This window comes from Nycticebus coucang, chromosome 16 (genome assembly GCF_027406575.1).
Source record: "Nycticebus coucang isolate mNycCou1 chromosome 16, mNycCou1.pri, whole genome shotgun sequence".
NCBI classification, from domain to species: domain Eukaryota; kingdom Metazoa; phylum Chordata; class Mammalia; order Primates; family Lorisidae; genus Nycticebus; species Nycticebus coucang.
The window spans coordinates 90,349,516-90,485,228 of NC_069795.1; the positions used below are offsets into that span (position 1 = coordinate 90,349,516).

Sequence of the window (135,713 nt, forward strand, 5' to 3'; positions counted from 1 at the left end):
AAGCGAGTCTCCTGCCTCTGCCTCCCAAACAGCTGGGACTACAGGTGCCTGCCACAACGCCTGGCTATTTTTTTGGTTGCAGCCATCACTGTTGTTTGGTGGGCCCGGGCTGGATTCAAACCCGCCAGCTTAGGTGTATGTGGCTGGTGCCTTAGCGGCTTGAGCCACAGGCACCGAGCCCGAGATCTGGGTTCTTAAGAAATTCTCTTTCAGGCGGCACCTGTGGCTCAGTGAGTAGGGCGCCAGCCCAATATACCCAGGGTGGCGGGTTCAAAGCCAGCTCCAGCCAAACTGCAACAGCAACAACAACAGCAAAAGAGCCGGGCGTTGTGGTGGGCACCTGTAGTCCCAGCTACTCAGGAGGCTGAGGCAAGAGAATCAGCTAAGCTCCAAGAGCTGGAGGTTACTGTGAGCTGTGATACTATGGCACTCTACTGAGGATGACAAAGTAAAACTGTCCCTTAAAAAAAAAAAAAAATACCCCCCACTCACTCTAGGTCTGAATAAGGCTTAGCATCACGCTGAGAGAGTGACCCAAGAAGCAACAGAGACCAGTCTCAAGCAGATGGTCCCACCCCACATGTACTCTGCACACATATGATTTGTACAGAGAGAAGCGCACTGGGATATTAATGGTGTTATCTCTGAAGAAGGGGATTACGGATAGTTTTTATTTTTTACATTTAATTATACTTTATAAAATTTCTATAAAATAAGCATTTTTGTATTAATTCTGTAAAGGAAAAGTTTTTAAAAATAAAAAAGCCGTTCAACCTGTTAGCTTATTTTAGACAAGAAAGCCACAACCTTCCTTATCCAATAACCAGTCTCCACTGCAGCAGCTGCCTCAACCAGCAAGGGGAAGGCCCTGTGGTCCTCTCATAAGCCAAGGGGCTCCCAGTCATTCAGACCAAGATCCCATTCCTCCATAGATAGAACTCTAGGACTTTAGGCCAAACTCTAAAATGCAGCTTTGGAGAAAAGTTAGGCCCCGCTGGATGGCTCCCCTACCACTCATGCCAGGCAGATGTAGGAACTCCCCCCTCTGGATAGGACCAAGAAGGCCCAAAGCTGGGTCTGCTGGCCCCATCAATCAATAACACAGAGTCCTAGTTTAAGTACCTGTGACATTGATGTGTCTGCTCTGCAGTTCTGTCAAAACCCCGGGCTGTGATGATTGATTCAACTTTCCCATCTTTGACTCTAGGAGAAGTCTGGTCCCATCTGAAGCTACACACTTCAACTGTATCACAATGTTTCCTTGCAGAAATTCTTTCTTTTAAAGAACCAAAGCTTCCTAAACCTTTAGCTCTTACATTTCTGCAAATTTTGTTATTTTTTTAGTCATGAGAGCAGATGGTCACAGCATAAGGACTGTGTCACAGGAGCAACTTCTTTCAGACCTCAGCATGGTCCAATTTTATCCTGCCAGATAAACAGCGTGTTTGTTAAACAATAGAAGCCAAGTCCCTCTCTGCCTTGGCTTTGAGGAAACAGCTCATTTATGGAGTTTTCCTTTGCTCCAAGCTGTCAGAAATGATTTTGTCCAGGATCAACACGTTATCTTCCTTTTTTAAAAAGATGTTTATATAACTATAATCCTTTATCTTGTACGTCTGCACCTTTTTCATTTTCTGGAAAGAAGTAGAGGAATTAATTTAAACATAAAAACCTCCACCTTCACCTCATGCCAGTACTTTGCTACAAGAACTCTCACAGCTTCAGATTCAGAAAAACCCACCACAAATACTAAAAGATTTATTGTAGACATTTTTGTTACATTACGATACAAACACATTTGAAACAGTAACACATACGGAGACTGTTAAATCATTTAATATTTCTTTTACAAAAAGATAATTTCTTTAGACTTTTCTACCTGTAATGAACAAATTCTGTTCTTATATGGACCAAATCTTCCACCCTGTAGATCTACATCCTCTGGTTGGACGCCATCTGTACACTTGCCTAACAATCTGGTGTGTAGTGGTTCATGTATAGAATGTTACAGCCTCATGGTTTGGCGCCTGTAGCTCAAGCGGCTAAGATGCCAGCCTCATACATCGGAGCTGGTGGGTTCGAATCCAGTCCAGGCCTGCCAAACAACAATGACAACTACAACCAAAAAATAGCCAGGCACTGTGGCAGGTGCCTGTAGTCCCAGCTACGGAAGAGGCTGAGGCAAGAGAATCACCTAAGCCTAAGAGCTGGAGGCTGCTGTGAGCTGTGATGCATAGCACTCTACCGAGGGTGACAAACTGAGACTCTGTCTCTAAAATATATGTATATATTAGAGCCTCACATTCTCAACTATTGCATTAAGCCAGGGCAGGCCCTGTGCCCTCCTGAGAATAGATTCCTCTAGATTTTCAGCCCTCAGATGCTAAATTGAAAAGGTAGATTTTATCTAGTTACCTCCCTGGCCTTATTTTCCTGACTCAAACATCAATGGGACACATAAAACAAGAATTACGTTGTTTGGACAAGTTTCTCTGACTCTCACTTACAGTTTTCAAATTTTCTTTGAGCAAAGTAAGAGAAGATTTCAAACTGAGAAAAAGTTCGTCATTTCACCTTCCACATAGACCAAGCTGGAAGCCTAGGACAGAGTAGCTCCAACGGACCTGGACACCATGTAATGGCACTGCTAATCTCAGCTGCCCCTCCATCGAGGGGCTTTCTCACTGCTTCTGGGCACTGGCAGCCCTGTTTCTGGGCTTGAGCAGTTACTTCTCCAACTTTAAGGCACTCACAGGTGTTTCCTTTGTATACTTTTCTTCTTGGGAAGAATTCCTGGGCAGAGAAGAACAGGATACTAAATCCTCTGGTAGAGCAAATGATCCCAGCAGAGCCTGCTTGGGGGCTATTTCCATGGCCACTCAACAGGGACTCAGCAGCAGAAGCTCCTGCAGAACCAGCTATTGCCTGGCACACACAGGTGAGGCTGGGACAATTTTACCAAGTGTTGGGGACTTATGGTTGCTGTGTATGATGAACATATCAAGGGTTTCTTCTGTTACAGTCAAGCCTTTTCCTGACCTACACTGGAATCTCTCCCCTGACGTTTTGACACTGGTTGTAGTGATGCTCCTGTGCTCCATGAAATGCGAATTCTGCTCAGTCTGCAGCTTCCCAGGCCTCTGAGGTCCCTTGTGTGGCATTACCTCTCCCCACAGCTGACTCGCTTTGGCTAAGAGTGCAGACCCTCTGCACCAAGGCCAAGCAGGAGCAGAGAGCCACTTGCTGAGTGCTGGAGCCCAATCCTTCTTCAGGGTAATGGCTGGAGCTTCCATTACCCACTTCCACTGAAAGAGTGAAATCTCTAACAGGCCAAACTCATTTTCTACCTCCTGGGGAGTCAGGCCTGGTGTGCCCCATTGAGTACACTAAGGAGAAAAGGGCCTGATATGCATGGTCTGGCCCAGCTTTGAGATCCCCCTGCTTATGGAGACTTTACAGAGACAAAGACATGTAACTGACAGAGGACGTATCCAGTCACAGCTTCACTGCAGAATCAGGAAACAAACTTCTGACTTAAAAGACTTTCATCTGGAACTGAGCACTCTGGTGTTACAGAATTTGGCAGAGGCAACAGTTTGGTAGCCACGATATTCTGAGGCACAAAGAAAACAACCGCCTTCCCCAAGAGAAGAGTCGTCATCACAGGTCACATGCTTTGGATACACCTCAGGTCCTGAATTCCTGGGGGCAGCTTCATTCTGTTCACTGATCCTCATTCAATATCCCCATGTGTTTGTTTGTGAGGAAGTCCAGGAAAGGAATGTTGCAAATGGCCTGGTGAATGTTACTCACTGTAATTTCTTTGGGAATCCTAGTCCAAAAAAGCAAAGTATGTTATCAGGTATAATTCTCTGAAGTATATCTAGTAATTTATTGACTTAATTTGCCACAGAGACTATCCCCTCCAGAGGCCTTATGAAAGGGGACAGTGACAAGTGAAAAGGCATGGAGCAGGCCCACTCTGGGAAGACCAGATACACACCTTCTCTCCTTTCCTATTACTTCCTTTCAACTTTGGTGAAAGATGTGACCTGCCCTCAATCACAGTCCTGGTCAAGGGCCAGATTTGACTTCCCCATCATAGGCATGGGAAAGATTTCAAGAAGCTGGCTGAATGATTAGGAATAAAGATTCTGAAGACTTAGAGGAAGTAAAGTGGATAGCAGAACAGAATGATGTGTTTATAATTCAGTCTCAGCAGACTGAAAGATGAGTCAAAGCACCACAGGACTTTGGAACCATATTTCCCATCTCTTGGAATCATGCCAGGCCAAACGTGATGCTAAATGTTCTCATCAAAAGCATGCAAGTCACTACAGACCTCCAGAATCAGGGTCCCTCCCCAGGAAGAACTCAGTTCATTCCTAGGTCTCAGGCAAAATCATGGGCAGCAGGACTGGAATGCTATCCTCCACTTCTGTTTTCTGAAGCCTTCTATTACAGGGTATTCCAAGGCACCCCTAAAATCACCATAGATGGGGAAATTGTAGCTAAATGTACCTTTATTTACAAAATATTCGTTACAAAATTTTATAAAATATCTATAAAATATCTCTATGTGTTGGCCACATCTTTATAAAATTTTGTAAGGAATATTTTATAAATAAAGGTACATTTAGCTAGTTTCCCATTTTTCCTGTGTATGGTGACTTTAGGGGCAACTTTTGGAACACCCTATATATTCCTGTGAAGTCTGGTTTGGTATTATTCTGACTTAAGCCTCTTCATGTCCTCAGGCATATTGTTACATTTTATAAATTTATGACAGTCATTAGCATAATGGAGTAAAATATTTGTTTCCTCTGAAAGAAAAACAGGATGTAGCTCATCTACAATTCTTTCAGAGCCTAGAAAAGGAGTAAAATTCGGTGTTCTAATCAGAGATAATTGAGAGTCAGCAAAGAGCAGTGGTGAGCCTGTGAGCTTCAAAGCCAGTAAGACCTCACTCTGAATCTAGGCTCGACCACCTACTTACCAGGAGAACACCAGGGAAGATACCTTTCAAACTCCAGTCTCCTAATTACTAAAAGCAGAATAGTTCTGCAATGAAAAATAAACTATGTAATATATGTAATGCTTGGCCCTAATGTCTGACACACAATGGACACTGTTGTCATACCCTATAACAGAAAAGAGTCCCAGGTGGCTGACAGGGAGGAAAGAGACCTCTGGGCCAAGCTGAACTTTCACAGCCATGAGGTTTTCTTTTTCTTTTCTTTGCAGTTTTTGAACCTGCCACCTCCGGCATATGGGGCTGGCGCCCTACCCCTTTGAGCCACAGGCGCCGCCCCACCATGAGGTTTTCTTAAAATACCAGAGCAGACTTTTGAAGTTTGCCTGGTTCTAAGAATGTCCCAAGCATTCAATTTCCTACTGGATTGATGTAAGTACAAAACATCTTCATGGGCAATTCAAATATTAGGAAATAGGTGTAAGCCTCACAGAATGGGCTGCAGAGATAGCAGTACCTGTTATGGGATGCTGCCTGGTAACCGACTGCCAAAGCCTGTCTCAGGATATCATTCACCAGTTGTTCCGTAGCCTACAATGGAAGATGCCGTTATTTTCAAAAATGGCCAACTGCTTGCTGACAAGCAAGGCTACAACTGACCCCTTCTCTTACCCTAAATTTGTTAAACAATTGCAAACAAGGATTAAAAATTCCTTAAGAAAAATCTAAAGGTCTGAATAATAGACTATGAGTGATAAAGCCATGAATCTGAGAAATTACAAATCGGGGTAATTTTCATTAATCAGGTACTGTATTTAAGGAAAAGAGGTGAGAGTTGCTACCAAAGTCTCCCTATTACTGGGGGTGGGAGGGTCCACTAGGAAAGGAACTGCTGAACCAGGTCGGCGGAGGAAACGGTTTCCCCCTTCCCCAGGGATAGGATAGTTTGTGGCTGTTTCTCTGTTGTGACTTGTAGAGAAAACCCGAGGCCCTGTCTCTGCTACCCTCTAAAGCAGTGGCTCTCAACCTTCCTAAGGCCGAGACCCTTTAATACATGTTGTGGTGATCTCCAACTGTAAAATTATTTTTGTTGCTACTTCATAACTATAATTTTGCTACTGTTATGAATCATAATGTAAAATCTGATATGTAGGATGTATTTAGGCGACTCTGTGAAAAGGTCATTTGACCCCCCCAAAGGGGTCGTGACCCACAGGTTGAGACCCACTGCTCTAAAGAAATGAGAATACTGACTCTCATCTCAGAATTTCTACCTCTTAAATTAAAAGCACTTGAAAAAGCAAAACACCTTTGGGGTGACTCCTGAAGATGCTTCAACATTTGAAGGCAACATGATTTAGTTCATTTAGAAACCACAAAAAGGGTGGGGCTTAAAGCCAGAATAAGATGAGAAATTTTACAGCCTGTCATCTTTGTTCTTTTCTGCCCTTGTCCCTTACTCATAACCACCTGGGATCTGACCGTCCTGCCTGGCTGGCCCCTCAGTGCCACAGCCACAGCAGCAGCTCACAGCCCCCTGCCACCAGCAAGCACCCACCTTCAGGATCATGTCCTCCACCACCGACGCGTACACGTTCTTGTGGAGTGCCACTGGCTGCAAGGTGACCCCAATCTGGAAATCACAGAAGAAGCTGTTTGTTCCTATTCCAACATTTAAAAAGCCTCTCTATACCATAGGCATCCTTTTCTGACACCCAAAGTGAAGGCTGGTTGGAAGAAAAGCTCTATGAATATCCTGGACAAAACTCACAGGGAAGTAACACAGAATATAACACCTAGGAAAATATGTTATCTTATTTTTCCATATTTCTGTCTAAAATGTCATCATGATCCTGTTTTCACTCCCAAATCTCCTTCCTGACAGAATGTCAGGATTTGCCATTAATTCTGACAGCAGGATCGATACTTTGGAAGCTCTAGAATCAGACTCAAAGGTCATGTTTGCAAGAGGTGAAGACAATATATTTGGGTTTTCATTTCATCCTAAGAGAAAATAAAGGCTGTCTTTCAACTTTGGGTCTTGTGTAGCTGGCAGGCAGCAGACACTAACAAGCCGCTAAGTTAACCAGGGGTGGATGAATGATTCTCTCCTGTACAATAAGGTTGTGTGCACCACATCACACCACAGACATGGCACATAGGAGCTACAAAAATGTCAGGGAAAGACTATTCACTGAAGTATAACTAAGAAATATTATGACATGCCTCATGAAAGAAAGGCATTTCTCCCAAGGCAGGTGAGAAAAAAGGAGATGAAAAGTTACTGTCTAAATCTAGCTGGCTTTGCTTCAAGGTCATGTTCACCAAGCATCCTTTTCACATGTGATTAGTCTTCTTGCCCAAGTGCTCTGATCTATCAGGAAGAAGTAAATATCCATTTATGTCACCAGAAGAGTCTGGGTCTGAGCTTACAGGGCTGAATATCAGAACATCTCGCACCTGGTTTGTGATCTATCAGCAGGCCTACCTTCTGTGTGACATCACCAATAAATTCAGATCCTGGTGTTGGTGGCAGGTAGAATTTCGTTTCTTCTTGTTTCTCTTCTTGCTCTTTTTTGATGTTTATCTTTAACGGCTCTGACAGGTTGAGGATGTCCACCTCCTCCTCATTTTCTGGTTCTCTTTTCTGGAATTGCTGCAAGTCCTCCAGTTTTCGGCAGAGATTGTCAGCAGAGGAGAATGATGATGGGCACTCTAAACAAGAGGTGACCGGGCTTATGACAGGTGTGGTGACAACAGCGAAGGGCTTTCAACCTCTATGAAGACCACCGTCTGATGAAGAAGTGTCAAGGGAGCTCACCTCCTTTTCAGTTCTAAAACTCTACCTCTGTGCATCACTGGTACTCTATGTAAAGCACAGAACCTGACATAATATCGTTGATTATAGATGGTCCCTGATTTGTGATTAGTTTGACTACTTTTTTTGCCTTTACAGTGGAACCAAAGCAAAAGACATTCAGTATGCTTCTCAACTTGTTTGTAAGAACTTGTTTCTTAGAAAAGGCCACTAGGGGGGTGGCGCCTGTGGCTCAGTGAGTAGGGCACTGGCCCCATGTACTGAGGATGAAGGGTTCAAACCCGGCTCTGGCCAAGCTGTTACAAAAAAATAGCCGGGTATTGTGATGGGCGCATGTAATCCGAGCTACTCGGGAGGCTGAGGCAAGAGAATCACCTAAGCCCAGGAGTTGGAGATTGCTGTGAGCTGTGACATCATGGCATTCTACTGAGGGTGACAAAGTAAGACTCTGTCTCTAAAAGAATAAATAAAAAATAAAAAAATAAAACTCTATGGATCTATAATGATGAGAACTAGTGATTCACCAGGCAGCAAAGCACCAAGACAGGCATCTCGTGTGGTACTTGATTTGTATGATGTAACTGCCATCAAAGACAAAACCGTACAGAACTCTAACTTCTGCCACCCAATCCCAGGCCATCCCCTTAATTAATATTAATTAATGACAGACCTTATTTTTCACCTTTTGAATCTGGAAAATTTAGAAATGAAAGGACAAGTGGCCACCTATCACTAAAGTATGACTGGTGTGATCGATGAACTTGAAGTGTAATTTTATTTAATTTTAAGTAGTTTAAATTCAAATTTAAATAGCCACATATGGTATGCAGATATGGTAGTGGACAGTAAAGTCTTATGTTACTTGGTATGAATCTTGGTATTGCTACTTAGTATCAGTGGAATTGGGATATACTGCTTCAATATTCACTGCCTCAGTATCCTCATGGGTAAAATAAGGTGCAGTTAGTAGAGTAATTGGTGGGACCACACCTACGGTGCATCTTACAAGGGTACCCGTGAAATTTACTAGGTGTAGAATATAAATGTCTTAACACAATAACTAAGAAAATGCCGTGAAGGCTATGTTAACCAGTTTGATGAAAACATTTCAAATTGTATATAAAATCAGCACATTGTACCCCATGATTGTATTAATGTACACAGTTATGATTTAATACAAAAAACAAAACAAAACAAAAAAAAACTCACCCCCATTCTCACTGCCCAGAGAGCAGTATGTTAACATTTTAATGTATACTGTAGGGGAGTAATGTATACTGGTGCGATCAGTCTTTCATGGGGTGATTTATGCAAAGCCTAACAAAGAAGGCTGGCCTTTAGCCAGTTTAGTGCACCCCTTTCACTCTGTGGACGAACATATAAGGTCCACAATAGGCACAAGGGCACCCAGCAAGGCAGAGCATCCAGCTCCTGGTGGCCTTTTCTTTCTTCCTTTTTTAAGAGACAGAGTTTGAATATCTTTTGCTTTGGCACCACTATAAATTATGGCAAAAAAAGTAGTCAAACTATCACAAGTCAGGGACCATCTATAATCAACGATATTACGTCCGCTTCTGTGCTTTACATAGAGTACCAGTGATGCACAGAGGTAATCTGTGTGGTCTAGAAATCTCCATCAGACAGACTCTTATGGCACAGATATTAAGTGCTGCTGGAGGTCACAGAAAGGAGAGGTCATCCTGCACTGGGCTCCCAGGAAGCCTCATGGAGAAGACGGGACTTACCCATTTAATCCTAAAGGGTCCCAACTCTATGCTCTCAGTTACCTCAGATGGAGAGGTAGGGCTTCTGTTTTTCTATATAAATGGGGTGGGGAAGAATACCCTTCTTATTTTTTAAGGTGAAAAATTTCTATATAAATGGGGTGGAGGGGAACACCCTTCCTATTCTTTAAGGTGAAATTGAAAATGCTTTCTCTCCTCAAACTCCTTTTATGCCCTGTCCTCTAGGCCCCTGAGGCCATATAGTAGTTGTCTGTTTCTTTATCATAAAACACTCAATTCATCTTGCTGCAGCATCATTAGGTGTTCACATATGCCTGCAAAACTAAGCACTGTTTGGAGACAGAGGAGACACAGGCCCCATCTTCACAGAAACAGGATAGGCTTGTCTATGGGGGGAGGTCACCAAGGTCACAAAGGAAAGGGAGGTTGTCTCCATCTGGAGGAAAGAAGGCAGATTAGGAAGGGACTCCCAAATGAACAGCGTGTGTCTGATGGACAGCATGAGGTCAGCAAGGGCTCTTGTACTCCCTGGCAACTCTCCCAAGTCCTGAGACCCCTCTATGTCAACTGCAGGCCCACTCACTGCTGCAGGGCTGCCAAGATGCAGTGTGCTCAGCAGCAGGTGTCCCCCCCCCACCCCAACCCCCGACTGCCAGGGGTGCTCAGGCAGCTCAGCCGCAGCTTACCCAGCTCACTGTCGATCTGGGTCAGTACATCCTCGATGGAGTCCCCGTCATTCCTCAGGCTCTCAGGATCTGGTGGGGTATAGCCATGGCAGCGACACCAATGAGCAATGTGCTTGGTTTTAAGAGGGGTCAGGTGGTGAAATCTTGGATTTTTCTCCAGTATTTCTTGTAAGACTTTGCGCATTGTCATTGCTCTTTGCCACTTAAAAAAAATTTTTTTGAACCATAGTCAAATCCTTCCATTTAGCTGCTAATTGCAAAGTCACATGCTAATTTAACTCGTTAGAATCATTTTCTTCTAAGGTAAGGAAAGAAAACCTTACTGCATTACTTCTCAGTTAAAAAAAAAAAAAGAAGAAGAAAGAAGTAAAAGAACTCCCTAGGCTCCCTAATGCTTATGAGTAAAATAAAATAGAAACTTGTAGGTTTGGCCTTTAAGGTTCTTCACGTGGTCTCACCCTATGCCCTCCCACCGCTCCTTCTTCCTCAATTTCCCCCAAACCAACCACGCAGACTCATCACTGCTTCCTAAACATGCTTTCTCTTCTTACCACACCACCATACCTGGCACAACAGCTGCCACACAGTTAAGTACTCAATAAACACTTGAATTCATTTTAATATTTTGAAATTCATAAAAAATGTTCAGAAAATGCAAAGAATGTTTCTACTAATGCAAGAAATGAAAGGCCTTTCAAATGCTAGATATAGGTCTTCGAAAAATGAGACTTTAAACTGAGGAAAACATTCTACCAGATATTTTAACACAACTCGCTGAAAATGTTATCACTATTCTATATGACGAGGTGGCAGCAGAGTGCACAGGTGGGGCAGGTCTCTGCCCCCCCCACAGGCTTTCAGTGATGGCCCGTGTTTCCAACAGGCACACATGGGATTACCTCAGCAGCTCTCCGTTTCCCAATGTTCCAGCCATAATACTGCTCCACAGACTTTGCAGAAAAGCAACTGGCATCTTCACCTAGAGGGCACATACCCAGCCACCCTGAATAAAGTTGTGATGATTCGAATCAAATCTTACCTGCTGGAGACACATCTAATAGTTTCTCCAGACATCTTTTGTATTTTTTTGGCAGGGGGAGAGTGTGTATGTAGGGGCAATAGAGTTTTGAGTGCAGTTTTGAGTGGTGGTATCTCAGCTCACTACAACCTCAAATTTCAGGGCTCAACTGATCCCCCTGCCTCAGTATAGCTAGGACTACAGGAGCCTGCCACCAGGCCCAGCTAATTTTTCTATTTTTAGTAGAGAAGGGGTCTCACTCTTGCTCAGGCTGGTCTCAAACACGTGAACTCAAGTGATCCACCGCCTCAGTTTCCTAGAGTGCTTAGGATCACAGGCGTGGGCACCCCCTAGCCCAAACCACTTTCCTGCGCACAGTCCTCACTGAGCATGTCCAGGGGCAACACAGCTCAGACGGCCTCTCCTATGAGAGACAGTGTCCCATCTGCTATGCTCACACCACCACCTTCCTCAAAACCTGACTTCTTTGGTAGAGAAAGGTAGTCTATGGCCATAAAGTGATTATAGTAAGTGGAAATGGCACTCCACTAGGAGCCCCTTTCCATTATTCTTTTTTTTTTTAATTTTTATTTATTTATTTTTTTTATTGTTGGGGATTCATTGAGGGTACAATAAGCCAGGACCTTTCCATTATTCCTGCCTGTGGTTGCCCCTTTCCATTATTCTTGGGCAACCACAGCACCTCTCTGGGCTTCAGTTTTCTTAGCTATAGAATGGGAAAGTTGAGAAAGATGGTCTCTGCACTGCCGTTCAGCTCTTATAGTCCTTATTTGTGTCTAAAATTTTTTTTTTAATTTTTATTACTTTTCTTTTTGAGACAGAGTTGCCTCAGTTTGACTCAGTTGCCCTGGGGTTGAGTGCCAGTGGTGTGACAGCTCACAGCAACTTCCAACTCTTGGGCTTAAGCAATTCTCTTGCCTCAGCCTCCCAAGTGGCTGGGACTACAGGCACCCGCCACAATGCCCAGCTATTTTTTTTTTTTTTTTTGCAGTTTTTGGCCAGGGGTGGGTTTGAACCCACCCCGGCATATGAGGCCAGCATCCTACTCTTTTTAGCCACAGTGCTGCCCCCCCCCCCCCCCAGCTATTTTTTTAAGATAGGGTCTCGCTCTTGCTCAGGCTGGTCTCGAATCTGTAAGCTCAGGTAATCCTCCTGTCTCAGCCTACCGAAGTGCTGGGATTACAGGCGTGAGCCACTGAGCCCAGTTCTCAATCTATATTTTTAAAAAGAGATTTTTTTTTAATCCTCTTCTATTGAGCTGGGAAGTTGTCACTGAAAATTTACTTTGACCTCAAAATGATCCCCTAAACTTCAAAAAAAGAGGTCATTTCTTTGCTATTATTGCTAGAAAAAATAAGCAAAGGGAGTCCATACCTGGTCTATCATTTTCATATTCCTGTGAATGCAAGTGATAGAATAATCTGCCTCATGCCCTCCCTCAGGCGTCCTCAAACTTTTTAAACAGGGGGCCAGTTCACTGTCCCTCAGACCATTGGAAGGCTGGACTACAGTTAAAAAAAAAAAAAACACTATGAACAAATTCCTATGCACACTGCACATACCTTATTTTGATGTAAAAAACAAAATGGGAACAAATACAATCACACCGCTTCATGTGGCCCGCAGGCTGCAGTCTGAAGACCCCTGCTCTAAATGTTCACAGTTGATCCTGCCCAAGAGCAACCACCTAAATTTCCTGGGGTTCTCAGGCCCTCAGTAAGGGTTACTGATTCTGTTTGAACTGGGGCTAAGAAGCAAATTATTCAATCTTGCTAACAGTGGGCAGTTAACACAGCAGATTTGACTTTATGGTGTCTGGAAAATCGTGCCTTTCTACAAAGTGAGTGATACTGAGTTTCAGAGGAAAGATCATCAATGGTCTTAAGAGTCAAAACGAGCTGGGTCTACATCCTGCCTCACTACCACAGCTGTGTGATCTTGAGTGAGTTACTTAACCTTGCTTATCCTCAATTTACTCATCTGTAAAATGGAAATCACAACACCTACCACACAAGAGGCTGTGACTAAATAAGACAGTAAATATACGGCTTGCACACTGCAGGCAAGCACTAATTTCTTTCCTTACTACTAACCATTAAGAACTAACGCAGATGGGCAGCGCCTATGGCTCAGTGGGTAGGGTGCCAGCCCCATATACCAAGGGTGACGGGTTCAAACCCTGCCCCAGCCAGCTAAAACAGCAGTGGCAACTGCAACAGAAATAGCCGGGTGTTGTGGCAGGTGTCTGTAGTCCCAGCAACTCAGGCTGAGGCAAGAGAATTGCCCTAGCCCAAGAGCTGGAGGTTGCTGTGAGCTGTGACACCATCGCACTTTCTGAGGGCAACAAAGTGAGACTCCATCTCTAAAAAAAAAAAAAAAAACAACAACCAACAACAAAAAAATAACTAATGCAGAGTTGTTTTCTTTCCTCTTTGTTTCTTTTTAAGAGACAGGGTTTCACTCTGTCACCCAGACTGAAGCAGCCTTAAACTCCTGGACTCTAAGCCATCCTCCTGAGTAGCTGAGACTATAGGCACATACCACTGTACCTGGCTACCAGAGTTTTAATTACATACACAATTTATGATTTATGGATCAAAATAAATGTAATAAATTCCTTTTACAGACTGAACCTGGTGAAAACAATAAAATACTAACTGGATATGAATTCTAACCCCCGTGAAAATGAGATACATCTCTAGCTAAAACCTTGTAAGATAATAATTGTCACATCTGTATTAATTTCAAATCCCAAGTGCTTTGACTCCAGACCCCAAATAGTTCATAGCTTTAAAAAAATGTATGCATATATTCAGTATAATTGTCTTACTTTTTTCTGTGATTAAAGGAATCTTCTTTACTACTGCTGTTAAGAGTTGCTGGATCGTCTCTAAGTGATCTATCCTGAGAAGGGTAAGAAAAAATTAAGGCAATATATTAAACACATGTAGCAGTTTCTAGCCACATACCTATACATACACTTCCCCTTTCTCAGGCAATTATAATTTAAAACTATCATACAGCCTTCTTTATAAAGGAACAGTGAGCCATGGTTAAAAAGAAAACATCAAGACTAAATAAAGATAAAACCCCAGGAATGGCAAATTATGCAAATACCACAGACACTTTATCTATTGTTTTTAATTTTATTTTTTTGAGACAGAGTCGGTAGAGTGCCATGTCGTCACAGCTCAGAGCAACCTCCAACTCTTGGGCATAAACGATCCTCTTGCCTCAGCCTCCTAAGTAGCTGGGACTACAGGCGCTTGCCACAACACCAGGCTATTTTTTTGTTGCAGTTGTCATTGTTGTTTAACAGGCCCAGGCCAGGTTCGAACCCTCCAGCCTCACTGTATGTGGCAGGAGCCCTAACCCCTGAGCTATGAGCGCTGACCCTATCTATTATTTTTACAATGAATAGCAATATAATCTTTTTGGCAATGTGACTGCTACTGAGAAGAGAAAGATTCTATCACATAAATGCCCACCTTGGGGCTATTCCCTTTAAGGTCTCTACTGTGTCTGAATGGCTACATTTTTATTGTTCTCAGCAGTGAGAGATAATTCAAAGGCAATCTCCCAATCTGTAAATTAGAAAACCTCAGGAAGCCTTTTTAGAGGAGGCCATGAGTGTAGCTGGCTCATGGAGAGACAGCCGTGTAATATCAAGCAGGTGTGTGAACATCACCCAAAATATACACACTTGAGCAGTAAGATCATAAGACCTTTCACCCCAAGGATTCTACAGGGAAAGGATATGTTGGCAAACCCAGCTGGAGGGAGGCCTGTAATCCCATCTGGGGCTTCTAAGACCTCAAATCAAGAGCCATGCCTAAGTCACACCACGTCATAGTATAAAATGACAACCCCTCCACTGTGCATCAAGTGGTAATAATTGTCTCCACTATACATGCACAGACGGTTTCCCCCATCGAGGACTTCACACCCACAACTCTACACACATTCAGCTGTGACGGGTGATTGAAAAAAAGCATCACACACACATCCAAAGCAGAACTCCTTTAGAAAAGATTGGAATAATTACTTAATGACATAGTTTCCCAGCTCAGAACTTTCTTCTGTTTTCACTGCTGTCTGACCCTCCTGAGAGAGGCAGGTTGGCCCAGGTGTTTCTGGTTCAGTCTTCACTACAAGGGAAGGGCAACAAAGGGAAAGCTGTCAGGACTGTGTGGGAAGGACACGTGCAGGCAGAAACAAAGCTCTTCCATTGAAGCTCAATGAGGACACTGCCCTCCAGCTGCTGTAGGGTCAAGGCAGGAGATGGCTCCTGTCATCATAGGGTCAGCAGACAAGGGAAGAACTGTTAGCCTGGGCCTGATGGGGAGCAACTCCAGGCTCATGACAAGAGGGGGCTATAAATGGCTTTTTAGACATTTCTTAAAGGGCCAGTCACACTGCTTTGTGAGATCCCTCACCCGCACCAACACATGATTGAACAAAGTCACATTAGAATACAATGCTGGCTTGTTCTAATATTGTGATTGTTTTAATATCATCCCTCTGGCTAGTTTATCAACTCTCAGCCTCATCTTAGTGTTCTGAGACACAAGGCCCAAAGCAAAAATCAGATCCACTGTGCTTGGAAAACCTCCAAGCTAATCTCACTAGGCTTTAAACATCACTAAAACCACTGCTGGGAGATACAATGTCTCAGGTGCTCATGCTGTCCTTTCCTTCAATAGTCTTCTTCACTCAAAAACCTGTGACCTGTGACTTGATGCTTCAGTAGGAGCTTCCCCACCTCTGCTCTCCTCCCTGACAATGCAACTTGTACATCAGCACCCAATAATCTTTCTGAAATACCTATCTGGTATCATTTCCCTGCTCAGTATTCTTCAGTGGCTCCCCAAACAACACAAATGAGGCATACTAGTACTAGATACATCTTTTTCTCCCTCTCCTCATTACTGACGTATAGTCTGCATTTCATTAAGTACACAACTTTATCTATGCACCCATGTACTCACCACAGTGTGGCCTGCCTGCCTCAGCAGACTCCCTTATGCTTTTGGCAGTTCCTCCTTGACAAAGGTCTGCACCTTCACCCATTCTGAATTTCACATGACTGGAGTCATAGTGCACATACTCTTTCACATCAGCATTTTAGCTATTATGAGTAACAATGTGATGAACATTCTCATGTGTCTTTGGGTAGATTACGCACTCATGTCCTAGAAGTGGATTTGCTGGACCTTTGGGCAGATGTTTTTTAACTTTATTAGAAACTGCCAAACTGGTTTCCAAAGTGATTATCCCAATTTACAGTCCCACCAGCAGTGTATGCAATTTTTAGGTGCTTCACATTGTTCTCATCACTTGGTATTGTCAGTTTTTTAAATCTGTTGATTCTGCTGGATCACTATGGTTTTAATTCGCATTTCTGGTGATGAATGAGCTTGCATAATTTTTCACGGCCTTATAAGCTTTTGGGATTTCTTCTTTTGTGAAGTGCTCATTCACATTTTTTGCCAATTAACAAAAAATTAGTCTTTTAAATATTGATTTTTGGAAGGTCTGTATACATTTTTTTTTTTTTTTGAGACAGAGTCTCATTCTGTTGCCCTCATTAGAGTGCCATAGTGTCACAATTCACAGCAACCTCCAACTCTTGGGCTTGAGCGATTCTCTTCCCTCAGCCTCCTGAGTAGCTGGGACTACAGGCACCCGCCACAATGCCTGGCTATTTTTTGTTGCAATTGCCACTGCTGTTTTAGCTGGCCAGGGCTGGGTTCGAACCCACCACCCTTGGTATATGGGGCCAGTGCCCTACCCGCTGAGCCACAGGCACCGCTCTTGTATATATTTTGGATGTAACTCCTTTGTTTTATGTATGGAGAGAGCACAAGTATTTTTGAGTCTGTGGCTTGACTTTTTGTTTTTGATCTTTGATGTAATGACGTTCCCAATGTTAATTTTTAAGTCTAATTCATCAGTTTCTTTCTCTTAGGGTTTTCCTGCATGTCCTGTTAAAATATCTTTGCTCTAGGTCATGCAGATATTCTCATATTTTCTTTTGCAAGCTTTATTTTTTTTACCTTTCATATTTAGGTCTATGATCCAAATCAAACCAGGTTTTGTTTATAGTGTGAGGTACAGATATATCCAATCAAGCCATAACTATTTATTAAAAAGACCATCCTTTCCTTAGTGAATTTGTTAATAATCAGGTCACCATATATGTGTGGGTCTATTTCTGGGCTCTCTTTTCTGTTCCATCAGTCTGTCTATTCTTGAGCCCCTACCACACACACACTCAATTACCTCAGCTTTATAATATGTGTCTGCCTAAGTCCTCCAGCTTCTTTGGTCTTCAGTACTATCTCAGATATTTTGGTCTTTGGATTTACATAAACCTTTTAGACTTAGTGCATCAATTTCTATAAACATACAACAAACACAACATTCTAGAGATTATGATTGAGATTGTATTGAATCTATATGTATTTTTGGTGGAAACTGATGTGTTCATCACGTCTTTCAAAAATTTAATATGGTAGGTCCTTCCATTTAGTCACATCTTTAATTTCTCTCAAAAATGTTTAATAGATTGTTAGGTATATAAGACTATATTTTCTTAGGTTTGTTAACTAAGTATTGGTATTCTTTGGTGTTTTTGTTTTTTTGAAATAGATTCTCACTCTGTCCTCACTACTGGGCCCCACCCAATTTTGGTGCTATTATAAATGTTCATTTAAATTTCATTTTTCTGGCCAGGCACACATGGCCATGGCTCACACCTGTAATCCCAGCAATCCAGGAGGCCAAGGCAGGTGGATTGCTTGAGCTCAGAAATTAGAGACCAGCTTGAGCAAGAATGAGAACCTGTCTGTACTAAAAATAGAAAAAACTAGCTGGGCATTGTGGTGGGTGCCTGTAGTTCTAGCCACTAGGGAGACTGAGGCAGGAGAATCACTTGAGCCCAGGAGTTTGAGATTGCCATGAGCTATGATGATGCCATGGCACTTTACCCAAGACAACAGATTAAGACTATCTCAAAAAAAAAAAAAAAGAAAAAAGAAAAAGAAAGAAAAAAATCCATTTTCTAATTATGGCTAGTATATAGAAATTCAAATGATTTTCTTTTTTTTTTTTGCAGTTTTTTGGCCAGGGCTGGGTTTGAACCCGCCACCTCTGGCATATGGCGCCGGCACCCTACTCCTTTGAGCCACAGGCGCCGCCCTGAAATTCAAATGATTTTTTAATATATACTGACCCTTCAAGGCAATTTTGGAACTCTTTTTCTGGAATAGGTATCAGAGCTGTCATCAATGAGATCTCACAATTAAGTTCAAGAACTCATCCTAGAAAAAGTCATTTGAAAGGTAGACTAGGTGCTGGCATTGGTGCATCGCTTACCAAGGGGAGTACTTTGAAGATGGCTGTAGTGATATTCAGCAATAAGGTATATAGCACTTTTTCTAGAATGAGTCTGTGAACTTATTTGTTCAATCTCATATGTGCTTCCATTTACATCAAGTCCAAAAACAGAAATAACTAATTTATAGCAATAGAAATCAGAATAGCAGAAGAGCAGAGAGAGGGCAGGAGGGGGGCGGGGCCTTGGTGTGTGCCACACCTTTTGGGGGCAAGACACAATTTTAAGAGGGATTTTACCTAACAAATGCAATCAGTATAACCTGGTTTCTTGTACCCTCAATGAATCCCCAACAATAAAATAAAAAAAAAAAAGAAATTAGAATAGCAATTGACGATGGGGGTTGAAAACTGATTGGAGGGGCCCAAGGGTGAAAATTTCTACTGATATACCTTAAAAGGGGATGTTGGTTATACAGGTTTAAACATCTGCCAGCTCATCAAATGGTAGGTGTAACTGCATTTCACCGAACATTTTACTTCGATTAAAATTAAAACAGATATCCTCTGGCCCAGTCCAAAATTAACTGTATTTGTGGGAGGCAGGCCTATGCCACATACCTCCTGTTGAGAAGGACACCAATTCCTTCATGAGCTGTCTTTTGATCAGGGTTTGGTGAACTTTTTCTTTTCTTTTTTGCAACAGAGTCTCACTTTGTTGTCCTCTATAGAGTATTGTGGCTTCACAGCTCACAGCAACCTCTAACTCTTGAGCTCAAGTGATTCTCCTGACTCAGCCTCCCAAGTAGCTGAGACCACAACACCCAGCTATTATTAGGGACAGGGTCTCCCTCCTGCTCAGGCTGGCCCCCAACCCCTGAGCTCAGGTAATCCACCTGCCTCGGCTTCCCAGAGTGCTAGGATTATAAGTGTGAGCCACCACACCTGGCCCTTGGTAAACTTAAACAGTAAGAACATCTCTGCAGGCAGTAAGCATAGGAGATAATACGTAAATGAACGGGCATGGCTAAGGGACAATAAAGCTTTACTCACAAAAACAGGCACTGGACCATAAGCTGCCAGACCCTGCTTTAGACCGTCATTTAGTAAGTTACAAATCTACCTCTCTATAAGATTATCAAGGAGATCCTGGCACACTTGAAAAGCAGACTGCCATGGTACTTGACAAATGTATTTCAAATTTCAACTTCACTTCTTTCTAGACTTGGAAAGTATATACTTAACTTCTCTAAACTTGTTTTCTCATCTGCAAAGTGGGCATAGCAGCTATGCTGAAGTAGTGGAATAATATATTAAAGGCAGCTACCAGGGTACCTAGTATAGTATAGGTTCTCTTTCTTACATAGTAGCTATCTATCATCATTGTTGCAGATGCTGCAGATTCTAAATGTGCACTTCCTTCATCTATTCTTTTTTGAGACAGAGTCTTACTCTATTGCCTGGTTAGAGTGCTGTGGTATCATAGCTCATAGCCATCTCAAACTCTTGGGCTCAAGCAATCCTCCTGCCTTGGCCTCCTGAATAGCTTATGAATACAGTGCCTACCACAACACACAGCTACATTTTCTATTTTTAGTAGAGACAGTCTCACTCTCTTGCTCAGGCTGGTTTTGAACTCCTTACCTCAAATAATCCTCCTTGCCGATTGATCTATTCTTGTCAGGAATGTCCCCCACTGCCCAAAGTCTGGCCCGTCCCTAAAACTATAATCCTTAAATGAGCCCCGCTAATTGTCCTACTTCCCCAAACCAGCCCTTCAGGTCCTTGTTTCTACTGTTCCTTTCACCTGACAAAGCCCATGAACTCACAGCTAAAATTGTGTCACTCTTTGAAAAGCCAGGTTATAATCCATGACCCTTACAGAATCCTGTTCCCCTTCACACTCCCTGCCAACCCTGATCAGATATCCAATACTTCAGCAATCATTTTATCAGTCATTGCTTGCTGTTTATGGCAATTCTCTTCACCCTGATTATAAATTCTTGAAGGGCAGAAATGATGCTTTGTAAGTCTCTATTATTTCCCTCAGTGTCTATTAGTAAGTACTCAGTACACTATTTGCCAAGTGACTGACTCACAGATTCTGAAAATTGAAAGGACTTAGATTACAGTATGTCCTACATAAAACTTCCAGACAAAAATACAATGAGATCCTACATACCTTTTGCAACAGCTGCTGGAGCAGAGCTGGGGACAACTGGAGTTGGAGCAGCTACAGGCACAATGGTAGGTGGTTTGTTGGTAGAAAACGACTGAACCACTAAAGGGTAAAGAGGCATTCATCAAATATAGAAATTATTTTTAATGAGGATGATCCCAGGTGTTAGCCCCTTATCAAATAGAACAAAGAAAACTTCAGCATAATGGGGATTGTAAGGTCCTTTATTTAATACAGTGATATGACAACCTAGGTTGTTTTTAGTTATCAGGGTAACAGAAATATATCCTCAACTGCGGAAATGGGGGCTTGTCACTAAATTAAGGAAATAAAAATCCAATTAACTTAAATTGTCATAAATGTTTAAAATGTTGCTCCTCAACTCAATAGTCCACATAGGGCACCTACTTTGAAGCCAGTGGGTCACTTAGGTTTTACTCTCAGTCCTAGCCTTGGTGCCGGAGACTCCAAGATGCCAGTGAGTACCATGACTTCAGAAGGGCAGGCTGTATGCTGTATGTGCAACATCACCTGACAGAACATTCATAGACTCAAACAATAGCCACAGTGTGACAGGCCCGTGGGCGAAGTGACTTACCTTTATTCACAGGCATCAGTATAGTCTGCACACCTCCAGATGTGTTCACACTGAGTGGTTTCAGCTGGCTGGGAATTGTCAGGACAGCTTGCTGGGGATTGGACTGACTAGAGTGAATCTTTAGCAATCCTAAAATAAATCAAACGATAAGGCCAAGCTAAAGGTCAGATGTTTCTTTTTTTTTTTCCTTGTAGAGACAGAGTCCCACTACTTCATGGCCCTCAGTAGAGTGCCCTGGCATCAAACAGCCCACAGCAACCTCCAACTCCTGGGCCCAAGCGATCCTCCCGCCTCAGCCTCCTGAGTAGCTGGGACCACAGGCGCCCGCCACAACACCCGGCTATTTTTTGGTTGCAGTTTGGCCGGGGCCGGGTCCGAACCCGCCACCCTCGGTATATGGGGCCGGTGCCCCACCGACTGAGCCACAGGCGCCGCCCTGGTCAGATGTTTCTTTGAACTTCCTTCACCTCTTTGCTACTCATATTTTCACAGAGAAGAAAGTTTCTAGGACACTTATTCTTTTAGTAAATAAAGAGCTGGGGCTCGGCGCCTGTGGGCTCAAGTGGCTAAGGCACCAGCCATATACACCTGAGCTGGCGGGCTCGAATCCAGCCCAGGCCCACCAAACAACAATGAAGGCTGCAACCAAAAAAATAGCCGGGCGTTCTGGCAGGCGCCTGTAGTCCCAGCTACTCCGGAGGCTGAGGCAAGAGAATCGCTTAAACCCAGGAGTTGGAGGTTGCTATGAGCTGTGATGCTACGGCACTCTACACAGGGCAACAGCTTGAGGCTCTGTCTCAAAAAAAAAAAAAAAAAAAAAAAAGAGCTGGAAGCATGAGGTAATGGATGCTACAGATTTCACAAATAAATGACAACGATTTATTTTTAAAGTGGCCTTGCCCCACATCCAAAAAGCAATACAGAATTTTTTGCAAAAGCCGGACTAATAGGAAGGAGGAAAAGTTACCCAAAGTCCTACTCCAGATAGTCAATATTAACATTTTGAGGTAGTTCTTTTCTGTTTGTTTTCCATGCTAATTTATTTTTTCTGTACATACCTATAATGTGCACAAATGATCATAGTAATAAAATTTTATATTTTAATGTGTAAAGTTGGCATTTTCCAATCTAAAAACCTACCATGGCTCCCAACTGCCTAATAATATTTCCAAAATTACCTTCTAAGCATTCAAGGTCCATTTTAATACAGTCCCAATTTATCCAAACCTCCTTCACACCATCTCTACAATAAATACTTCTGTATGTCCTACACAACATAACTTGTAACTTTCTATTTCTGTGCAGCCCTTATTTTTCGAACATCAGATATTTCAATCATTTTAGAAAGAATCACTTTCCCTCATTTTATCTTATTTTTCATACTCCCATTTCCATTACAAAACTATTGTAAGCATTCCTCAAAGGGCCAGTAAAAAATCAGAAATGGCCTTAAATATGAAAGAGCACAAAGACACAAACATATGTCATAATATAACAACTATTTAAAAACAGTAGCAGTGGCTCATGCCTATATTCCTAGCACTCTGGAAGGCCAAGACTGCCTGAGTTCACAGGTTCAAGATCAGCCTGAGACAGAGCAAGACTCCGTCTCTAAAAAACAAGCAGGCGTTGGGTGGCGGGCACCTGTATTCCCAGCTACTCAGGAGGCTGAGGCAAGAGAATAACTTGAGCCCAAGAGTTTGAGGTTGCTGTGAGGTATGATGCCATAGCACTCTACCCAGAGTGACAAAGTGAGACTCTGTCTTAAAAAAAATTAAAAAAACTAACATCAGGCTAAAGATACTTTGAGACCCTGGAAAGCAGGTGGTTTAAGCTAAGGAAAGCAATCATCTAAAATACTTTTAGAGTGGGAGGTGCTTGTGGGTCAGTGAGTAGAGCGCCAGCCCCATATACCGAGGGTGGCGGGTTCAAACCCGGCACCGGCCAAACTGCAACAAAATAATATTCAGGCGTTGTGGTGGGCACCTTTATTCCCGGCTACTCGGGAGGCTGAAGCAAAAGAATTACCTAAGCCCAAGAGCTGGAGGTTGCTGTGAGTTGTGACTCCATGGCACTCTACTTGAGGGTGACAAAGTGAGACTCTGTCTCTTAAAAAAAAAAAAAAAGATACTTTTAGAACAGGTCTTACATGAATAAGAAAGTTGTAATTACTGGGACATGCCCTTGAGAAGTACAACAAAGACCTGGTATCTTCCATGTTTTTACGAAATTAAATGATCAGCTGAAAAGTTAAAAAAAATATTAAAAAGCTTATAACTAAAAATAGCCACTCCTTGTTCTATCTCTCTATTGTCATCTAGTTCCCAGTAACAACCACTTCTAACCCTTCTGTTTCTTTTAACATTTACCTCAGTATTTATTTTATTTTTTTTTGTTTTTTGAGACAGAATCTCACTATGTCACCCTCAGTAGCATGCTGTGGTGTCACAGCTCATAGCAACTTCAAACTGTTGGGTTCAAGTGATTCTCTTGCCTCAGTCTCCCACCACAATGCCCAGCTATTTTTTTGTTGCTGTTGTCATTGTTTAGCAGGCTCAGGCTGGATTTGAACCCACCAGTCTGGGTATATATGGCAGCACCCTAATCACTGAGCAATGGGTGCCAAGCCTACCTCAGTATTTTTTTTTTTTTTGAGACAGAGTCTCAGTATGTTGCCCTCAGTAGAATGCTGTGGCATCACAGCTCACAGCAACCTCCAACTCTTGGGCTCAAGCAATTTTCTTGCCTCAGCCTCCCAAGTAGCTGGGACTATAGACGCCCACCACAACGCCGGCTATTTTTTGTTGCAGCTGTCATTGTTGGCTAGCTGGCCAGGGCCGGGTTCGAAATTGCCACCTGCGATGTATGTAGCTGGCACTGTAACCACTGTGCTAAAGGCACCGAGCCCCTACCTCAGTATTTTTAAAAGAATCTGTATATTGCAGGCCTTGATTCACCAGTTTTTCAGATTACCTACTGACTTAACTATTAGGGTAGATAAGCCTTTTAAGGCACTTATATTTTCTCTTCCCTATAAAGATGGTCTCTTACAACAGTTTGACTTAAAATTCTCTGACTCTGGCCAGGCACAGTGGGTCACACCTGTAATCCTAGTACTCTCGAAGTACCAAGACGGGAGGACCTCTTGAACTCAGAGGAGTTCAAGACCAGCCTGAGCAAGAGTGAAACCCTGTCTCTACTAAAAACAGAAAACTTAGCCAAGTGTAGAGTTGTATATCTATAGTCCCAGCTACTCGGGAGGCTAAGGCAGGAGAACTGTTTGATCCCAGGAGCTTGGGGCTGCTGTGAGGCAGGTTGACACCACAGCTCTTTAGTCTGGACAATAGAGAGGCTCTGGCTCAAAAAAAAAGTCTTTGACTTTACAATGACACAAAAGTGACTTGCATTCAGTAGAAACCCTGCTTCTTTCATGTGCTTGGCAATGGCAAGCTCCCAGGCAGCCAAAAGTGTTTTTGAAATTTTTCTGAAGTTAACTATTCCCTCTTCTTTTACTTGCTCAGTTTTCTTTCAAGATCTGAAATTTACCTTAAGTCTTTGCATCTCCTTCAAACACTGTCAGGCAGTCATTAGTCCAACTTTCCACACAGTCAAATCTCCTACACAATTTACACTCCAATTCCTTACAACCGATACCTCTCCTGCAGGTCTCTGATCTACTCCAATTTGGACTGCTGCTTTCTAGACCTGCCACAAAACACATTTTTGGGAATGTCCCATTACTGTCCCTGGGGATTCCTTTTGCCTTTCTTCTATATTTGGATCTTCTACTTTCATTCTCTTTCTTATTTTACATCTCTTCATGCTGACAGTCTGACACTGCTGTGACATTTTTATTGTATTTTATAGAAGTATCGCTCTGTACAGACGGTAAAAACCAGAAACAAAATTGATCTTTCAAGCTTGACAAGCAAAGCTGTATATCATTATCAGTTCCCTGGCATCTGAGACAGCAAGATGTAATCAAACACATTAATATTATGTGACAGAACATGAATATTCACATTCAGTAGTACAAGCTGGCTGTCAATGTAGGTCAAATTTTGCCCTAAAATTAGCTATAAAAGGGCGGCGCCTGTGGCTCAGTGAGTAGGGCACCGGCCCCATATACCGAGGGTTGCGGTATCAAACCAGGCCCTGGTCAACCTCAACAAAACAATAGCCGGGCATTGTGGCGGTCACCTGTAGTCCCAGCTACTTGGGAGACTGAGGCAAGAGAATCGCCTAAGCCCAAGAGCTGGAGGTTGCTGTGAGCTGTGATGCCACAGCACTCTACCGAGGGCAACAAAGTGAGACTCTCTCTCTTAAAAAAAAAATAACTATAAAAATAAAACTTTTGGGCCAGGCGCAATGGTTCACACCTGTAACCCAAGTACTCTGGGAGGCCGAGGTGGGTGGACTATCTGAGCCAACGGGTTCATGACCAACCTGAGCAAGATCAAGACCTCCATCTCTAAAAATAGCCGGGTTTTGTGGTGGGCACCTATATTCCCAGCTACTTGGGAGGCTGAGGCAAGAGAATCAATTGAGCCCAAGAGTTTAAGGTTGCTGTGAGCTGTAATGCCTCAGGACCCTACTGAGGGCAACAAAATGACACTCTGTCTCAAAAAAAGTAAAAATAAAAATAAAACTTTTGGTCTTCATAGCTTTATTTTAGAATTGCAGGTAAGGGATATGAACTAATAACAAAGAGGACACTGATGATAATGACAATAACAGCAATTATTGATATAATGGCCACTATGCAGTACTTAAGACAGTATGCTATGTATTCATATATCAATTCATTTAATCTTAACTTTATTAGATAAATATTATTAATCTCATTTTTACAGCTGAGAAACTGAAGCAAATTACTTTCTTTCTTTTTTTTTTTTTTGAAACAGCCTCGCTTTGTCGCCCTCAGTAGAGTCCTGTGGTGTCATAGCTCACAACAACCTCAAATTCTTGGGCTTACTCGATTCTTTTGCCTCAGCCTCTCAAGTAGCTGGGACTACAGGTGCCCACCACAATGCCCTTCTATTTTTAGAGATAAGGTCTCGCTCCAATTCAAGATGGTCTTGAACCTGTGAGCTCAGGTAATCTACCTGCCTTGGCCTCCCAGAGTGCTGGGATTACAGGCATGAGTCACCTCGCCTGGCCTGAAGCAAATTACTTCCTAAAGCAACCTGGCCTCAGGATTTGTGGTCTCTGTTACTCAAAGCAGTAAAAAGTATACTTTTCTGAGCCATGTAGTATGGACACAAAGATACATGTATCATAGCTCCTGCGGGACTGAAAGCACATCAGTCTTAATAACTAACGTTAAAAATCATTATTTGTAGTCATCAAGGCTAATATATATTTTATATACCTTATTTATGAAGGCAAAGAAAAGTCTATGTTTTATAATGAGTTACATTTAAAACTGATCATTAAAAAAGGAAATAAGTACTTTAAGGAGTACAAACCATCAGCTATTCACAAAATTATACTATAAAAACAGCTAAAATAGGGGGTGCCTGTGGCTTAGTGAGTAGGGCGCTGGCCCCATACACCGAGGGTGGCGGGATGAACCCAGCCCCGGCCAAACTGCAACAAAAAATTAGCTGGGCATTGTGGCGGGCGCCTGTAGTCCCAGCTACTTGGGAGGCTGAGGCAAGAGAATTGTAATTTATAAATCTGTAATTTATAAATAATAATTTTAAAATATCAAATTAAATAATAATTTTATCTTTAAAGTCTCGTAAATATTGCTTAAGACCCTTGAAACATAGTTTAGCCCAAAGAGAGAAAAGATCATGATACAACTCACCCGATACCGTGGCCTTCCCAGAGACAGGATTAGGTGTTGACACCAGGGATGTGGCACTGACGACAGCAGAGGTGGCAGGTTTGCAGGTTCCCATGGTGGCCTGGCTCACACACACTTGCTGCTGCCCAGAACTTTTAATTACAGAACTGCCAGCAGATGATGAAGTTGAAGCTGTTCCTTCAGACTGCTTTTCCACAGGGCCACAAATAAAGTAGTTAAGGGTACTACATACAAACAACAACAAAACCCTTATCACCTATCTCGCTTTATAAAGGCTATTTCAACAACAAATAAGTAGGGGAACATATTCTTGAATGTAAAAATGAACTAAGATGAGCCTTATTAAGAACTCACTACAGTGTTTTAAAGTCTGTTCATTATTATATGGCAGGCATAGCATAGTGGTCAATGCTAGGGCTCACAGGTAAAAGCCATTAAGGAAATGGTCACCAAAGTGAGATGAATGCTATAGCAGGCATAGGTAAACATCACCAGGACAAATGAGAATAAAGTTAACTGCTTCTGTCTAGGGACAGAAAGGGGAGGATACTGGAAAAAGCTTGAGGTAAAAACAGCACTGAAAGGTCACACTGGCCCCATCTTGCACTCCCTTTCCCCTTCCCTCCTCCTAATTACCTGCCCCTGAGCACTAAGCCTGAAGAAATGGGTTGTTAAACAAGGACTGTGAACAAACATACCCTGCAGACAGATTACACGTCCCTGGTTCCCCTTTTAACTACCCAACCCCCTGCCCCATGGATCTAACCTTGCAGAGTCTTGGATTTGTAAACTACTTTGCTTTAGGAATTCCACCCCACCCAACTGAAAGATTTAAAACCCCCCTTCCTTTGTCATACTTCACTGAGAAATTCTAGAGTGTGAACCCTTCTTCGTCAGCTAGTCAGTAAAGAACCCTACACCTAATTTGAACTCAGCGTGCTGCAATTTTCTCTATAATTCCACTCTCATTGGTTACAACAGTACTTGAGGAGAATCTTCAAGATTTGAAACAAGAGAAAAGAAGAGATAAAAGAGTGTTTCCTGGGCTTGGTGCCTGTGGCTCAAACGACTAAGGCACTAGCCACATACACCTGAGCAGGTGGGTTCGAATCCAGCCTGGGCCCACCAAACAACAATGACGGGTACAACCAAAAAAAGAAAGAAAAATAGCCAGGCACTGTGGTAGGCGCCTGTAATCCCAGCTATTTGGGAGGCAGAGGCAGGAGAATCACTTGAGCCCAGGAGTTGGAGGTTGCTGTGAGCTGTGATGCTACAGCTCTCTACCCAGGGTGACAGCTTGAGGCTCTGTCTCAAAAAAAAAAAAAAAAAAAGTGTCTTTTGGCACAAGTGAGTATGTAGAGAAGAATTGTGAGAAGTAGTAGTTGTAAGAAAGGAAAGCTATTCAAGCCAGATTGTTAATGTCCTTGGGGTTCCAGGGTAATTGTCTTTTCAACTGGATATTTACATACAAAAGAATAACATTCCTGTAATCCCAGCTGCTTGGGAGACTGAGGCAAGAGAATCGCTTAAGCCCAGCAGTTGGAGGTTGCTGTGAGCCGTGTGAGGCCACGGCACTCTACCAAGGGCCATAAAGTGAGACTCTGTCTCTACAAAAAAAAAAAAAAAAAAAGAATAACATTTGGCCCCTATCTCACATCCTATACAAAAATTAACTCAAAGTGGATCTAAGATTTAAATGTAAGGGCCAAAACTATAAAGCTCTTAGAAGAAAACATAGACATAAATTTTGTGACCCTGGATTAGGCTTGGTTTCTTAGATGTGACACCAAAATAAGAAGCAATAAAAGAAAAATAGGTTAGCTGGAACTTCATCAAAATGAAAAACTTTTATAGTTCAAAGGATACCATCAAGAAAGCAAAAAGAAAGCCTGGCAAGGTGGCTCATGGTAACCCTAGCACTCTGGGAGGCCAAGGCAGGTGGATTGCCTGAGCTCACAGGATCAAGACCAGCCTAAGCCAGAGCAAGACCTTGTCTCTAAAAACAGCCAGGCATGGTGGCAGGCATCTATAGTGCCAGCTAATTGGGAGGCTGAGGCAAAAGAATGGATTTGAACCCAAGAGTCTGAGGTTGCTGTGAGCTGTGACGCCACCGCACTCTACTGAGGGCGACAAACTGAAATTCTGTCTCCAACAAAAAAAAAAAAAAAGAAAGCAAAAAGACAGCCCAGAGGGGGAGAAAATGTTTGCAAATCAGGTTGGAAACTTTATAAGGATATATAAAGTGCTCTAAACCAGTACTACAAAAACAAATACCCTGGGCGGTGCCTGTGGCTCAGTGAGAAGGGCACAGGCCCCATATGCCGAGGGTGACTGGTTCAAACCCAGCCCCGGCCAAACTGCAACAAAAAATAGCCAGGTGTTGTGGCGGGTGCCTGTGGTCCCAGCTACTTGGGAGGCTGAGGCAAGAGAATCACCTAGTTCCAAGAGCTGGAGGTTGCTGCGAGCTGTGATGCCACAGCACTCTACTGAACGCAACAAAGTGACTCTGTCTCTTAAAAAAAAAAAAAAAGACAAATACCCTAACTAAAAAATGGGTACCCACTAAGACGTCTGTGTTTTAAAAAATGGACAAGAACAAGTATTGGCCAGGATGTGCAAAAATTAGAACCCTAACACACTGCTGGTGGGAATCTAAAAAGGTACAGAGGCTCGACACCTGTGGCACAGAGGTTATGGGTGCCAGTCACCCGAGGGGCAGGTTTGAACCAAGGCTGGGCCCGCTAAACAACAATCACAACTGCAACAAAAAATAGCAGGGCACTGTGGCGGTCACCTGTAGTCCTGGCTACTTGGGGGGCTGAGGCAAGAGAATTTGGGCCCAGGAGTTTAAGGTTGCTGCGAGCTATGATGCCACGGTACTCTACCAAGGGTGACATAGCGGGACTCTGTCTCAAAAAAAATAAATAAAAATAAAAAGGTGCATGGGATAGCGCCTGTGGCTCAAGGAGTAGGGTGCCGGTCCCATATGCCAGAGGTGGTGGGTTCAAACCTAGCCCTGGCCAAAAACCACAAAAAAAAAAATAAACAAATAAATAAATAAATAAAAAGGTGCAACCTCTTGGCAGCTCCTCAAAATGTTAAACACAGAGTTCCCATATGATCCAGTAATGCCACTCCTAAGTATACAGCCAAGATAAACGAAGACATGTAACTTATACATCAGTGTTTACAGTAGCATTGTTCATGATGATCAAGAAGGAGAAACAACACAATGTCCATCAGCTAATGAATGGATAAACCAAATACAGTGTATATCCATAATACTCTTTTTACTTTTTGGGGTTGGGGGACAGGGTATTGCTTTGTTGCCTGGGCCAAAGAGCAATATTGTCATCACAGCTCACAGCAACCCCAAACTCCTAAGCTCAAGCGCTCCTCCAGCCTCAGTCTCCTGAGTAGCTGAGACTGCTGATGCATGCCAGAATGCCTGGCTAATTTTTCTACTTTGTAAAGACAGCGTCTCCCTCTTGATCTGACTGGTCTCAAACCCCTGGCCTCAAGCGATCCTCCAGCTTTGCCTCCCAAAGCCTTAGGATTATAGGTGGGAGCCACCGCACACGTGCACCATAAACTGAATAAAAGGAACAGAGTACTGATGCATGCTATGGAATAGATGAACCTCGAAAAGTTATGCTAGGCAAGAAGAGCAAGACACAAAAAGCCATTATGTTTTTATGACATTAATATGAATGTCAAGAATTGGCAAATCCACAGAGAAAGCACAGAGCTGTGGGGAAGGAGAAATGGGGAGTGACTGCTAATGGACATGGGTTTCTTTCTAGGTTAATAAAAATATTCTTGGATTAGATCGATGATAATGATGGTTGCACAACCTGCAAATATAATAAAGAACAGTGAATTGTACACTATTAAATGGTTAAAATTCAAGGTGTGAGATTCCACTTTTTAAAAAAAGAACAAAATTCTAATTTTTTAAAAAGACCCATTGGTGTGCCTGCTGGATATCTTCCTCCTGTCTATACCTCTTTTGTGTTTCATTATGATTTTCCACTCCTATGCTAATTCTCACCTGTTGTACAGAGCCATTTGCTGACAGGGCCACAGCCGGGGAAGTAGCAGTTGTGATAACCCCTCCTGCTACTCTCAGCATTGTGGTTCCAGGTTTTGAAAGTTGTGAGGTGGCTGGCACAGACTTCAAGGTGCTATCAGATATTTTCATTAGTGATGCCTGTCCCCCATGGGCTGCCTGCAGAAACAAAGTGGGAGAAGTAATGATGTTGCCTTTGTTAACAGGTGCAATTTATTCCTAACCTACATTTGAGCTATGTCCTAAGAACTGGAAAATACTCAAAAAGGTCTTGCCAATTAAAACTATATGAGGTGTTTATGCACACCCCTTTCTAGTTACATTCTACATTCTATATATAACCTTTTCCCTACCAATGTTCCTTTACCTCTAAATGAAACAAGTAAATAAATGCATTTGGCTTTTTCTCAATGTTTGGCTTTTTCTCTGGTTTGCCACTAGAACACAGGTGTTGTGAAAACCACCCACAAAATCCACAACGGGAAAGGAAAAGAGTCATATCAACATCATTGTTGTCACTGGACATGTAGATTCAGGCAAGTCCATCACCACTGGCCATCTGATCTACAGATATGGTGGGACTGACAAGAGAACCATCAAAAAATAGATGAGAAAGAGGCTGCTGAAATTGGGAAGGGCTCTTTCAAGTATGTCTGGGTCTTGGATAAACTGAAAGCTGAGTGTTGAGTGTTGTATCACCACTGATGTCTCCCCGTGGAGATTTGAGACCAGTAAATAGATGTGACTATCACTGATGCTCCAGGACACAGAGACTTTATCAAGAACATGATTACAGGCACATCTCAGGCTGACTATGCTGTCCTGATTGCTGCTGCTTGTGTTGGTGAATTTGAAGCTGGTATCTCAAGGAGTGGGCAGAACTGTGAGCATGCTCTTTTGGCTTACATACTTGTATGTGAAACAACTAATTGTTGGTGTTGACAAAATAGAATCCATTAAGCACCCCTACAGCCAGAAGAATATGAGGAAATCATTAAAGAAGTCAGCAATTATGTTAAGAAAATTGGCTAGAATCCCAACCCAGTAGCACTTGCACTAATTTCTGGTTGGAATAGTGACAACATGTTAGAGCCAAATGCTAACATGCCTTGGTTCAAGGGATGGAAAGTCACCAGAAAGATGGTTGATGCCAGTGGATTGCATCCTGAGACTACTTTGTTCAACTGGCAAGCCATGTGTCTGCTTCTCCAGATGTCTAAAAGTGCTATTGGTGCTATTGGACTACCCTATAGGCCAAGTAGAAACTGATGTTCTCAAACACAGCACTGTGGTGGTCACCTTTCCTCCAGTCAATGTTTCAAGAGCTTTGAGCAAAGCTCTTCCAGAGACAATATAGCTTCAACATTAAAATGTGTCTGTCGCTAGGCATGGTGGCTCACTCCTATGGGAGGCTGAGGTGGGTGAACTGCTTGAGCTCAGGGGCTTGAGACCAGTCTGAGCAAGACTGAGACCCTATCTCTACTAGAAAAAACCAGCTGGACATTGTGGTGTTCCAGCTACTTGGGAGGCTGAGGCAAGAGGATTGCTTCAGCCCAAGAGACTGAGGTTGCTGTGAGCTATGATGATGCTAACCACACTCTACCCAGGGCAAGTGAGACTCTGTCCCCTCCCCCAAAAAAATTAAAAAAAAAAAATTGTGTCTGTCAAATTGTTCATTGTGGCAACGCTGCTGGCAACAGCAAAAATGACCCCCTAATAGAAGCAGCTGGCTTCACTGCTTAGGTGATTATCCTGAATTACCCAGGTCAAATTAGTGCTGATTACATTCCTGTACTGCACTGTCACACAGCTCACAATGCCTGCAAGTTTCCTGAGTGAAAGAAAAGATTTAATTAATATCACTCTGCTGGAAGATGGCCCTAAACTCTTTTTTTTTTTTGGAGACAGAGTATCTCTATGTCACCCTCAGTAGAGGGCTGTGGCCTCACAGCTCATAGCAACCTCAAACTCTTGGGCTTAAGCGATTCTCTTGCCTCAGCCTCCCAAGTAGCTGGGACTATAGGAGCCCACCACAACACACCACTATTTTTTTGGTTGTAGTTGTCATTGTTGTTTGGCAGGCCCAGGGCAGATTCGAACCTGCCAGCTCCAGTGTATGTGGCTGGCGCCCTAGCCACTGAGCTACAGGCGCTGAGCCTGACCCTAAATTATTGAAATCTGGTGATACTGCATCGTTGATATGGTACCTGGCAAGCCTGTGTATGTTAAGAGCTTCTCAGACAAGCCTGCCCTGGGTCATTTTGCTGTTTGTAATATGAGACAGACAGTTGCTGAGGGTATCATCAAAGCCGTGGACAAGAAGTCTGCTGGAGCTGGCATGGTCACCAAGTCTGCCCAGAAAGCTCAGAAGACTAGGCTTGGTGCCTATAGCTCAGCAGCTAGGGTGCCAGCCACGTACACTGCAGCTGGCGGGTTAGAACCCAGCCCAGGCCTGCCAAACGACGACAACCAAAAGCAAAAAAAAAAGTGGAAACAATCCTAAATGTGCTCTAATCTGGAGACGACAAAAGCTAAATACAAGTGATAGCCCCACAGCAACCAGAAGGGTGATGAGTTGGGTACCATGGCAACAGCAGCTGGTTCTATATTGTTTCTAGTACTCCACACACCCTGGCTCCCCATCCTCCTTCTTCCTGTTGTGCTATGTTGGTTTGAATTGTATAAAGAAAATCCAATATACAATATATATATAGTTGGAAAAGAGAAGACAAATATTATTGTTGTTATTCTTTGATGCTACACCAAAGCTAAACAAGAGGAAGTTCTTCACGTTTAGTTGTATTATTGTAATCTAAAGCCACAGCAATTAAGTTTTCTCTGCTATGTTAAAACTCATTGGTCAGGAACTTCTGCTTCCACAAGGGATACAAAAGCTGTAAAGCATGTAGGAGCAACCTCCTATCCTAACAAGAAAAGGCTAGATAAACTACAAATCTTATTTTGAGGGAGCATACAAAAATACTGAAATTTCAAGGTGAGCAAGTAATCTGATCCAATGATAGACAGCCAGTTCCTATAATATGCTAAGATTAAAAAAAAAGTGCCTAATTAAAGTATGAGGTGCCATAGATGTCTGAAATAGCGATGGACATCTGACCACAGGGAAACTAAATTAGTAGGGAAATCACCTTGTGATTTAAAGAATCAGAACAATTCATTTGAATTTAACAAATTACTGGGACACCAAATGCCAAAATATGAAAAGATCAATAAAACTGATAAACCTCTAGTTAGAATGATCAAGAGAAAAAGAGAAGCCATATAATTACCATAACCAAGAATGAAGAGAGATCACCAAAGATTCAATAGACATTGAAGGGTAGTAAGCGAACATTTTGAATAACTTTATGCCAATAATTTGCTTAGTTAAATCCTTTAAAGATATTATGCTAAACATGCCTCTGTCAAGAAGAAACTGAAAAGAAACTATACCTATTAAATAAACTGAAATTGTAGATAAAAACCTTCTCAATTAGGAAAACTCTAGGCCAATATGGCTTTACTGGTATATCCAATCAAATAGTTAAAAAGAAATAGTACCAATTCTACACCAACTCTTCCAAAACAGAAAGGGAAAGTTTCCAATTTATTTTATGGGACCAGTAGAAATTACAAAAAAAAAACCCCCCAAAAACTATTGAGCAATACCCCTTGCAAAAATTTCAAGCAAAATTTTATCAAATTCAATCCAATATATTAACCAATGATAATACATGACAACTAAGTGAGGTTTATCCAAGGAATGCAGATCGGTTTACCATGTGAAAAACCATTCAATAGGGCAGCACCTGTCGCTTAGTGAGAAGGGCGCCAGCCCCATATACTGAGGGTGGCGGGTTCAAACCCAGCCACAGCCAAACTGCAACAACAAAAAAAAATAGCTGGGTATTGTGGCTGGCGCCTATAGTCCCAGTTACTTGGGAGGCTGAGGCAGAGAATCGCCTAAGCCCAAGAGCTAGAGGTTGCTGTGAGATGTGATGCCACAGCACCCTACTGAGAGTGACAAAATGAGACTCTGTCTCTAAAAAAAAAAAGAAAAATGAAAAGAAAAGCCAGTCAATGTAATTCACCATATTAACAAACTAAAAAAAGAATCACGTGATCATCTTAATAGGCAGAAAAGGCATTTGAAAAAAATCGAATTCCATGCTTTGAGAAATACTGATCTACATAGTCATAGAAAAGGTATTACTTTTTGATGAATGGTATCTTACTGTATGTATCTTTCTGCACCTTTGTTTTATCTGGTAAATTTGAGAGAGCTAGCTAAACAATCATCCTGTAAATTATGATATCCCTCACTTGTCATTATAATATTCCCTGTTAGTCTTTCACTTATACTAAAAAATGCTACAGAAACATGTAACAAGTCCTACGATACCAAGTTACTTACTGTATGGGTAGTGTGGCTGAAATTGCCTATTACACTATTCAGGGTCTGCTACATGAAGTCTCTCCAAAGAAATATTACAATGAAATATCAAGAAAATCTTTGTTGCTGAAACAGATTTTATTAAAAAAAAAATCAGATTTTATAACTGATAATGCTTTTCATTTTGCTTTTGCAATCACATTTATACCTCATTTTATTAACTGTGCAGGATACCTTGTTTGCATATCTAAATAATCCCTGGCGGCCTTATTTTCACATTGTACTTAGATATTCCCAAACTTCAAAATGTATTCTTATTTTCCACACTATTTTATTGCCCATATTCTTGCATAATCTGAATTTTTTTGTTAAAAAGAGAAAGTATAAATACGTAAATAAATCCCACAATCGGCACGTATTTGGAGAGTGTACATGTCTATATTTACCTGTGTAAACAATGTGGTCTTCTGTCCAGAGATGACTTTTAGTGTTTGTTGTCCTTGTGCAGAAGATGTGCTGACTCCCAGGGTTCCTTGGACCACTGACCCAGTAGTTAGTTGCTTTCCAGAAGTCTGGGGTGATGGCTGGCCAACTAAAAATGTGCCCTAAGTTAGAAAAAAATATAAAAAACTGGCCAGTAATTTGTTAAATTCAAATGAATTGTTCTGATTCTCTAAATCACAAGGTCCCATGTTACAATCTACAATGTTCTCCCCTTTAATTCTGTAACTCAGCAAAATAATTGAAAGGAACAGTTCTACTGTGTCACTTCCAACAGTTAACCCTACTTCTCAAACTCTGCTCTGCAGTTATACAGCAGGCTGTTGGAAACTCAACTCCTGCAATCTAGTCTTCAAAGCTAGATTTAATCATTCAGACTGCTAACTATCCATCTTTCTCAGTAAGAACATCTGGAACCAAAGTATTACTTTCCTTACAGAAGAGCCAAGACTTGAGTGATAAGGGGAAAGAAAGTGGAAACTCATGCCTAATCTAACCTAATTCAACTCTGAATACCACAACTTGACACTATCTCTTTGTAGCCCTTCTGAGAGCAAGTTTTCAACTGTAGAATGTTTACTGTTCATTACCTCATGGATGTGCAAGGCAAATAGTGGAAATCTTTCTTTGAGGCAGAAATATATGAGTTTAAACCCAAACACTACCATTAGCTTAGCAGGAAGATACTGGATAAGTTACTTAAGTCTTCCTGAACATCCATTTCCTCCTCTCTTAACACAGAGGAAGTCCAAACAATACAGATTTATAACATAATTAGAATATTAGAATTGACCCCTGATCCCATAACTGTAAAGGTAAGTTGACTATAATTAAAAACAGTTACCAAGTAGCTAAATAATTTAAAAGATCAGTCACAGATATCCAGACCTGGGGCGTTTGCTTGAGGATGTAAGATGTGTAAGTCAGGTGCTGGGATATCCCTCCAGGGCCAGTGGCACTGTGAGCACCTCCTGTTCCTCCGCCACCTCCTCCCCCACTGCCACTTCCACCACTGCCACTGCTACTGCCGCCACCTCCTCCTCCTGTACCACCACCGCTGCCACCACTACCACCGCTGGCAGGTGAGCTGGACTGGAGATCTAAAAATACAATGATTGTCAGCAACATTATAAAAAGCACCAAGCCAAGTTTTAACAGAAAACAAATGACCCCAGAGAGCTGTTTCCCCCATAGCATCATTCCTTCTCCTTTCTGATTGCCCTCCTCCTTTTTCTGCAATCTACCTATTCTGTGACAAGAGAAGAACTTTCTAGAGTTAGAAGATAAGACTGAAATCCATTTACTCACGCTTGAATGGCAGCTGTTTCAGCTCTGAGAACAATGAAGAACTTACCTTTGACTTATCTCAGTTGTGGGAAATCAAGAGAGGCCTGCTACTGACATTTTCTAGCCAAGTGTTTTTAATTGATGCTTGAATTTGCTCAGCTAGATGCTTCCAAAAATTTAAGCATCTGATCCAATTTTCAGTGAAATTTCTGGGATTTAGTGTAATTTTTCAGTACTATTTATTTTGTCTCCCCTGACTTGGGAAAAATTAAGACTTCCCTCACATTTAAAATAACTCTAGGGCCCCAGTCTTTTGTGCTTTTTAAAATCCCACTTCAAAGCCTAAGGACTCTTTTTACTTCCTTTCTGGTCAGGTAATCTATAAACTGCCTAAACTATAAATATTCACTTAAATATTAAGAGTTCAACTTCCTTCCCTACCTTTAATTCCAGTGACTATGACTAGAACAGATTTCCTGCCTGATGGTTTATTTTGACCCTTATACCTAAAAGTGTTAGGTATATTACAAGACTATATTAGGCTATTATAAGAATCTAGGCTCTACGCATGTAGAGCTGGCAACATACACTGAGGTTGGAGAGTTCGAGCCCAGCCTGGGCCAGCTAAACAAGAATGACAACTGCAACAAAAAAAAAGAGCTGGGCATTGTGGTGGGTGCCTGTAGTCCCAGCTACCTGGGAGGCTGAGGCTAGAGAATCGCGTAAGCCCAAGAGTTTGAGGTTGCTGTGAGCTATGATGCCATTGCACTCTACAGAGGGTGATGTAGTGAGACTATCTCAAAAAAAAAGAATCTAAGTAGCTCTCCGGATGAATTATGGAAAGCTCACATTGTTCTTTTTTTACATAGCTAACCTTTTGACACTTTTAGGTATGAGGAAAAAATACCAGACCAGGAGAGTGGTAATGACCCATGATAATAAATAAACACAATGGCCGTTAGTGTACACATTGCCTTTTGACAAGAGTGGTTAATTTCTAATCAACCTGACTACCATACCTAATTCTACCTCTGAGTCAGAGGGAAATAATTTCCTTTTACCTTTTCAACACCACCTAAATTGTTTTTCTCTATATGTTAAAGCAAAACTTTACATAAACATAACTCTAAATAAAACTGCCTAATTTCCCTGGGGCTTTATGTACACACTACAGAGATAGAGCCTGTATTCTTCTTTCCATCTACAAACCCAGCAAATGTAAGAAGTACATCTAAATAATGTCAGGTCAGAGGCATTTGTTTCCAATCCTATTCCTATTCCCCTTTAAAATGGAAACAGACTTCCAGCTACAGAAAAGACGATGAATCTTCCCTTAAGTATCACCAATTTTCAGATGCCACTGAAAGGAAGAACTCTTCATTTTACAGTTCACACAGACTTTCTCCCAACACAGCCTCAACAGTCATCTGTAGCCATTCACCCTGATCTCAAACTCTGAATAGTTAACCTACTTCTAGTTAAATTACATGTATGTTTTAAGCCCATTTGGGCAAGGAATACCACTACATCATCAGTGAGTTATAGGAATGCTTCCTGAAATAGGTAAAAATTGCCTCTCAGGCAGACGAGATAAACATACTCAGATACCCAAGAACCAAATGATTTAACTAACTAGCATTGTTGGTAGCTCGCAGGATGGCTCCTTGAGGGATCAGCAGCAGTTTTCCTTTTCCTGAAGGATTCTTGCTGTTTGTAGTAAGGTAGAGTTTAGTGCCAGGAGGCAAATTTGCCAAGTTGGCCAAATTAGTGGCTGGTAGCTGCAGCGTTGCCATTACTAAAATGGTAAGGGGGGAAAAAGAAGGAAAAACTGTAAGATAAAATGGAACTAAAGGCAACACTCTAAAATTAAAATGGGGGCAATAAAATGTTATTTTATAAATACTAAAATACAGTAAACTTCCTAGACGCAGAATGGTTGAAAGGCTAGTATTCTTAAATAACTTGCTAATTAAAAAAGAATTTAAAGACCAGAAGAGCCTGCCATAAACTCATTTATATCTGTATATAAACAGGGTGATCCGATTTCCTGGTTTTGACTAAAACAGTTCTAGGCTATACCTATTTTCCACTGTAATTATTGTAACTCTTTCTACTCTCAAAGTATTGTGGATTAGACAATTAATTACACAATCACCCTACCTATGGATGAATACACATTTTCCCCTATTTGTTTAAAGACGAAGTTAGGGCAAGGTTTGCTCTCTTGGTTGGCAAGTGAGGTCAGCCCTCTGTATCCGTGGGTTCCACATCTATGGATTTAACCAATCACAGATCAAAAATGTTCAAATATTTGAGGGGGGAAAAAAAAGACGGTTGCATCTATCCTGAGCATGTACAGACTTTTTATCTTGTCATTATTCTCTAAACAATATAATGTAACAACTATTCATATACCATTTACATGACTATTTGTGTTGCATCAGGTATCATAAGTCATGTATATATAAATACACATACAGGAAAAGCCAGATGTGGTGGCTCTCACCTGTAATCCCAGTTACTTGGGAGGCTCAAGGTCAGGAATATGAGACCAACTGAGGTGATTAAGCATGACCCTATCTCTCAAAAAAAAAAAAAAAAACAACACAGGAGGATGCACATAGGTCATATGCAAATACTATATACTATGTTTTACAAAAGGGACTTGAGCATGCATGAACTTTGGTGTCCAGAGCAGGGGGTCGTTGATCAATCCTTCACAAATACCGAGAGATGACTTATGTGCATGTGTATAAACTTAAAACAAACTACTGCTCACGAAAGAGAAAAACTCAATTCAAGTTGAGAGGAGGGAGAAAGAAAGAAGGAGGGGACAGGGAGGGCGAGAGGGGGATAGGTGTGCTCCCATTTAATGGGCACATTGCACACCCCTTGGATACAGGACACAACTAGAATAGGGACTCTAACTAACAAATGCAAACATTGTAACCTAATTGTTTGTACTCTCACATTAATCTGAAAAGAAAAATAAATCTTAAAAAAAAATAAAGCAGGGTGGCGCCTGTGGCTCAGTGGGTAAGGCGCCAGCCCCATATAACAAGGGTGGCAGGTTCAAACCTGGCCCTGGCCAAACTGCAACAAAAAAATAGCCATGCATTTGGTGGGCACCCATAGTCCCAGCTACTCCAGAGGCTGAGGCAAGAGAATGGCCTAAGCCCAGGAGTTGGAGGTTGCTGTGAGTTGTGACACCATAGCACTCTACTAAGTGACAAAGTAAGACTCTGTCTCTATAAAAAAATAAAATAAAATAAAATAAAGCAGAGGACAGGCACAGTGGCTCATGCCTGTAAGCTCAGCACTTTGGGAGGTCAAGGTGAGTGGGTCACCTGAGCCAAAACCAGCCTGAGCTAGAGCGAGATCCCGTCTCTAAAAATAAATAGCCAGGCCTTATGGCGGGTGCCTATAATCCCAGCTATTCGAGAGGCTGAGGCAAGAGAATTGCTTAAGCCCAAGAGTCTGAGGCTGCTATGAGCTATGAGGGCATGGCACTCTACTGGGAGGTGACAAAGTGAGACTCTGTCTCAAAAAACAAAACAAAACAAACAAACAAACAAACTGAAGATCTCTATGTAAAACTGCTTTATGAAAAAGAATAACAAGGGCAGCGCCTGTGGCTCAGTAGGTGAGGCGCCAGCCCCATATACCGAGGGTGATGGGTTCAAACCCGGCCCCGGCCAAACTGCAACCAAAAACTAGCCGGGCGTTGTGGCAGGCGCCTGTAGTCCCAGCTACTCGGGAGGCTGAGGCAAGAGAATCGCTTAGGCCCAGGAGTTGGAGGTTGCTGTGAGCTGTGTGAGGCCACGGCACTCTACCGAGGGCCATAAAGTGAGACTCTGTCTCTACAAAAAAAAAAAAAAAGAAAAGAAAAAGAATAACAAACATTTTTGGACACTTCTTACAGCATCAACTGAACTAGGCTTTCCTAAACAGGATCAGACACCAGGTAAAATTACTAGCAAAGGAAATTTGGGACAGAACTGCCGCTGAAAGGACCCCCAATGATTATCAGTTACCTGAACCCTGGGATCCACTCTTCTGAGGACCAGCAGCAGTGACCTGAGCCTTGGTTAGGGCCTGCACCGGCTGAGCTACAATGGTTCCTCCACCTCCACTCACAAGTGCTTTGGCAACTCCTTGGGTGACAACTTGTTTTGGACCAACTGCTTTGGCGACAGAAGAGCTGGCCTTGGCCACAAGGATCTGGCCACCACTGATTGCCACAGCTTGTTTCACTGTTGAAGGTAAAGTAGACCCAACTGGCACCCCAACAACCTGTTCAAAATAGAGGAGAGTCCAACAGTGCTTCTCGTAGTCCCTTTGAGAGCTATTAGAACAGCAGTCACTCTGCTCGAGCAAGGAGCAAAGCAAAGGCCTCGCTATATCATATGGAGCCTAATTCAGTCAAGCAAGAATGCTACCCAGATATTATAATAAAAGATTAAAAACTGTGGTCTTACCTTGCTATTTCTTATAACTTACATTGATAATAAAGACATTTTAAATGGAAAATTTGGGAAACACATACACATAAAGAAAAATATTCTACTCATTCAGAAATAATCCCAAATGTTTTTAATGCATTTACTTCCAATTCTTTCTAATATACATTTTAAAACACAAAATTTGGATCACATTGTATGTATAGTTTTGTAACATTCTTTAACATCACATCATAAGCATTTCCCCAATGTTATATAAAAAATTTTTAAATGACCAAATATTAGAATATATATAGCATAATCTATATAAACATTTTACATTTTAAATTTTACATTATAAAAAACTATGCAATAAACATTTTCACCTAAGAACTACAAACTCCTGTAGATAATTTTAAATCTCACCTCTTCTTCAGTAACTTCTGTATCATCCCCATCTGACATGATAATCTCTTCTTTTATCTCTATAACTCCTAACAGCTTACATCATTTATTATGATACACCATGTGATGCCTCTTGTTACTGAGTTTTAAGAAAAGTTCGCCTATTCTTCCTAAATAGTTTTTCGCCTATTCTTCCTAATCTTTCCTGTCTTTGAAGATAGATACTAGATTTTAAAGTTTAATAAGAATAATATTTAACAGAATTTTTTTAGAAAAATACCTTAGTGCCCAAATAATTGAAGTTAAAAGCATGTGGTTCTGAAAGTAAAGTTCACCCTTACAAATAAGAAAATACTCTGGAGTTCTTTTAAAACAAAAGTAAACAGGGGCACCTGTAGCTCAATGATTAGAGTGCTGGCCCCAAGTACCGAGGTTGGTGGGTTCAAACCCAGTCTGGGCCTGCTAAATAAAACAAACAAACAAACAAACAAAAAAATACACACAAAAAAACCCCTAAGTAAACAGTAGTATGTTAAATCAGAGGAAACGAATGGCAAACTGGGGCACTGTTTACCACTTCCCCAGCTCTTTATTTCATTAAAAGAACTTACCAGAAACTAGGCAAAAAGACTAGATGAAAAATATAGATAATACTGACCTCATGAAACAAAATAAGAATAAGTTCATAAAATGCCTAACTAACAAGACAGCTGTCGTGGCTACCCCTGGTACTTGTTAGTAACTGAAGAATGGTAATCCACGGAAACTAGAAAAGGAAAGCTGAAGGACAAACTGTCTTCAGCATTTGATCAAGGCAGAGACTTTGGTCTTGAATTCTAGATTGTTGCTGAAATAGAAATTAATCTCGAAAAAAATTATTAAGTTATTAAATGTGAAATGTCTGATTTCAAATCAAAAGTTTAGTTTATTTTATCTCAAGCAAGCAACAGTGTAATTAATCAAAGTATGTACCTAAACTACTGACACAGTTTTGCCCTTTTTTTTTTTTTAGACAGAGCCTCAAGCTGTCACCCTGGGTAGAGTGCCATGGCATCACAGTTCACAGCAACCTCCAACTCCTGGGCTCAAGCAAGTCTCCTGCCTCTGCCTCCCAAGTAGCTGGGACTACAGGCGCCTGCCACAAGGCCCGGCTATTTTTTGGTTGCAGCCATCATTGTTGTTAGACGGGCCCAGCCTGGATTTGAACCCGTCAGCTCAGGTGTATGTGACCGGCGCCTTAGCCGCTTGAGCCTTTTTTTCTTTTCTTTTCTTTTTTTTTTGAGTTTTGCCATTTTAACGGCAGCCTATTTATGCCAGCAGTAAAGAAGCTTATTTCCACAGCTTGTTGAGAATTCAGTATTTTTCTTTGCATGAACCAATTCAAAACCTGGAAGTAGTGGTAGTCAGGGCAGGCTTTGGTGAATATGGTACATAACATAGAATTTCCAAGTCCAGTTTCTGTGCAACACCATTGTCTTGCAAGAGGATTGGCCTACTGACCAATCTCAATTGCTTAATTGCAAGCATCCTCATCATTTTGTTCACTTGGTTTCAGTAGACATCTGCTGTAATTGACTGACTGGTGTTTCATGAAACCGTATAGATAATAACAGTGCTGGACCTCCAAACTGACACAATAAACTTTTTCTCTCTCTTTTTTTTTTTTTTAGACAGAGCCTCAAGCTGTCACCCTGGGTAGAGTGCTGTGGCATCATAGCTCACAGCAACCTCCAACTCCTGGGCTTAAGTGATTCTCTTGCCTTAGCCTCCCAAGTAGCTGGGACTACAGGCACCTGCCACAACGCCTGGCTATTTTTTGGTTGCAGCCGTCATTGTTGTTTGGCGGGCCCCAGGCTGGATTCGAACCCACCAGCTCAGGTGTATGTGGCTGGCGCTTTAGCCACTTGAGCCACAGGCACCGAGCTCAATAAGCTTTTTCTGATGAATATTCAGTTTTGGACTATGTTTCAGCACTCCATCTTTATCTAACCATTATGCTAAATACTAGTAATTGTTAAAAGGAACCCATTTTTCATCACACATACAATACAGTGTTGAAATGATTTGTTTTTATGCTGTGACAGGAAAGAAAAGCAAGCTTCAAGACAAGTTGTCTTCTGATGCTTGTTTAATTCACACAGAACCCATCTATCCAGCTTCTTTATCTTGCCCATTTGTTTCAAATGGTCCAGTCTTGTTGGAATTAACAATGCTGCTAATTCATGCTTATACTGAGATGGACTCACTTCCACTACAGCTTTCAGTTCATTATTAATTACCTTGGTCTCAGGTCCCATATGGCTCACTTTCGACATTAAAATCACTAGAATGAAACTGCTCAAACCATTAGTGTACTGTGCATTCATTAGCCACATCCTTCCTAAACACTTTGTTGATATTTCCAGCTGCTTTGGTTCCACAGTGGAGCTCATATTCTTTTTTTTTTTTTTTTTTTTTTGTAGAGACAGAGTCTTACTTTATGGCCCTCGGCAGAGTGCCGTGGCCTCACACAGCTCACAGCAACCTCCAACTCCTGGGCCCAAGCGATTCTCTTGCCTCAGCCTTCCGAGCAGCTGGGACTACAGGTGCCCGCCACAATGCCCGGCCATTTTTTGGTTGCAGTTTGGCCGGGGCCGGGTTTGAACCCGTCACCCTCGGTATATGGGGCCGGCGCCCTACCGACTGAGCCACAGGCGCCGCCCTCATATTCTAAAATAACATGAATTGGTGCCAGGCATGGTGGCTAGGACCTGTAATCCCAGCACTTCAGGAGGAGAAGTGGGTGGATGACCTGAGCTCACAGGCTCACCAGCCAGAGAAGTGGGTGGATGACCTGAGCTCACAGGCTCACCAGCCAGAGACATAGTGAGACCCCGTCTCTAAAAAATAGCCAGGCGTTGTGGCAGGTGGCTGTAGTCCCAGCTGCTTGGGAGGCTGAGGCACGAGGATCACTTGAACCCAGGAGTTTGAGGTTGCTGTGAGCTAAGACACCATGGCACTCAACCAACCGCGACCAAGTGAGGCTCTGTGTCAAAAAAATACAATAGAATAACATGAATTTTTGACTCATCCATGGTTTCACAAAAATTGCTCTTAAAAAAAATTTGAAAGATAATCACATTCTTTCACATGACTTTGAAAGAATGAGGATGTGCCTTCACCAAAAACCAAACAAGCAAACAGTGTCAAATGAAGTGAAATGTGAGAGACATCAAACGTCATACTTAGTACTTAAGGAAATCAGACATTTCATACTTCATAACCTAATAACAGCATCTGAGATCTGCTTTAAAATATTCCAGGAAGAGTAGTAAGATTGGCAAAATGTTGATCATAGCTGAAGCTGGGTAATGAGAACATGAGAATGAAATTATACTATTCTCTCTTCTTCTATGTATGCTAAAGGAAGGAGGGAAGGAAAGAAGAAACAAAAGTATAAAAGAACCAATTTATAAAAGCAAATTACCTTAGAATGGAGACAAGAAATTCTCCCAGCTCTCGTGGCTGGATGAAATACCCCTTATCATATACTTCTCTTTATTCTAACTATAGGAGCCTCATTCTGTAGGGGACCTGGGAGTTTCTACGGCCAGAGTGGGGCAAAGTCATTCCTCTAGAGATGTGGAGATATAGAAACCCTTTTTACTAGTCAAGAACTTTTCTGTAGGGTGGCGCCGGTGGCTCAGTCAGTAAGGCGCTGGCCGCATATACCAAGGGTGGCAGGTTCAAACCCCGCCCCAGCCAAACTGCAACAACAATAAAAAAATAGGTGGGCATTGTGGCAGATGCCTGTGGTCCCAGCTACTCAGGAGGCTGAGGCAAGAGAATCACCTAAGCCCAGGAGTTGGAGGTTGCTGTGAGCTGTGTGACGCCATGGTACTCCACCGAGGGCAATAAAGTGAGACTTTGTCTCCACAAAAAAAAAAAAAAAAAGAACTTTTCTGTAAATTTATTTTGAAAAAGTTTCTTTATATAGAAAAGAAATTGGGGAGGATGTTGAATAAACTGCTAGCTGAACCCCAATTATGTATTCTGTCCTTCTCTCTCATATAGTGACAGAGCTGGGGACACAGCCACATAGAATCACAACTGTATTTTCCAGCCCTCCTGTACCTAGGTGTGGCTATCTGATTTCTGGCTGAGAGGATGTGAGCAGAAATGACGAGTATAACTTTGAGCTATGCTTGCCCTCAGTTTTCCCCTTGCTCTTGGTGGCAACAAGTGTGAATATAGCAACATGAGATGAAGTGTTTCTCTTAGCCCAAAAGCTGAAAACTAGAATTTGAGAATGGTAGGGCAAAAGGCAGGAGTCCTGCCTACTGGTTATTTGTGTGCGAGAGAAATAAATTTACTTTAAGCCGCTGGTGTTTGGATTTCTCTGCTATAATAGCTCAACTGCTTTCCTAAGACAAAAGAGTCTTCACATCTCCTAAACATATCAAACTTAATAATCTATTTGATAAATTAAGTTATTAACAGTGTTTTTTTATTTTTTGAGACAAAGTCTCACTTTGTCACTCTGGGTAGAGTGCTATGGCATCATAGCTCCCAGCAACCTCAAACACTTGGGCTCAAGTGATTCTCTTGCTTCAGACTTCCCGAGTAGCTAGGATTACAGATGCCTGTCACAGCACCTGGCCATTTTTAGAGATGAGGTCTTGCTCTAGCTCAGGCTGCTCTTGAACTTGTGAGCTCAAGCAATCCACCTGCCTTGGCCTCCCAGAGTGCTGGGATTATAGGTGTGACCCACCACACCTGGCCTTAGATAGTCGATTTTTTTCATGTTCCTAAACTAACAAAGAAAGAAAAGACTTCAAAGGAAATCAATACATATATATTGGACCTATTTCCTTCTCTTTCCCCAAATGCCATGCATGGGACTTGCTTTTTCCTTTTTGTGCCAACTGCTTCAAACTTTCCAGGATATGACACACTTACTCTGCCCAGGAGCCTGCTCAAACCCGGTGCCCAAATTTGCCACAGGGGGGCAGCATTATTCTTTCACTAGATCAGTTTATCCACTATATGCAACCACTTGCAAAATGAATGCCCTCCCCAATTTTGTTTTAGACAACTAAAGAATGAGGAAGTCTGTATTTTATTAAGAAAAACTCTAGGGGGCGGCGCCTGTGGCTCAAGGAGTAGGGCGCCAGTCCCATATGCCGGAGGTGGTGGGTTCAAACCCAGCCCCGGCCAACACACACACACACACACAAAGAAAAACTCTAGGACCAGCTGATTATGGACACCACAGGGAAGGTGATAAGAGATCTAAAACTAGACACTATAACCCCAAATTAGTTCTTCTCTTTTTTAACAGCACAGTTCAGCCTAGAATCTGAAAGCACCTACCAACTCTTTTCATCCTCCCAAAACGCTTCTCTCCTTATGGCTAATTTCCTTCTAGCTTTAACAAGCAGGCACCCTTTGTCCTGTGTTTGTTATAAATACTTCACTTTGATTCACTATATCAATTTCTGCCCTCCCTGTGCCCTGTGCATACCTTTGGCAAGTTAAAATTTACTTCAGCAACCTGAAGGGGAAGATTCTGTATGTGATTTTCTCCTCAGATACTCAAAAACACGGGAATTTACAAGTTAAGCACTCAATGATTAACTATTATCTGGTTCCTGGGCACGTACACACATGACATTCACATTAGCTACAATTTACTGAGCACCTCTGATTCTTGTACAACTGACAGGAGGAATTATTCTTTCACTAGATGAAAAATCCAGGGTTGACAGCTTAAGTAACCTGCCCACATTGCTAAAGTACTGAGTGAATGCCATGTGCAGCAAGATCTAATTCCAAAACTCTAATTCTCAAGCTCTTTCTACTGTCCCACACTGCTTCCTTCCCACCAGAACCCACTTATTCCTCAGCTGCTCCCTTTACATATCAAAAGAAGCACCTCTCTCCACTTAGGAAAAACAAGCTATCTTCCTATCGTGCCAAAATTAGTGTAAAATAGCGCCACTTTCCCCATCCTCCTGTTCTCTGGCGTAGTTTCTAGGGACACACTTTATTTTATTCATACATATATTTCTTTATTTATTTTTTGAGGCAGAATCTTACTCTGTTGCCCTGGGTAAGGTGTCATGGCATCATCATAGCTCACAGCAACCCCAAACTCCTGGATCCTCTTGCCTCAGTTGTTTTTATTTTTAGTAGAGACAGAGCTCTCCCTAAGATTACAGGCGTGAGCCACCATACCCAGGTAGGAGTGCACTTTAGCAATGACCAGGGACAGTCTGTTCTTGCCAACAGCTCCTTATCTCAAGTACAAAGGATGTACCACATTTCCTAGATAGAAAGATATGTCTTTCTCATGCTTTATTGCTTCTTTGTACTCCTTTCACTTCTGCTCTGGTTCTTCTTTCAGGTACCTTTAAGCTATACTCAGGACACTGTGGCACAAACTCCATCTATTTTTTTCTTAGTCCTATAGGACCATCAGGTAGGTGGCAACACGTCAAGACAAACAGATGTGATAGATTCTCAAAAACAGTGACTAAACTTCTCCCAGAGCTTTTGAGCATTAATAGCAATGCTGGACTGATTCAAAACCTAAACTGGTAAGCATTCCTGACACAGGGCAGGGGGCGCCCCAACCAGATCAGCCAGAGCTGAGGGGAAGACCTGCCATCTCAGCCCTGGGGGTGTTAGTGTGGCAGTAGCTGACAGAGGAACCAATCAGTTGGAGGGTAGGTGGAAGTGGGGGTGGGATACAGGAGGCTCCAGTGGCTGGAAAGGCCAAATACTGCTGTGATGACACCTCTAGGTTGCCAGCTTAGGGAGCAGTGCAGTGTCTCCTTCGGCCTCTGTCTCCCTCCCCTTGCACTTGCAGCTGAACCCGAATCCCACCCCACCCCAATTTCCCAGGCCTAGTCAATTTCACATTAAGTTTCCTAGGCCTGGGAAGGGAAGGGGTTTTGTATCCATTCATTTGTTAGGCTAATATAAATATACCCCTAAATAAAAGACCCAGGGGGAGATTTTTTTCTGATCTGAGTTTCTCCCTCTGCCAGAAGCTCTGGTGCTTTCTCTGTATTCTTTTCTGTAAAATAAAACCTGTCTTACCACAGATCTGTGGTCCATTGATTCATTCTTTGAATCCCTGAGACCAGAGACCTACGGAAGAAGAAATTCCAGTATTATTCCCACAAAACAATAGCAAGAACATTAGGAAGCAGCGGGGGATCCCTGTCTTAACAATTCTGGGTATGGAAGTCCCAAAGTCAAATCCGATGCTCCATGGTTCCTTAATTTGCCTAAACGTATGAATCAGCAGGGAATCTTATCAAAAATCCAGATTCCCAGGGCTCCCAAGAAGGATCTGATTCAGTAAGTTTGAGATGGAGGCCTAAATATATAGATACATTTTTTTTAACCAGTAGGTATTTTTTATAACCAGATATGGCTGAAAAAGTAGTTAATAAATTTTTATGGAATTTAAAATCACCTGTAACTCTATGAATTTTTATATTGATCCTTATCTAGCTATGTAATATCTAACATCTTAGATTAGTGCTCTCAAAACAATTCACTTTCCCTAGACAAACTGGCTTTCAAGTTGAAAAACAAAAACCTGGGAACAATCCAAGATGGCGAGCGAGTAACAGCTTCCCTGCAACAGGGAACGGTGAGTCTGGGGAGATAACACTCCAGGCATCTCTGGCTGGTGGGATCTGCCTATAATCATCCCTTTGAGGATACAAGGAGTCACCAAGGGACTTCTGGACGCCAAGAGGAGGACAAAAACAATAAAAAACTGGCAAGTGGTTGCGTGTGTTCCATCGACCAAATCACACCAGCAACCTAAGTACAAGCAGCAGTAAGACTGCAAACCGGAAAGGCCTTACCTGTGAACTGTTCCGGTGTTTTTGGACTTGGTACTCAGGAGAACTGCCTTGGGGAGAGCCTGAGCAGGAGTGTGGACAACTTTGGGCATTGTCTAGGACCCCAGACTGAGCCGCTGAGCCGGACAGAGCTAAGTGTTCGGCTATGGGCCTCAGGGAGCCATTGGGAGAGTAATGCCCTGGCAAGCTCCGCCCTCAGGGTTGCAGAACAAGGATTGGGTGGGAGCTAGTAACCTAGTGACTGAGCAGCCTAAAGGCGGGGACTGAGCTGCCTTATAGCCTCAACCCTCAGGGGCAGAGGTAGACTGGTTTTGGCACACTGGAACCTCAGGCTGTTGCCTGGGGTAGAGTGCTGTGGTGTCACAGCTCATAGCAACCTCAAATGCCTGGGCTTGGCACTGTCCGAACCTCCATAAGAGCTGTGCCGCGACCCCCAACCCGAGACACGTGCCCGCCTGGCCTCCACATGCCTTGGTCAGGAACTGCGGGAGACGTGTAACCCTGCATCCTCCCTCCTATACCATCCCTGCCTCCACAATGGCCAGCTCATTTGGCCAGGTACTCCGGTAGCCGCGGGCCAACCGGAGCCCTCCCTGCCTCTGCGCAGAGCACTTATCCTGGCCAGAGACTGCTGGAGCCTTGGGCTCTCTATGCCAAAGTCACTGGGTGCCAGGCACTCCCAGAACCGTGCGCACCACCTTCCGCCCTGTTGCTGGATCGGGGTGTGTCACACTCTGAAGCTGCATCCACAACCAGAACTCCCTGGCTGGGCCAGCCCCAGAGGAACTACACAGGGTCACTCCCTACAAAGATCCAGCAACAACAGAGAGATGCCCCTGGGGTTTCATCTTGGAGAGACACCTCCCAAACTCTGAGGCTGGCCAGAGGCAACAGTGAAAAACAATCATGAGGCAAAATCAACAGAAAAACTCTGGCAATATGAATAATCAGAGTAGATCAACTCCTCCAAGGATCAATGGGGAAGACACAGCACAAGATCCCATGCACAAACAAATAGCTGAGATGTCAGAAATCGAATTCAGAATCTGCATAGCAAATAAGATCGAATTAGAATTCCAAGCAGTAACCCAAAAGATATCTCAAGAATTCAACGAATTCAAAGACCAAATGACCAAAGATTCTGACACATTGAGACAAGAAGTTGCAGCCCTCAAAGATCTGAGAAACACAGTAGAATCACTCAGCAACAGAATGGAGCAAGCAGAAGAAAGGATTTCTGACATCGAAGACAAAGCTTTCAAATGCTCCCAAACTCTCAAAGAGGAAGAGAAATGGAGGGCAAAAACAAATCACTCTCTCAGAGAGCTGCAGGATAATTAAAAGAAAACCAATATTCGTTTTATTGAATATTCCAATATTCCAATATTCAACTATCAACCCAGGATCCCCAAAAGCGACGAAGTGGCTTCAGAAGGCACAGAGTCTCTTCTCCATGAGATTATGAAGGAGAACTTTAAAGACATGCCAAGAGATTCTGAAATTAATATAGCAGACTGTTTCAGAACTCCAGCATGACTCAACCCAAATAAGACATCCCCCAGACACATCACAATCAACTTCACTAAAGATAATATGAAGGAGAAAATTCTGAAAGCAGCCAGATGAAAGAAAACCATCACCAAGGGCAAGAATATTAGAATAACTGCAGATCTCTCTGCTGAAACATTTCAAGCTAGAAGAGAATGGTCATCGACTTTTAATCTCCTAAAACAAAATAACTTTCAACACAGGATCCTATACCCAGCTAAACTGAGTTTCATTTATGACGGAGAAATTAAATACTTCAATGACATTCACATGTTGAAGAAATTTGCCATAACCAAACCAGCTCTCCAGGATATTCTCAGACCTATCCTCCATAAAGACCAGCATAATCCTCCACCACAAAAGTAAATCCACCAAGAAAGTTTTGATTAAATTCCAACTTCCACAGTCGCAAAAGGATTAAAAATGTCCACAGGACTCTCAAAAGGCTTATCAATATTCTCAATTAATGTGAATGGTTTAAATGGTCCTCTAAAGAGGCACAGGTTGGCTGACTGGATACAAAAACACAAGCCAGATATCAGCTGCATAGAAGAACTGCATCTTACATTAAAAGACAAATATAGACTCAAGGTGAAGGGATGGTCATCTATATTCCAGGCAAATGGAAAGCAGAAAAAAGCAAGCGTTCCAAACCTGTTCACAGATGCAATAGGCTTTAAACCAACAAGGTAATTAAGGATAAGGATGGACACTTCGTATTTGTTAAAGGTAATACTCAATATGATGAGATCTCAATTATTAATATTTATGCACCCAACCAGAATGCACCTCAATTTATAAGAGAAACTCTAACAGACATGAGCAACGTGATTTCCTCCAGTTCCATAGTAGTTGGAGATTTTAACACCCCTTTAGCAGTGGTGGATAGATCCTCCAAAAAGAAGCTAAGCAAAGAAATTTTAGATTTAAACTTAACCATTCAACATCTGGACTTAACAGACATCTCCAGAACATTTCATCCCAACAAAACTGAATACACATTCTTCTCATCAGCCCAAGGAACATACTTCAAAATCGACCACATCCTAGGCCACAAATCTAACCTTAGCAAATTTATAAAAATAGAAATTATTCCTTGCATCTTCTCAGACCATCATGGAATAAAAGTTGAACTCAATAACAACAGGAACCTGCATACCCATACAAAAACATGGATGCTAAACAATCTTATGCTGAAGAATAGATGGGTTATAGACGAGATTAAGAAGGAAATCACCAAATTTTTGGAACAAAACAACAATCAACACACGAATTAGCAGAACCTCTGGTATCCTGCAAAGGCAGTCCTAAGAGGGAAGTTTATAGCACTGCAAGCCTTCCTCAAGAAAACGGAAAGAGAGGAAGTTAATAACTTAATGGGACATCTCAAGCAACTGGAGAAGGAAGAACACTCCAACCCCAAACCCAGCAGAAGAAAAGAAATAACCAAAATCAGAGCAGAACTAAACGAAATTGAAAACAAAAGAATTATACAACAGATCAATAAATCCAAAATTTGGTTTTTTGAAAAGATCAATAAAATAGATAAACCTTTAGCCAACCTAACCAGGAAAAAAGGAGTAAAATCTCCAATTTCATCAATCAGAAATGGTAACGATGAAGTAACAACAGACCCCTCAGAAATTCAAAAAATCCTTAACAAATACTATAAGAAACTCTACTCTCAGAAATATGAAAATCTGAAAGAAATCGACCAATACCTGGAAGTATGCCACCTACCAAGACTCAGCCAGAATGAAGTGGAAATGTTGAACAGGCCTATATCAAGTTCTGGAATAGCATCAACTATACAAAATCTCCCTAAAAAGAAAAGCCCAGGACCAGATGGCTTTATGTCAGAATTCTACCAAACCTTTAAAGAAGAACTAGTACCGGGGCGGCACCTGTGGCTCAGTGAGTAGGGCGCCGGCCCCATATGCCGAGGGTGGCGGGTTCAAACCCAGCCCCAGCCAAACTGCAACAACAACCAAAAAAAAATAGCCGGGCATTGTGGCGGGCGCCTGTAGTCCCAGCTGCTCGGGAGGCTGAGGCAAGAGAATCGCGTAAGCCCAAAAGTTAGAGGTTGCTGTGAGCCGTGTGACGCCACAGGATTCTACCCGAGGGCGGTACAGTGAGACTCTGTCTCTACAAAAAAAAAAAAAAAGAAGAAGAACTAGTACCTATATTACTAACCCTCTTCCAAAATACAGAAAAAGAAGGAAGATTACCCAACACATTCTACGAAGCAAATCACCTTGATCCCCAAACCAGGGAAAGACCCAACAAGAAAAGAAAATTATAGACCAATATCACTAATGAATATTGATGCAAAATAAATACTCAATAAGGTTCTCACAAACAGAATCCAACAACACCACAAAAAAATTATACACCACAACCAAGTGGGATTTATCCAAGGATCTCAAGGTTGGTTCAATATACATAAATCTATAAATGTAATCAGCACATAAACAAACTAAAAAATAAGGACCATATGATTCTTTCAATTGATGCAGAAAAAGCTTTTGATAATATCCAGCATCCTTCATGATCAGAAGACTTAAGAAAATTGGTATAGAAGGGACATTTCTTTTTTTTTTTTTTTTTTTAGAGACAGAGTCTCACTTTACCACCTTCAGTAGAGTGCCATGATGTCACAGGACTCACAGCAACTTCTAGCTCTTGGGCTTCCACGATTCTCCTGTCTCAGCCTCCCGAGCAGCTGGGATTACAGGTGCCTGCCACAACGCCCGGCTATTTTTTGGTTGCAGTTCAGCCGGAGCTGGGTTTGAACCCACCACCCTTGGTATATGGGGCCGGCGCCCTACTCATTGAGCCACAGGCGCCACCTGAAGGGACATTTCTTAAACTAATAGAGGCCATCTACAGCAAACCCACAGCCAATATCGTATTGAATGGAGTTAAATTGAAATCATTTCCACTTAGACCAGGAACCAAGCAAGGTTGCCCACTGTCTCCATTGCTCTTTAACATAGTAATGGAAGTTTTAGCCATTGCAATTAGGGAAGAAAAGGCAATCCAGGGTATCCACATAGGGTCAGAAGAAATCAAACTTTCACTCTTTGCAGATGATATGATTGTATATCTGGAAAACACTAGGGATTCTACTACAAAACTTTTAGAAGTGATCAAGGAATATAGCAATGTCTCAGGCTACAAAATCAACATCCATAAATCTGCAGCCGTTATATATACCAACAATAACCAAAACAAAAAAACAGTCAAGGACTCTATTCCTTTCATAGTAGTGCCAAAGAAGATGAAATATTTGGGACTACACCTAACAAAGGACGTTAAAGATCTCTACAAAGAGAACTATGAAACTTTAAAAAAAGAAATAGCTGAAGATGTTAACAAATGGAAAAACATACCATGCTCATGGCTGGGAAGAATCAACATTGTTAAAATGTCTATTCTACCCAAAGCTATATATAACTTTAACGCAATTCCTATTAAAGCTCCATTGTCATATTTTAAAGATCTTGAAAAAATAATACTTCGTTTTATATGGAATCAGAAAAAACCTCAAATAGGCAAAACATTACTCAGCAATAAAAGCACAGCAGGAGGAATCATGCTACCAGACATGAGACTGTACTATAAATCGATAGTGATCAAAACAGCATGGTATTGGCACAAAAACAGAGAAGTAGATGTCTGGAACAGAATAGAGAACCAAGAGATGAATCCAGCTACTTACTGTTATTTGATCTTTGACAAGCCAATTAAAAACATTCAGTGGGGAAAAGATTCCCTCTTTAACAAATGGTGCTGGGTTAACTGGCTGGCAACCTGTAGAAGACTGAAACTGGACCCACACCTTTCACCATTAACTAAGATAGACTCTCACTGGATTAAAGATTTAAACTTAAGACATGAAACTATAAAAATACTTGAAGAAGAAAGTGCAGGGAAAACTGTTGAAGGAATCGGCCTCAGTGAATATTTTATGAGGAGGACTCCCCAGGCAATTGAAGCAGTATCAAAAATACAATAATTGGGACCTGATCAAACTAAAAAGCTTCTGCACAGCCAAGAACAAAGTAAGTAAAGCAAGCACACAGCCCTCAGGTTGTACCTCTGATAATGGTCTAACAACCAGAATCCACAGAGAACTCAAACATATTAGCAAGAAAAGAACAAGTGATCCCATCTTAGGGTGGGCAAGGGACTTGAAGAGAAACTTCTCTAAAGAAGACAGATGCACGATCTACAAACACATGAAAAAAAGCTCATCATCCTTAATCATCAGAGAAATGCAAATCAAAACTACTTTGAGATATCACCTAACCCCAGTAAGAGTAGCCCACATAACAAAATCCCAAAACCAGACATGTTGGCGTGGATGTGAACAAAAGGGCACACTTCTACGGTGCTGGTGGGAAAGCACACTAATACGTTCCTTCTGGAAGGATTTTTGGAGAATACTTAGAGACCTAAAAATAGATCTGCCATTCGATCCTATAATTCCTTTACTAGGTTTGTACCCAGAAGACCAAAAATCACAATATAACAAAGACATCTGTACCGGAATGTTTATTGCAGCCCAATTCATAATTGCTAAGTCATGGAACAAGCCCAAGTGCCCACTGACCCACAAATGGACTAGCAAATTGTGGTACATGTATACCATGGAATATTATGCAGCCTTAATGAAAGATGGAGACTTTACCTCTTTCACGTTTACATGGATGGAGCTGGAACATATTCTTCTTAGCAAAGTATCTCAGGAATGGAAGAAAAAGTATCCAATGTACTCAGCCCTACTATGAAGCTAAATTATAGCTTTCACATGAAGGCTGTAACCCAATGATAGCACAAAAATATGGGGAAAGGGCCAAGGATGGGGAAGGGAGGGGGATGTCAGGGTGGAGGGAGGGTAATGGGTGGGGCCACACCTATGGTGCATCTTAGAATAGGTACAGGCGAAACTTACTAAAGGCAGAATACAAATGTCTACATACAATAACTAAGAAAATGCCATGAAGGCTACGTTGAATAGTTTGATGAGAATGTTTCAGATTGTATATGTAACCAGCACATCGTACTCCTTGATTGCACTAATGTACACAGCTGTAAGAAAATAAAATAAAATAAAATAATAAATAAAAGAAAAACAAAAACAAAAACCCACATAATATTCTTAATAGTTTTAAGATTACACCTGCCAAAATATTAAAACAATTTAACTCTAAATGTCCTAACAACATGCTTAAGAGACAATGGTTCGGGCGGCGCCTGTGGCTCAGTGAGTAGGGCACTGGCCCCATATGCCGAGGGTGGTGGGTTCAAACCCAGCCCCGGCCAAACTGCAACAAAAAAATAGCAGGGCGTTGTGGCGGGCGCCTGTAGTCCCAGCTGCATGGGAGGCTGAGGCAAGAGAATCACGTAAGCCCAAGAGTTAGAGGTTGCTGTGAGCCGTGTGACGCCATGGCACTCTACCCGAGGGCGGTACAGTGAGACTCTGTCTCTACAAAAAAAAAAAAAAAGAGAGAGACAATGGTTCGCAAACTTTACTGAGTTCTGAAATTGAGAGTTTGGAATCTGCAAGCCTGAGTTCAAACTTTGTCACTTACAAGCTGTGTGCTCTTAAGGAAGTTGCTTAACCTCTCAGAGCCATGGTGTTCTCATTTACAAAGTGAGGGTGAAAATGGAAGGTTGTGTGAAGATTATGAAGTATAAATATGAGCATGGCATACAAAGCCCTCAATAAATACAACAGTCACGTATCACATTAACCACATTTCAGTCAACAACAGCCTGCACTGTAACACTGGTCCCACGAGATTAATACTGTATTTTTACAGCACCTTTTCTATGCTCTGACATGTGTAGATCCACAAATACTTAGCACTATGTTACAACCACCTGTGGTACTCATTACTATTAACATCCTGTACAGGGGGCAGCGCCTGTGGCTCAAAGGAGTAGGGCGCCAGCTCCATATGCAGGAGGTGGTGGGTTCAAAACTAGCCCCGGCCAAAAACCACAAAAAAAAAAAAAAATCCTGTACAGGTTTGTAGCCTAAGAGAAACAGACTCTACCACTGAGCCTAGTCGTGTAGTAGGCTATATATATGTACAAGCCAGGTTTGTGTAAGTACACTCTGTGATGTTCGAACAAAAATGCAATCGCCAAACAATGCATTTTATTAGAAAAGTATCTGTCATTAATCAACACATAACTATATTTCTAATTGATGTAGAAAAACATGGATCTATGTGCTATTTTCCAGTACTCTCAATGTATCAATCTGTCTATATCTCCAGATTCTAAGGAAAATAAACTCTCCATAAAGAGCTCAAAATCATTAAACATCAATACACAGGTTGGACATCACAGGTGTAAAGTGTAGCACTCGCCTATCAGAAATAAACAAGTGAAACAGAAGCCTCATTTTAGATTTGAGTCAAGTAGAAAGCTGAATCCACGAAGTCAGTCGCCTTCTCTGCCAGAGGTAACAGTGTCTGTCTCCCTCTTGAACTATTTCTGGACCCTCTGTAATACATGCCCTGCTCTTGTCAATGATGACTGTAGGAGCAGAGGGGTTTAACACCAACTGACTTACTTTACCAACTGGTCTTTCATCTAGAAGTTTTATTTTGTTTTGAGGTGGAGGCTCACTATGTCGCCCTGGGTAGAGTGCCATGGCATCATAGCTTACAGCAACCTCAAACTCTTGGGCTTAAGTGATTCTCTTGCCTCAGCCTCCCAAGTAGCTGGAATTACAGGTGCCCACCACAATGCCTGGCTATTTTTTGCTGCAGTTGTCATTGTTGTTCAGCTGGCCTAAGTCAGGTTTGAACCCACCAGCCTCAGTGTATGTGGCTGGCGTCGTAACCACTGTGCTACAGGCACCTAGCCACACCATCTAGAGGTTTTTATGGGATCAGCCTGTCACCTTGAATCTTTTCAGCACTTGTCAATCACATAAGTAAACAACATTCATTTATGTGTTGACCTTTCCACCCCTACCCAACACAAACCTTGGAGGGCTGTATCTTTGGTGACTGGGTAGTCCCTTCTCCAGCAGTTACAACCTGTTTTTGAGGAGACACAGCTATCATGTGACCCCCTTTCACAGTCACATACTGAGGAAGCGGTGACTGGCTGGAAGCTCCTGTTGTGGGCACATGAGGGGCTTCACCAGGTTCCTGTTTGATGATCACCTTGCAACAAACAGGATAATGACACCGCATAAATATCCCACTTAGAAAAAGCTATTAATATGTGATCTATTCTCTTCGCAGGAATTAATGAATTAATAAAGCTTAATCTGTAAAGAATGACTCCACCACAAGGATAAAGTGCTGTTTAAAATATAGTCCATAACAGCTATTAAAGAGACCACAAGTAGGATCTGGACTTGATCCGTTGTCCTTGCAAACTCAGCCTAGTTACTTGTTTTAGAGACTAATGACAAATGGCAACAGAAAGAAACAAACACACTGTGTTCTCTGAATTCTCATCTTGCTGAACTCTAAGCACTGTCCTGTTGAAAACACATCTTAGGACTAAGGTCTGGTCTTAAGACTCAAGACATACTAAAAAGATAGGGGTAGTGTCAATGAACTCCAACACTCCACAAAAAGAATTATCAAACAAGACCATACTGACTTGCAGGATAATGCCTTTAAAAATACTCACTTTTGTGAAAGCTCCAAGTCCCCCAGTTATAGGCTTGGGGCTTTGAACCTTAGGGTGACTCCCAATTGGGCAAAGTGGTGGCATAGACGCAAACAAAGAATCTTCCTGCTGTGTGTGTAAAAAATACATATTTTACAGTTAAGATAAATAGGTGATTTCAGATATTCTAATCATTTATATTTAATACAAACCTCTTGACATTCTCCAGCAACATCAACCAAAAGACCAAACAAAAAGCCCAAAACTCTTGGGGTTCTTCCAAGCTTCTACACCTCCCCCCTTTTTTTTTTTAGTAAGCTGAGTCTACCTGTGTTGCCCCAGCTAGTGTAGTGGCATCATCACAGCTCACTGCAACCTCAAACCCCTGGGCTCAAGCAATCCTGCTGCCTCAGCCTCCCAAGTAGCTGGGACTACAGGTATGCACTACAACACCTGGCTCATTTTTCTATTTTGTGTATACATGGGCTCTCACTTTGCTCAGTCTGGTCTCAAACTTCTGAGCTCAAGCAATCCTCCCACTCTCAACCTCTGAGAGTGCCAGATTACAGGCATGAGCTTGGCCTATACCTGTATTTTAATATTGTTTTAGAAACCAAATGCAAAGAAAAGCTGTAACTTGACAAAGAACCTACTTATCCTGTATCTTGCTGTATGCTAGGAAGACGTCAATCCTACTACCTCTAATATAGTATTTGACATATTTTACAGGTTTGCAGTTTGGGTTTGTATGTCTAGTTCCCCTGCCAGATTGTTACAGGACAAGAACTGTTATTTTATTTCTTTTATATCTTTAGAGCCTAGACACTAAATAAATAAACAGGCATTTGCAATGTTTCAGTATTTACTCTCTTTCAATAGTACTCACAACTTAATTTCTAAGATTTATTCAGTACCCAGAATATAAGGGGAAAGTTTTCAATAATGAAATTGAATAATTAGCATATGAAAAATAACAAAGGTCAACATTCAAAACTATTAGAGTTTTATTTTTAATCCTCAAACGAAATGCAAATAACAGAGCCAATTGCTGTGGCAAAAAGCAAAGTTAAGACCACTTCTTGACTGTGTAATGAAAAAGATCATTAACAAACATTAAAAAGTAGGCCAGCCAGGCGGTGCCTGTGGCTCATTCGGTAAGGCAAAGGCCCCATATACCGAGGGTGGCAGGTTCAAACCCGGCCCCAGCTGAACTGCAACCAAAATATAGCCGGGCATTGGCGGGCGCCTGTAGTCCCAGCTGCTCGGGAGGCTGAGGCAAGAGAATCGCTTAAGCCCAGGAGTTGGAGGTTGCTGTGAGCTGTGTGATGCCACGGCACTCTACTGAGGGCTATAAAGTGAGACTCTGTCTCTACAAAAAAAAAAAAAAAAAGTAGGCCAGCCCTGGTGGCTCACACCTGTCATCCCAGCACTTTAGGAGGCCAAGGCAGAGAATTGCTTAAGGCCAGGAGGTTTTTTTTTTGTTTGTTTTGTTTTGGGATTTTTTTTTTTTTTTTTGAGACAGTCTCACTATGTCGTTCTGGGTAAACAGAGCGCCATGGCATCACAGCTCACAGCAACCTCAAACTCTTGGGCTTAAGTGATTCTCTTGCCTCAGCCTCCCAAGTAGCTGGGACTACAGGCGCCCCCCACAACACCCAGCTATTTTTAGGTTGTAGTTGTCACTGTTATTTGGCAGGCCCAAGATGGATTTGAACCTGCCAGCTCCGATGTATATGGCTGGTGCCCTAGCTGCTGAGCTACGGGCGCCAAGTTAAGGCCAGGAGTTTGAGACCAGCCTGAACAACCTAATGAGACTCTGTCTCTACAAAAAATAGAAAAATTAGCCAGACATAGTGGTTCACCCTAGGGTCCCAGCTACTCAGGAGGCTGAGGCAGGAGGAGGATCCCTTGAGCCTAGGAGTTTGAAGTTGTAGCAAGCAATACATTATCTAAAAACAAACATTAAAAGATAAACTTGCAGAATTAAGACCCTCAAAGCAATTTTTTAAACAAAGCTGTCCAAATAAATAAGTAAATATACAAGACCACTTCCTTATCACAGTAAGTTTTCAAATGCACTGAGTGACCATTTGATGTTAAGTTTTGAAAAGCATTTTCTACAATAGGAAAAGATCATAGCGAGGTAGTGGAGTCTGAAGTAGATGATCTTTAAGACACTTACTAACTTGATGGTTCTACCCTAAAGAATTTGCATCAACTGACGCATTCTTGCTAAGGCTAAACTCACTGTCTTCAGAAACTAGCAAAGAACAATAATGCATTAAGAGTGTTACCTTCACATTAGATGTTACAAAACTACTTCCATGAATTTTAGGAATAGGAGATCCTGTTCCCTGGGAGACCTGAGAAGCTGTAGAGAGCTTGTTTGTAGGGCTTCCTGGTAAGTAAAGCAGATTTAAAAATAAGGGATAAACAAAATAAGTTTATAGAATGTAATTTTAAAGCATTTCCCACTTCCCTCCCCTCTTTCCCACTATTTGGTTTTCATTTTTAAGGGTTGGAAACTCAGAACCCTGAAATTATTATGGAAAATAATACCGTGGACTCATCCCTATGAAGTTGATCAAACTGAAGAGGGCTAAGAAGCTAGTGAGGATGTGTAGTATGTATACATCATATACCATACTCCTCATGATAAGAGACACTATAACATAATAATATTGGTTGTTTAATAAATGTGACAGAATATATGCATTCAAATAAGTGCTATAGCTCCTTCAAAGTAATTTGGCTAGAAGGTTATACCTATTCCAAAATGCTGCCAACATTAAACAGTTTTATACTCCATCTATACAAACTCGCTTTGGGTCTGAAAAAAAATAAGTTAACATTATATAGAGTCAACAATAAATCAAGACCCCGAATGGTATTTCATTACCTACTACATTTACCAAACTTGGCTCCAAAGATTGGCTGATTCCTAAAACTCAAAGGTTACCTATTTGGCCTCCCTTAGTAAGCCTTCAAAAGGCTATGAAGTAAGCACTGAATGCAGTGTTTTTTTTTTAAAAGGAGTTCCACAGTTATACTAATTATTGAAGTGCTTTTGCTCTTAAAAAAAAAAAAAAAAATCTTGGAAAAGTCCAACATATATCAATGTTTCTTAAATCTAATTTGCTAAAAGGAAAAAAAAAATCAGCCTCATTACCTTATAATCTCCTCCTTTGTTTCATTTCTCCTCTCACTGTTTCCTTTAATTACAAGTGAAAGTTACATGGAAGTTTACACTTAGGAGCATATGTTTAAATACAGGTTAAATGAAAGAAGTAAAATAATGTAAGCAAAAGCATTTCAAAAACCCTCAAAAGAGGCCAGGTATGGTGGATCGTTTGAGCTCACAAGTTCGAGACCAGCCTGAGCTGAGCAAGACCTCATCTCTAAAAATAGCCGGGCATTGTGGCGGGCACCTGTAGTCCTAACTACTTGGGAGGTTGAGACAAGAGGATCACTTGAGCCCAAGAGTTTGAGGTTGCTATGAATAGTGATGCCACTGTACTCTACTTATGGCAATTAAAGTGAGACTCTGTCGCAAATAAAAAAAAAAAAAAAAAGAAAGAAACCAAAACCTCAAAAGTAAATTGTATGGGATTATGGTGACAACACAGTGAATCCAAGACTTCTTGTTCTTCCTATTAGAGTTCTCTTTTTTATAATTGCATATTTCAATTTCCCTCTCACAAGAAAAATAACTCATTTATAGAAAAGTAAATATCATTTTTCTAATATGACTGGGGAGAAATATTCATGGCCCACAAAGCTACTAAAAGCTTAATTTGGAAAGTTGGTAACCACACTACTTGTAGGCCCCCCAAAGAGTAACTCTTTCAAATGAAAAAAATTTAAAAAATTATGACTCACTTTTAATTTTAAAAAATTAAAAGCTTAAGTAAATTCCTAAAAACATAACTTTTACAAAGGGTAAATCTTCCCTCAGAGAAACAGTATTAGTTACCTTTATACATTCCTGATTGTTTATGAATGGAGATTTCACTCTCTCATTACACCATGACATGGTGGTACAGATAAAGCCATATGTATTTTTACTAAAAGTTCACTTAACATAAATATGAAACTGTCGCAAGGCAAGTCATGCCAGGTTTACATTTTTTATAATGATCAAACCTTCTGCATTGGCAAATATTGATCAAAAACACACCTGTACCGGGAGTAGTAGTTCCAATAACCTGCCCAGGCTTGTCCATGATAACATAAGGATTACTAATGACGGAGCTGGCAGTGCCTTGCTTCAAATGGACTGGAGTGGAAGTTGGGGTTCGAGGCAATGGTGATGGGCTTGGAGTTGATATTGGGGAACCTTAATTAATTAAAAAGAGTGAAAAGAAATAAAATACACATATTCAACTCATCTAAGATGTTGAGGACCAAGGAAGAGGGCAGTACCACCAAAACAAAGGTGACAAATCAGGAGAAGTGAGTGGGGCTGTAAGCTTCAGGCACTGAGCAGCACCAGAAGTGCAGCTGCCGCCAGGGAGTAGTGTTTCACTCTCTGTCCTTATCCTTATGGACCAGCAGCACCAGCATCATTGAGGAAATCATTACAAACTATTAGCAATTGATAAAATTTAAGGTCCCCAGACCTACTAAATATAAATCTGCATTTAAAAAGAGCCCCTGATAGGCACACTGAATGTTTTTTTTTTTCCTTAAAGTAAATTTATTTCAGGTTAATGTGAGGGTACAACCAACCAGGTCTGAATATTTATCTTGTTAGGCAGAGTCCCTCTTGTGGTTATGTCCCACACGCAAAGGGGGTACACCTAAGTAAAAGAAAACAGGGCTTCAGGCCAAGTGTGGTGGCTCACACCTATAATCCTAGCACTCTGTGAGGCTGAGGCAGGAGGATCATTTCAACACAGGGGTTTGAGTTCGCAGTGATCTATAATGGCGCCACTACTCAGAGAGATAGAGTCTTTACAGTGTTTTACATAGCAGTGTAGGACTCCTAAATCTTAAATTTTGACTAGACAAATCTCCTGACATCATAGGTTGTTATAAGATTGGTTATACTCAGGACACTAAAATTAGGGAAGAAATTAGTAAGTGAACATTTATAGATTTGGAAACCTGGTGTCCTGATTTGTAATTCATTTTAAACAGGAAAATGTGAAATTTACCAACCTAAGAAAAAAGTCTATGTCAATATTAAGTCACAGTTACCATCCAGAAATTCAGGTTGATTACTAACATACAGTTAAATACCCTCAACTGTCATTCAAACATCACATTTGTCATCTATGAATTTCTCTAAATGTCAAACCAATTGACATATTCGGCCTATTCAACCTATGAAGTAGCAAGTTCCAATGTTTCTAACTGGCAGGCAAAATCAAACATCCTTTACTTCTCTGGTTTGGTGTCTGTAGCTCAGTGACTAGGGCACTGGCCACATACATCCAGGCTGGTGGGTTCAAACCCAGCCAGGGCCAGCTAAACAACAATGACAACTGCAACAAAAAAATAGCCAGGCATTGTGGCAAGTGCCTATAGTCCCAGCTAATGAGGAGGCTGAGGCTAGAGAATTGCTTAAGCCCAAGAGTTTGAGGTTGCTGTGAGCTGTGATGCCACAGCACTCTACTGAGGGCAAAACAGTGACAGTCTATCTCAAAAAAAAAAAAAAAAATCCTTTACTTCTCATCACTTCAAAGATTTAGATCCTATCTCTGTTGAATTATCTAGGTTTAGCACTAAACACTCCACTCCTTTTTCCCTCCTTCATTTAAGGAATACTCCCCACTGTCTGGATATTTTCAATTACTCTCTTTAATGTCTTTCCTGAGGTGGTACAAAGCCATAAAGTGTATTCCTGCTAAGTTTACTTAACATAAATGTGAAATTGTCACAAGGCAAAGGACAATTCAATCTTAGTGAGTTGGAAGCCTCAGACTTACCTACTGATAATAGAAATAAGTAAGTTTTTACTCTGGTTATAGAGAGAACAAAAGATACTTCAATACAAACCAATTCTAACTCTTAAAGATTAACTCCAAGCCAAAAGGCCTCTAAATTTCTTCTATAATTAGTCATTCTGATTCCCACATATAATCCTCAAACTCAATTTCTACCTTAGTTTCAGCCATATAGAAAATATTTTAGCTGTGCTGATTATAGGAGACAAAAATTTGACAATTTTCCATTTTTTTCTTTCCCTTATTCAAAAATTATTTCCCTATGAATGAGTTTTGTTTTTCCTTTGTGACAGCTCTGCCGATCACTAATGATTAACTTTCATTAAACAAACACTGCTTAGAAGAACCTAAGGGGTGGGGGGGAAGCCACAGAACTTTGTTTTGTCATTCCAACAATTCTAACATCTAGGCTATCCACACAGTCTTCGACACGTCTTCTGCATACCTGACACGATCTTGCAGCTCATGGTGATGGGCTGAAAGGATTTTCCAGGTGACTCAGGGTTAGGAACCTGACTTTGTGGCACAATTTTGCAGCTTGATGCTATTGGCTGGAAAGCTGAATTGCCATGAGAACAAAAGGTAACTTTCTGGGATGTTGTCATTTTGGTGGGTGTTCTTTCCAATGAAGATGGTAAAGAATAAAACGTACTGTTTCGTTCAGCTTCAGTGCTAGCTGGGAATCCTGCTTGAAATAAAACAGGCAAATGGCAAGTCATCACTCTGAAGTAACAAAATCTTACCATTGTGGGAAAAGAACAAAACTGTCAACATCCACTTAAAGCATTGATTGGTAGTAAAATAATCAATTATTCCTTTATATTTTTTTGGTGAAAAGTAAATGTGCTTAAAATCAAATTTAATTAAAATGCTTCAAGAAATTAGAAAACCTACAAAATATAAACCATATACAACATAAAAAGAAGACAAGTTCATTATGTTCCTCCATTCTTATATAAATTGAAAAACCGTTTAAAGTAGAAGAGGAAAAACTCAAAAGGAAAGAATTTACTAAATGTTCATAAAGAAGATACAAATAAAAGGTGAGGTGAGACTTTAATCCCAACACTTGGGAGGCCGGGAAGGCTGAGGCAGGTGGATTGCCTGAGCGACCAGCCTGAGCCAGAGCAAGACCCCACCTCTAAAAAATAGCCAGGCGTTGTGGCAGGTTAACTGTAGTCCCAGCTACATGGGAGGCTGAGGCAAGAGGATTGCTTGATCCCAAGAGTTTGAGGTTGCTGTGAGCTAAGACACCATTGTACTCAATCGAGGGTGAGTAAGTGAGACTCTATCTCCAATAAACCCCCCCCCCAAAAAATTTATATATAAATATCACATTAAAATATAGGCTTAGAGATAAAACACCATCTAAATTCAATTTTATATCTTACATGCTAATATATGTGAACACTTAAATTTGTATTTATTCACATATACTTACTAAATCAAAAAATCCTATGGTCGGACAGGTGTGGTCACTCACTCCTGTAATCCTAGCACTCTGGGAGGTTGAAGAGGGTAGTCTGCTTGAGCTCAGGAGTTCAAGATCAGCCTGAGCAAAAGTGAGATCCTATATCTATTAAAAATAGAAAACTTAGCTGGGTGTGGTGGTGGGTGCCTGCAGGGAGGCTGAGGCAAGAGAACTGCTCAAGTCCAAGAGTTTCAGATTGCTGTGAGCCAGGATGCCACAGCACCATAGGCAGGGGCAACAGAGTGAGACTTTGTCTTAAAAAAAAAATGCTACGGTCAAAATATATTTGTTGGTGATGAATCTTTTATTTTAAATAAGGACAACTACTTAATATTCAAGTTTATTAGTTACACAATCAGAGGTTGAACCAGAAAGTCTTCTTAAAATACACTAAAAGTAATTCTTATAATGATCAAATGATAAAAACACACAATGCTTTTTAATGACTTTGCATTTTATAAAATGTTGGTAGAACTTTATGGTAAAAATTTTTTCTAAGAGCAGAGATGTGGCTATTTTCATATTAGAGCTATGTAGTAAAGGCAGTATGTCTATTCATGGAAAATTTACTTTCTATACATTGTAGGTCTCTGAAGACAGCAAATAAGAAAAAGGAATGCCCCAGAATGATGCTATACAAAGAAAAATACTGTCACCTTTCTCCACAGAGACATCAGGTATTGGCTCATGTGACTGCTTTATTATAGGTGAAGAAGCTTTCACTGGGGCTGGAATGGTCAAAGGCAAATTTGGCGGGGCATCTGAGACATCTGACTCCAAGGGTTGAGGATAAAGGTAGTCTTCTCCAAGAGAATGGCGATGGAGTTCCACATCTACTACCTACACAATTGGGCAAAAAGTGGGTCTGTGAGTGTACCACCAATGTCACAGAAAGCTTAAGTTCTGTTCAGGAATGTGACCTAAGATTGTGACAAATGATTTCTAATCACACTGCAAAGGCAATTTCAATATGAAGAATTCTAAAGGAAGGCAATCTAATCTGATGTAACAGATACATATCTCAGTAAAATAAATAAAAAAATTAGAGCCTTTGCATTTGCTTAAAACGTTGTTACTCCAAATCTTTGTACCTTTTTCACCACTAGGTCTCATTTATTTATTATTTCAGATTAATATGAGGATACAAATGATTAGGTTACAATGTTTGTGTTTGTTAGGTGTTGTAGTTGTGTCCTCACCTAAGAAGTGTGCCATATACCCTTATATTGTGTCCATTAGATGAGAGCACACCAATCCCCCTTCCTTCCTTCCCTCTGCCCACTAGGTCTCTTTTAAATGCCACCTTCTCAGAGAGACTTTTCCTAACCAAGGTACCTTAAGCGACCTCCTGTCCTCCAGCTACTCTTTTCCAGAGCATTTAACTAAAACTATGATTTGCTTTTGTGTTTAATGTCAACCCTCCCCATTCTCAATACTACCAAGAATATAATTTCTTGAGGAAAAGAAGCTATAAGCTATCTTGTTCATTTTTGTATTCCCAGCACATGGACCAGTGCCTAACTGACAGGGGTCCTCAAACTGCGGCCTGCAGGCCACATGAGGCGGTGTGATTGTATTTGTTCCCATTTTGTTTTTTTACTTCAAAATAAGATATGTGCAGTGTGCATAGGAATTTGTTCATAGTTCGGTTTTTTTTTAAACTATAGTCTGGCCCTCCAATGGTCTGAGGAACAGTGAACTGGCCCCCTATTTAAAAAGTTTGAGGACCTCTAGCATATAGTATAGGTGCTCAATAAATATGTTCTGATAGGACACAGTGCATTTCTTTAGACAGAGTAAGATTTCACTAGCTAACTCTCGTTAAATAAATGGCTATTGCTAATATATCATGAATATAAGAAGGAGGCATCGAGAACAGAGTTAGAGGTCTCACACTTCCTAATTTCAAAACTTTCAAATCCATAGTAATCAAAACAGTATGGTGCTGTCATAAAGAAAGATACAGAGGCCAACAGGATAGAATAAACCCTTACGAATATACAGTCAAATAAATGAACTTCTACAAGGAACCTAAGATCACTCAGTAAGGCAAAAGATAGTTTTTCAATAAATAGTGATAGGAAAACTAAACATTCACATGGAAAAGAATGCAATTAACCCTCATCTTTTATTATATACCAAAATTAACTAAGAATAAATCAAAGACCTACACATGAGAGCTAAGTTCTTTACTGGATTTGGCAATGACTTCTTGTATATGACATCAAAGGCACAAGGAAAAGAAAAAATAGACAAGGAGAATTATATCAAACTTATAACTTCTGTGCATAGGGTGGTGCCTGTGGCTCAGTGGTTAAGACACCAGCTCCATATACCAAGGGTGGCAGGTTCAAACCCAGCCCCAGACAAATTGCAACAACAACAAAAAAAGCCAGGCGCTGTGGCGGGCACCTATAATCCCAGATACTCGGGAGGCTGAGGCAAGAGAATCGCCTAAGCCAAAGGATTTGGAGGTTGCTGTGAGCTGTGACGCCATAGCACTCTACTGAGGGTTAATAAGTGAGACTGTCTCAAAACAAAACAAAACTTCTGTGCATAAAAGGACACAATCAGGCTCGGCGCCTGTGGCTCAAGCAGCTAAGGCGCCAGCCACATACACCTGAGCTGGCGGGTTCAAATCCAGCCCAGGCCCACCAAACAACAAGACGGCTGCAACCAAAAAGTAGCCGGGCATTGTGGTAGGTGCCTGTAGTCCCAGCTACTTGGGAGGAAAAGGCAGGAGAATCAATGGAGCCCAGGAGTTGGAGGTTGCTGTGAGCCGTGATGTTATGGCACTCTACCCAGGGCAACAGCTTGAGGCTCTGTCTCAAAAAAAAAAAAAAAAAAAAAGGACACAATCAACAGAGTGAAAAAGGAGACAGAAATTACAGAATGGGAGTAAATGTTTGCAAATCACGTTATCTGCCAAGGGGTTAATAGTCAGAATACATAAATAACCCCTATAACTCAGCAGAAAAACAAACCACCTGATTAAAAAATGGACAAAGAACTTGAATAGATATTTTCCCAAAGGTATAGTATACACATGGCCAATAAGCACGTAAAAAAATGCCCAAATTCACTAATCATTAGAGAAATGCAAATCAAACCCGTAAGATACCACTTCATAATCATTAGGGCAGCTATTATAAATTTTTAAAAAGTGTTGCTGAAGATACGGAGAAACAGTAACACCTGTGCACTGTTGGTGGGAATGTACAATAGTACAGCTGCCATAACAAATATGGTGGTGGGGCTTTAAAAAATAAAAAATACGGGGCGGTGCCTGTGGCTCAGTGAGTAGGGCGCCGGCCCCATATGCCGAGGGTGGCGGGTTCAAACCCAGCCCCGGCCAAACTGCAACAACAACAACAACAAAAAAAAAAATAGCTGGGCATTGTGGCGGGCGCCTGTAGTCCCAGCTGCTCGGGAGGCTGAGGCAAGACAATCGCGTAAGCCCAAGAGTTAGAGGTTGCTGTGAGCCGTGTGACGCCACGGCACTCTACCTGAGGGCAGTACAGTGAGACTCTGTCTCTACAAAAAAAAATAAAAATAAAAATAAAAAATACAATGATCTAGCAATTCCATTTCTGGGCATACACTCAAAACGATTGTAAGCATGGATTCAAACAGATATCCTGTACACTGGGTTCAGAGTAGCACTATTAATAACAGCCAAAAGGTGAAAGCAACTCAGGTGTTCTAGATAAATGGATAAATAAAATGTGGCATATACATACGATGCAATATTATCCAGCCTTAAAAAGGAAGGAAAACTTGATATAACATGTATGAAATTTGAGAACATTATGCTAAGTAAATAAAGAAATCACAAAAAGGCAGGTACTGTATGATTCCACCTCACATATGAGGTATGCTAGCATAGACAAAAAGCATGGAGAAAGAAAGTAGAGTGGTGGTTGCCAAGACTAGGAAGAGGGAGGAATGGTGGTTACTGTTTAGTGGATACAGAGTTTTAGTTTTCCAAGATGAAAAGAGTTGTAGCGATGGATCATGGTGATGGCTGCACAACATGGGGATGTACTTAAGGCTGCTGAATTGCACACTAAAAAATGGATAAGATGATCATTTCATGTTACACATTTTTTAACCACAATTTTAAAAGGGGAGTAAGGTGGAGAAGACCAACTTTAAAAAAAAAAAAAAAAGACCTGGCTCGGTGACAGTAGCTCAGTGGGTAGGGCACCAGCCACATATATCAAGGCTGGCAGGTTCAAGCCCAACCCCGACCTGCTAAAGAACAATAACAACTGCAACCAAAATATAGGCCGGGCATTGTGGCAGGTGCCTGTAGTCACAGCTGCTCAGGAGGCTAAGGCAAGAGAATCTCTTAAGCCCAAGAGTTTGAGGCTGCTGTGAGATGTGACACCACAGCACTCTACCAAGGGTAACATAGTGAGACTCTGTCTCAAAGGGGAAAAAAAAGGCCTAACATTCATTTTTTTCCTAATTAAAAATGAAGATCGGCTCAGCATCTGTAGCTCAAGCAGCTAAGGCGCCAGTCCTATACACCAGAGCTGGCGGATTCGAATCCAGCCCGGGCCTGCCAAACAATAATGACAACTACAACCAAAAAATAGCTGGGTGTTGTGCCAGGTGCTTGTAGTCCCAGCTACTTGGGAGGCTGAGGCAAGAGAATCGCTTGAGCCCAGGAGTTGGAGGTTGCTGGGATGCCATGGCACTCTACCCAGGGCGATATTTAAAAAAAAAAAAAAAAAAAAATTCCACCGTTGAGAGGTTTAGGCGCAGTTACAGTGAAGGTCCACATCCACATGAAGGAGAGGGGGCCAGTCCAGGGATCAAGGAAAGGCTTCCTTAGAAAAGAGCAGAGTGGAGTCTGACCAGGAGCTAGCTTCCAGCTCAAAGTTTTAAGAGGCTTTTATCAGTGCAGCTGGAATGTGGCAGCGGGTTATGAGAGGTGAGGAAAGTCATCTTTTTTTCTGCAGAGTGAATGATGCTGGATCAGGGACCAATCTTAGAATTATTTCTTTCTGCAAAAGTGTTAATCTTTTCACCAGGGCCTTCTCAGGACCAGGGTAGGAGATTGCTTGTTCTGATGTTTCCCAGGGACACTGGCCTTGAAGCATTCCTTGAGTGTGGGGAGGGGTTGCTGTGACCATGCCATCTGGTTTCTGACCTGCTTTCTATCACAATCCTCCATACGTTTGTCAGGGTCATGACAGTTCCTTCCCCACGACCTCTTTGTGCCCAACTAATCCAGCAGGAAGAAACGTACCGTCTCTGCTCCAAGAGTCTGCAAGCCTGTATAAGTTCGATCCAGCTATTGAAAGACAAAAAGGAGAGAATTAAATTTCCCTGTGCTTACACTTCTGTATCTCAGGATACAATCTTATCTAAAACTCCTTCACTACAATTCTTGATACCATAGGATTTAAGTTTTTCATATTGTAAACTATTAATTCATCACCTTGATAAAAGTTGCCAATTTCCTGAGGGGGAAAAACTGAGTAAAATCAATAAAAACTAACCTTACGTATACTGTTACTATATTTTTAAATATAAATTATATACTTCTGAAAACTTATTCTAAGAACAATCTAAAAATGGAAGACATTTTACACAAAAAGATATTTACTGCAGCATTATCTATAACTACAAACTAAAAACGAGGTAAACATAAACGAGGAATACTTAAATAAACCATAGGCCATCGACTTGTGAAATATACGCCACATAGATGTTTACAGAAACTATATAAAGTATTTTAAATGATAGGCTATAAATATTTTAAATACATACAATATGACACAATTTTATTTATTAAGCACTTTTTTTGAATCTTGTTTATTTACTAAGCAATTATAAAAAAAGAAATGAAAATTTTGCAGTAGAGGCAATGCTAATGACTTCAAATATAGTATGATAGCATCATGATTTATTTTTGAGAGAAAAGAGTATACACTAAGCCAGCAGTTCTCAACCTGTGGGTCGCGATCCCTTTTTAACAATGAAAATACATTGCAATGTTAGGAAGGTTGAGAACCACTGCACTAAGCAAATATTAATAAAAAACAAAAGAATTTATAAGTGATTAATGACAATTAAGGTTATGGGGGGGGGAGCAGAAAGAGGGATGGAGGGAGGTGGGTGGGGCCTTAGTGTGTGTCACATTTTATGGGGGCAAGACATGATTGCAAGAGGGACTTTACCTAACAATTGCAATCAGTGTAACTGGCTTATTGTACCCTCAATGAATCCCCAACAATAAAAAAAAAAAAAAAAAAAAAAAAAAAAAAGTCAGGATAAAAATATCAATAAATAAACAAACCTAACTGGCCAACAAAATTAAAAAAAAAAAAAAAAAAAAAAAAGAATTTATAAGTGCAAAGAGACTAAGTTCTTATTTGTTTTTTAATGTATAGTGTACATTTTTAAAAAAAGATTTATGACAGCTTATTCACATAAACACTACATAATTAAGATTAATGGGGGAAAATGATTAAGTTCGGCAGAAAGGAAAAATAGAGGGAAAAAGATGAACCCAAGGGTAGGTTAGTAAACGTAAGGTTTAAAAATGTTTAAACCACATTTGGCAAAGTTTCTCAGCAGCCAACAGAGAGGACAATTCAGTCTGTCATGAGATTTCATATTCAGGGTGATAAAAAACAATACATGGTGGATTAATAGTAGTTCCAAAGAAGAGATTTAGAGTATTAATATTTAAACTTAGCTAACTGGGTTCCCAGGGTAGCGGGTTCAAACCCAGCCCCGGCCAAACTGCAACAAAAAAATAGCTGGGGATTTGGCAGGTGCCTGTAGTCCCAGCTACTCAAGAGCCTGAGGCAAGAGAATCGCCTAAGCCCAGGAGTTGGAGGTCGCTATGAGCTGTGTGACGCCACAGCACTCTACCAATGGCAATAAAGTGAGATTCTGTCTCTACAAGAAAAAAAAAAAAAAAACTTAGCTAACTGTATGACTGCTAAAAAGATAAAGGTAATTTTAGGTTATATCCATTTGCATATCCTTCAGTGCACAGAAATAATGATGGAGACCAAATTTTAAGAGGACATTGGTAACAGTGAAAAGAACTGGAAAACAAAGCACACAAGAAATGTTACAGGAACATATTTTGCTTGGAGAGGTAAATGATTTAAGGAAAGATGGAAAGACTATTATCAAACATTTTTAGAGTTCTTATAAAACAGTCTTATTCTACGTTATTAAGGAAATCAAACTGGGGCAGATGCGGTTAAGATTCCTTAAAAAATCAGTCTGTAAGTACATTTATGAAGTAAATGCCTAAAGTTTATTTACTAAATGAGTCAATGTGTTATCTTGGCAAGTACTGTGTTCCACGGTGATAGCTGAGAAGTCAAATGATTACCTGTCGGAAATGCAGGACATGGGGAATTTCATAACGTAACTCTTAAAAGTATTCAACATTTAATGTAATATTTACACCATGAAATACACACTATTAATTGCTATAGAATTTCAGAATACAAAGATCACAGCAAGCTTACATAGTTAGAAAAAAGCTACATAGGAAATTGAAGAATGGAAAGAATTCAGACAAGCATTCCAGGAGGGAAGAACAAGAACAAAGACACAAGAGAAGGCAGCCCTGGGCACTTCTAGGAGTGGATTAACTAATAAGCCTGGAGTAAAAAGCTCCAGCAAAGGATTAAACTGAGATAATTTTTGGGAGTGGGGGGGGTAGAAACAGTCTCACTTTAGGGCCCTTGGTAGAGTGCCGTGGCATCACACAGCTCACAGCAACCTCCAACTCCTGGGCTTAAGTGATTCTCCTACCTCAGCCTCCCGAGTAGCTGGGATTACAGGCACTCACCACAACTCCTGGCTATTTTTTTTTTGCAGTTCTGCCGGGACCAGTTTGAACCCGTCACCCTTGGTATATGGTGCCAGTGCCTTACCAACTGAGCCACAGGCACCGCCCTAAAGTGAGATAATTTTAAGGGAAGTAGTTGAATTAAAATGTCGAGAGCCCTGAACTCAATCACACTTTCTGAAAGGAGTAACAGCATAAAGCAGCAGTTCTCAACCTGTCCAGGAGTTTGTCTCTGATTAACAGACCCTTATCTTAGCTCGAGCATTCCTTTTTGCTGACTCTTAGTCTATCAGACAAAGCCTAATTCTTTCAGCCAGTTGTCAACCAAACAATCTTTAAACCCATCTAATAAGATGTAAACCTTACCTTTGAGATGCCCTAATTTTTTGGGCCAAACCAATGTACACCTTCCACGTACTGATTTATGACTTTACCTGTAAGTCCTGTCTCCCTGAAATGCATAAAAACAAACTGTAACCCCACCATAAGTCTACTTACTCAAGACTTCTTGGGTGTGGCTCTAAATCATGGTCCTCATGTTTAGCTCAGAATAAACCTCTTTAAATTATTTTACAGAGTATGGTCCTCTTCCATTGGCAAGTATTATTACTAATTATAAGAGTATGTTAATACAACAATTTGCTATTTTACAAAACAGTGAAGTATTTTCCAGAAAAACTGATAAGAAATATTTTACTGTCATTCTAAAACAATGTCTCTAATAATCTTCCACCAAGAACTCTAAGTGATATGTATAATATAGTTTGTGAGAGCTACATAAATAATTTCCTTTATTTTAGAAATTAGGGCTAGATCCAGTATTGCCCAAAGTGGTATGTGCCAAGCTAAAAGTAACATAAAAAGAAAGCAAAACTGGGCGGTGCCTGTGGCTCAGTGAGTAGGGCGCTGGCCCCATATACCAAGGGTGGTGGGTTTGAACCAGACCCCAGCCAAACTGCAACAAAAAGTAGCTGGGTGTTGTGGTGGGTGCCTGTAGTCCCAGCTACTCAGGAGACTGAGGCAAGAGAATCGCCTAAGCCCAGGAGTTGGAGATTACTGTGAGCTGTGACACGACAGCACTCTGCCAAGAGCGATAAAGTAAGACTCTGTCTCTAAAAAGAAATCAAAACTAATTTAGACCTTCCTCTAAGCAATGGGCAGGATTCTGCCTCTATGAACAAAGTGGCTATATGCTTCCTTGTGCTTCCTTGTCACAAGGAAATCTAGTCTTAGAGTAATCTCCAGAAAACTACTTAAACATAAGTAGTTTAAGTTAAGTAGTGCCATCTAAGTTAGTGCCATCTTAAGTAGTGCCATCTCTCACCAATGGAAGGCAACAAAGGGTAATGAAAACAAAGGGTAACGGAAAAGGAATTCTACAGACGTATTCAACTTTATTTAGTCCAATTTGGGGATCCATTACTGAGAACAATATAGTAAATCACAAAGTAAAGGTGCTTTTGGAGTATTATGATTATATCTTCTGTTCAGAAATAAACATATGGATATGTCTATTAGTGAAGAATTTCTTAGAAAAGCATTACAACTGGTATAATACAGCTTGTAAAACATGTTTGTTCACTTCTATCATTATCTTTGTAAGACAGATATCTCATATTTTTATGAGATAAACAGATAAGGACTACTTTTTGCCCCATTTTACAGAAAAGTAAAGAAGAGTTTGAAAAAAAAAATAGTGAAAACCTTAACTCCAAATAACATATTAATGGTGAGGTCTAATCAAAGATTCATATCTTCTGATCACCTGATGAATTAATTCATCTTTTTAAAGAATATACATTGTGCTATAAAGTGACTTCCTTTACAAGCTTCAGAAGCCAAAGAAGTATAGCAGCAAACGTAACACACTCAAATATACTATCTCTTCCTTCCACTATCCTTGGTCCCTTCTCTCAGAAGACCTAACACTACCACTTTAGGTACAGTCTGACTCTTAAACAACGCAGGATGGAACAGTCTAGGTCCACTTAGACCAACCTTTCCTCCTCAACCTACTCAAGGTAAAGTCGATGATCTACTTCCACTTACTGGACAGTGAATATATTCTCCTTTCCTTAGGATTTTCGTAGTAACAATTCTTTTCTCTTGTTAGCATTATTGTAAGAATATAGTATATAATACACATAACATATGTGTTATTTGACTATTTATGTTTTTGGTAAGGCTTCCAGTCTACAGTAGGCTAGTAGTAGTTAAGTTTTTGAGGAGTCAAGTTTTATGTGGCTTCTTGACTGCATAGAGGTCAGCATCTCTAACCTCTACATTGTTCAAGGGTCAAAAGGTGATGGAAAAAGACTTCGCTTCTGGGGAGCAATGTTTTGTTACAATACCTTCAGATTATGTATGATATCTATCCGCTTGTTCTGGTTGTCCTTAAAGTGAACTTGAACTCTTACAGGAAACTCACCCCAGCCTCTTCTGGTCAGATGGAAAGGAGGCTCTCTAGAGAAAAGCAGATATTAACATGTTCAGTCTCTTATCCTAGACAGAAAAGTATTTCTCATAATGAATAAATAAGAAACTCAAGGCTGTTTGAGAATCATTTAGGTTTCCTCATTTGAAGCTAAACTGTCAGGCTGAATTTTGCTAAAATGCTATATTATTGCCGGGCGAGGTGGCTCACACCTGTAATCCCATCGCTCTGGGAGGCCAAGGCAGGTGGATTGCCTGAGCTCACAGCTTTGAGACCATTCTGAGCAAGAACGAAACCCCATTTCAAAAATAATAATAATAATAACTGGGTGTCGTGGTGGGTGCCTGTAGTCCCAGCTACTCTGGAGGCTAAGACAAAAGAAGCACTTGAGCCCAAGAGTTTGAGGTTGCTGTGAGCTGTGAGGCCAGGACACTTTACTGAGAGTAACAAGTGAGACTCTGTCTAAAAAAAGCTAAATTACAAAAGAAAAATTCAACTCAAGCTTACATTAAACTTCAATTACTAAACCCATAACTCAGTGGTTAGGTCGCTGGCCACATGCACCAGGGCTGGTGGGTTTGAACCGGCCCAGGGCCTGCTAAACAACAACAGCAAAAAAATAGCCAGGCGTTGTGGTGGGCACCCATAGTCCTAGCTACTTGGGAGGCTGAGGCAAGAGAATTGCATGAGCCCAAGAGTTTGAGGTTGTTGTGAGCTATGACATGGCAGCAGTCTACCGAGATTGACAAAGTGAGACTCTGTCTCAGCAACGACAAAAAAAAACTAGACTGTCCTGCATGAGAGAAACTAGTTGAATACCAGCTGAGCTAAGAGAAGTAGCAATGACATTGGTAAAGATTTGGATTTGGGGTCAAATGAGAAGGCAGACTAGAGGTAATAGTTCAAAAACAGACCTAAAACCAGAGATACAGTGGACCTAGAAGCATGGTGGACCTAAAAGTAATTAATGGAAATTCTACTGATGTTAAGTTTGGTTGTTTAAACCTAACTGGTACAGCTAAACTCATTTTGCAATATGCCTTAATCATGCCGTTTATACGGTGAATTTCTCTCACAATGGATGTAATAAATTAAGTATGTTTCTCAATTTATGTACATGGGCTAACGGCTAGTGAATAGACAGTAAGAACTGGGGAAGACACAAATGACATAAAGCCAAGAAAAAGGAACAGGGCTCAGTGCCTGTAGCTTAAGCGGCTAAGGCGCCAGCCACATATACCAGAGCTGGCAGGTTCGAATCCAGCCCAGGCCTGACAAACAACAATGACAACTACAACCAAAAATAGCAGGGTGTTGTGGCAGGCACCTGTAGTCCCAGCTACCTGGGAGGCTGAGGCAAGAGAATCACTTAAGCCCAGGAGTTGGGGGTCACTGTGAGCTGTGATGCCACAGCACTCTACCCAGGGCAACAGCTTGAGGCTCTGTCTCAAAAAAAAAAAAAAGAAAAAAGAACAATGCTTTTTAACAGGAAACTCATCTACAAACAGATTCTTGGAAATAAAAAAAAAAAAAGAAATCTAAGACCTTACAATTACCAATGGAAATTTTATACTTCAAAAGATACATTACTTTAGGGCAGTGCCCGTAGCTCAGTGGGTAGGGAGCTGCCCACATACACAGAGGCTGGTGGGTTCAAACTCAGCCTGGGCCAGCTAAAATCAACAATGACAACTGCAACCAAAAAATAGCTGATGTTGTGGCAGTGTCTGTAGTCTCAGCTACTTGGGAGGCTGAGGCAAGAGAACTGCTTAAGCCCAAGAATTTGAGGTTGCTGTGAGCTGTGAGGCCACAGCACTCTACTGAGGGTGAAATAGTGAGACTCTCTCAAAAAAAGGATGTTACTTCACACAAAAAAGGACTGCCTCCCTTGAACAAACATCAGTATTTCTAGATTCCTCATAGAAGGTAAAATATATCAATGACCAAGAAAGAAAAATAATAGAAGGCTAAAAAAAAAAAAAACTTTCAACTAATTAATTTCAATGGCCAGCCAGTCTTTCAGGAACACTCCTAGTGCCCCAGAACTCACTACTTAATGAGACTCTCCATTGTATTTCTAAACAGCTGTTATAAAACTATTACCTCTACTTCCTGCACTAGTTCTAGATATGCCATTTGGAATCAAAAAGAATAAATGCTTCCTGTGCACAAAAGACCTTCAAAAGAGGGTCTTGTCCTTTCAGAATGAATACCTCTGTTTCACACAGCAGCAGCAGCACACCCTTACAGTGTTCCTTATCTACTTTTTACCACCACACTAGGAAATATCCCCTCTGAGACACAGTGAGGTTGAATAACTAAGTTGCCAAGATCACACAGCAAATTAGTGGAACCAGGATTTAAATTCATGCAGTAGCTCCCAGGGCCATGATTAGCCACTTTGCTGGTCCATATCCCCAAGGTGGCAGACCCTCGGACTGGTGTGGGCACGGCAATAAAGCATCCTAAAATTGCATTACCATGCTAAATTGTTTTTACTTTCGGGTTTTTACTTTTCTAACATGGCTACTAGAGAATTTAAAATTATTTACGTATATTTTAATTGGACAGTGCTACTAGTGAGTTCCTTACACTAGAGCAAATAAAACAGATACAGTCACTTTGAAGAGGCTCAATAGGATTTTCTCTGAGGATTCTAGAGAAGCCTAGCCCAGTCTAGTCTCACGTACACCAAGAGCCAGAATACTCCACAAAGGCAAGGACTATGCATGTGTTCTTTATCTTTGGAATGCCTAGATCAAGCTCTGAGCCTAGCATACATTTAGCAACTGTGTTGTGCCTAAAAGCAAAGTTTACAATCACAGCTTTTAGGAAGTTGGTTAACAGTTGACATAATATCTGAACCAAACGTGAAAAGAATACTTCGATAGGAGCAGAAACTGCCCAGGCAAGATCTCTGTCAGGTAACTTGCTGTGATGAGGAGATTTAGAGTGCATGAAAAAACACATCCACATTTTGATCCAGAGTAACATTAACCATAAGTTTAAAGGCAGGTGCAAAACTGCACCCTTAGACACCTTTAGATACCTGACACAAGAAACACTGTAAGAGTCCTGCAAAGAACATAAAGATGTTTAATTAAATCTAGGCCACGTTAATAGTTCGATCCTACTTTATATTGGTTACAACATACCTGGAGTTTTACATTCCATTCTAAAAAAGAGTATTTTAATAGATAAACTGGATAGATCGAAGAATATAATCTGGACAGCAAAAGAACATACAACATAGCCACAGAAGTGACAAGTGAAACAAATGTGGATGAGACCCAACAGCTTTCAAATATCTGCACATCACTACATCGAAAAGGGATTATAATGACTGTGTAGTGGCATAAGCATATGAAAGTAAGGAAAGTTTAAAAGTCAGAGAAAGTTAGATCTCTACTCAATGTGATTAAAAACTTCCAAGCAAATATAGCCACCTACAAATTGAAGGGCCCATGTCATGAATTCAATAATTTACTCAACATCAAACATGAAATAAGGCTGAGGGCAGTGGCTTGTGCCTGTAATCTTAGCACTCTGGGAGGCTGAGGTGGGAGGATTGCTTGAACTCAGGAGTTCAAGATCAGCCTGAGCAAGAGTGAGACCTCCATCTCCACAAAAAAAAGAAAAATTAGCTGGCCACAGTGGTGCGTGCCTATAATCAGGGTGAAGGAAATGTTCTGAACAGCACAGAAGACAGAGATTTCACTGATAATAACCCACAACCACTTCCATCATACATTTATGCAATGAACATGCATATGATGTATCACGATGTGAAGATGTAAAGAATATAGCTAAATGGTATAAGCAAACTTCACAGCAGTACAAATATATCATCATTTCATCTTTGTAAAATAACAAAAAACAGCAACTGTACTACATTCTAATCTAACATGTGCAAGGATATGCATTATACAGGATAAATATTACTAGGGGTTACTTATGAGAGAGTGAGACATGGGGAACTTTCAATATTACATGTTTCTTTAATGTTAGTATTTACTGGGCCGGGTATGGTGGCTCACTCTGGGAGGTTAAAGTGGGAGGATTGCTTAAGCTCAGGAGTTCCAAGATCAGCCTGACTAAGAGGGAGACCCCATTTCTACTAAAAATTGAAATTTTAGCCAGGCGTGGTAGCATGAGCCTGTAGTCCCAGCTACATGAGAAGCTGAAGCAGGAGGATCACTTGATCCCAGGAGTTTGAAACTGCAATGAACTATGGTGACACCACTGTACTCTAACTGGGACAAAAGAGCAAAGGCAGCAAAATCAGTTAATGTGCTAACAATTTGACAAGAGGAGCACAGTACCTGTTCACTGAGATAGCTAAAACTACATTCTAAGAGTCAATGCTATTATTAGTAATACAAAAATTTCCAGAAATGTTCTGCAATAAAGTCACTTTTCTTCCACTTCTACAAATCTGTACTTCTTAGGTTAAACAACTCAAATGTGCTTACCTCACTTCCACAAGGTCATTCGGTTTATAGCTGGGATGAAGAAAGAACCAAACTTTCTTGACAAAATGATTAATACTAGGTTCTCTACGAGACCCTCGGACATACACCATCCACTTATGAGTTGACTGGTCATTTTCTTCCCTCTTATCTGGAGGAATATATCTACAGAAGAAAAAAAAACAAACCTGAATTATTTTTTTCTTTAAAAAGCCCAATAAAACTATTAGCTCCTACTCAAAACAAGATTAAAATACTAACAACATTTAATAGCTATATCATTTAATCAAAGTCTTTTTTTTTTGATAGTTTGAGTATATGCGGTGTTTTTATTTATTTTTTCCCATTCTTGTGAAACTTCACTTCACCTGGTCTCCAGTTCCATCCAGGTTGTTACAACAGGTATTAGTCCACCTTTTCTGTTTATGCCCGAGTAGTACTACGTGATACACATATAGCACATTTTATTAATCAATTCATGTACTGATGGGTACTTGGGTTGTTTCCACGTCTTTGGGATTGTGAATTTTGCTGCAATAAACAGTACATGTGTCATTTTGACAAAACGACTTTTTTTTCTTTTGGGTAAATACCTAATAGTGGGATTGCAGGATCAAATAGTAGGTCTACTTTTAGTTCTTTGAGGTATCTCTGTATGACCTTTCATAGAGGTTGTACTATTAATAGTGTCCAGTCCTACCAACATTGCATAACTGTTCCTTTCTTTCCATATCTATGCCAGCACCTGTTGTTTAGGGATTTTTTGATAAAAGTCATTCACACTGGAATTAGGTGATACTTCACTGTGGTTTTTAGTTTTTTTTTTAGACAGAGCCTCAAGCTGTCACCCTGGGTAGAGTGCCGTGACATCACAGCTCACAGCAACCTCCAACTCCTGGGCTTAAGTGATTCTCTTGCCTCAGCCTCCCAAGGAGCTGATACTACAGGCACCTGCTACAACACCCGGCTATTTTTTGGTTGTAGTTGTCATTGTTGTTTGGCAGGCACGGGCAAACAAAGTCTTTGTAGTTAATCATTTTGTTTTTCATTCTTTCTAAAATATTTGGTCTAAAAGGCTTTCCTGTTAAGTGTCTGTTTTGTTTTCTGATCGGACACCAGTGTGCAATTAAAAAAAAAAACAACAAAAAAACAACTTGTTTTTCCTGCCAAGTGGGCCCATAAGGTTATGGAAATAAACTGGCATATTTTTATTCCTGGGATAGGGAACCTCTAGCCTTTTGGTTGATTTCATGTAGGTTTAGGGTACAAGAACTCTAGACCCCTCTGGTGCTTCTCAGTGCTGCCAAAAAGGCTATACTTGGTTTCATGCCTTTGAAAACTAAAAAGTCATTCCCGTAAGTCCTGACCACGATAAAACTTGGCATCTTTAGCCCTCCTCCTTATGGGTCCTATCTTTATTTCAGTATGAGGCTCTCTTCTTAGATTCGAGTGGAAAATATGGTGATTTCTTCATATGTTTACTTATGCCTGTGGTTAGTCCTCAGTAATGCAGGGAACCAAGCTGACCAACCTAGCTCCCCGGGACTGTTCTTGCCCAGTCTTGGTCCTTGACTCTCTATATACATAACCAGTCTGTGAATTTCATGAAATCTGTTGGGATTTTAATTAAAATATCTGTAGGTCAGTTTGGGGAAAAACAGATCAGCCCAGAAAAGGCCAAGCTTGGAAATTCAGGTAGAATTTCCACTAGGCCACAAGAAGGTTGGGTATGAACAATCAATCGTTTTATCTAAGTTTTTAAATGTACTGGCATAAAGATGTCAACAATTTCTTATTTCTTTCACAGTGCAGCATCTACATCTTCTTTTTTCATTTATAATATTATTTATTTGTGCCTTCTCTTTTTGTCTCTAATTTTTTTAATTTCACTGTTTGTATATGTTTAGATTTTTCCTTTTACAAATACGTCAATTCATTCATCAATCAAATATGTGCTAAATAAGTATTGTAAGGTACAAAACAGAAAAGATGTAAGTTTCTACACCAAGGAGATTTCAGTTTGATTTGAGAAAAATATATGAAAATAGAAAATGACCATATAATATGTCAAAAAGAGAGCATAAAAGAATGAGGGAGGACATGAGCAAATAAAATTTCATGAGGGGCTTGGTACCTGTAGCTCAGCGGCTAGGGCACCAGCCACATACACTGGAGCTGGGGTTCAAACCCAGCCCGGGCCTGCCAAAATAACAATGACAACTACAACAAAAAAAAATTGCGGGGCATTGTGGCAGGTGCCTGTAATCCCTGATACTTGGGAGGCTGAGGCAGGAGGATTGCTTGAACCCAGCAATGAGAGGTGGCTATGAGCTAGGCTGATACCGTGGAACTCTAGCCTGGAACAACAGAGTGAGACTGTGTCTCAGAAAAAAAAAAAAAAAAAGAGAGAGAGAGAGAACTCATGTCTTAGAAATTTTACCAAGCACTACTTTATTCCAAATCAAAGACTGACAGGCATACTAAAGCCCTGAGAGTCAAGTCTCTGGACCTTGGTTTACTTTTGAATCTGAGAAAAACATTCTGTAAGTTTTCTTCTTACTATAATACTAGGATAATAAGAGTAGTTATGCCAAAGTTGTCCCAATGGCTTGTCTTAAGAGTCACTAAAGTAAGATTTTGAAAAAAAAAAAAAGTCAAAAGGTGGCGCCTGTGGCTCAGTCAGTAAGGTGCTGGCCCCATATAACAAGGGTGGTGGGTTCAAACCGCCCCGGCCAAACTACAACAACAACAACATAAAAAAAAAAAAAATAGCTGGGCATTGTGGCAGGCGCCTGTGGTCCCAGCTACTTGGGAGGCTGAGGCAAGAGAATCACCTAAGCCCAGGAGTTGGAGGTTGCTATGAGCTGTGTGACACCACGGCACCCTACTGAGGGCGATAAAGTGAGACTCTTTTGTCTCTACCAAAAAAAAAAAAAAAAGTCAAAAGAATCTATCACACTTAAGTCCTTCCACTTAAAAAATAAATAAATAAATAAGAAAAGAAAACAAGGAATAGTAAACCGGTTCCGAAGAAGAAGAATCTGGTTTTAGCTTTGGAAGTGCCAATCACAAATAAATGGCAGGGACAATAATGGAAATGTGGAGACAAAAGATGAAGATTTGAAAGTTAACAGTTGAGGACAATGCCTGAGAACTTGGCATTCTAACTGACTTCCAAATACCCAATAATTAGCATCTCTTGCAAACTACACGTAAGAGGTTACTTATACTGCCTCTTCTCTACCGAGGTCTTAGAAAAGCACCTTCCCCTTATTCGTCATTTGTGGATACTGTGCAAGACAAGGCAGAATGGCACTGTATTGAAAAGTACAGATGAAATGATAGCTAAATACAAAACAGGAGACACAGATTCAAATTCTGACTGTGCTTACTAATGGGCAAGAATATTCAAAGAAAGTCTCTGGACTGTGCTTTACTTCTAAAACAACTAAAAGCTTAGGAAAAAGATTTCTTGAGGCCTCTTTCTACTGTAATACTCCAATACAAGTAGTAACACCAAACTATTAACATAAATGGATGACAAAATAAATTCAAGCTAGATACTCACTTGGACACATTGCCCACAACTATTGTTTTCTTTACAAAAAGTCGTGAAGTCTCATCTCCAATGAGATCAGCATTCCTCTGTTCTGTTTTATGGGAGCCAGAAACACTAGAAGCATCCTAAAAAAGTCATAATTAACACTCATTTTCATTTTGAACAATTTTCAATAGGACAGAAACCACAAAATAAAAGATATAAATGGAGAAACTCAAGTTTTAAAAAAATTCTGACCATGCTATCTTTCAAAACATAATCCATTAATTTTTGTTTAAAAACTTTATATACTATAATTTCATGTTATGAATAGTCATGTAAATATACTTTGGACATGCAAAGAAGATGCGGAGAGATACACCAAAAACTATTTCAACAGTTACCCCTGAAAAACTAAACTGGAGAAAGGGGTCAATGGAATTTACTTTTTAAAAAATCTTCTGTACTAATCAAAAAATAAAGATGATAATAATATCCATCTTATATGACTATTTCTGGACAGTTCTTACAAAAGTGCCTGTTATGTAACAAGTGCTAAACACATGCCTAAATGACCATGTGCTGTATGAAGATGTTAAGTTTCTAAATCCCATGACTAGTTGACCTAAATTCTTTTAAATTAAAAAAAAGAAAAACTTCCATAATATTTGCCCCCCAAAACTAAAATGATACAAGTAAGAATTCTTGGGGCGGCGCCTGTGGCTCAAGGAGTAGGGCACCAGTCCCATATGCCGGAGGTGGCGGGTTCAAACCTAGCCCGGGCCAAAAAAAAAAAGAATTCTTGGATGGCGCCTGTGGCTCAACAGAGTAGGGTGCCAGTCCTATATGCCAGAGGTGGTGGGTTCAAACCCAGTCCCGGCCAAAAACTGCAAAAAAAAAAAAAAAGACTTCTTTGGCTCAGCACCCAAAGCATAGTGGTTACAGCACCAGCCACATACACTGAGTGTGGTGGGTTTGAGTCCAGCCTGGGCCAGCTAAACAACAATAATTGCAACCAAAAAATATCCAGGCGGGAGAGGGGTGGGGCCTTGGTGGGTGCCACACCTTCTGGGGGCAAGACATGATTGCAAGAGGGACTTTACCTAACAAATGCAATCAGTGTAACCTGGCTTATTGTACCCTCAATGAATCCCCAACAATAAAAAAAATAAAATAGCCAGGCACTATGACAGACACCTGTAGTCCCAGCTACTTGGGAGGCTGAGGCAAGAGAATCACTCAAGCCCAAGAGTTTAAGGTTGCTGTGAGCTGTAATGCTACGACACTCTACCAAGGGTGACATAGTGAGACTCTGTCTCAAAAAAAAAAAAAAAAAAAAAAAAAAAAAAAAATTCTTAATTTGGGGTCAGACATAGTGGCACACACCTGTAATCCTAGCACTCTGAGATGCCACGGCAGGAAGACTCCTTCAGCTCAAGAGTTCAAGATTAGCCTGAACAAAAGCCTGAACCCCGTCTCTACTAAAAATAGAAAAATTAGCCAAGCATTGTGGTGGGCGCCTATGGTCCCAGGTACTTGGGAAGCTGAGCCAGGAGGATCACCTGAACCCAGGAGTTTGAGATTGCTGTAAGACTCTTATCTCTTAAAAAAAAAAAAAAAAACTCTTATTTGAGATGATAACATGATCAATGACTTTTATACTTTTCTATATTTTATAATTTTCAACAATAAACTCATATGCAATTATAATCAGAAAAATAAAAATTTACTTTTATCAAAAATAAATCAGAGGCCACGAGTAGTGATTCACACCTGTAAGCCTAGCACTCTGCAAGGCTGAGGCAGACAGATTGCTTGAGCTCACAAGTTTGAGACCAGGCCTGAGCCAAGAGCAAGATCCTGTCGGTAAAAAATAGCTGGTGTGGGCTCAGCACCGGTAGCACAGTTGTTACACCTCTGGCCACATACACCGAGGTTGGCAGGTTTGAACCCCGCCGGGGCCAGCTAAACAATAATGACAGCTGCAATAAAAAGAAAATAGCTGGGTGCTGTGGCAGGTGCCTGTAGTCCCAGCTAAGAGGGATGCTGAGATAAGAGGATCACTCAAGCCCAAGAGTTAGAGGTTGCAGTAAGTTATGACACCACAGCACTCTTCCAAGGATGACAAAGTAAGACTATGTCTCCAAAAAAAAAAAAAAAAAAAAAAATCAGATCTTTGATGTTGAATGCGTGGAAAGCAACCTAGAAATTTCCTCTATCATAGGATACCTGGCTGAGAAAAACCACTGGTCTAATCCAGTAATGACTATAAAGTGAAATATTATATAAAGAAGTTTGAAGTTGCTTGAAATGGGAACTCGAATAAACTGGAAGGGTCAAAAAGCACTAAATGGTTTTCTACTCTATTATTTGTACTCTATCCTCCAGTTACTTACCAAAGCATCTTAAAAAATAAAGTCTCACAAAGGAAACTGCTAAAGAGCCACTGCACTTTACAGAGTAAATATGACAGAGTGGAAATACCTTGGGCAAGATCACAGAATAGCCAATTCCTAAAGGTTTCTTTCATATTTATGTGAATAATTCTAAATTCTGAAATTAGAAACACCTAAGTTTAATTCTTAGTTCTGACACTTTTGGGCAAATATAACTTTAACCTCATCAAGATTCAGTTTCTCCATTCTTTTTTTTTTTTTTTTTTGAGACAGAGTCTCACTTTGTCACCCTCCGTAGAATGCTGTGGCATCACAGCTCACAGCAACCTCCAGCTCTTGGGCTTAGGCGATTCTTTTGCCTCAGCCTCCCGAGTAGCTGGGATTACAGGTGCCCACCACAACACGCAGCTATTTTTTTGTTGTTGGAGTTTGGCTGGGGCCAGGTTTGAACCTGCCACCCTTGGTATATGGGGCTGGCACCCTCCTCACTGAGCCACAGGCACCGCCCAAGCTACTGGAGACCAGTTTCCCCATTCTAACAAGAAAATAATCTAAGACCAGGGGTGGTGGCTCACGCCTGTAATCCCAGCACTCTGGGAGGCTAAGGTGGGTGGATCGCTTGAAATCACTACTGCAAGACCAGCCCAAGCAACAGTGAGACCCCGTCGCTACTAAAAATGAAAAACTGAGGCAAGAGGATCCCTTGAGCCCAAGAGTCCAAGAGTTTGAGGTTGCTGTGAGCTGTGACACCACACATTCTATCAAGTGTGACAAAGTGAGACTGTCTCAAAAAAATAAAAAAAAAAAGAAGAAAATAATCTACTTCCTAGAGTTCTTGTCAAAGTTGAATGAGATAATACGTGCATACTTAATAAATACTAGTTCCTCTCTCCTTTAACCCATCCCCACAGCCCCACCCCCAAATCCATCCAACTGTACCCTTCCAATATTTCTGCTTGGTCTCTGCTCCATATTATTTGAAAGTCTTTCTTCCACATCCACATTGCTGTTATTATCTTTGTCAGACAGGAAGTCATTATGTTGAGATAAAGAATCACTTTCCGAATGATTGGCTGATGGTGTTTCTGATCTCTGGTTGGCAGGAGATGATGACCTAGATGGTGATTCCAAAAATTTCTTGATAGCAGGATGATTAAAAACCATTGTATCACATGTCTTTGATCCCTACAAAAAATGAAAGCAAGCAACTTTTAATCAAATTCATCTAAAGTTGGCAAAAAACTGATTCTCACCAAAACTCTTATCTATTATAGGATCATGCTAAAAATCCTTCAAAATCTCCTCACAACCATACTGTGAAATCCAAACTCTTTAACATGGTCTCAACTGGCTGGGGTGGTAGCTCATGCCTGTAATCCTAACACTCTGGCAGGCTGAAGCGGGTAGACTGCTTGAGTTCAGTGTAAGACCAGCCTAAGCAAGGGCAAGACCCTGTCTCTACTAAAAATAGAAAAACTAGTTGGGTGTTGGTGGTGGGTCCCTGTAGTCCCAGCTACTCGGGAGGCTGAGGCAGGAGGATCACCTAAGCCCAAGAGTTTGAAGTGCTGTGAGCTGTGAGGTCATGGCATTCTACTGAGGGTGACAGAGTAAAACTCTGTCCCCTCCCCCCCAAAAAACATGGTCTGAAGCAATAAAAACAAAAATAAAGTGATTAAATAATTATATAACTTTTCTAACACTAAAAGCTAAAGATATAAGATCTTCTGAAGATAAGTAAGATGCAAAGATAAATATATGGGAATAAGATTTGAGTCAAAAAATAAGTTTTATGGCTTGGCGCCCATACACTTAGTAGTTAGAGTGCCCGCCACATACACTGGGGCTGGTGGGTTCATACCCAGCCCTGGCCTGCTAAACAATAACAACCACAACAAAAATATAGCCAGGCACTGTGACAGGAGATTGCAGTCCCAGCTACTTAGGAGGCTGAGGCAAGAGAATCGCTTAAGCCTAAGAGTTTGAGGTTGCTGTCCTAAGAGTTTGAGGTTGCTGTGAGCTGTGACACCACAGCACTCTACCAAAGGCAACATAGTTAGACTGTCTCAAAATAAATAAGTAAGTTTCATATCACTTTACACGAGCACATCAACTGCTCTAAATAAGTTTTCCTAAAATAAACAAAAATGAAGGAAAAGTATATATAAAATGGCCCCACACAGAACTAAAATTTAATATCAAGGCTTTAAAATGGTACAAAGTTTGCCTCAGTCCACTACAGAAGCCTAGGGTACTTTTTTTAGTTATCTGAATACAAAATATAGTGTATTTTATTACAATGGGATAAATGTTCTTAGGAAGCCTAGCTTTTATGTTATTCTTATTTATTTTAGTTTATTTTGAGACAGTCTCAAGCTATTGCCCTGGGTAGAGTGCCGTGGCATCACAGCTCATAGCAACCTCAAACTCTTGAGGCTTAAGTGATTCTCTTGCCTCGGCCTCCCAAGTAGCTGGGACTAAAGGCGCCTGCCACAACACCCAACTATTTTTTGGTTATAGTTGTCATTGTTGTTTGGCAAGTCCAGACTAGATTCGAACCCACCAACCTTGGTGTATGTGGCCAGTGCTGAAGCCGCTGAGGTACAGACGCCAAGCTGGAAGGAAGCCTAGCTTTTAAAAATCATGCTATTAAAATAACTGCTTTAGTGACAAAAAAGGAGCCAGAGACTAGTGTTTCAGAGCCAAAGGAAAAAAAACACTGAATTTCAATAATAAAGGTTTTTTCAGAGCTATAAATGTGTTTTGCTACTGCAAACTAACAATAATTAAATGCCGGATCATAATAAAACAAAAGCATACCTAAATATCCTTGAATAAATCCTAATCAGAACAAAACAAGATAAAATCAATATATTTCTAGACCATCAGATAGCACATATCAGAACTCCTAACAGAAAGAAGGATAATTAATATAAGGATTAACAACATTAAATGAACAACCAGCTTTTCAAACAGAATAGCTACCTACAGTCCAATGTCATGCACATGCTAAATTGTGATGTCCATCTGATGAATCTCATAGTTAACCATGTAACAGGTGACTTTAGAATATGTCCTGAGCTGAAAAGTGTGTCCCCAAAGTTCATGTCTAGATTCTGTGAACATGACTTTATTCAGAAATAGCATCTTTGCAGACATAATCAAATTAAGACGAAGTCATATTGGATTAGGGTAGGCCTTAATCCAATGGCTTAATAAGAGGGAAACACAGAGAGATACTAACAAGACACACACACACACAGAGAAAACGTCCATGTGACAACAGAGGCAGAAATCAAGAGTGAGGCAGGTACAGGGCGGTGCCTGTGGCTCAGTGGGTAGGGCACCTGCCCCATGTACTGAGGGTAGTGAGTTTGAACCCACCCCTGGCCAAACTGCAACAACAACAACAACAAAAAAAACAGCTGGGTGTTTGGCGAGCACCTGTAGTCCCAGCTACTTGGGAGGTTGAGGCAAGAGAATTGCTTAAGGCCAGGAGTTGCAGGTTGCTGTGAGCTGTGTAATGCCATGACACTCTACCAAGGGCGATAAAGTAAGACTCCGTCTGAAAAAAAAAAAAGGGCAGTGCCTGTGGCTCAAAGGAGTAGGGTGCCAGCCCCATATGCTGGAAGGTGGCGGGTTCAAACCCAGCTCCAGTCAAAAAAACTGCAAAAAAAAAAAGTGATGCAGGTATAAGCCAAGGATTGCAGCAACCACTGGAAGCTAGAAAGCAAAGATCCTCCCTAGAGCCTTCAGAATGAAGGCCGCTGATGCCTTGATTTTAGATTATTTGGACACCTCCAGAATAGTGAGATAAAAAAATACCTATTGTTTTACACCAAGTTTGTGGTAATTTGTTATGGTAGACTTATAAAACTAATATAGATCATTTGAATGTGTCAATTAACTACTGCACTACAGTCTGGGCAACATAGCAAGACCTTATCCAAATCTTTAGAAACCAAAAACTGTTTTACTCGTTTGAGTAAAACACTGGGAAAAACTCAATCAATCTATAACTTACTCCAATATAGGCCACAATCAAATGAGCAACTAGGGGGCAAGTTGCAGTGAGATCTCACTCACCCTTGTATCTGCAAAGCCTAGAATAATGCTAATAATTAGTAGAGGGATTAAATAAAAATGAAAAATTTACTTAGAATTAGTGACGATGCAGAAAGGTATGACTGAGGACTGGGGTTGAACACAGTAGTAAGTTTATGTACATTCCCAGGAAAGTAGACTAGGCTTCCTGAATTCTGAAGGCCAAGATAAATGTTTCCAAGGCAGGGATTCCACATTAACATAACTTCCCCTCATACAACAAATAAAGGTGGCTGGAAAATGACTAAATAGGAGAAATACTTACTTCAGAAACTTTTAGAAGACCTGCAGAAGCATAGTAGTTTGCTACAATGCAGGCACGAAGTTTATCCATCATCCTCCTTGCTTCAATCAGTCGCTAAAAACAAATATTAACTTGTTAGGTTTAAAAAAATGGCAATTATAAAAGAGATATACAAACAAACCACAAAGAAATGCAAATGACCCCCCCAAAAAACACCTCAATTTCTCTATTAAAGAAAAACAAGAGTGAAACTTTCTACCTATCAGAATGGCAAAGATTTAAAATGACAAAAATCAGTGTTGCAAGGATATGTAAGTATATTACTGTATATGTTTATGTGTATATTCATTGAGAAAATCCAAAAAGATACTGAGCACAAGAGCAAAGAGGATTATTTTTTAATGAAATTTCAAGTAATTTTTTTATCCTTTCTATAATTTCATTTTTTAAAAAGTAGGTTTAACTCCCAAAGCAAGAAAGCTATTTTTCAAAGCAAAGGAGAAGCAAACCATGAAAGAAGGCCGCTGATGGTTATAGTAAAACCAAACTTTATTGCAAAAGATTTTTTTTAATTCATTATTAATGTGTGTATATAGATTTTTTCCCCCCAAGATCTCTGGTGTCTTTTCAATTTATCATCATTATACCTGGTCAATAACTTCAATTTCATGTTCTTTGTTCTTTATTTCAAGAGCAAATTGTTCCTTGATAATAGTCTCAATCTTCTGCACGGCAGCATCTCGAGCTATACAAAGAACATAAAATATCGAGTCCTAATTAATCAGGGGCTGTCTTAAGTCAGCAAGCAACAAAAGAAACATAAGAAATACTAACTCGAATGTGGAGAAACCTAGTAGACATCACCTTAACCAAGTGATAAAAAATTAAAATCACTAATATTGGTGTAAACTGACCCCATGTGCTTTCTGATACAGGGCACTGAAAAGATTACAATATCATTCTGTGGTATTCCTGCCCAAAATGTTTTTTGTTTTGTTTTTTTTTTTGTATGAAAGGTTTTTATTGGCGAGGGAGGGATGCTGCAGAGCAGCACCAAGGAGGGGAGAAAAGGGGGGTGGGAGAAAAGAGAGAGAGAGGAAAGGGAAAGAGGGAGAGGGGGAGAGAGGAGAGACCAAGAGAGACAGGAAGAGAGAGGAGGGGAGAGAGAGCTGCCTAAAATGTTTTATTTCAGCTCCGCACCTGTAGCTCAAGCGGCTAAGGCACCAGCCACATACGCCAGAGCTGGTGGGTTCAAATCCAATAGCCAAACAATAGTGACAACTACAACCAAAAAATAGCCGGGCATTGTGGTGGGCGCCTGTAGTCCCAGTTACTTGGGAGGCTGAGGCAAGAGAATTGCATAAGCCCAGGAGTTGGAGGATGCTGTGAGCTGTGATGGCACAGCACTCTACCCAGGGTGACAGCTTGAGGCTCTGTCTCAAAAAAAATAAAAAATAAAAAAAAGTTACATCTCCTCACAAGGAAATACCAGATGAAACCAAAAGGACAAAACCAAAATAACTGCCTGTACTATTCAAATAAAAAAGTCAAGACAGACAAGGAGAGGTTGAGAAGAATAAAAAATATAAGAGATAATGACAACAAAATGCCCTGTGGGATCTGGAGGTAGTTTATAAAAAATTACAGACAATATTTTGCCCCTTTGACATTCCTGTTTTATTTTCTCCCTATTCAACATGCTTAGATTGGCCAATTTGAAATTCATAATGGCGAGTACAAGGCCAAGCCAGGTTCTCGCCGGCTTTAAGGCACCACTTCCTATTATCTTCCAAGCCTGGTACATGGGGGTATGAGGACGGTGGTTGGATGGAGGGTTAGGGGGGTGTCTGGGCACCAGAGACGTGAGAGGGCCCCCATGGAGGCAGCCTCCCGGTAGGACCCAACCTAATGCTGGGCAGCCTTTTGTGCAGGGAGCATCCTAAAGTCTGCTGTGCAGGATGAAAGGCAAACTCTTCACCTGATTGGGGCAGACATGCAATTGACATGAATTTTAAAGATGAGAAAATTTTGGCTTTCATCAGGAATATTCTTAAAACAATTGCTCTGGGTCAGATGTTGTTCTTGTGTATATGTGCAACAGCAATCACCAGCCAGTATTTGGCAGAAAGATACAAAGTGTGCACTCCCATGTTCATATGGAGCTTTATCAACCACTGCTTACCATGCCTAGTTTACACAGTGACGTTGGCATTTCAATCAGGAAGTGATAACCTTTTAATAATCTTGAAAAGAAAATGGTGGAAGTACATTCTGCTGGGATTAGCAGATGTGGAAGCTAATAGCCCAATAGTCAGAGCCTACCAGTACACAACAGTAACCAGTGTCCAGCTTTTGGACTGCTTTGTGGTCCTGTGTTAATAGCTCTCTCAGGGTTTATTCTTTACACAAGACACAGAGTAATCCATTTCATCACTGTGTCTGTCTGTTGGGTGTAAGAACCATGGTTGGTGCAGACGTATTAGCAGGGAGGCATAGACAGTACAGAGAGTGACTTATCGACTGGTCACATCTTGGTACTTTTGGGGGCTTCCCTCTATGGCATTTCTAATGTTTGTAGAAAATTTATCATGAAGAAGCTAAGCTGGATGGGCGCCCGTAGCTCAGTGGTTAGGGTGCCGGCCACATATACCAGGGCTGGCAGCTTTGAACCTGGCCTGGGCCTGTTAAAAACAACAATGACGACAACAACAACTACAACAAAAAGCTGGGCATTGTGGCAGGTGCCTATAGTCCCAGCTACTTGGGAGGCTGAGGCAAGAGAATCGCTTAAGCCCAAGAGTTTGAGGTTGCTGTGAACTGTGATGCCATAGCACTCTATTTCTGAGGGCGACATACTGAGACTCTGTCTCAAAAAAAAGAAAGCTGAGCAGACAGGAGTTTGGGGGAATGGTGAACCCATTTACACCAATCAGTGGCATACAGCTACTAATTGTGGAATATAAGGATATTGCCAGTATTCACTGAGACTGTAAAATTGCCTTGCTAATTATGGCATTTGCCCCATGTATGTTTTGCCCATACACCGTCATGCCATTGGTGATTAGAGTCACCATGCGGGCGGCACCTGTGGCTCAGTGAGTAGGGGGCCGACCCCATATACTGAGGGTGGTAGGTTCAAACCTGGCCCCAGCCAAACTGCAACAAAAAATAGCCAGGTGTTGTGGCGGGCGCCTGTGGTCCCAGCTACTTGGGAGGCTGAGGCAAGAGAATCGCCTAAGCCCAGGAGCTGGAGGTTGCTGTGAGCTGTGATGGCACAGCACTCTACCAAGGGCAATAAAGTGAGACTCTGTCTCTACAAAAAAATAAATAAATAAAATAAAGTCACCATGCCACCTCTGTCACCCTGGGCATCCTAACAACAGACCTCTACAGCCTTTTGTTTGGACTCTATCCGTTTGGCTATAAGTTTTCAGGACTCTACATTCTATCCTTCACCATCACCATGCTGGGGTTTATCCCGTACTGCTCTACCCCAACCTGCACAGTAGAGTTGGCCAAAAGCACTGTACCTGCAGTCACCAGCATTAAGATCAATAACCTGGGACTGAAGCTTGAAGAGATCCTCCAGGAGACCCACTCTATGGCCTTGTAGCTGGAGAAGACAGAGCATACTCAGGCCCCACCAGGATAAAGCAGAGTCTGCTGACTACTGAAGGGACACTTGGGGAAATATGAGACTAGGAGTGAATACCCTACAGGCCTGGGTAGGATCCAGTGGTTAGATTTCAGAAAGAAAACACTAAACAATGTATCAAAAGTACAAATACCAAAAGAGAACAGAACCCAAGATTGTGTTTCTGTATGTGTGAGGACCAATACCTACTAGTGTCTGGGAAATAAGGTGTGGCCCCCACACTGGGGTCCCAGAGACACATGTCTTGGAGAGCAGGACAGCAGCCCAGGAGTAAGCTGGCCTCAGGACTGGCCTAAAGGCAGGGAGTCCAAGAGGGACTCTGTGGTCAGGAATAGGGCAATCCTAGGTGGCCCTGGAGTAGGTTTCTTCGGTTTAAGGCTTTGGGTTTTTGCCCTGTGTCACTGTCCACAGGCTTTGTGGCTTTAGGCATGTGAGACCTAGTAACAATTGCATACGGTGAGAAAATGGATGGGGTAGCACTTGAGAAGTCCGGAGGGTAAAGTGAATACTACAGAAGCATTAAGCTGGTATGCAGTAAAGCAGGAGCCCTCTCACCTAATTGTTGTTGTTTAAACATTTTTCCTCCATCACTCCTTTCAGGTCAAGCAAATTCTCTGTTCACAACATGATGGGAACATGTCCAGATGTCTCTGGACATCCCTTCTACAATTTCAGTCTCAGATCCTAAGCTCCAAGATTTCTTAGGTGGTAGCAAATAAATGCACACCATCCTTTCCTTTCTGAAAGTTCTTGTAATTTCCCTGGAATATTCTTATTTTATTAGGCATCAGCTCAGTAAACTAAATTATCACAAAAAGGAGAAGACTTTGTTTCTACAACTGATAGAAAAAAATAGATTATCATCAAAATGAAAACACAAAAGTAATAATGTCTCAGACTAAGCCCAGTAGCCCTAGGCAGTACTTTCTAATAATGCTGGTCTCCCCAGGGGGGGTCTAGGGCTGCTAGACACAGTCCAGCATTAATAGAAGGTACTACTGCAGGGGGTGGGGGGCCAACAGTAATAGAAGGTACTACCTTACTTCTTATGAAATATTTGTAATGTTCTGAGACTTTTATATGTAGTTCTTCAACAAAAAGCATTAACATGTAGCATCAGTATGATATCAACCAACAAAATGCCATATTTTTTGTAATAAATGGTGGATAAGCAATCATATTATTAAAAGTCTGAATTAAAAAATAAAATTAGTAATGGTATAAGAATTCTGTGGACATATCTGCACAGAGGCAAAGGACTAAGACATGTCTCATATTTGAGGAAAAGAGTATTTTCTAGTATTACTAGGATATATGTATATACAAACACATATATACACACACACATATATCAAAAGTATATATAAACCTTGCATATGTAAACCAGCAGATACTTTTAGTAGGTGCTGTCAAATACTATAATCACTGAAGAATGTTTGACCATAAACTCCTCAGAAAGAAACACTTCTAAACTATCCCTCATGGAACAAGGGGAAGAAAAAAAGACACAAACAAGACAAAATAATCTAAACAAAGGAAAGCATCCTGGGGCGGCGCCTGTAGCCCAGTGGGGAAGGCACCAGCCACATATGCCAAGGGTGATGGGTTCGAACCCAGTCCCGGCCAAACTGCAACAAAAAATTGCCGGGCATTGTGCCAGGCGCCTGTAGTCTGAGCTACTCGGGAGGCTGAGGCAGGAGAATCGCCTAAGCCCAGGAGTTGGAGGTTGCTGTGAGCCGACACAGCACTCTACGGAGGGCAATGAAGTGAGACTCTGTCTCAAAAAAAAAAAAAAAGAAAGCATCCACCAAATTTATTTTGAGAAAAATTTTTAGAAGGCGTACAAACACCAAGAAGAAAAACAAACTTTCTCAGTAACAGTGATTTTCTTTTTCTTTTTTTTGAGACAAGAGTCTCACTATGTCACCCTCGGTGGAGTGCCATGACATCATAGCTCACAGCAACCTCAAACTCTTAGGCTTAAGCAATTCTCTTGTCTCAGCCTCCCAAGTAGCTGGGACTACAGGCAACCACCACAACACACAGCTATTTTTTTGTTGTAGTTATCATTGTTGTTTAGCAAGCCCAGGCTGGGTGTATATACCTGGCGCCCTACCCCGTGAGCTATGGGCACCACCAGTAACAGTGATTTTCAATCAGTGTGCTGTGGGAGAATCTTAGGTGTACTGCGAAAATTTTTAAAGATCATTAATTAAATTATTTTCTAAAGAAGTTCAAAGCACATTAAGTATATTCTTTTATTTACACTTATAAAGTAATTTAAGTGTGCCATGGAAGTTCAACTATAGATTGAAGTATGCCCTGAGATAAAAGCGACTGAAAAACAATGCTCAGACTCTGTGCCTGTAGCTCAGTGGTTAGGGCGCCAGCCACATACACCAGAGCTGGCAGGTTTGAATCCAGCCCAGGCCTGCCAAACAACAATGACAACTACAAGCAAAACATAGCTGGGCGTTGTGGTGGGCACCTGTAGTCCCAGGTATTTGGGAGGCTGAGGCAAGACAATCGCTTAAGCCCAAGAGTTTGAGGTTGCTGTGAGCTGTGATGCTACAGAACACTACTGAGGGCAATAAATTAAGACTCTGTCTCAAAAAAAAAAAAAAAACTTGCTCGATAATAAAAATTTGCCCCTGCTTGAATGGGTGTATTTGGGAACTTACATTTAACTGAAGTTACAATGTTACTAAACCAATCACTTTTCCCTACTCTTGTTTTTATTTTTATTTTATTTTATTTTGTTTTTTTTTAGTTTTTTTTTTGGCTGGGGCAGGGTTTGAAACGGCCACCTCTGGTATATGGGGCCGGCATCCTACTCCTTGAGCCACAGGTGCTGCCATATTCTTGTTTTTATTAAAAAAAAAAAATTTAGGCTACTTAACACTGCCTGGTGACCAAAAAACAAAACAAAACAGAAAAGCCATGTTTGAATAACAAACAGATTAGAAAGTTTGTTTTTCTTCATCTGTTTGAATAACAAACAGATTTAAGTCACATACATACTTTCACATTATTTGGCTAGTTATTAAAAGGAAATGGTGTTTCTTCATAAATAAAATTACAACTGGGGGGTTACAATGAAATGTTTTTATTTTGGGGGAATGGATTTGATCATTTTCCCTCCACAAAGACTTTTGATAAATATATAACTTCACTGCACTTGCAGAGATAGGAATGTTCTTTACCTCTTACACTCTAGGGATCCTAATCTTTCCAAAACGACAACACCTTACCTATGATTTTGATGCCTTCTTTACTAAAAGTATTAACGTATGTGGATTATTTAAATAAAAAATGAAATTCAATAATAATTTGTTTTAAAACTGTAAATTTAGCAATTTTTTAAGATGATTTACAACATTCTGGGTAACTATAGACACACAGTTGAGGATTTACTCTTCAGTTAATTACGTGATGTTAAGCAAGTAATTTAATACTTCTGAACTTTAATTTACCCATGAGAAGCTAAGTGCAGGTGTATAACTAGATGTCTTCTAAATGCCATCATTCATATACCACCTCCAATATATCTACCACATCTGAGAACCATGTGAAACATTTAACAAACACTATTAAATATTTTTAAAGAATTTTAGCTTCATCTTAAGCAACAATAGCCACAAAACAGTAAGCTTGATAGGATCACTATTTTTTTCTATGCAAATTAAAATAGTATGTAACTATTAATATAACAAACGTTAATCTACATACAACGTATAATCATTGCACATGATTACACAACATTGTAGTAAACATATCAGAGATCTGATAATAACATCTAACATTAAATGATAGCAAGAACTTGTAGCCTATCTCATTACTGATACTTTCACTGTCCACCTGATCATGTTTCTGCCAGATCTCTTCTGCCTTTTATTGCCAAATATCACCATTAAACAGAGCACTTAGCTAATCCCTCTCACAAACCCTTCAAATTATATACAATGGAAATTTATTTCATTTTAGTTGCCATAAATCTCATAGTAGAGGCACATGTCAAAACAGAAATAAACAATTTTCTAAGGCAGATTAATTTCTACCTGAATTCTCAATTGCTTTATGCCGCTTATTTGGAAGGGACACAGATAGATCTTCATAGTCAGGATCAGTTTCTTTGATTGTTCGCTTCATTCCCGACATGACGACATTCGGTCATTCAGTTCTTCACTGTGAAGCAATAATAAATAATTAGTAACACTACATGATACTAGTACTTTTAAAAGTATGTGTACACTCAAATACAATATATAATAAATGTTACATAATGCTGGTACTTATAAGTCTGTGTGTATATGCATGTATGTCTATCCTCTAAAGCCAAAAGGGTGGCTGGGCACCCGTAGCTCAGTGGTTAAGGCATGGGCCACATGCTCCAGGGCTGGTGGGTTCGAACCCTGCCCAGGTCTGCTAAACAAAAACATAGCCTGGCATTGTGGTCCCAGCTACTTTGGAGGCTGAAGCAAGAGAAATCTCTGGAGCCCAGGAGTTTGAGGTTGCTGTGAGCTATGACAACACAGCACTCTACCGAGGGTGACAAAGTAAGACTCTGTCTCAATAATAAATAAATAAATAAAGCAGAAAGGGTAAGTAGAAGTTTAACTTCAAAGTTTCAAAAACAATTTTCATCATCAGATGTCTATTAAAAAGCATGGATTTCTCTTGCAAGGGAAGATTCTTTAACAAAATAGCACACTGGGCAGTGCCTGTGGTTCAGTGAGTAGGGTGCCGGCCCCATACAGCGAGGGTGGTGGTTCAAACCCAGCCCCAGCCAAACTGCAACAAAAAATAGCCAGCCATTGAGGCGGGCACCTTAGTCCCAGTCACTTAGGAGGCTGAGGCAAGAGAACCCCCTAAGCCCAAGAGCTGGAGGTTGCTGTGAGCTGTGACGTCACAACACTTTACCGAGGGTGACAAAGTGAAACACTTTCTCTAAAAAAAAACAAAAAAAAACTTTCAAAAGGATCCTGGGAAAGGGAAAGGGAAAGGGGAGGGGAGGGGAGGAATCATTTCATGGTAAGCCCATGCAGTACCTTGGAATTCACAAAGCATCACACATATTACAAAATGTAAGCAATACAGTTAAGGGTTCAATAAGTAATTTATCATACAAATTCTGTCTCTGGTACATATACAAAGCCTGCTATATAACAGGTACTCAATAAAAGACATTGTTACTGATAATTGTTAACTCATAATGAACAACAACTGTTTTAACATATTAATCTCATTAACATATTTGCAATATAGTAAACACGTCCTACACATACAGGACTTCAAATCAAACAATACCATAAGCTCAGTGCCTATAGCTCAGCGGCTAGGGTGCTGGCCACATACACTGGGGCTGATGGGTTTCAACCCAGCCCGGGCCTGCCAAACAACGACAACTACAACAACAACAAAAAACAGCTGGGCATTGTGGCAGGTGCCTGTAGTCCCAGCTACCTGGGAAGCTAAGGCAAGAGAATCACTTAAGCCCAAGAATTTGAGGTTGCTGTGAGTTGTGATGCCACAGCACTCTACCAAGGGCGACATAATAGACTCTGTCTCAAAAAAACAAAACAAACAAAAACAATACTAAAAATCCTCTGGATCCACTTACTGTATGTGGTGAAAATTAGCTGGGCACAGTGGTTCATGCCTGTAATCCTAGCACTCTGGGAAGCCAAGGTGGGTGGATCACTTGAACTCAGGAGTTGGAGACCAGCCTGAGCAAAAGTGAGACCCTGTCTCTAAAAACATTCAGGAGTTGGGGCAGGTGCCTATAGTCCCAGCTACTCGGGAGGCTAAGACAAGAGAATTGCTTGAGCCCCAGAGTCTGAGGTTGCTATGAGCTGTGACACCAGGACACTCTACCAAGAGTGACAAAGTGAGACTCTGTCTCAAAAAAAAAAAAAAAGAAAGCAATTATAGAAATGACAGGGAATTTAGAGTATGCATGGCAAAAAAAGATGCAGGGAATTGAAGGGAAAGTGGAAAACCACCAAAAGAAAATCCAAAAATTGACCCAAGAAATGAGTAAAACACATGATGAAATTAGAAAGGATGTATCAAAGCTTAAAGAATTGAAGAAGTCATTCAGGGCCCTTAAAGATGCATTATAAAATATCAGTAACAGGTTAAGGCATGGAGAAGAAGGGCAGAGCTAGACAATAAGGCTCTTGAGCTAACTCAGTCATTTAAGAGTAAAGGCAGAGCAATCTCTTAGAGAATTCTGGGACTTCACAAAGTGCACAAACATACTAATTATAGGTATTCCTGAAAGAGAAGAGTGACCCAAAGGTATGGAAGCCCTACTGGAGGATATTATAACTGAAAGTTTTCCAAGCACCACCAAATATTCAGACACATTACTTTTAGCGTGTGAACCCCACTCACCTCAATATAAACAGAGCACCTCTTAGACATACTGCAGTGAACGTGGCCAAGGTCAGAATGAAAGAGAAAATTCTGTAATTAACCAGAAGTAACCATCAACTGACAGAGGCAGATCCATCAGGGTGACAATAGACTTCTCAGCTGAAAAGTTAGAAGCCAGAAGAGATTAGGCTCCGACTTTCAACTTATTCAAACAAAACAACTTCCAGGTGAGTATCCCACCAAACTAAGTTTCATATTCAATGGAGAAATCAAATCTTTTACTGACAAGCAATTATTGAGAAAATCTGCCATTACAAGACTGGTCCCTGAAGGAAATATTCAGACTCTTACTACACAGAAACCATCACAATGAACCACCAGTAAAGTAAAGACACCTGGAAATGAAAGGTCAAAGGCGTCCACAATGGCCCAAATGATAAAACTAGGCGCCAGTTCTCCACAAAACATAACAAACAAAACTTCACCATATTTATCAATTCTCTCAATAAATGCAAATGGCTTGAATTGCACACTGAGGAGGCACAGACTGACTGACTGGATAAAAAAAAAAAAAAAGCATAAGCCAACCATAGGTTGTCTTCAGCAAACACATGTAACCTCTAAGGACAAAACAAGACTCAGGGTGAAGGGTTGAAAAATAACATTTCAGGCCAATAGAAATCAGAAGAAAGGAGGGGTCACAATCTTACTTGCAGATACAAGTGGATTTAAAGCAACAAAAGTAAAGAAACACAAAGATGGACACTATCTATATTTGGTCAAGAGAATAATACAAGAAGAAGACATTTCAATTCTAAATATATGTGTACCCAACTTAATTGCTCCCAGATTTATACAATGAATCCTAACTGCTCTAAACAATATGATATCCTACAACACCATTAGTAGCTGGGGACTTCAACATTCCACTGACAGAACTGGACAAAACCTCTATACAGAAATGAAACAAAGAAATAAGGGACTTAAACATGACCCTAAAACAACTGGGCTTAACAGACATATACAGAACAAATCATCACCCCAAAACTACTGAGTAGAAGTTCATCTTGTCGGCTTATGGATCAGACTCCAAAATTGATCATATCCTAGTTCACAAATCAAACCTCAACAAAATTAAACAATAGAAATTAAACCTTAAAAAAAAAAAAAGAAAAAAGAAAGAAAGAAATTAAACCTTATACCTTTTCAGACCACAAGGGAATAAAGGAAGAAGTCAACTCCAGGAAAAACCTTCATCCCCACACTAAGTCATGGAAACTAGACCACCTCATGTGGTTCTAGCCAATGCAATCAGGCAAGAGAAGGATATTAAGGGTAGGTATCCAGATGGGAACAGAGGAGGTCCAACTCTCACTCTATGCTGATGATTTGATCTGACACTTAGAAAACCCCAGAGGCTCAACCATAAGACTCCTAGAAGTGATTAAGAAATAAAGTAACATCTCGCAAGACAGAAAACCCATGTCCACAAATTGGTAGCCTTCATGTACACCAATAAGCCAAGAAGCAGATCAAGGACACAATACTCTTCACAGTAGTTTCAAAAATATATAAAATGCTTGGGAATATATCTAACAAAGGAGGTAAAGGATCTCTAGAGAGAGAACAATGAAATCCTGAGACATATGAAATAGCAGAAGACATTAAAAGGAAGAACAAACCATGCTCTTGGCTGAAAATAATCAACAATGTTAAAATGTCTATACCACCCAAAGCAATCTACAGATTTAAGGAAAAAATAGTTCTTTGTTTTATATGGAACCAGAAAAAAAGAACCATATGGACAACACAACTTTTAGTAATAGAAACAAATCTGTAGGCATCACTTTAGCAGACCTCAGGTTATAATACAAGTCTACAGTAATCAAAACTGCATGGCACTGATACAAAAGTTAAGAGACAAAGACATATGAAACAGAATAGAAAACCTAGAGACAAAACCAGCCTCCTATCACCATGTGATCTTTGATAAACCAAACTAAAGCATAAATTGGGAAAAATAATTTCTATTCAATAAATGGTGCTGGGAGAATTGGGTAACTACATGTTACCCAATTGGACCTGCACCTTTCACCACATACAAAAATTGACTCACAATGGGTAAAAGATTTAAATCTAAGACACAAAACGTTAAAAATCCTAGAAGACATTGTGGGAAAACCCCTGATGATATCAGCCTAGGGAAAGATTGTATGACGACAACTCCATTAGCAAATGCAACAACAACAACAACAAAATGATAAGCTAAAAAGCTTCTGCACAGCTAACGACAAAACAACTAAAGCAAAGATACAACCTTCTGAATGGGAAAAGATATTTGCACATTACAAATTTGACAGAGGGCTGATAACGAAAATCTACAGAGAATTCAAATTAATCAATAAGAAAGGAGCAAAAATCCCATTTATCATACGTGAACAGAACCTTCTCCAAAGAAGACAATTGGCCAATAAACATGAAAAAATGTTCATCAACCCTAATCATAATAGAAATGCAAATCAAAACAAGCTTGAAATATCCCCTCACCCCAGTGAGAACAGCCCACATCACAAAGTCCCAAAGCTGCAGATGCTAGCATGATTGTGGAGAATAGGGAACACTTTTACACTGTTGATAGAACTGCAAACTAATACAGCCTCTTTGGAAAGAAGTATGGAGAATCCTTAAAGAGCTAAAAGTAGACCTTCCATTTGATCCTACAATCCCATTGCTAGGTATCTACCCAGAAGAAAGAAAATCATTTTATTTCAAGGATGTTTGCACTAGAATGTTTATCACAGTTCAATTTACAATTGCCAAAATGTGGAATCAACCTAACTGTCCATCAACCCATGAATGGATTAATAAAGGGTGATACATATATATACCATGAATACTACTGGATGATATAAAAGGACGAAAACTTTGCATCTTTTGTATTAACCTGGATGGAGTTGAAGAACATTCTGCTTAGTAAAGTATCACAAGAATGAAAAAGCAAATATCCAATGTGCTCAATACTAATATGAAACCAGTAGGTGAACAACTATATGCCCACACAAGAGGAAAAAACACAATTAAATTCAAGGGGTGGGGGAAAGAGGTACAATGTAAGGGTGTAGGGTTCAACTACAACTTGGAGGTTATCTAACAAATACAAACAATGTAACTTAACATTTGTACCCTCATATCAATCTGAAATTTTAAAAATAGAGAAATTAATTAGAATTAAACAAAATTTAAAATTCAGTTCCATTTTTCCAAATTTCATAACAAGCCACATTTCAAGTGCTCAATAGCCACAAATCACTAGTAGCTATTAATATGTTGAACAGCACAGATAAGCAATATTTATATTACCGTTCTATCGCCAGTGTTCCTCTTCTTAACTGTGTTTCAAAACAGTTACAAGTATTTCACAAATCAGTTTAGGAAATAGTGCCCAGACCAGCACTGCCCAATAAACATATTAATATAATATGAGCTATATACAGAATTTAAAATTTTCTAGCTGTAACATTTTAAAAAGAAATAAATGAAATTCATTTTAATAATATTTTATCCAACCAATATTTCTAAAATATTATCATTCCTAAAATGTAATTAATATAAATAAATCAGTAATGAAATTTTATATTCTCACAGTTTTACTAAGTCTTTAAAATCTGGTGTGTATTTTATACTTATAACATGTCTTAATTTGTATTGGCCACATTTCAAAGGCTCAAAAATCACTTGTGGCTATGGGGTCCCTTACAGGCCAGTGTGGATCTACTGATTTACAGATAAGAAAACAGATCCAGGGTTGTTAGATCAATTATCCCTCACACCACAGGTCCCAACCTTTTTGGCACTAGGGATCAGTTTCATGGAAGACAGTTTTCCATAGGCAGGGATATGGAGGAACAATTTTGGGTTAAGTCAAGTGCATTACATCTCCACCTCCACCTCCACCTCATATCGTCACCTGTAATCCCAGCACTCTGGGAGGCGGAGATGGGTGGATTACCTGAGCTCACAGGTTCGAAACTAGCCTGAGCAAGAGTGAGTCTCCATCTCTAAAAACAAAAACAAAACAGCCAGGCTTTGTGGAGGGCGCCTGTAGTCCCAGCTGCTCGGGAGGCTGAGGCAATAGAATTGCTTGAGCCCAAGAGTTGGAAGTTGCTATAAGCTATGACGCCACAGCACTCTGCTAAGGGCAACAAAGTGAGCCTCTGTCTCAAAAAAAAAAAAAAAAAGTATAATAGGGCTCTTTCTCCTATGAGAATCTAATGCTGGTAATGATCCAACAGGAGGCAAAGCTCAGCTGGTGATGGGGACCAAGTGGGAAGAGTTGTAAATACAAAACTTTGGCTGTAATTACAATGAAGCTTTGGCTTTCTCACCCTGCTGCTCACCTCCTGCTATGTAGCCTGATTCCTGAAAAGCACAGACAGTCTGTGACCTGGAAGTTGGGGACCATAGCCTTACAGTTGTTTTACAAACACTACATCATACAAGATATTGTCAATTCTTTTTTTTTTTTTTTTTTTATTGTGGTTTTCGGCCAGGGCTGGGCTTGAACCTGCCACCTCCAGCATATGGGACTGGCGCCCTACCCCTTTGAGCCACAGGCGCCGCCCGATATTGTCAATTCTTAAGGGGAAGGGGTAAGATCTAATAAACATGCTACTTGAAAGATCTGCCAAATACTACCTGAGGTTATCTTCTTAATAATTCTACGCTCCTCACAGCACCTGAATCTCAGAACTACTAAACATTGTGCTCTCACTCAAGACTTTTCCCATCAGGTTTAAGTAGAAGGGAGGGGAACTGGTACATTCGTTTTTCATCTTCTTCTATACAAAGAGACACTCCTAAGATGATGGTAAAACTTTGACAGTCCTGACTTGGCACTCGTAGCACAGTGGTTATGGTGTCAGCCACATACACTGAGGGTGGCAGGTTCGAACCCGGCCGGGGCCAGCTAAACAGCCACGACACCTGCAACAAAAAATAGCCAGGCATTGTCCCAGCTACTCGGGAGGCTGAGGCAAGAGAATCGCTTAAGCCCAGGAGTTGGAGGTTGCTGTGAGCTGTGTGATGCCATGGCACTCTACCGAGGGCCATAAAGTGAGACTCTGTCTCTACAAAAAAAAAAAAAGAAAAGAAAAAATAGCCAGGCATTGTGGTGGGTGCCTGTAGTCCCAGTTACTTGGGAGGCTGAGGCAAAAGAATCGCTTAAGCCCAGGAGTTGGAGGTTGCTGTGAGCTGTGACGCCACAGCACTCTACCGAGGGCAACAAAGTGAGACTCTGTCTCTTAAAAAATTTAAAAAAAAAGAAAATCATCTCTCAGCTTGGCGCCTGTAGTTCAGTGAGTAGGGCACCAGCCACATACACCGAAGGTGGCATGTTCGAGCCCAGGCCGGGCCTGCTAAACAACAATGACAATTGCAACCAAAAAATAGTCGGACATTGTGGTGGGCCCCTGTAGTCTCAGCTACCTGGGAAGCTGGAAAAAAAGAAAAAAAGAAATCATCTCTCATTGATACAAATAACTGAAAAAAAAAATACACTTAATTTTTACCCCAAATTATGCTTATTTTACAATAAAAGTCATTTGAAGTAATCTAATTTAGGAAAAACTCAGACCAAGAGAAATCTAAGAGTCTGTTCTGATTTTCACTTGAATTGGTACTGACAAAAACTCTACCCTAATTATTGTAAGCCCAGTCTTATACACGAAACCTTTTGAATATGCTCCCATTTTTTTCAAAGGATCACTTTTTCTTTCTTTTTTTTTTTTAAGAGACAGAATCTCACTATTTTTTTGTTGCAGTTTGGCCAGGGCCGAGTTTGAACCTGCCACCCTTGGTATATGGGGCCGCGGCCCTACTCACTGAGCCACAGGCACAGCCCTAAGGCAAACTTTTTTTTTTTTTTTTGAGACAGTCTCAAGTCTCAAGCTGTCACCCTGGGTAGAGTGCTCTGGCGTTATAGCTCACAGCAACCTCAATGTCTTGGGCTTAAGCAATTCTCTTGCCTCAGCCTCCCAAGTAGCTGGGACTACAGGCACCCGCCACAATGCCCGGCTATTATTTTTTGGTTGTAGTTGTCATTGTTGTTTGATGGGCCTGGGCTGGATTCAAACCTGATGTATGTGGGCTAGCGCCTTAGCCTACAGACACCAAGCTGAAGGGTAAACTTCTTAAGATGACAAAAGGAAGCCATGTAACTTTCCAGTGATTTCCTTGGGAGTCACTTTCAGACAAAAGTCATTTAAATTATCTTTAGTTAGGCTCGGTGCCCATTAGCTCAGCAGCTAGGGCGCCAGCCACATACACCGGAGCAGGCGGGCTTGAATCCAGCCCAGGCCCACTACAACCAAAGAAAATACCTGGGCGTTGTGGAGGGCGCCTGTAGTCCCAGCTGCTCAGGAGGCCGAGGCAAGAGAATCGCCTAAGCCCAAGAGCTGGAGGTTGCTGTGAGCCGTAACGCCACAGCACTCTACCAAGGGTGACAAAGTGAGACTCTGTCTCTTAAAAATAAATAAATAAATAAATAATCTTTAGATAATTTGCTTCCAAGAGAAGCAAAAAAGGAGGGCAGCGCCTGTGGGTCAGTGGGTAGGAAGCCAGCCTCATATACCAAGGGTGGTGGGTTCAAACCCGGCCTGGGCCAAACTGCAACAAAAAATAGCCTGGTGTTGGGGCGGGTGTCTATAGTCCCAGCTACTGGGGAGGCTGAGGCAAGAGGATCACCTAAGCCCAGGAGTGGGAGGTTGCTATGAGCTGTGTGACGCCATGGCACTCTACCAAGGGCAATAAAGTGAGACTCTGTCTCTACAAAAAAAAAAAAAAAGAAAAAAGGAAACAAAACTTGTTCTGCCGATCCAGGTTGAAAAGGAACTGGACTAGATCAAGAGAGTCACAGTACAGTGCACAGTCACATAAATTGAGCCAAATCATGCATATGCCACTAAATAAGGACTTTTCACTGGAGCTTTCAAACTGACAATAAATCCTATGAGGAGAAGTCTCAGGCCTTTCTATCTGGAATTGAGATTCTAGAAAGCAAACAAGTACCGTAAAACATGAAATGATTTTTAGAAAATTGCTTTTCATTTAAACCAAGTCTACCTAACCTAAAAAAAAAAAAAAAAATCTATCCACCTAAAAATATTTTCGTTATTGATGAAAATTTTCTAGAACTAGATATGATTCTACCCTTGACTCAGATGTGCAATCAATCAATCAGATCAGTTTAGGACAGGGGGCTATTAATACTTTTTAGTTTTACCATAAAATATACCAGGTGTTCAAAACAGTATAAAATGATTGGCTGGGGAATACACAGAGATACAACAGTATTCATAATTTCCTATTTCTAAACTGGGGTGGTAGCTAAAAGTAGATATTTGTTCCTTTATTATTATTATTATTTAAAACATAACTTACGGCTCAGTGCCTGCAGCACAGTGGTTAAGGCACCAGCCACATGCACCAAAGCTGGCGAGTTCAAGCCCAACCAGGGCCAGCTAAACAATGACAATGGCAGGCAGCTCCTGTGGCTCAGTGACTAGGGTGCCAGCCCCGTATACCAAGGGTGGTGGGTTCAAACCTGGCCCCAGGCATTGTGGCAAGCGCCCGTAGTCCCAGCTACTCGGGAGGCTGAGGCAAGAGAACTGCTCAAGCCCAAGAGCTGGAGGTTGTTGTGAGCTGTGACGTTACAGCACTCTACGGAGGGCGACAAAGTGAGACTCTGTCTCTAAAAAAAAAAAAAATTTAAACAATGACAATGGCAACCAAAAAATAGCCAGGCGTTGTGGTGGGTACCTGTAGTACAGAGGCAGGTAGAGGCAAGGCAAGGCAGAGGCAAGAAGCAAGAGAATAGCGTAAAGCTCAAGAGTTTGAGGTTACTGTGAGCTGTGATGCCTCCACCGAGGGCAACATAACAAGACTCTGTCTCAAAGAGAAAAAAAAAACAAAAAAAAGGCTCGGTGCCTGTAGCTCAGCAGCTAGGGCCCCTGCCACATAAACCAAAGCTGGTGGGTACGAATCCACCAGCTCAGGCCTGCCAAACAACTACAACCAAAAAATAGCTGGGCATTATGACAAGCACCTGTAGTCCCAGCTACTTGGGAGGCTGAGGCAAGAGACTCACTTAAGCCCAAGAATCTGAGGATGCTGTGAGCTATTATGCCATGGCACTCTACCCAGGGTGACAGCTTGAGACTGTTTCAAAAATAAATTAATTAATTAAATTAAATAAAAAATAAAACATAACTTACTATGGGTACCTTTTGGCATATGTAACATATTTCATAGTTCTTAAAAATAAAACCTAAAAAAAATAAAAATAAAGAAATTATAGTACATTCATACTATGGAACAAATCAGTTCTGCTATAACGTGACGTATGCATTCTTAGAAATCACTATACTATGTAAAATTGCATAACAAAAACCACAGAGCTTATGGAATAAATAGGGTTGGGCCACAACATTTAACTGAAATCATTGTCAGTGACATAAAAAGAGGAGAATCTAGGGCAGCACCTGTGGCTCAAAGGAATAAGGCAACAGTCCCATATGCCAGAGGTGGCAGGTTCAAACCCAGCCATGGCCAAAACTGCAAAAAAAAAAAAAAGAGGAGAATCTAATAAAAATGGTAGCATAGTTTTACACATATGGCTAGCCAAGAAATACACAAATGCTACAATAAATATGATACCTTATCTTAAAGATGACCTTGAGTATGCTTGTAGAAGTAGGCAGTGAACGTTATGTTACTAGAAGTGGTGGAGGAAGAGTTATCTGCAAATAACAAAAAGCTGTAACACCAGATGTGCCTGAGTGTGACTCATAAAATAGCAGTAAGCTGCAATCGCTGGGAGCTGTTTGAGGTGCATGCCTGTGTGGCTTGTGTGTTCCTTTGATGGATCAGTTCATCGGGGTGCAGTTTTCTGCACATACTTAGTATTACTTGGAGATGAAATCATACATAAACAAATATTAAATTCACTTCATGCTCAGATAATGCCCAAATATTAATAATCGCATTGGAACAAAGTTGTTATTTCCTTATTTAAAAAACAGACTGCACTACTTAAAGATTATAATACAGCCATTAAAAAGAAGATGCTGACTACTCGGGAGGCTGAGGCAAGAGAATCGCCTAAGCCCAGGAGTTGGAGGTTGCTGTGAGCCGTGTGACGCCACGGCACTCTACCAAGGGCAATAAAGTGAAAACTCTGTCTCTACAAAAAAAAAAAAAAAAAAAAAAGAAGATGCTGATGTGGAAATACCTCTAAAATAACTGTGAACTGAAAACACCCAGATGCAGACAAACATGTATATTTTGATGCCTTCTGTGTAAACTGGGGGAGAGAAAAGGAGACAAAAGATGAGCTGGTGTATGTTTGTGTAGGTTTTTGGAAGGAAAAACAAAAAACTTTTGATTTGGTTTTCAGTGGTTGCCTCTGGGTAGTGGACGTGCTTTTCATCTTATCCCTGAATACAATGTTTGAATTTTCTAATGATATAAACGTTATTTTGGGTAGAAAAACAGCAAAAGGACTAATCTGAAAAATGGACTGTAGGTGTCTCTATGTCTCTTTCTGGTTTCTTCTCTGTATGTGTTAAAAAAAAAAACAACTCAGAGAATGTGAAACAGCTGGAATTCCTACACATTGTTGGAGGGAATGTCAAATGGCATGACCACTTTGGAAAACTGGCCCATCTCTTAAAAAAAAGCTGGGCGGGGGCGGCACCTGTGGCTCAGTGAGTAGGGTGCTGGCCTCATATACTGAGAGTGGCGGGTTTGAATGTGGTCCCCCAAACTGCAACAAAAAAAAAGCCAGGCGTTGTGGCAGGTGCCTGTAGCCCCAGCTACTCGGGAGTCTGATGCAAGAGAATCGCCTAAGCCCCTAAGCTGGAGGTTGCTGTGAGCTGTGCTGCAACAGCACTCTACCAAGGGTGACACAGTGAGACTCTGTCTCTAAAAAAAAAAAAAAAAAAGGCTGGGCAGTGCCTGTGGTTCAGTGAGTAGGGTGCCAGCCCCATATCCAGGGGTCCTCAAACTACAGCCTGCAGCAGGCCATATGCGGTGGTGTGATTGTGTTTGTTCCCATTTTGTTTTTTTACTTCAAAATAAAATATGTGCAGTGTGCATAGGAATTTGTTCATAGTTTGTTTTTTTTTTTTTAACTATAGTCCGGCCTTCCAACGGTCTGAGGGACAGTGAACTGGCCCCCTGTTTAAAAAGTTTGAGGACCCCTGCATACCAAGGGTGGCAGGTTCGAACCTGGCCCCAGCCAAACTGCAACAAAGAAATAGCCAGGCATTGTGGTGGGCGCATGTTGTCCCAGCTACTCAGGAGGCTGAGGCAAGAGAATCGCCTAAGCCCAAGAGCTGGAGGTTGCTGTGAGCTGTGACATCACAGCACTTTACGAGGGTGACAAAGTAAGAGATTCTGTCTCTAAAGAAAAAAGTTAAACATACCCCTACCATATGATCCAGACATTCCATTACTAGGTATTTATCCAAGAGAAACAAAAGCATATGTCCATACAAAGACTTGTTTACAGTCTTTATATATATATAGCTGCTGTAAACAAGTCTTTGTATGGACATAGACTTTGTATGGACATATATATATATATAGCTGCTGTAAACAAGTCTTTGTATGGACATACACTTTTTTTTTGTTTGTTTGTTTGTTTGTTTTGAGACAAAGTCTCACTGTGTTACCCTCAGTAGAGTGCCAGGGCGTCACAGCTCATAGTAACCTCAAACCCTTAGGCTTAAGTGATTCTCTTGCCTCAGCCTCCCAAGTAGCTGGGACTAAAAGCACCTGCCACAACACCCAGCAATTTTTTTAGAGACAGGGTTTCACTCTTGCTTAGACTGGTCTTCAACTCATTAGCTCAACTAATCCACCAGCTTCAGCCTCCCGATTACAGGTGTGAGCCACCACACCCAGCAATATATAAATTTTTTTAATTAATGGGCAGAACCCATAGCTCAGTGGGTAGGGTGCCAGCCACATACATGAAGGCTGGTGGGTTCAAACCCAGCCCGCCAGCTAAACAGCAATGACAACTACAACAAAAAAAGAGCTGGCAGGTACCTGTAGTCCCAGCTACTTGGGAGGCTAAGGCAAGAGAATCACTTAAGCCCAAGAGTTTGACATTGCTGTGAGCTGTGACATTACAGCACTCTACCGAGGACAACATAGTGAGACTTTGTCTCAAAAAAAAAAAAAATAAATTAAGTAAAGGAAGTTCAGAAGCAGTGGCTTACACCTGCAATCCTAGCATTCTGGGAGGCCAAGGCAGAGGATCCCTTCAGCTAGGAGTTCAAAACCGCCCTGGAGGCTCAGGGCCTGTCGATCAAGCAGCTAAGGCACCAGCCACATACACATGAGACGGCGAGTTCGAATCCAGCCAGATCTGCCATACAACAACGACGGCTGCAACCAAAAAATAGCCGGGCATTGTGCCGGGCGCCTGTAGTCCCCGCTACTTGGGAGGCGGAGGCAGGAGAATCGCTTGAGCCCAGGAGTTGGAGGTTGCTGTGAGCTGTGATGGCACAGCACTCTACCCAGAGTGACAGCTTGAGGCTTTGTCTCAAAAAAAAAAAAAAACCCTGAACAAGAGCCAGGTGTGGCAAGTCCATATACTTCCAGCTACTCAGGAGGTTGAGGCAGGAGGATCACCTGAACCCAGGAGATTGAGGTTACTGCGAGCTAGGCTGAGGCTATGGCACTCTAGCCTGGGCAAGCAACACTCCGCCTTAAAAAAAAAAAAAAAAAAACAGAAGGCCGGGCTTGGTGGCTCACACCTGTTATCCTAGCACTCTAGGAGGCTGACCAGGTAGATCACTTGAGTGCTCAGCAGATCAAGACCAGCCTGAGTAAAAGAATGAGACCCCCTTCTCTAAAAAATAGCTGGGCATTGTGGTGGGTACCTGTAGTCCCAGCTACTTGGGAGACTGAGGCAAGAGGACTGCTTGAGGCCAAGAGTTTGAGGTTGCTGTTGATCTATGACACACTCTATCCATAGCAACAAAGTAAGACTCTGTCTCAAAAAAAAAAAAAAAAGTTAAATAAAAGTGGGCATAAAACAACTAGGATATCTGACATTGTATTTGAGAAACTAATGCATCAATATCTCATTTTGACAGAAGTAGGTTCAACTATCAGTGAGTTCTCAAGGTGCTCATCATGTATTTTGCTTCTAATTTTACTCTGAATATGCTTCATTCTTGAAAATAGTTGCTCACAAAATTAGGTGCTGCCAAAAAGTGATGACATGAGCAAGGCGTGATTGTGAATCAAGAGATATTTATCTCTGGGAAGATTGCACCTATAAATTCCAATAAAGAGACGTGATCAAATTTTCTTTAAGTTGAATATCAGATTGCAGCTCCATGCATTTCATTTGAAAACTGGCCGGTAACATTTATGCTAATTAAAAATAAAGTTGCGAATGCAACAATACAAAAAAAAGAAAATTTTTTTTTAGAGACAGTAACTCACTCAGTTGCCTTGGGGTTGAATGCCAAGGTGTCATTACTCATAGCAACCTCAAACTTAGGCTCAAGCAATCCTCTTGCCTCAGCTTCTTGAGTAGCTGGGACTACAGACACCCACCCCAACACCTGGCTAGTTTTCTATGTTTTTTTTTTTTTTTTTTTAGTAGAGACAGGGTCTTGCTCTCTTGCATAGGCTGGTCTTGAACTCCTAAACTGAGGGAAACACATAAAGCCCATACACCCCATGTTGTATTATTCTATTTATATGAAGTATTTACAAATAGGCAAATCCATAGACAAAAAAAGGTAGGTGCCAGAGAATGAAGGAGGAGAGAATTGAGATTGACTACTAATAGGTAGGGGATTACTTTTTGGAGTGATAGAAACATTATGGAATTAGGTAATGATACTTGTGCAACTTGGTGAATATACTAAAAACCACCAAATTATACACTCTTAAAGCAGGGAATTTTAAGTTATGTGAACTATGTCTCCATTTTAAAAGCTTATCCACACTCTCAGGTAAACCAATTAAATTTTAACAAAATACATAATAATCACCAAAGTTTCTGAAGGCCCCTCCCCATTCTCCTCACTGTCAATCTTCATAACCACCACATTAACAGGTTCCCTTCCACAGCTGAGAGATACGGAAAATAAACAATACTAGCCTAGGAAACCTAGTTCTTCTACCTCTCCCCTTCTGCTGTCATCAAAGTTCACATGCCTGAACATCTCAATTACCTTCCAGTGGGGTTCATATTTCAACTCTACCTTCTTCACTTACTGAACTGCTCCTAATCCTTCAAGAATCAAATTGCGACTCATCCATGAACTCCAGCCTTTGAAAATTTTTTTTCTAATTCCTACAGAACAGATAATATGGAAACAATGAGCTTCATCAGTCATGTTTATGAGTGAAAGGTGTACTAATCCCCACCCTCCACACTGCAGCACTGTAAGAAACTGGAATTTAAGGGAAGCACCTGTGGCTCAAAGGAGTAGGGTACAGGCCCCAATGCCAGAGGTGGTGGGTTCAAACCAAGCCCCGGCCAAAAACTGCAAAAAACCCAGGAATTTAAGAAAGTAGCAGGCTCGGCACCTGTGGCTCAAGTGGCTAAGGCGCCAGCCACATATATCTGAGCTGGCAGGCTCGAATCCAGCCCCGGCCCGCCAAACAACAACGATGGCTGTAACCAAAAAATAGCCCAGCATTGTGGTGGGTGCCTCTAGTCCCAGCTACTTGGGACGCAGAAGCAGGAGAATCGCTTGAGCCCAGGAGTTGGGAGGTTGCTGTGAGCTGTGATGCCATAGCACTCTACCCAGGGCAACAGCTTGAGGCTCTGCCTCAAAAAAAAAAAAAAAAAAAAAAGAAAGGAGCAAAGAAGATTCAAATAAAAATCTGTATTTTTTAAACTGTATTTTTAAAATGGAAAAAAACTATGGTGGAACAAGAAGCCTAACTTAAACGTTAGCTCTTCTCTTCTGACAGATTTTATATTAAAAAAAATCTTCTGGGAACAGTGCCTCACACCTGTAATCCTACCACTTTGGAAGGCCAAAGCAGGAGGATCACCTGAGGCCAGGAGTTCAAGACCAGCCTGTGCAAGAAAAAGACAAAACATAGAAAATAAAAAAAAATAAATAAACATAGAAAATAAAGAAAAATGAGCTGGTGTGGAGGCACACGCCTATAGTCCCAGCTACTCAGTAGGCAAGAGGGTTGCTTAAGCCCAGGAGTTCAAGGTTGCAGTGAGTAAAATGAGGCCACTGCACTCTCACCTGGGTGATAGAGCAAGACCCTGTAAAAAAAATTAGTCTTTTTTTTTTTTATTAAATAGTAACTGTGTACATTAATGCATTTAGGGGCACAATGTGCTAATTTGATAAACAATGTGGAATCCTTACATCGAACTGATTAACATAACCATCACCTCACTTACTTATTTGCTGTGGTTAAGACATTAAAAAAAAAAAATAGTCCACAGCAATCTATTCTAGTTTTCCAATGAATGAATATGAAAGCTTTTGAAACTGTATGAAAAACATATGGGGAAAACTCTGAAAACTATATGTAAAGCTACATACTTTTTTATCTAAAGAACTTTTTGCAATCAATTAGGAAAAAAAGATGCACAGAGAAGAGGAAGAGAAATTCACAAATGGCCAAAAAAAATTGGAAAAAAATGTTCAAATATACTAGTAATCAAAAAATCCCACCATTTTTCATCTATCAAATTTAGTTTTGAGGCAGATGGAGATAAGGGACACCTTTTTCTAATTCTTCATATCCCACTCAAGTATTCTAATCTGGTTCCCATCTCCCACTTCCAGAAACTCTGATAGGAACAACAATGACCAAAACCAGTAACATCTATTTGACAATCTTACTCAACATTTCAGAAGCACTGATGGAGGACCACTTCTCCATCATTCAGAAACTTAACTCTCTTGGAGTCCACAGTACAGTCTCCGCTTTTTCTCCTACTTCACTGGCCGTTTAGGACTTGTCCTTTGCTCAATGTTTTTCATCTACCAAACTGAAAAGTACTTGAAAGCCTGAGCCCTTTGCACTCCTGTCTACACTCTTCCCCTAAGTGATCTCACATGGTCCCATACCTTATCTAAATACTGATCATTCCCAAATTTTTTTTTTTTTTTTTTTTTGTGATTTTTGGCCGGGGCTGGGTTTGAACCCGCCACCCCCGGCATATGGGACCAGCGCCCTACTCCTTGAGCCACAGGCGCCGCCCTCATTCCCAAATTTTTATCTCTAACTTCTCTTTCCCCTGAATTCCACATCTGTACGTCCAAGTGCCTCTTCAACATAATGACTTTATAACGAAATACATCTCAAATTTAATACTTCCAAAACAATTCATGATTTTGCCCATCTCAAATTTCTCCCCATTCCTCATCTCAGAAAGTATCACCATCTACTCAGTTGCTCAAAACAAAAATCAAAAAAAGCAAAGCCTGTCCCCTTTCCTTCACCAATTCATTTCCAAGTGTTGTTCATTCTACTTCATGTATTCTAAAATATTTTTACTCTTCCCCATCTCTACTGACATGGGCCTAGTCCCAAGGAATGCAAACAACATAGTATCTGATCTCCCAGATTACACACCAGTCTTCTTCCTCCATAGAGCAGTCAGGTCATGCTACTTGACCACTTAAAACCTTTAAAGGCGTCCCATAGAAACTAAATAGCTAACCAGGGCATCGTCTGCCCCAATCTTGAAAAGCAGGTAAACAAACAATAATGGTAACATCTTTAGACAGTAAATCTACAGGTACTTTTACTTATTTTGCTTGTGTATAGTTCTTTTCTACAATGAATACTTGTTACTTACTAAAGAGGAAATGATACTGCTGAATACTATATATTATACCGCATTTTTTACACGTTAATGAGAAAAAGAAATGGAAAATGTGGGTCAACTCTGTAACTGTTAAGGAATATGCTTAGATGAAAATAACCAGGAAATGGGGCGGCGCCTGTGGCTCAAAGGGGTAGGGTGCGGCCCCATATGCCGGAGGTGGCGGGTTCAAATCCAGCCCCGGCCAAAAAAAAAAAAAAAAACGAAAATAACCAGCAAACATGTATCACAACTCCAAGAATGTCAGGGTTGTCGGATTACTGGTGATATTTCTCTTCCTCTACTTACTATTTTTAACACAATTGCATTCATAACCCGGGAAAGGTTGTATTATAAACCTCGCTATCTCCAGCAGTCTGGCCGCAGCCCACCAAGCCCTTTCCTTGTGGGTCCTCATTTTGCCAAGCTCCACTCCGAGCCGGCACGGTCTCACACCTCTGGGGCTCTCATTCCCGTCCCCGGCTTTTCTCCTCCCACCTTTCTAGATTCAACCCATCCTTCATCAAGGGGGCGGACGACAGGGATGGCGACAGGTTGGAAGGCTGTTCCAGAATTCTTCCGCGAATCCACAACTTGCTGGTGCTGGTACTAAAACCCGTCTCCGGTGTCAGCAGCAGGCCACCAGGCTTACCCTCGAGAACGCTCCGGCCGCGGCGGCCCCAGGGCCCCCACTCCCTCAGAACGCTGTACCCGGGTAAGAGGAGCCAGCTCACATCCGAATGCCGGGTCCCCGCTCCAGAGGCTCCCCGACACTCACCTCGCGACCCTCTCCTTCTCTGCAGTCACTAACTTCCCCGCCCCCTCCCCTCGGCAGTGACTCCTCCCGCCCGCCTCAGCCCAGCCCGCGGCATGGGGGAGGGGCGCGCACGTGCCCGAGCCGCCCCCGCCCAGACAATGCCCTGGAGAGCGGGGCGCGCGCCCGGCCAGTCCCATCCTGCTCCCGCCAACGCTTACCCTGTCTCCGGTCTCAGGCTGCAGTGCGGGCCTGGCCGGGCGCCGCGGGAGAACCCGGCGAGGTGCGCGAACCGGACGAAGCCCCGCGGAGTTGCGCCGCCACGAATCCCCAGCGACCCCGCAGTCCGCGGAAGCACACCGCCCCGCGGAGTCCGCCTGGCAGTTCCGCCCCGCACGTCAGCAGAAGGGGCGGGGTTAGGAGCGTGCGCGCGCGCGCGACCCCGGAGCGGAGCTCACAGGGATGTGGGCGGGGCGGGGCGGAGCCGAGTGGGGCGGACCGAACCTGGTCCGAGCTCCGACCCTTGCCGGGCTGGCCGCGCCTCCTGGGCAGTGTGCACCGGTTCTGGAGAAGGAACTATCGTCCATCATTTTCCTGACTAAAAAAAGATGGCAAGTTCCAGCCTCAGGATTGACAGGATATTCGTTCTACTGTCATTTATGAGTTGCCACAGCAATAACAATAATAACTAAAATACAGGTGTGTGCCAGCTTGTGCCAAAGTTTGCAAAATGCTAGGGTCTCAAATTAACAAGTTACTATTAACCTATTTTACAGATGTGGAAACTAAGGCTCAGAAAACTCGGAACTTAGGTCACACAACTAATGATCGACAACCCATCAAATCCAGGTTTCCCCCTAAATATCTCTGAGGTTAACCTTCTCTTTCATTCTTCCTGTACCATCATTCTACTCTGGACCTGTCATCTCTCTGCCTAAGACTGCAGTGGCCTCCCAGCTGGTCTCTAAAGATCTACTTCTGTACCCCTTCAATTTTTTCTCCTCAATGTGTAAAGATTTAACACTGGAGCCGGGCGCGGTGGCTGAAGACTGTAATTCCAGCAATTGGGAAGGCCAAGCAGGTGATTACCTGAGCTCACAGGTTCAAGACCAGCCTGAGCCAGAGCAAGACCCCCGGCGCCTGTAGTCCCAGCTACTTGGGAGGCTGAGGCAAGAGAATTGCTTAAGCCCAGGGGTTTGAAGTTGCTGTGAGCTATGACGCCGTGGCACTCGAGGGCAACGAAGTGAGACTGTCTCAAAAAAAAAATTAACACTGGATCTGGGTGGTAAGCTTAAAGGGTTCATTTGTTATACCTTTATACTTTACAGACATGTTATCAATTTTTTCATGTATGTAATATTTAATAAAATGTTATAGATTTACTCCTATACCCCTAATAGCAAGCCCAGAGCATTGCATGCAAGACGTATGCAAAAAAGATTTGTTGAATGTATGAATGGTAGAAATCTCTGCATGATGAAAGAAAAGAGGAAGCTATAATATGTCACCACTGGCCTCCTGACCTTAAGGACTATAAGAGGTTATAGAAGATTGAGAATATTTGTCCAGCAAATTTGTATTGCATTTCTATTCTATTTTCTGGTATTGTGTTCCAAGCATTATGTTAGGCACAGAGGACATAGAAGAGAACAAAGCAGAATTCTTGCCCTTAAGAAATTTAGAGTCTATTTATCATTTAACAGTGAGACTTAATATGATGTGAAAGACCATGAAAAGCTTCCTTGAGCCTTAAGCTAAAACTCAAGAGAGACTAGGAATTGGGGAGATAAACATGAGTTTTATGGAGAAAACTAAGAGGTAAACTAAGAGGTCAGAATAAGTGTGTTAGTGTTCCTCAACTCTTAGTGTGTAACCCTGAGGCAGCAGCACAGAATTATTCAACTCAGTGCTGAGGAAGCTAGATGCTCACTTGCCCTGGTCTGGCTTAGAAGGCTGCCCAGTTCTGGTAGAAGTCTCACACTGAGCAGGGCTCAGGAGCAGACTGTGGCACTGGAAGGGAGAAGAGTCTGGGGCGGTACTGCTGGGTCTCCACAGCTGGCAGACAGTGTGCCAGAAACCTGGACTTCTCGGAATGTTCCCTGCCGCACATACAGAAAGCAGCACGTCGAAAGCTGTGGAGAGGCCAATGGGCACTGTGCCAGGGGCCAGGCTATCCTAAGCAAAAGTCTCATGGTGCACTGTGAGGGATGCAGATGAGACCCTAAGGATGGGCAGAGCTGAAGATGACAACAGAGCTGGAGCCTCCTAAGTCCACTGGTGAGAGGAGCAGACATGGAGGAGTGGATGTGAAAAGTGAGACATCAAACTCTGAAGGCAACATGAACTAACCAACTCAGCAGCTGATGCCAGCAGGGTATTGGTGACCAGGAGTGACCAGGAGCATAGCAGCAGAGGCCAGTGAGGACTTCTTACAACTCTGCACACAGATCTGAAACCCCTCCCACCACAGCCTGGAGGCTTCCCCTATAGTCCATAGGTCCCCTTGGGAAGTCAAGGAAAGGAAGAGAAAGTTCTGATAGAATTGCAACTTTGAACCATTTACCCAAATGTTTACCAAAAATGAAACTACATTTTTTTTTGTAGAGACAAAGTCTCACTTTATCACTCTCGGCAGAGTGCTGTGGCATCACGCAGCTCACAACAACCTCCAGTTCCTGGGCTTAGGCAATTCTTCTGCCTCAGCCTCCGGAGTGGCTGGGACTACAGGCGCCCGCCACAACGCCCGGCTATTTTTTTGTTTCAGTTTGGCCAGGGCCGGGTTTGAATCTGCCACCTTTGGTATATGGGGCCGGCGCCCAACTCACTGAACCACAGGTGCCACCCCATATTTTTTCTCTTTATTTCAATAGATTTAGGAGTACAATGAAAGTATTTTAGACCAGAATAGACTCAGATAACTTTCACTGGCAAGTTGAGTCTAGCCCACTCCCCAGCAGGAATGAGAGTCCTTCAGAAAGTTTGTATCATTTAAAGAGAAATAACATAGCTACAGATTTTTGCACACCTGCTTGCAGGGCAGATGTTCAGTACTGGAGATAGGCTGTATGAAGGAAATGGGCAGGATGCTAGGGAAACACAACACAAAAGGATCACATTTTGTTTAAATTTTATTCAAATTAATATGAGGGTACAATATTTAAGTTACATTGTTTTCACTTCTAGGAAAAAGTTCCCACATTTTTATTTATTTATTTTTATTTTATTTATTTATTTATTTATTTTGCAGTTTTTGGCTGGGGCTGGGTTTGAACCCGCCACCTCCAGCATATGGGGCTGGCGCCCTACTCCTTTGAGCCACAGGCACCACCCCTATTAATTCTTTTAGAGACAGAGTCTCACTTTATCGCCCTCAGTAGAGTCCTGTGACGTCACAGCTCACAGCAACCTCCAACTCCTGGGCTTAGGCAATTCTCTTGCCTCAGCCTCCCAAGTAGCTGGGCCTACAGGTGGCCCCCTCACCACCTGGCTTTTTGTTGCAGTTTGGCAGGGGCTGGGTTCGAACCCACCACCCTCAGTATATGGGGCCAGCGCCCTACCCACTAAGCCACTGGCACTGCCCCCCACATTTTTTTTGAGACAGAGTCTCACTTTGTCTCACTTCGTCACTTGGTAGAGTGTTGTGGCTCACATAGCTTCACAGCAACCTCAAACTCTTGGGCTCAAACAGCTCACAGCAACCTCAAACTCTTGGGCTCAAACCATCCTCTTGCCTGAGTTTTTCATTTTTAGTAGAGATGGGATCTCCTCTTACAATGGGAGGACCACATTTAATGTGAAGGTAGAAAAGGCCTCTTTAAGCTAGATGTTGTTGGCTATGCCTATAATCCTAGCACTCTGGGAGATGGAGGCAGGCAGTTCCCCTAACCTCAGGAGTTCAAGACCAGCCTGAGCAAAGCAGGACCCCATCTCTACTAAAAATAGAAAAAACAAACAAACAAACAAAACAACTAGCTGAGCGTTGTGGAAGGCATCTGTAGTCCCAGCTACTTGGGAGACTGAGGCAAAAGGATCACTTGAGCCCAAGAGCTCAAGGTTGCTGTGAGCTATAATGCACTCTACCCAGGGTGACTGAGGGAGATTCTGTCTCAAAAAAAGTTTTTTAAAAGAAAGAAAGAATGAATGAATAAAAGAAGTTCAGCACCTATAGCACAGTGGCACCAGCCACATACACTGCGGCTGGCAGCTTCGAACCCGGCCCAGGCCAGCTACACAACAATGACAACTGCAACAAAAAACAGCCACGTGTTGTGGCGGGTGCTTGTAGTCCCAGCTACTTGGGAGGCTGAGGCAAGAGAATCGCTTAAACCCAGGAGTTGGAGGTTGCTGTGAGGTGTGACACCACAGCACTCTACCAAGGGCAACATCATAGTGGGACTGTCTCAAAAAAAAGAAGAAGAAAGAAAAGAATGAATGAAAGAAAAGGCTTCTTGGGCGGAACCTATGGCTCAGTGGGTAGGGTGCTGGCCCCATATACCGAGGGTGGCAGGTTCTAACCCGGCCCCAGCCAAACTGCAACAAAAAATTGCCGGGCACAGTGGCTCATGCCTGTAATGCTAGCACTCTGGGAAGCAAGGTGGTGGATCCCTTGAGCTTAGGAGCTGGAGACCAGCCTGAGCAAGAATGAGACCCTGTCTCTAAAAACAGTCAGGAGTTGTGGCAGGTGCCTGTAGTCCCAGCTACTCGGGAGGCTGAGGCAGGAGAATCACCTAAGCCCAAGAGCTGGAGGTTGCTGTGAGCTGTGATGCTATAGCACTCTACTGAGGGCGCCAAAGTGAGACTCTGTCTCTAAAGAAAGAAAGAAAGAAAAAGAAAAGGCTTCCTTGAAAAATTATGAAGTAAAACCTGAAGAAGTAGGTGCTATTGGGATAAGGCCTGAGACAAGGCGAGGAGGAAGCCCAGGGTTCCTTAAGTGAGAGCAGAGTGGCTGAGGTTGGGCTGAGGGTTAGGGAGGTACAGGATCACACAGGGAGGTCGTGGTAAGATTTTGGTCTTTAGGCTCGGCTCCTGTAGCTCAGTGGCTAGGGTGCCAGCCACATACACTGGGGCTGGCAATTCTAACCCGGCCTGGGCCTGCCAAATGACAATGATAACTACAACAACAACAAAAAAGCCAGGGCTAGGGCCCTGTAGTTCAAGCGGCTAAGGCGCCAGCCACATACAGCAGAGCTGGCAGGTTCAAATCCAGTCCGGGCCTGCCAAAAAACAATGACAACTACAACCAAAAAAAAAAAAAAAAAAAATAGTCAGCGTCGTGGTGAGTGCCTATAGTCCCAGCTACTTGAGAGGCTGAGGCAAGAGAATTGCTTAAGCCCAGGAGTTGGAGGTTGCTGGGCTGTGATGCTACGGCACTCTACCCAGAGCTACAGCTTAAGGCTCTGTCTCAAAAAAAAACAAAACAAAACAGGCATTGTGATGGGCGCCTGTAGTCCCAGCTACTTGGGAGGCTAAGGCAAGAGAATTGCTTAAGCCCAAGAGTTTGAGGTTGCTCAAACTGTGCTCAAGCTGTGACATCACAGCACTCTACCAAGGGCAATAGAGTGAGACTCTGTCTCAAAAAAAACAAAAGGATTTTGATCTTTACCATTAGAGCAACAGGAAGTCATCAAAGGGTTTTAAGCAGCTGGGTGATGTACAATTTTCTATTTGCCCTTTTAAAAAGATCACTTGCCCTAGCAAATGGGTGGAGAAAGAGTGGAGGAGTATGTAAAGAAGCAGTGTGACAGTTGGAAAGCAATTTGAGCTGTCCAGGTTAAAAATGAGGGTGGCTTACACTGGGCAGAGAAGATGGAAGGAACTAGACAGGTCTATGGAGAAAATACTAAAGACTTGATGATGAGCTGGAAGGGCACTGACCCCTGCTAAGTCAAACCACACTTAGAAAAAGCTGCTCCTTTCTCCAAGCAGATCCCACTCTGCTCTGGGGCTTGGCAGGTTGCTAGAGGCTGGATTTCAGGCCCCTCATGGGCCAGACCCCCTTTGGCAGCCCTGGCCTGCACAACCACTGGGGGTGGGGCTGGAGGAAGAAATTTAGGAGGTAGGAAGACTAGGGGTGGCCCCCAGGTTTCTGGCATTGGCAAATGGTGGATGCTGGTGCCATTTACTGAGAGGAGAGAAACTGAAGGATGGATGGATTTTGTATATAGAAGTGGGGGAATCAAGAACTTCTCCTTTCAAGTTTGAGGCATCCACCTAAAGATACTGAATCTGTATATATGGTTCTGGGGCTCCAGAGAGAACTGAAGGGTGATGCTGTCAGCACATTGTTGTCAGCCGGCTGTTGTGGCTCACGCCTGCAATCCTAGTATTACCGGCTGAAGAAGGTCTGGCTGCCTGTTGCTATCAGCCAATAGGCAGAGACAGGGATAGGTCTATGAAACTTTGTCAGAAGGCCAGTGATTCTGGAGAACATCAAGAGTAGCCTCTTTAAGATGGTTCTGTTCTTCCACTTCCAAAATCATAGCTTTATACATAAAAATTCAAAATTCGGGTTCAAGTGATCTTCCTGCTTCAGTTTTTCTTTTTTTGTAGTATTTTTTGGCCAGGGCTGGGTTTGAACCTGCCACCTCCAGCATATGGAGCTGGCACCCTACTCCGTTGAGCCACAGGCACCGCCCTTGCCTCAGTTTTTCTGTTTTTGGTAGAGACAGGATCTTGTTTTTCACTAGCATTCTGGGAGGCCAAGGCCAGTGGATTGCTTGAGCTCAGGAGATCAAGACCAGCCTGAGCAAGAAGGAGACCCCATCTCCACCAAAAAAAGAAATAGAAAAACTAGCCAGGCGTTGTGGCAGGAGCCTTGAGTTCCAACTACTTGGGAGGCTGAGGCAGGAGGATCCAATGCTAGAGCCCAGGAATTTGAGGTTGGTGTGAGCTTCAACACCACAGCATTCTACCAAGGGTGACGTAGTGAGATTCTGTCTCAAAAACAAACAAAAAAGAAGAAAGAAAGAAAGATAGAAAGAAAAGAAAAGAAAAGAAAAACATACCGTTGTCAACAGGTGGTTCGTGACAGCTGGTGAGGTCCCATAGAATAGAGTGCAGTGAGGAGAGGTTGCATGGCCACAGAGTACAGATGTCAACATTTTACTTTAAACAAGCCAACATTTCAAACATTGAGAAATTTTACATAATAACATGGATTTCTGTTTCTATGAAAAACCAGAACCTGTGGTAACCTGGCCTCACATTGTTATCAGATATTGACTAATGCTACATACCTGGCAGTGTTCCAAGGACTTCACAAATTTAATTTTCATGACAACTTCATCATTATTATTCATAATTTAAGTGAGGGAAAACTGAAGCATGAAACGGTTGTGTAATTTAGCTGCTGTCAGACAGCTGAGAAAGGTGGAGCTGGGTTGTAGATCCAGGCAGTCTGGTCCCAGGGCCTGAGAGATTAGCTCACACCAGGGAAGCACTGGAAAGCTCCAGACCCATTTAGAAAAGGTGAAAGATTTATACAATCTAAAGAGAAACCAGGATATTGCAATCCCACCTACTTAGAGAAGCCCTATTGCCCTCAGGGCCATGGTTACTGTGAGCACCTGTAGTCCCAGCTACTCTGGAGGCCAACACAGGAGCATCACTTGAGCCCAGGAGTTCCAGGCTAGCCTAGGCAATAGCAAGACCCTGTCTCAAAAAGAGAGAGAGAGATAAAAAAAGACATCTACTTTCTATGGCTAAGAACTTAAAAATAATTAGTTTGTGAAACTCTTGTTTGTGTCTTCATAGATTAAAATTGGTGAAAACAAATTAATAAATATGTATCACAAACTCTTAACTATGTTTCAATGCTTCTGATATTATACAATTATATTTTCTGAGGTGATCTATCATCCCCAAGTATGTGTGATTAAAATGACCCAGAAACAAGGCAACTAAAATCTTATATAACTAACTTTTTTTTTCATTTTAGAGACAGAGTCTCACTTTACCACCCTCAGTAGAGTGCTGTGGCGTCACAGCTCACAGCAACCTCCAACTCCTGGTCCTGGGCGATTCTCTTGCCTCAGCCTCCCGAGTAGCTGGGATTACAGGCGCCCACTGCAATGCCGGGCTATATTTTGTTGCAGTTTGGCTGGGGCCGGGTTTGGTCCCACCATCCTCAGTATATGGGGCCAGGGCCCTAGCAACTGAGCCACAGGCGCCACCCAATATATATATAACTAACTTTTATTTTTATTATTTTTTTTACACAAAAACGCATGTGTTTAATTGCATAAATTGGTAAATGTCATCATCTACATACATCTCTGAAGCCACCACCACAGTGCTGGAATTTTCTTTTCTTTTTTTTCCTGTTTTTTTTTTTATTAATTAATTTATTTTTATTGTTAAATCATAGCTGTGTACATTAGTGCAATCAAGGGGTACAATGTGCTGGTTTCATATACAATCTGAAATGTTCTCATCAAACTGTTCAATGTAGCCTTCATGGTTACTGTATGTAGGCATTTGTATTCTGCATTTAGTAAGTTTCGCCTGTACCCATTCTAAGATGCACCATAGTTGTGGCCCCCCCCCATTACCCTCCCACCGCCATAACCTCCCTCCTCCCTTCCCCTTCCTTGGCCCTTTCCCCATAGTCTTGTGCTATAGTTGGGTTATAGCTTTCAATTTAGCTTCATACTAGGGCTGAGTACATTGGATACTTTTTCTTCCATTCCTGAGATACTTTGCTAAGAAGAATATGTTCTAGCTCCATCCATGTAAACATGAAAGAGTTAAAGTCTCCATCTTTCTTTAAGGCTGCATAATATTCCATGGCATACATGTACCACAATTTGCTAGTCCATTCGTGGGTTGATGGGCACTTGGGCTTCTTCCATGACTTAGCAATTATGAATTGGGCTGCAATAAACATTCCGGTACAGATGTCTTTGTTACATTGTGATTTTTGGTCTTCTGGGTATAAACCTAGTAAAGGAATTATAGGATCGAATGGCAGGTCTATTTTTAGGTCTCTAAGTATTTTCCAAACATCCTTCCAGAAGGAACGTATTAGTGTGCATTCCCACCAGCAGTGTAGAAGTGTGCCCTTTCCTCCACATCCACGCCAACATTTCTGTTTTGGGGATTTTGTTATGTGGGCTACTTTCACTGGGGTTAGGTGATATCTCAAAGTAGTTTTGATTTGCATTTCTCTGATGATAAAGGATGATGAACTTTTTTTCATGTGTTTGTAGATTGTGTGTCTGTCTTCTTTAGAGAAGTTTCTCTTCAAGTCCTTTGCCCACCCTGAAATGGGATCATGTCTTCTTTTCTTGCTAATACGTTTCAGTTCTCTGTGGATTCTGGTTATTAGACCTTTATCGGAAGTATAACCTGCAAACATTTTCTTCCGTTCTCTGGGCTGTCTGCTGGCTTTACTTACTATGTTCTTGGCTGTGCAGAAGCTTTTTAGTTTGATCAGGTCCCAGTAGTGTATTTTTGATACTGCTTCAATTGCCTGGGGAGTCCTCCTCATAAAATATTCACCAAGGCTGATTCCTTCAAGAGTTTTCCCTGCACTTTCTTCAAGTATTTTTATAGTTTCATGTCTTAAGTTTAAATCTTTCATCCAGTGAGAGTCTATCTTAGTTAATGGTGAAAGGTGTGGGTCCAGTTTCAATCTTCTGCAGGTTGCCAGCCAGTTTACCCAGCACCATTTGTTAAATAGGGAATCTTTCCCCCACTGAATGTTTTTAATTGGCTTGTCAAAGATCAAATAACGGTAAGTAGCTGGATTCATCTCTTGGTTCTCTATTCTGTTCCAGACATCTAATTCTCTGTTTTTGTGCCAATACCACGCTGTTTTGATCACTATCGATTTATAGTACAGTCTCAGGTCTGGTAGCGTGATTCCTCCTGCTTTGTTTTTATTGCTGAGTAATGTTTTGCTATTCGAGGTTTTTTCTGATTCCATATAAAATGAAGTATTATTTTTTCAAGATCTTTAAAATATGACAATGGAGCGTTAATAGGAATTGCATTAAAATTATATATTGCTGGGCGGCGCCTGTGGCTCAGTGAGTAGGGCGCCGGCCCCATATGCCGAGGGTGGCGGGTTCAAACCCGGCCCCAGCCAAACTGCAACCAAAAAATAGCCGGGCGTTGTGGTGGGCGCCTGTAGTCCCAGCTACTCAGGAGGCTGAGGCAAGAGAATCGCTTAAGCCCAGGAGTTGGAGGTTGCTGTGAGCCGTGTGACGCCACGGCACTCTACCCGAGGGCGGTACAGTGAGACTCTGTCTCTACAAAAAAAAAAAAAAAAAAAAAAATTATATATTGCTTTGGGTAGTACAGACTTTTAACAATGTTGATTCTTCCCAGCCATGAGCATGGTATGTTTTTCCATTTGCTAACATCTTCAGCTGTTTCTTTTCTTAAAGTTTCATAGTTCTCTTTGTAGAGATCTTTCACATACTTTGTTAGGTATAGTCCCAAATATTTCATCTTCTTTGGCACTACTGTGAAAAGAATAGAGTCCTTGACTGTTTTTTCGGCTTGGTTATTGTTGGTATATACAGATTTATGGGTGTTCATTTTGTAGCCTGAGACATTGCTGTATTCCTTGATCACTTCTTAAAGTTTTGTAGTAGAATCCCTAGTGTTTTCCAGATATACGATCATATCATCCGCGAAGAGTGAAAGTTTGATCTCTTCTGACCCTATGTGGATACCCTTGATTGCCTTTTCTTCCCTAATTGCAATGGCTAAAACTTCCATTACAATGTTAAAGAGCAATGGAGATAATGGGCAACCTTGCCTGGTTCCTGATCTAAGTGGAAATGATTTCAATTTAACTCCATTCAACATGATATTGGCTGTGGGTTTGCTGTAGATGGCCTCTATTAGTTTAAGAATTGTCCCTTCTATTCCAATTTTCTTAAGTGTTCTGATCATGAAGGGATGCTGAATATTATCAAAAGCTTTTTCTGCATCAATTGAAAGAATCATATAGTCCTTATTTTTTAGTTTGTTTATGTGCTGAATTACATTTATACATTTACATGTATTGAACCAGCCTTGAGACCCTGAGATAAATCCCACTTGGTTGTGGTGTATAATTTTTTTGATGTGTTGTTAAATTCTGTTTGTTAGGATCCTATTGAGTATTTTAGCATCAATATTCATTAGTGATATTGGTCTGTAATTTTCTTTTCTTGTTCGGTTTTTCCCTGGTTTGGGGATCAAAGTAATGTTTGCTTTGTAGAATGTGTTGGATAATATTCCTTCTTTTTCTATATTTTGGAAGAGGTTTAGTAATATAGGTACTAGTTCTTCTTTAAAGGTTTGGTAGAATTCTGACGTAAAGCCATCTGTTCCTGGGCTTTTCTTTTTAGGAGATTTTGTATAGTTGATGCTATTTCAGAACTTGATATAGGCCTGTTCAACATTTCCACTTCATTCTGGCTGAGTCTTGGTAGGTGGCGTACTTCCAGGTATTGGTCGATTTCTTTCAGATTTTCATATTTCTGAGAGTAGAGTTTCTTGTAGCATTCGTTAAGGATTTTTTGAATTTCTGAGGGTCTGTTGTTATTTCATCGTTACCATTTCTGATTGATGAAATATTTTACTCTTTTTTTCCTGGTTAGGTAGGCCAAAGGTTTATCTATTTTATTGATCTTTTTAAAAAACTAACTTGTGGATTTATTGATCTGTTGTATAATTCTTTTTTTTTTTCAATTTCATTTAGTTCTGCTCTGATTTTGGTTATTTCTTTTCTTCTGCAGGGTTTGAGGTTGGAGTGTTCTTCCTTCTCCAGTTGCTTGAGATGTCCCATTAAGTTATTAACTTCCTCTCTTTCCGTTTTCTTGAGGAAGGCTTGCAGTGCTATAAATTTCCCTCTTAGGACTGCCTTTGCAGGATCCCAGAGGTTCGGGTAATTCGTGTGTTGATTGTTGTCTTGTTCCAAAAATTTGGTGATTTCCTTCTTAATCTCGTCTATAACCCATCTATCGTTCAGCATAAGGTTGTTTAGCTTCCATGTTTTTATATGGGTATGCAGGTTCCTGTTGTAATTGAGTTCAACTTTTATTCCATGATGGTCTGAGAAGATGCAAGGAATAATTTCTCTTTTTATAAATTTGCTGAGGTTAGATTTGTGGCCTAGGGTGTGGTCGATTTTGGAGTATGTTCCGTGGGCTGACAAGAAGAATGTGTATTCAGTTTTGTTGGGATGAAATGTTCTGTAAATGTCTGTTAAGTCCAGCGGTTGAATGGTTGAATTTAAGTCTAAAATATCTTTGATTAGCTTCTTTTTGAAGGATCTATCCATCACTGCTAAAGGGGTGTTAAAATCTCCAACTACTATGGAACTGGAGGAGATCACGTTGCTCATGTCTGTTAGAGTTTCTCTTATAAATTGAGGTGCATTCTGGTTGGGTGCATAAATATTAATAATTGAGATCTCATCATATTGAGTATTACCTTTAACAAATATGAAGTGTCCATCCTTATCCTTCCTTATTTTGGTTGGTTTAAAGCCTATTGCGTCTGTGAACAGGATTGCAACGCTTGCTTTTTTCTGCTTTCCATTTGCCTGGAATATAGATGACCATCCCTTCACCTTGAGTCTATATTTGTCTTTTAGTGTAAGATGCAATTCTTCTATGCAGCAGATATCTGGCTTGAGTTTTTTTATCCAGTCAGCCAACCTGTGCCTGTTTAGAGGACAGTTTAAACCATTCACATTGATTGAGAATATTGATAAGCCTTTTGAGAGTCCGGTGGACATTTTTAATCCTTTTGTGACTGTGGAAGTTGGAATTTGATCAAAATTTTCTTGGTGGGTTTACTTTTGTGGTGGAGGATTATGCTGGTCTTTATGGGGGATAGGTCTGAGAATATCCTGGAGAGCTGGTTTAGTTATGGAAAATTCCTTCAACATGTGAATGTCATTGAAGTTTTTAATTTCTCCATCATAAATGAAACTCAGTTTAGCTGGGTACAGGATCCTGGGTTGAAAGGTATTTTGTTTTAGGAGATTAAAAGTCGATGACCATCCTCTTCTAGCTTGAAAGGTTTCAGCAGAGAGATCTGCAGTTATTCTAATATTCTTGCCCTTGTAGGTGATGGTTTTCTAACATCTGGCTGCTTTCAGAATTTTCTCCTTCATATTAACTTTGGTGAAATTGATTATGATGTGTCTGGGGGATGTCTTATTTGGGTTGAGTCGTGCTGGATTCTAAACTGTCTGTTATCTGAATTTCAGAATCTCTTGGCATGTCTGGAAAGTTCTCTTTTATAATCTCATGGAGAAGAGACTCTGTGCCTTCTGAAGCCACTTCGTTGCTTTCAGGGATCCCTATAAGATGAATATTGGTTTTCTTCGAATTATCCTAGAGCTCTCTGAGAGAGTGATCTGTTTTTGCCCTCCATTTCTCTTCCTCTTTTAGAGTTTGGGAGCGTTCGAAAGCTTTGTCTTCAGTGTCAGAAATCTTTTCTTCTGCTTGTTCCATTCTGTTACTGAGGGATTCTACAATGTTTCTAAGATCTTTGAGGGCTGCAACTTCTTGTCTCAAAGTGTCAAAATCTTTTTTTAATTGGTTTTGAAATTGTTGAATTCTTGAGATGTCTTTTGGATTACTGCTTGGAATTCTAATTCGATCTTATTTGCTATCCAGATTCTGAATTCGATTTGTGACATCTCAGCTACTTGTTTGTGCATGGGATCTTGTGCTGTGTCTGCCCCATTGATCCTTGGGGGAGTTGATCTACTCTGATTATTCGTATTGCCAGAGTTTTTCTGTTGATTTTGCCTCATGATTGTTTTTCACCGTTGCCTCTGGCCAGCCTCAGAGTTTGGGAGGTGTCTCTCCAAGATGAGACCCCATCGGGATCACTCTATTGTTGCTGGATCTTTGTAGGGAGTGACCCTGCTCACCCACCTAGGGAGTTCTGGTTGTGGAAGCAGCTCCGGTGTGGGACACGCCCGGATCCAGCAACTGGGTGGGCGGTGGTGCTCACGGTTCTGGGAGTGCCTGGTGCTCAGTGACTTTGGCACATAGCGCCCAAGGCTCCAGCAGTCTCTGGCCAGGAGAAGGGCTCTGCGCAGAGGCAGGGAGGGCTCCAGATGGCACGTGGCTACCTATATCCCTGGCCAGACAAGGGGGCCATTGTGGAGGCAGGGAGGATACAGGAGGGAGGACGCGGGGTTGCGCGGCTCCCACAGTTTTTGTCAGGGCATATGGAAGCCCAGCGGGCATGGGTTGTGGTTCAGGGGGTTGCGGCACAACTCTTATGGAGGTCCGGGCGGCGCCAAGCCCAGGAGTTTGAGGTTGCTATAAGCTTTGACGCCATGGCACTCTATCCAGGGCAACAGCCCAAGGCTCCAGTGTGCCAAAACCGGTCTCACTCTACCCCTGAGGATTAAGGCTGTAAGGCAGCTCAGTCCCCGCCTTTAGGCTGCTCAGTCACTAGGTTACTAGCTCCTGCCTGATCCTTGCTCTGGGATCCTGAGGGTGGAGCTTGCCGGGGCAGTTCTCTCACAATGGCTCCCTGTGGCCCAGTTCAGCGGCTCAGTCTGGGGTCCTAGATAATGCCGAAAGTTCTCTGCACTGTTGCTCAAGCTCTCCCCAAGGCAGTTCAACTGAGTGCCAAATCCAAAACACCGAAACAGTTCACAGGTAAGGGCTTTCCGGTTTGCAGTCTCACTGCTGCTTGTACTTATGGTTGCTAGTGGGATTAGGTCAATTGAACACAGGCAACCACTTGCCAGTTTTCCACTGTTTTTGTCCTCCTCTTGGGGTCCATAAGTCCCTTGCTGACTCCCTGTATCCTCAAAGGGATGATGATAGGCAGATCCCACCAGCCAAAGATGCCTGGAGTCTTATCTCCCTTGACTCACCGTGCCCAGTTGCAGGGAAGCTGTTGCTCAGCCGCCATCTTGCCCCACCCTTCAGTGCTGGAATTTTCATTGCATCATAACTAACTTTTAATTTTAGACAGTTGTGTTTATATGAGACCAAGGTCTCTCTTTGGATCAAGGGATCTTCCCACCTCAGCCTCTGGAGTAGCAGGCACTATAGGCATGCACTACTATGCCTGGTTTTTCTTTTTTCTTTTCATTTTTTTTTTGAGACAGAGTCTCACTTTGTCGCCCTCAGTAAAGTGCTGTGGCGTCATAGCTCACAGCAACCTCCAACTCCTGGGCTTAGGCGATCCTCTTGCCTCAGTCTCCTGAGTAGCTGGGACTACAGGCGCCAGCCACATGCCCAGCTATTTTTTTGTTGTTGCAGTTTGGCCGGGGCCGGGTTTGAACCTGCCACCCTCGGTATATGGGGCCAGTGTCCTACCCACTGAGCCACAGGTGCCGCCTTGTGCCTGGTTTTTCTTATAGACTCTTCCTAACTGGGAAAGGGTGTTAGATTGCTCTTTGGTCAGTGTGTAAACGTGGGGGAGTGATCTGGGGGGTTAGAGTGGATGTTACATGTAAAATATTAGTGAAATGAAAAGCAACTTTTTTCTTTCTTTCTTTTTTTTTTTTTTTTTGAGACAGAGTCTCACTTTATTGCCCTTGGTAGAGTGCTGTGGTGTCACAGCTCACAGCAACCTCCAACTCCTGGGCTTAGGCAATTATCTTGCGTCAGTCTCCCTAGTAGCTGGGACTACAGGAGCCCATGACAAGGCCTGGCTATTTTTTTTTTTTTAATAGAGACAGAGTCTCACTTTTTTTTTGCCCTCGGTAGAGTGCCGTGGCATCACACAGCTCACAGCAACCTCCATCTCCTGGGCTTAAGCGATTCTCTTGCCTTAGCCTCTGGAGTAGGTGGGACTACAGGCGTCTGCCAAAACACCTGGCTATTTTTTTGTTGCAGTTTGACAGGGGCTGGGTTTGAACCCGCCACCCTCAGTATATGGGGCTGGTGCCCTACTCTCTGAACCACAGGCGCCTCCTGAAAAGCAACTTTTATTAAAGTTAATCAAGAGCCTGGGTGGTGGCTCACGCCTGTAATCCTAGCACTTGGGAGGACGAGGCAAGCTCTCAGGTTCAAGACCAGCCTGAGCCAGAGTGAGACCTTGTCTATAAAAATAGCAGGGTGCCTGTAGTCTCAGCTACTTGGGAGTCTGAGGCAAGAGAATTGCTTGAGCCCAAGAGTTTGAGCTATGATGCTACAGCACTCTACCGAGGGCAACAAAGTCAGACTCTGTGTCAAAAAGGAAGGAAGGAAAGAAGGAAGGAGGAGGGAGGGAGGAAAGAAGGGAGGAAGAGAGGAAGGGAGGAAGAGAGGAAGGGAGGAAGAGAGGAAGGGAGGGAGGGAGGGAGGGAGGGAGGGAGGGAGGAAGGGAGGAAGGAAGGAAGGAAGGAAGGAAGGAAGGAAGGAAGGAAGGAAGGAAGGAAGGAAGGAAGGAAGGAAGGAACCCGAGACATTCATTTTGTATTTGTGCTAAGAACACACCACCCACTGGCTGCTCCTAGGTGTGCAGGAATACTAAGCACACTTGTTTCTGGGAGACACAGGCTCCTTCTGTTGGTGAATTTTGGCTCTAGGACTCCTCATCTACTTTGTCCAACCTTCAGTAGACCACCTGGCAACATAGGATGCTTCTACCCAACTTCCTCCTTCTTCACTTGTTTTTGGAATCTAATGGCTCTCTTAGCCTCTCTTCCTCTATGTTTTTTATCATAGGGCATTTCCTCGCACATTTTTACTAAAATCCTTGCATGTTTAATCCCATATTGGCATCTGGTTCTCACACTGGAGTAGCGCATGTAGCAACCCCTCCTTCCACCAAGAAAGGTCTCTTGGGAACTATTAGCCTACCCCTAATCATAAAGTTGGGATTTAACTAAACCTGGTTTTCTGAAAATCCTAGTTGTTACATTTAAAAAAGGTTCGATGGCAACATAATGTGAAAATATGGTTTTGAAGTCAGAACTGCGTTCCAGTGCTAGCTTTAAAACTTCCTACCAGGCCAGGTGCTATGGCTCAGGCCTATAATCCTAGCACCCTGGGAGGCTGAGGGTGAGTGGATTGTCTGAGCTCAGGAGTTCTGAGTGAGGGTGAGTGGATTGTCTGAGCTCAGGAGTTCTGAGTGAGGGTGAGTGGATTGTCTGAGCTCGGGGGTTCTGTGTGAGGGGGAGTGGATTGTCTGAGCTCGGGGGTTCTGTGTGAGGGTGAGTGGACTGTCTAAGCTTGGGAGTTCTGAGTGAGGGTGAGTGGATTGTCTGAGCTCGGGGGTTCTGAGTGAGGGTGAGTGGATTGTCTGAGCTCGGGAGTTCTTAGTGAGGGTGAGTGGATTGTCTGAGCTTGGGAGTTCTGGCTGAGCGTGAGTGGATTGCT

General features: G+C 41.6%; 1 protein-coding gene and 1 pseudogene across 5 annotated transcripts; one reads left to right on the forward strand and one right to left on the reverse strand.

The window, feature by feature from the left end:
• Positions 1–1,744: 1,744 nt before the first annotated feature.
• On the reverse strand, positions 1,745–118,838 carry YEATS2 (YEATS domain containing 2). Of its 5 annotated transcripts, none has more exons than XM_053565290.1 (31): positions 118,650–118,838; positions 99,481–99,607; positions 92,415–92,512; positions 91,789–91,881; positions 88,362–88,607; positions 85,057–85,172; positions 81,492–81,653; positions 76,937–77,048; positions 72,012–72,056; positions 67,411–67,594; positions 65,729–65,968; positions 63,513–63,671; positions 61,630–61,733; positions 59,357–59,464; positions 58,696–58,878; positions 41,469–41,727; positions 39,068–39,229; positions 37,036–37,247; positions 36,093–36,251; positions 31,236–31,412; positions 27,185–27,368; positions 21,373–21,501; positions 20,778–20,876; positions 15,306–15,408; positions 14,091–14,164; positions 11,121–11,200; positions 10,222–10,423; positions 7,461–7,687; positions 6,531–6,605; positions 5,490–5,563; positions 1,745–3,832 (listed from the first exon to the last, which is right to left on the reverse strand). In XM_053565290.1, the coding sequence occupies exons 2-31, from the start codon at positions 99,578–99,580 to the stop codon at positions 3,724–3,726; spliced, it is 4,275 nt and encodes a 1,424-aa protein (XP_053421265.1). In that variant the 5' UTR covers positions 99,581–99,607; positions 118,650–118,838; the 3' UTR covers positions 1,745–3,723. The 5 variants fall into 5 exon arrangements, with proteins under 5 accessions (XP_053421265.1, XP_053421261.1, XP_053421264.1 ...); XM_053565286.1 differs by having other exon boundaries at positions 27,185–27,371; positions 118,650–118,806; XM_053565289.1 differs by lacking the exon at positions 118,650–118,838 and adding an exon at positions 118,453–118,472 and having other exon boundaries at positions 27,185–27,371.
• LOC128568082 (solute carrier family 35 member F2-like) lies at positions 93,495–95,380 on the forward strand (annotated as a pseudogene).
• Positions 118,839–135,713: the final 16,875 nt, after the last annotated feature.

What these genes read in the sequence shown, in the direction of transcription:
- YEATS2 (XM_053565286.1), bottom strand. Translation starts at nt 99,580, where the DNA reads ATGTCGGGAATGAAGCGAACAATCAAAGAAACTGATCCTGACTATGAA. An exon ending in TAAAGCAATTGAGAATTCAG is followed by an intron (nt 92,513 to 99,480) that starts GTAGAAATTAAT and finishes TTCTTTGTATAG; the next exon opens with CTCGAGATGCTGCCGTGCAG. An exon ending in CAGGCAGCATCCCATAACAG is followed by an intron (nt 3,833 to 5,489) that starts GTACTGCTATCT and finishes TTTTTGGACTAG; the next exon opens with GATTCCCAAAGAAATTACAG.